Source organism: Balaenoptera physalus (genome assembly GCF_965194825.1).
Source record: "Balaenoptera physalus genome assembly, chromosome: X".
Lineage (NCBI taxonomy): Eukaryota > Metazoa > Chordata > Mammalia > Artiodactyla > Balaenopteridae > Balaenoptera > Balaenoptera physalus.
In genome coordinates, this window is record NC_138903.1 from 1837432 (window position 1) to 1946208 (window position 108777).

The window sequence follows — 108777 nt, forward strand, 5'->3', positions numbered from 1 at the left end:
ATAAATCCAAGGAGAAACACGCCAAGACACATATTAATCAAACTGTCAAAAATTAAATATAAAGAAAACATATTAAAAGCAGCAAAGGAAAAACAACAAATAACACACAAGGGAACCCCCATAAGGTTAACAGCTGATCTTTCAGCAGAAACTCTGCAAGCCAGAAGGGAGTGGCAGGATATACTTAGAGTGATGAAGGAGAAAAACCTACAACCAAGATTAATCTACCCAGCAAGGATCTCATTCAGATTTGATGGAGAAATTAAAACCTTTACAGACAAGCAAAAGCTGACAGAGTTCAGCACCACCAAACCAGCTTTACAACAAATGCTAAAGGAACTTCTCTAGGCAAGAAACACAAGAGAAGGAAAACACCTACAATAACAAACCCAAAACATTTAAGAAAATGGGAATAGGAACATACATATCGATAATTACCTTAAATGTAAATGGATTAAATGCTCCCACCAAAAGATACAGACTGGCTGAATGGATACAAAAACAAGACCCATATATATGCTGTCTACAAGAGACCCACTTCAGACCTAGAGACACATACAGACTGAAAGTGAGAGGATGGAAAAAGATATTCCATGCAAATGGAAATCAAAAGAAAGCTGGAGTAGCAATTCTCATATCAGACAAAATAGACTTTAAAATAAAGACTATTACAAGAGACAAAGAAGGACACTATATAATGATCAAGGGATCGATCCAAGAGGAAGGTATAACAATTGTAAATATTTATGCACCCAACATAGGAGCACCTCAATACATAAGGCAAATACTAACAGCCATAAAAGGGAAAATCGACAGTAACACAATCATAGTAGGGGACTTTAACACCCCACTTTCACAGATCATCCAAAATGAAAATAAATAAGGAAACACAAGCTTTAAATGATACATTAAACAAGATGGACTTAATTGATATTTATAGGACATTCCACCCAAAAACAACAGAATACACATTTTTCTCAAGTGCTCATGGAACATTCTCCAGGATAGATCATATCTTGGGTCACAAATCAAGCCTTGGTAAATTTAAGAAAATTGAAATCGTATCAAGTATCTTTTCCGACCACAACGCTATGAGACTAGATATCAATTACAGGAAAAGATCTGTAAAAAATACAAACACATGGAGGCTACACAATACACTACTTAATAACGAAATGATCACTGAAGAAATCAAAGGGGAAATCAGAAAATACCTAGAAACAAATGACAATGGAGACACAATGACCCAAAACCTATGGGACGCAGCAAAAGCAGTGCTAAGAGGGAAGTTTATAGCAATACAAGCCTACATCAAGAAACAGGAAACATCTCGAATAAACAACCTAACCTTGCACCTAAAGCAATTAGAGAAAGAAGAGCAAAAAAACCCCAAAGCTAGCAAAAGGAAAGAAATCATAAAGATCAGATCAGAAATAGATGAAAAAGAAATGAAGGAAACAATAGCAAAAATCAATGAAACTAAAAGCTGGTTCTTCGAGAAGATAAACAAAATTGATAAACCATTAGCCAGACTCATCAAGAGAAAAAGAGAGAAGACTCAAATCAATAGAATTAGAAATGAAAAAGGAGAAGTAACCACTGACACTGCAGAAATACAAACGATCATGAGAGATTACTACAAGCAACTCTATGCCAATAAAATGGACAACCTGGAAGAAATGGACAGATTCTTAGAAATGCACAACCTACCGAGACTGAACCAGGAAGAAATAGAAAATATGAACAGACCAATCACAAGCACTGAAATTGAAACTGTGATTAAAAATCTTCCAACAAACAAAAGCCCAGGACCAGATGGCTTCACAGGCGAATTCTATCAAACATTTAGAGAAGAGCTAACACCTATCCTTCTCAAACTCTTCCAAAATATTGCAGAGGGAGGAACACTCCCAAACTCATTCTACGAGGCCACCAACACCCTGATACCAAAACCAGACAAAGATGTCACAAAGAAAGAAAACTACAGGCCAATATCACTGATGAACATAGATGCAAAAATCCTCAACAAAATACTAGCAAACAGAATCCAACAGCACATTAAAAGGATTATACACCATGATCAAGTGGGGTTTATTCCAGGAATGCAAGGATTCTTCAATATACGCAAATCAATCAACGTGATACAACATATTAACAAATTGAAGGAGAAAAACCATATGATCATCTCAATAGATGCAGAGAAAGCTTTCGACAAAATTCAACACCCATTTATGATAAAAGCCCTGCAAAAAGTAGGCATAGAGGGAACTTTCCTCAACATAATAAAGGCCATATATGACAAACCCACAGCCAACATTGTCCTCAATGGTGAAAAACTGAAACCATTTCCACTAAGATCAGGAACAAGACAAGGTTGCCCACTCTCACCACTATTATTCAACATAGTTTTGGAAGTGTCAGCCACAGCAATCAGAGAAGAAAAAGAAATAAAAGGAATCCAAATCGGAAAAGAAGAAGTAAAGTTATCACTGTTTGCAGATGACATGATACTATACATAGAGAATCCTAAAACTGCCACCAGAAAACTACTAGAGCTAATCAATGAATTTGGTAAAGTAGCAGGATACAAAATTAATGCACAGAAATCTCTTGCATTCCTATATACTAATGATGAAAAATCTGAAAGTGAAATTAAGAAAACACTCCCGTTTACCATTGCAACAAAAAGAATAAAATATCTAGGAATAAACCTACCTAAGGAGACAAAAGACCTGTATGCAGAAAATTATAGGACACTGATGAAAGAAATTAAAGATGATACAAATAGATGGAGAGATATACCATGTTCTTGGATTGGAAGAATCAACATTGTGAAAATGACTCTACTACCCAAAGCAATCTACAGATTCAATGCAATCCCTATCAAACTTCCACTGGCATTTTTTACAGAACTAGAACAAAAAATTTCACAATTTGTATGGAGATACAAAAGACACCGAATAGCCAAAGCAATCTTGAGAACGAAAAATGGAGCTGGAGGAATCAGGCTCCCTGACTTCAGACTATATTACAAAGCTACAGTAATCAAGACAGTTTGGTACTGGCACAAAAACAGAAATATAGATCAATGGAACAGGATAGAAAGCCCAGAGATAAACCCACGCACATATGGTCACCTTATCTTTGATAAAGGAGGCAAGCATATACAGTGGAGAAAAGACAGCCTCTTCAATAAGTGGTGCTGGGAAAATTGGACAGGTACATGTAAAAGTATGAAATTAGAACACTCCCTGACACCATACACAAAAATAAACTCAAAATGGATTAAAGACCTAAGTGTAAAGCCAGACACTATCGAACTCTTAGAGGAAAACATAGGCAGAACACTCTATGACATAAATCACAGCAATATCCTTTTTGACCCAACTCCTAGAGAAATGGAAATAAAAACACAAATAAACAAATGGGACCTAATGAAACTTAAAAGCTTGTGCACAGCAAAGGAAACCATAAACAAGACCAAAAGACAACCCTCAGAATGGGAGAAAATATTTGCAAATGAAGCAACTGACAAAGGATTAATCTCCAACATTTACAAGCAGCTCATGCAGCTCAATAACAAAAAAACAAACAACCCAATCCAAAAATGGGCAGAAGACCTAAATAGACATTTCTCCAAAGAAGATATACAGATGGCCAACAGACACATGAAAGAATGCTCAACATCATTAATCATTAGAGAAATGCAAATCAAAACTACAATGCGGTATCATCTCACACCGGTCAGAATGGCCATCACCAAAAAGTCTACAAACAATAAATGCTGGAGAGGGTGTGGAGAAAAGGGAACACTCTTGCACTGTTGGTGGGAATGTAAATTGATACAGCCACTATGGAGAACAGTATGGAGGTTCCTTAAAAAACTGGGAATAGAACTACCATACGATCCAGCAATCCCACTACTGGGCATATACCCTGAGAAAACCGTAATTCAAAAAGAGTCATGTACCAAAATGTTCATTGCAGCTCTATTTACAATAGCCAGGACATGGAAGCAACCTAAGTGTCCATCATCGGATGAATGGATAAAGAAGATGTGGCACATACATACAATGGAATATTACTCAGCCATAAAAAGAAATGAAATGGAGGTATTTGTAATGAGGTGGATGGAGTTAGAGTCTGTCATACAGAGTGAAGTAAGTCAGAAAGAGAAAAACAAATACAGTATGCTAACACATATATATGGAATCTAAGGAAAAAAAAAAAAAGGTCATGAAGAACCTAGTGGCAAGATGGGAATAAAGACACAGATCTACTAAAGAATGGACTTGAGGATATGGGGAGGGGGAGGGGTGAGATGTGACAGGGTGAGAGAGTGTCATGGACATATATACACTACCAAATGTAAAATAGCTAGCTAGTGGGAAGCAGCCGCATAGCACAGGGAGATCAGCTCGGTGCTTTGTGACCACCTAGAGGGGTGGGATGGGGAGTGTGGGAGGGAGGGAGATGCGGGAGGGAGGAGATATGGGAACATGTGTATATGTGTAGCTGATTCACTTTGTTATAAAGCAGAAACTAACACACCATTGTGAAGCAATTATACTTCAATAAAGATGTTTAAAATATATATATAATCTGTTTTTTAAATTATTTATTTGTTTATTTTTGGTTGTGCCGGGCCTTAGTTGTGGCATGTGTGCTCCTTAGTTGTGGCATGTGTGCTCCTTAGTTGTGGCATGCGACCCTGTGAGGACACAGGGAGGAGATGGCCGTCTACACAGCAAGGAGAGAGGCCTCAGGAGGAACCAGCTCTGCCGACACCTGGATCTCACATTCCAGCCTCCAGGACCGGGAGAAATACATGTCTGATGTTTACGTTACCCGGTCGGCGGTATTCTCTTACCCAAGTTGACACAATATTACTCCAAAGTGTGATTATACCAGTTTATTCCTCCACTCCCCTGTGGATGAATGGTTTCTGAATTGGGGTCTCACAAGCAGTGCTGTCATGAACATTCATACGCATGTCGTTTGTAGAACATACGTGTATACATGTTGGGCATACACGTAGGGATTGCTGGGTCAGGGGACATGCACACATTCAGCTGAAGCAGAACCTGAGCAACAAATGTCCACAGTGGTTGTGCCTGTGCATACCTGCAGGCACGGTGCATACCTGCATCCTCTGTGAATACCTGCACCCTCAGTGAACACCTGCACCTGCAGTGTTCAAGGGCTTCCTAACATTCTGCTTCCTTGTCAACACTTGATACTGACCATCTTTTTTAATCCAGCCACTCTGCTGAGTCTGTGTTGGTATAACTCTGTGGTTTTTTGTTTTTTTTTTTAATGAATAGCCCAGTTTAGCTTTTTTTTTTAAAGAAATTCACGTTCTTTTATTTATTTATTTATTTATGTATTTATTTATTTATGGCTGTGTTGGGTCTTCATCTCTGTGCGAGGGCTTTCTCTAGCTGCGGCGAGCGGGGGCCACTCTTCATCGCGGTGCGCGGGCCTCTCACTGTCGCGGCCTCTCTTGTTGCGGAGCACAGGCTCCAGACGCACAGGCTCAGTAATCGTGGCTCACGGGCCCAGTTGCTCTGTGGCATGTGGGATCTTCCCAGACCAGGGCTCGAACCCGTGTCCCCTGCATTGGCAGGCAGACTCTCAACCACCGTGCCACCAGGGAAGCCCAACTCTGCGGGTTTTGATTGTAGTTTCAATGGTTCCTCACTGTTCCCCGTCACTCCCATTGTATGTGCTTTGGACCATGTGGAACATCTCACACCACGAGTTTTGAAGTGGTTCCCTGTACTCATTTTCCGACTGCTGCTGTAACCAGTGATCATAAATGCGGTGCCATAAAACAACAGATTTAGTTTCTCGTACTTCTAAAGATCAGAAGTCCCACATAAAGGTGTCGGCAGGGCTGCATTCCCTTTAGAGGACTCCTGCAGGACTGTATTCCTTTCAGAGGGTTAGAGGTCGGGTGAGGGATATAAATTTGGTGCCATAAAACAATATGGACTTACCTTCAGAAGCCTCACCTCAAGGTGCTGGCAGGGCCGAATTCCCTTTAGAGGACGCCTGCCTTCCTTGGCTTTTCCTTCGTCTTCTAAGTAAACTGCACCCACCTCTTACCTCCTTCTCTGACTCTGACCTTCCTCCTTCCTTCTTACAAGGATCTTTGTGATGACCGTGGGCCCACCTGGATAATCCAGGGTCATCGTCACCCCGTCTCAAGATCCTTGCCTTCATCACATCCTCAAGATCCCCTTTGCCAGATAAAACAACATTCATGGATTCTGGGGCATTAGGACCTTCAGGGGCCACTATTCAGCACCCCCAGTCACCCAGAACCCATCGGAAATCACAACTTCCCATCAAGATTGACTCAAAGGAAGGTTTATACCTTCCTTTATACCTGACTGTATAGGAAGGTTCATAGCAGCATTATTGCTCAGAGTTAAAAAGTGGAAAGAATCCAAATTATCCATCAGCACAGGAATGGATTCCTCAGTGTGTCGTTCCCATAGCAACCAAGATCCCCAATGCCAAGATCGTCTGCCATTGTCAGTAGAATATTCGGTTTAAACGCATTCGCTGCTTTTAATTCTCAAGTCCTCAGAAGCAAACACACAGTGAGTAGAACCGCCAAAGAATCCCTGGACAGAAAAAAACCCAAAAAACAAAAAACGCAGAAATAAACGTCTCTCCCTTGGAATGAAAAGTCGGCCTTTCAAACCAGGTTGCTGGGAAGGTGTGTGTATTTTCCCACTGTATTAGGATTTAACAAAGGACGGCCTCCAGCTTTTGAATCCTTTGGTCCCAAAGACTTGCCTAATCCCGGGCGCCGCAGGAAAGTTGAACGCACTGGCTTTTGGTTTAGAAAGTCGTGGTCGGCCCAGATGCGGCTTCTCTCCCTGAACGCATGCAGGCCTCCACCTTCCCGCCGCTGGGTAAGTAAGTTCTCCTGCAGGGCGGGCGCGCCTCCCCGCGTCTCCGCGGCGCTCCGGGGACGGGGATCTGAGCTGGGGGGGGTGGGACGGGGATCTGAGCTGGGGGGGGACGGGTCGCGGCCGGACAGCTGGAGGGGGCAAGGGGAGGCCCAGGGGCGGACGGCGCGTATCCTGGAGGGTTTGGGGAACACGGCCACGCTTCCGGGGGAGGCGGGGGGGGTGTCCCAGTGCAGAACGGGGTGCAACTTCGTTATGGGGTGGAGGGCACACGCCGGCGCTCGGGATGGAGGTACGGGGGGGCGCGTGGCGAGAGAATACAGGAAGGAGGATGTGGTCGCGCTGGGGGGCTGCCTGGAGGAGGGAGCCTAGGGGGTGGCGCCCTAGCGAGTGCGGGAGGGGACGCGGCCGCACCCGGGGGTCGGCGACCTGGGGGTTGGACCGGAAGTGTAAGGAGAGCGGGGGAGGGGAGGGGACCTGGGGTTAGACCGGAAGTGTATGGAGAGCAGGGGAGGGAGGAGGGAGGAGGGGAGGAGGGGAGGGGAGGGGAGGGAGGAGGGGAGGGGAGGGAGGAGGGGAGGGGAGGGGGCGGGGACCTGGGGGTTGGACCGGAAGTGTATGGAGAGGGGAGAGGGGGAGGGGGAGGGGGAGTGAGGGGGAGTGGGGGGGACGGGGCGGGGGGACGGGGCGGGGGGACGGGGTGGGGGGCGGGGGAGGGGCTGGGCCGCTCTCTGCCGGGGTGCGGCTCGCCAGGTCCCCTTGCTCTTCGCGACCCTCCCTCTTTTGTTCCTTTCTCTTCCGGTGTCCTCGCCACCCCCAGCCCCCCGTTTCGTGGGGCGAGCACTGCCCGCCCGCCGCCCAGCGCTTCCGTCCCGCGAGTGTCCAGGCCAGAGAGCCGGCCTCCAGCTGCTTTTTGGTGACTCCGAGGCGCGCATGCTCAGCCGGGCCTTCCTGGGCCCCCGCCCCCCACTTCCCGACTCTCTTCTTCCCGGTTCCGTGCCCCCAGCCCCGGGATCGAGTAGGCACCGGGGCGCAGGGACCCGCGCACCTGGCGGCGCCGTGGGTCCCATGGCCGAGCTCGGCCCGGAGCGCAGGACTTGGCCGCGAGCGCTCCGTGTCCCGGGCCCGCCCACGTGATCCGGGGTGTGGCGTCCCCTCCCTCCCTAATCCGCTGAAAGTCCTTGCGCCTCCGGGGAACTGATCTGGTAAACAGGTTTTCCTGGGTGGCTTTCTCGGGGCGGGCACTCCCGGGAGACTGGGGCCAGGAGGGAGCTGATTAATCCTGGCCGGGCCTGGGCACGGTGAGCGCCACCTGTGAACACCCCTCCCCCCTCCCCCCCGCTCTTCCTCCTGCAGGCTGGCCACCAGGATGTGAATCCAGACTCACGAGGGTCCAGGATGCCGGACTTCTACTCTATGGCCAAGGGGAGAGGCGTTTAAATGTGTTGGCCTCGCTGGACCCTCAGCCGACTTTCTGTGTGTGCGTCTGTTTGCGGGCCGGTGAGAGTTTGCCTGGTGGTCAATTCCAGATCCCCCTCCCCATGAGCTGCCCGCCAGTTCTTTTCTTTTTACCTTTTCAACTCATTTCTGCATGTTTACCAGATGGTGATTGGAAATCCGTGTTAACCAAAAGCCTGGGGCGTAACGGGGTGTTGGAATTTCCAGAAATGGGGCTGGAGATTCTGTTTGGAGCAGAGACTTTTGCCTTTTCATGGGTAGATTTAGTTGGCTTGTTTTTGACGGGGTGATGGCTTTAGCTGGATTCATTCTTGGGCGTTGTTTATTGCTTCACTCTTTGTCCTAGGTTATTGATGATTCTACAGGCGCTTTTATCAGTGGAGGACTTCTGGGGAAATACCACACAGATTGAGGCTTGGAGGGAGGGGCAGGAAGCCAGGAGCCCAGGAGTAGCTTTGCATGGAGTTTGGCAAGGGTGGAGACCAGATCTGATCCGTTGAAGAAATTCTACATTGGAGGCAGTCAAGATTCCCCAAAAATGTGCAGAACAGGAGCCCTGGGGACACTTGGGCCAAGTACCCTAACAAAATACAGGCTGTCCTGAGGGTTTTGGAATGGCAAAGAGGGATGGGGGCCAGGGAGCTGCTGCCCCGAGAAGTAGTATTTGGGGGAGGTTGCATAAGCAGGTAAGAAGGAACCAGGCATGGCTTTGTTGACATAAGAGAAGCCATTTTTGGCCTGAGCCATTTTGGGATCTAAGCCTGGCCACCATGCTTGCCCTTGAACAGGTCTTGGTAATGAATGATTTTTTTTTAATTAATTTTTATTGGAGTATAGCTGCTTTACAGTGTTGTGTTAGTTTCTGCTGTACAGCAAAGTGAATCAGTTTTACGTATACATATATCCACTCTTTTCTGGATTTCCTTCCCATTTAGGTCACCAGAGAGCACTGAGTTCCCTGTGCTCTACAGTAGGTTCTCATTAGTTATCTATTTTATACATAGTATCAATAGTGTATATATGTCCATCCCAATCTCCCAATTCATCCCACACCCCCCTTTCCCCCTTGGTATCCATGTTTGTTCTCTACATCTGTGTCTCTCTTTCTGCTTTGTAAATAAGTTCATCTGTATCTTTTTTCTAGATTCCACATTTGTTTTTCTCTTTCCGACTTGCTTCACTTTGTATTACAGTCTCTAGGTCCATCCATGTCTCTGCAAATAGCACAATTTCGTTCTTTTTTATGGCTGAGTAATACTCCATTGTATATATGTACCACGTCTTCTTTGTCCGTTCTTCTGTTGATAGACATTTAGGTTGCTTCCATGTCCTGGCTATTGTAAATGGTGCTGCTATGAACATTGGCGGGGTACATGTCTCATTTTGAATTATGGTTTTCTCTGGCTATATGCCCAGGAGTGGGATTGCTGGATCATATGGTAGCTCTATTTTTAGTTTCTCGAGGAACCTCCATCCTGTTCTCCATAGTAACTGCACCAGCTTAACATTCCCACCAACAGTGTAGGAGGGTTCCCTTTTCTCCACACCTTCTCCAGCATTTATTGTTTGTAGATTTTTTGCTGATGCCCATTCTGACCGTGAGGTTATAACCTCATTGTAGTTTTGATTTGCATTTCTCTAATGGTCATTAATGATCTTAAGGGAACCAAGGAGCAAACTGTTATCAGGCAAGAGAAGGAACAATAGCAAAGATAACAAACCAGTGGTAAAGTCTCCCAGTTCTGTTTCAGTGGTGAAGATTATTCTGAAGCCTCAACCACCAGATCCACTGGGACCTAAAGGAGGAGGATGATATAGACCTTTTCTGACCCTGTGACTTCAATCAAACCCCCTCATGAATATGCATGTACCCTGAGAGTAAAGCTTCCCCAGTTCTGCTGTTCGGGAAACACTGCTTTGGGAAAGGTCCCCTGTGTTCTCCCTACTTGCTGCAAATGATAAATCCTTCTCCTGATTTTGGCTTGGTTATGTCTTTTGGCTGCACAACCACCAAGAGGCGACCCCAGTTTTCGGGTAACAGTCCTGGGGTCTGGCCTTGATCTTATGGGTCTGAATTCACTTTGAGGAATGCAAAGACTGTAGTGGCTTCGAAGTATCAGGGACAAGGGTGTGGACGGGTCCAAGGGTGTGGACGGGTCTGGGAGGGAGGTGACAGAGCACAGCTCCTATTAAGTGGCCCAGAGGTGGCTCAGTGGGCCAGGGATGCAGGCACAGCTGGCCAAAAGCTCTGGCTCAGTGTTGGCTAAACACGCCAAGGAGAGAGGCCTCAGGAGGAACCACTGCCCACACCTGGATCTTGCGCTTCCAGCCTCCGGGATGAGGATAAATGTCTGATGTTTAAGACCCCCGTTTGTGGAACTTCGTTATGGCAGCCCTAGCTGGTACTAGGGGTGTGTGTGTGTGTGTGTGTGTGTGTGTGTGTGTGTGTGTGCACGCATGGACAGAGAGGAGATTGGGTAGGGGGTGCCTGGAATAAAATTCCCCCCTCATTCTCCTCCCTCCTGCTGCTGTCTCGTCCTGGGCTGGTCCAGTGCAAAGCCAGCGGGCAAGGGAGCCCAATCTCATAGTGATCTCTCAAAATAGAGAGGGTAGGACATTGCATACCCAGCACGCCTCCCAAATTCTGGGTTCCCCCGGGTCACTGGGGCATTTGTTCACCAAGGATCATTGCTTGAAAATAGTCCCAGTTTGAAACACGGTACGACCTTGTCAATGTTGAAAATGATACACCTACATTCTGTGCATTGGTCCCAGCCACATCTTAACCAGGGACAGTTATTACCTTTGGTCCCCACCTGACAATTATCTGGAAATCTGTGTTACATAGAAACATCTTCTGTTGGGATCTGAGCTCTTTCTGGGGACAGGGCAGCCTCCCCCAGGTGGCAGGAAGAACTCCACTCTTGACCTGCCTGTAGTGTGGTCTCGGCAGCCCCTAAATGGTGCATTTTACTTCCTGGCGATTCTATGTTACTACTTCTTCCCGTCCCTTTTGTAACCGAGCAGGACCCCATGGGGCCTTTCCAGGACAGACCACTGCCCCTCCCCCCATGGCCTCCACCTTCCTCTTAGCTGGAGAAAAAGTTTAGCCAAAGAAAAAATTTAATCAGGGAAATGAGAAAATACAGAAACAAAGGAAAATAGTTAAACAAGAGAAAATAATAATAGTTGAGCCATTAAACAGAGTCAACGACATTTAGTTCCTCCTCAAGGGCTGTAGATCGTATTCTGAGCCATATCCTTTGAGCTGTTTTGCAGACACTGAAATCCCCACCAGGTGGAAGAAGTTAACTGCATGCTGCCCACAAGCATGTAGACCCCCAAATCGGCTGGAATCAGATGGTTGATGATGTGGGCTCCCGATTACCTCACAAGCAGCCAATCAGAAGAATGCCCACGAGCTGATCATACACCCACAATCCCTCTCCTCAGCACGTAACACTTTTCTTCTTTCCCCTGTATAATCTCCGAGCAAAACTTGGGGGGTTGGGAGTTGGTTCTTTGGGACATGAATCCACCTTCTCCCCAGGATTGATGGCTTCCTCAATAAAGCTATCTTTCTTTTCACCCAACACTTGTCTCTCAGTATTGATTCTTTTTTTAAAATAATTTAATTTTTTAAATTGGAGTATAGTTAATTTACAATGTTGTGTTAGTTTCAGGTGTACAGCAAAGTGAGTCAGTTATACATATACATATATCCACCCTTTTTAAGATTCTTTTCCCATATAGGTTATTACAGAGTATTGAGTAGAGTTCCCTGTGCTCTACAGCAGGTCTTTATTAGTTATCTATTTTATATATAGTGGTGTGTATATGTAGATCCCAATCTCCCAATTTATCCCTCCACCCCCTTTCCCCCCTGGTAACCATAAGATTGTTTTCTGTGTCTGTGACTCTATTTCTGTTTTGTACATAAATTCATCTATTTCTGTTTTGTACATAAGTTCATTTGTACCAATTTAGTATTGTATTCCTGAGCGGCGAGAAGCTGAACCTGAGTTCGGTAACACTTTCTCCTTAGAGCTGGTGAAACGATTCAGCCCCACACAAGCAGACAGCTTGAAGTCAGGCCATTTTATTTTGACCCCAACGACGATCTCCAGGGAGCAGGGACCTAGTTTTCCTGGGTGGGCGGCTATTATGGGTCAGTTTCCCGATCGCACCAGCAGAGGGGGAACCGACCACAGCAGGGCTGGAGCCACGGCTTCCAGATGTTGTTCGGCATGTCCAGCTGCAGTGGAACCGGGCTGAGCGTCCGGCGATGGTCCTCCACGGCCTTTGTGATCCTCTCCACCACCTGATGGAATGAGGACTCCGTGTCTGGCGTGAGGGCGTGAGCCTCGGAAGGGTCTCTCGAGAGGTCAAACAGCAACGGTGGGTCATGATGGGCTACTTTGTCCCCAGAGCATGGGCAGACCCCTCTCCCGTAGCAGGCACTGGCTCCGTCTGGGTGGAACATCGGGGTCACGTAGTGGACTTTCCACACTGCCCCTCCTGGAGGAAGGACAAGAATTGGGGAGGGTTGGCATGGAGAAACAGGACACATTGCTGGAGAGCTGGGTGATTCACAAGTGCCAGGGGCTGGAAGCAGCCCAAGTGTCCCTCAAGTGATGGATGGACACACAGCATGGGGTCTGTCCACACAGTGGAATATTATGCAGCCATGAAAAGGAGTGAAGCTCTGACACAGGCTACCACGTGGATGGACCTTCAACACACGATGCTCAGTGAGAGAAGCCAGACACAGAAGGACACACAGTGTGTGATTCCGTTTATGGGAAACGTCCAGGACAGGCAAATCCACAGACACAGAAAGTGGGTTCATGGTTACCAGGGGCTGGGGGAGGGGGAGGGGGAGTGATTATTTAATGGGTTTGCAGTTTCATTTTGGAGGTGATGAAAATGTTATAGAGCTAGATGACGGTGAGGTTTGCATCCAGTGTGAATGTGCTAAATGTCACTCAATTTTTACATTTGAAAAGGGTGAATTTTATGGTTATGTGAATGTGATGGACTGAATGTCTGTGTGTCCTCCCCCCCTTCAACCCCAAATTCATTGTGGAGGCCTTGAGCGCCAACGTGATGGGATTAAGAGATAGAGCCTTGGGAGGTGATTAGGGTTAGACGAGGTTGTGAAGGTGGGGCCCCCAGGATGGGATTCGTGTCCTTATAAGAAGAGGAAGAGGCCAGAGCTCTCTCTCCCCAACATGAGGACACAGGGAGAGGGTGGCCGAATCTGACCCAGAAGAGAGTCCTCCCTAGAACCAGACCGTGCTGGCACCTTGATCTCATACTTCCAGCCTCTAGAACTGTGAGAAATCAGTGTGCGTTATTTTAAGCTCCCTGGTCTGTGGTATTTTGTTCTGGCAGCCCGAGCTAAGATGGTGAATGACAGCGCCACAGAGCTGTTTACGAAAAAGAATGAATTACTTGTCTGGTCAGTGGTTTCCTAAGTGAATTCTCTGAGGTTTAAGAGGGCAGTAGCTGTTCTCAGTGATGTTTTTCCCGAGCTTCTCTCTAGCTGTGAAGGTTCCACCAAGAAAAGGAGGGAAGGAGGGAAGGAAGGAGGGAAGGAAGGAGGGGAGGAAGGAAGGAAGGAGGGGAGGAAGGAAGGAAGGAGGGGAGGAAGGAAAGGAAGGTGGGAAGGAAGGGAAGGAAGGAGGGAAAGAAGGAAAGAAGGAAGAAAAGAAGGGGGGGAGAGAGCAGCACGCATCTGTAACAGACATCCTCCAGCGTCTGAGAAGACTTATTAACTAGAGGTCAGCTGGCACCAGACCTAGCTCAGCCTCAGGAAGCGATTTTGACCAAATGGAAGGAGAGGCTGAGGCTGTCCTCACACCAGCATTGCCCCCCGGCCGCGGGTCAGACCCAGAACCGCACAGCCTGAGCCCTGCGGCTTCCTGCTGCTTGGGGAAGGAGGCCCCCCGCTCTCCCTCTGGCACCCCCGGCATCCTCGCAGGGCAGCAAGTCTGGGGAAGCCACACGTGCAACCAGAGGGCAGTGAGAGGGACTCTGGTGGCCGTGCCTCTTCCAGGACCAGGCGGGAGGGTTCCCTTGGATCCTGGAGCAGGACCAGAGACCAGGGAGGGGGGCGGGGCAGTGCTGGGGCTGCTCCTGGGACCTGGGCAGGAGAGGAGGATGAGGCCAGGGATCCCCGTGCAGCCAGCAAGTGTGGGCAACCAAGACCTGTGCTCAGACGGGCATCCCGTTCCCTTCGTCCCAACAGCCACCAGATTTCCCTGCCCGAGCCCTGGTTCCCAGGCTGGCACCACTGTGGGTTGGTGTTTTTATGGGACCACGATTAAAATCTCTGGCTTCTGTTCCCTTCTAAGCATTTATGGTGACCTGTTGTCTTTTTTTTTTTTAATTAATTCATTTATTTATTTGGCTGCGCTGGGTCTTAGCTGTGGCATGTGGGATCTAGTTCCCTGACCAGGGATGGAACTCCGGGCCCCCTGCATTGGGAGCGTGGAGCCTTAACCAGAGGACCCCCAGGGAAGCCCTACGACCTGTTGTCTTAACAAGTGTCAGTTCTGTCACCTGTGAACTGGGGACAGGAATTGTCATCTGCTGGGGTTTTCAGGGTAAAATGAGTTCATTGGCATCGGGCGGACACTCATTCAATGTCCGTGATTGTTTTCATTGTTCAGCAAATGAGTGCAGAGAGAAGACACACAGAGTCCTAGGGAGGGGCTCAGGCCAGAGAGTGGTAAATAAACACCAGAAATGAGAAAACTGCCAAGAGTGCCGAATGCCTGGAAGAAAATACAAGCGGTCCAGGTGATGGAAGCTGGACGCGGAGGTTTGTGTGTGTGCAAGGTGCAGGGTGGGGTAATAGTGGAGGCGGGACGTGAAGGTCAAGAACGGAGGATGGTCAGCCTTCTGAGGATGTTCTCGATGGCAGGGACGGGTCGTGCAAGGGCCCTGAGGCAGTAACTGCAGGTTCTAGAATCACAGGGCATGGTTCTGCTGGAGCTTGGTGACTGGGGGCTCCTAGGGTCAGAGCTCTTGTTCCAGAGAAGGGGAGGGGCTGGCTCACGTCACAGGGAGGAATCGGTATGGTGGGTGGTCCTGGAAAGGTTTTCATGGAGGGCCAAGTGGACAATGGGAGTGGGATGAAGAGTGGACCTGGCGAGGCCGATGAGGGGGCCTTCGAAGAGACATGGCAAGTAGGAACAGGGGGCTTCCCTGGCGGTCCAGTGGTTAGGGCTCCACGCTCCCAATTCAGGGGGCACGGGTTCGATCCCTGGTTGGGGAACTAAGATCCCACATGGCACGTGGCATGGCCGAAAAACAAAAAGTTAAAAAAAAAAAAAGAAAGTAGGAACACATTCTCTATCTACCTTGAAAAAAAATTGAGATATTTGCCCAATAACTGAGAGAAGAGAGGTTCAGTAATGGGGCAGCCACTGGGTAAAGGAAAAGAGGACGGACGTTGATCCCAGGTATCGGTGCCACTCACCGCAGCGCTTGAAGGTTGGGCTGTGGAACTGAAGGAAAGTTTACAAAAACCCTTAAAAAGGGAAATCTATAGTATGCGACTTAAAAAAATCAAAAGCGTAGCAATAGAAATCATCCCTAAGCATAAATGCTGGTAGACTGAACTGTGCAATTGAATGAAAGTTTTTTAAAAAATTGTAAAAGGGGAAATCTATAGTATGTAAGTTTAAAAAAGCAAAAATGTAGCAATAAAAATTATCTGTAAGCATAAATAGTTGTAGATTGTGCTAGGTAATTGAATGAAAGTTTGTGTTTTTTTTGCCACGCCCCATGGTATGCAGGATCTGAGTTCCCCAATCAGGGATTGAACCCGTCCCCCTCTGCAGTGGAAGCACGGAGTCTTAACCCCTGGACTTCCAGGGAACTCCCTGAATGAAAGTTTTTTAAAAAAATCTTAAAAGAGGAAATCTATGATATGTAATTCTTAAAAACCCAAAAATGTAGCAATAAAAATCATCCCAGATGATGATACTACTGAAAAGGATGGACAGGAAAAGGAGGTAGATTTTTTAAAAATCTATTGGTAACTTCCTCAAATAAGGGAGATTCCAAAAGGTATCCTTTTATTCTTGTTTCAGACAACTGGACATGTCCAGAGAATGGTTTAGAGGCATAAAGAAAAAAGTGTGAGTTGAATTGCAAGAGGTCTATCAGCCTTCCCAAACCCTGGAAGAAAACCAAGTCCTTAAGGCAAATCCACAAAAAAGAGAGAAAATGTCAGGGCAAGGCAGAATAATAGAAAGGGAAACAGAAATGAAGAAAAGAGAAGAAACTCAAAGAGCTGAAAGTCTGTTATCACAGACCAAGGTGGAGGCAGAACTCAAGCAGTTAGAAAATTTAAAAATACAGTTGTTTAGTAAATCCAAGAGCTGGATTTAAAAAAATTCATAGAATCAGATTCATAGAAACAGAAAACCTCAAGCAACTCCAGTCAGACCATGATGGAGAATCTAGCTATAAATATGGAAGCAATTAAAATACAATGAAATGACTTGGTAAGGGAATAAAGTACTTGGTAAAACGAATAGTTGTTAAATAAGAAGTGCAGAGACATAACATGCCTCAGTTTGGGAAAACTTGATATTGTAAAGATACTACTTTCCCCCCAAAATCATTTATACGTTGAAGACAATGGCCACTGATATTCCTGTGGGATTAAAAAAAAATACTTGCAAATGATTTTACAATTCTTTTGAAAGGACCGTTGGGCCAAAACAGCCCAGAAAAGTTTGAGATGCAAAAATTATTCACTAAACATGTCACTGCTTGTTTTACAAAGTTATCATTAATATAACAGATATGAGATGGTGTCATGAAGTTAGGACACATGGAAAGCAAATGCACATCAAGAGGACAGACTAGAAAGGTTAGAATCAGGTTGGAACACCTGTGTGTGTACAAGTGTGTGTGTGTGATGATAAAAGTTGCACCTCACCTCATGGGGCTGGGGGACAGGAAAGCCATAGCCATAGGCTAAACCATAGAATTCCCTTCCGATCACCACAGGATGATCGACTGCTAAAGGACGTTGCCGGCGTCAGAAGAAAAATACCGCCAAGAAGGAAATAAAGGAGCTCGTGTGGAAATGCAAGCCATAAAGAAGCAGAAAATGAGAACGGAGGCCAAGACGTGAGTCCTTCATGCAGGCTACTCACCGTCCCGTTGGTGCCACCGGGCTGCGTGCAGGAAGCTCTCGCAGTAGTGCATCAGGAACTCGTGGCCCGAGTGCTGGGCTGTCCCCAGCAGCAAGGGCAGCAGGTCCCGGCCGTCAATCACCCTACAGGCAGGAACACAGGGACTCAGGGCGGGGCTGCTGGAAGGGGGGCGTGAGCCTTAACAAGCCCAGGGCAGCCCTGGGGCAGTCAGCATACCATCCGCCTGCACACAGCGCCTTTGGCTAAAAGATCTTGGAGGGTCCAGCTTGCTCGGCTGAAGTAATGGTCCACCCAGCCTTATTCTGAAGGCACAAATAGGTGAACAAAATGGAAACACCTGCTTGGTTTTATATTGATTTGAGCTTTAAGTCGTTATAGAATATGCGGTATTCTTCAACAAGACCTGGAATCATTTCATAAATATATATAATAAAAGAAATATATATGCATATATAGTGTACATATATACATTATTATATAAAAATATATATACATTATATACACAATATATATCATTATACACAAATATACATATATACAATATATATGCAATATATAATATATACACAATATATGTATTATATATTCAATATATACACTATATATTATATATACTGTATATACAATATATATACATATACACATACCATATACATATACCATAGATATGTGATATATATACCCACCATATATACATAAAATATATGCATACCGCATAGACACACCATATATATAGCACATATATATAGACACTATGTATATACACAATATATATCATTTCCAAACGTGTATTCATATACACATACACACATATGTTTACATATGTGTGTGTATAAATATATATAAATGTATATATAAATAAAACCAAGCAACAATATATAGCTGAATTTTATCTTCTAGCAAAACACATTTGTGATATACATGATGGACAAATTTTTATTTTTAAAACAAATGAGATATTATAAATTAATATTAAAAATCAGCAGCCAATTAGGAGAAAAGAAAATCAACCAGAGACATGATATTCAATGTAAGAAAAGAGAAAACAGGAGAATGTAAACTATAGGTCTGTAATATTCAACATCTCTGCTGATAAAGCAATGGAAATGAAAACACACATATATATGTATATGTGCATACACACATACTGTATGTGTCGTTTATATATATAATAAATAAATTACATGTATAAATTAAATTGATTTTAGTTCTATTATTTTAAAAATAGATACTCTCACATATGGCCAGTAGCAATTCCTAGGGAACAATTTGACAAAATGTATCAAGAGATTTAGTAAATGCCCATACACTTTGACCCAGGAATTCAACTTCCAGGGATTTTTACTAAGAAGATAATTATGACAGGCAGTAAAATGACAAAGCCAGTTTTTTTTCAAAAAAGAACAGGGCTAATGTCCACCTGTAAGAGGTTAGTTGAAAGAATACTGTAAAGCCATTAAAATTTTTGTCCATGCATAAAGTGTCTAAACATATATAGATATGTACATATATATCTATAGATATATACTGACATATTTTATACAAATATATAAAAAATATATATAAAATATATCTAAATATATATAGTATATAGGTATCATATAACTTAATTATGTATTCATCTATACGTTGTCAAGTTTATGAAATAATTTTATTTTCTTTCTATTCCTCCCAAATTTTCTATAATTTTTAAAGGAAGAAAAACTGGAATCGGGCTTCCCTGGTGGTGCAGTGGTTAAGAATCTGCCTGCCAATGCAGGGGACACGGGTTCGAGCCCTGGTCCGGGAAGATCCCACGTGCCGCGGAGCAACTAAGCCCACAAGCCACGACTACTGAGCCCGCGAGCCACAACTGCTGAGCCCGCGTGCCCAGGGCCCATGCTCTGCAACAAGAGAAGCCACCGCAATGAGAAGCCCACGCACCATAAAGGAGAGTAGCCCCCGCTCGCCACAACTAGAGAAAGCCCGCGTGCAGCAACGAAGACCCAACACAGCCAAAAATAAATAAATAAAATAATAAATAAATAAATAAATAAGAAAAACTGGGATCATGAAAAGTTCCTACCACGCTACATCAAAAGGAATCACTTGTGATGAATCGTTAGTAAATTCATTGATGCATTTCAGTGACAAGCATCCTTAAAATCAAATGGCTCCACTTAAGACTGAGGAGAAGAGAAGGACATTTTGTGCATAAAATGAAGCAGACATTGGATCCCAGCAGAGAATGATGAGCGTTTTTCCAGATACTGATCTCACGGATGTTTTATGCCAAACGAAAGTGACAGTGATGTTTGACATACATGTTGGCTCTACACAAAACGCAACTGCCTTCTTTGGGCTGCTCTGTACCTGTCATGGGGCACCTGGCCACCCCCCAGCTGGACCACAGTGGGGAAGACATCCATCAGGCTGGTGGGCTCGTGGATCACGCGGCCAGCGGGCAGCACCCCGGGCCACCGGAGTATCCCCGGGACCCGGATCCCACCTTCCCAGCCGCCCATGCCTTTGCCACCTGTGTTCAAACATGAACAGGAAAGAATGTGATTGAAAATCCAAAGTGGTTGCTTACCCGGGTGGTTTAACCTTTCCATTTGTTTTAAATCTCTCTTTCTCTCCCTCCCTCTTTAATTACATGATGACATTTCATTCCTCCCTGGCAGAGCATAGATTTTGTTTTATTTATTAATCTTGGTGTTGGTTTTCCACCACACGGGGGTCAGGACATGGATATCTTTGGGGACATTATTCTGTTGACCACAACAATCATTTGGGTTCCTTTGGTTTTTGTGACTTTGCTTTGTAAACTCCCATTCCAGAGCAAGGGTTGGGAATTACTGGGAAGAGATAAAGACAGTCCTCATGGATCTGGGAACGTCTCACCCTTACCTTTATATATCCCATTCCAGCCACCATATTGATTGTTTCCAAACTGAGCCTCTAAGGAACCCCCGTGATCCGACGTAAAATAAACGAGGGTACTATTGGTCAAACCTTCCGTGTCCAAAGTATCAAGGATCTGCCCTGCAAAGAATAGATGCGTTTGTGCCAGTCAGAATAGAAGAAACTCTTAAACCAGATTTTGGAACGCTTCATTAAAATGAGTCTTTAGTATTAAAGCATAATGGGAGTAAGCAGTAATATAACTGTGTTATTCTAAGCATCCTTGATCTAAGATTGATAAATGTCTTTGTGCGTGCCCAATCCTGTTTCCAAAAAGTTTCAGGAAAGCTACAAGTGTACATGCTGCATAGGACAACGTCGTGAGCCCTTAAAAGTGAGGCAAAAGAAGATTACAGAGAAAAAAGGATAGGGAGCAGGATAGGCTAGGAAGGCCACTGATAAAGGCATTTGTACATGGATGAAGAAGAGTTTTCAGTGGCAGTTCTAAGTTTCTTAGAGTCACATACAAAATATCTGCACCCCCATGTTCATAGCAGCAGTATTCACAATAGCCAAGACATGGAAGCAACCCAAGTGTCTATCGATGGATGAATGAATAAAGAAAATGTGGTGTAGACATTCAACGGACTATTATCCAGCCTTGAGAAAGAAGGAAATCCTGCCATTTGCAGCAACATGCGTGGACCCTGAGGGCATTGTGCTCAGTGCAATATGTCAGACAGAGAAAGACAAATGCTGTGTGATCTCACTTATATGTGGGATCCAAAAAGCCACACCTACAGAAAGAGAAAACAGATTGGTGGCTACTGCAGGTGAGGGTGAGGGGTGGGAAAAAATGGGTGAAGGTGGTTGGTTAAAAGTTACAGATTTTTTAAAATGAGTGTATTTCTTTGGTGTTTGGGTGTTGCTTTTTTATACAGTCTGACCAGGTCTGCATTTTTTTTTTTTTTTGGCCATGCTGCGGCTTGTGGGATCTTAGTTCCCCGACCAGGGATTGAACCTGGGCCTCCTGAAGTGGAAGCATGGAGTCCTAACCAGGGGACCACCAGGGAAGTCTCTATACGATTAGTTTTAAATCAACCATATTGCTTCTTTTTGTTTGTTTGTGTTTTGCTTTTAATTTTTTTTCTCTTTGTTCCGTCTGTACTTTGACCATTTCTTCCTCTTTAGTTGCTTTCTTTTGGACAAGGATTTTAAAATTTGTATCCCTATTGATTTTCCTCCCCCTTCATTAATAGATTTTGGCTTTTACAACAGTTTTAGGTTTATAGATTAGCTGAACAATGTTATAATTGATAAGTCAATATTGATACACTGTTATTAACTAAAGTCTATAGTTTACATTAGGGTTCACTCTTTGTGTTGTGCATTCTGTGGGTTTTGATAAACGTGCAATGTCTTGTGTCCAGCATTATAGTGTCAGACAGAAGAGTTTCCCTGCCCTAATAATCTGAGCTCCACCAACCTACATTCTAAATGATTTTTGTTAAAAAAAATGTATCATTCAGTTGCTTGACTGAGTTTTAAATTGGGACAGAGAGAAAGGGGAGACACTGAAAAGATTCTTCGTGGACAATAGGCACATGAAAAGATGCTCAACATCGCTAATTACTAGAGAAATGCAAATCAAAACTAAAATGAGTATCATCTCACACCAGTCAGAATGGCCATCATCAAAAAAATCTACAAACAATAAATGCTGGAGAGGGTGTGGAGAAAAGGGAACCCTCCTGCACTGTTGGTGGGAGTGTAAACTGGTTCAGCCACTATGGAGAACAGTATGGAGGTTCCTCAAAAAACTAAAAATAGAGTTACCATATGACCCAGCAATCCCACTCCTGGGCATATACCCAGACGGAACTATAATTCAAAAAAGATACATGCACCCCAATGTTCACAGCAGCACTATTCACAATAGCCAGGACATGGAAGCAACCTAAGTGTCCATCGAGAGAGGAATGGATAAAGAAGATGTGGTACATATATACAATGGAATATTACTCAGCCATAAAAAAGAATGAAATAATGCCATTTGCAGCAACATGGATGGACCTAGAGATTATCATAGTAAGTGAAGTGAGTAAGAAGAAAGACAAATATTATATATGTGGAATCTAAAAAGAAAATGATACAAATGAACCTATTTACAAACCAGAAATAGAGTCACAGATGTAGAAAACAGACTTATGGTTACCAAGGCGGGGGGAGGGAAGGCAGGGGGAGGGATAAACTGGGAGATTGGGATTGACATATACACACTACTATATATAAAATAGATAACTAATAAGGACCTACTGTGTAGCACAGGGAACTCTACTCAATACTCTGTAATGGCCTACATGGGAAAAGAATCTAAAAAAGAGGGGATATATGTAGATGTATAACTGATTCACTGTGCTGTATAGCAGAAGCTAACACAACATTGTGAATCAACTACATTCCAATAAAAATTTTTAAAAAAAGAAAAGATTCTCTAAATGTATCTCGTGAAGAGTTCCTTATCGTGATGAACTTACGGGGTCTTAACCCTGTACTGTAAATTTTCAGTCTTTATCATTCAATACTTATTCGATTACATACATCTGTACATTTATTCGTTTAAAATATTTTTTCCCAAATTGTGGTGTTGGAAATTCCATTTTAAACACTCAATGTTTGACATCACCTAAAACAGCCTATATTTTCCAGTCATTCTTAATCTTTTCTACCCAAAGATGAGTGAATTTGTCTCGAAGGGAATGGGGCCGGGCCCTCCGGGGAAGAGATTTGACATGAGTAATTGCACAACTGTCTTCCAATTTTTCTCATTTTCCCCAACAGTTGACCGAAATCATACTTTTTACTCCAAGATGATGTTGTGAAAAGATTCTTTTTACAGTATGATGAATCATACATCATCCAAGATGATGTTGTGAAAAGATTCTTTAAGGTACATTTTCTCTAAAATCTCTGAGGGTGATTACTCTGCAGCGCATCACCATGGAAACCCAGGGGTACCGAGCCCTTGTCGGAGAATCAGCCAAGTGGCTGCATCCACGCCCACACAGGCATTCAAGCGCTGACTCAGTCAGGAAATGTGCACTTTTTCGCACCTGGCACTGTTCTAAACCCAGGGGATGCAGTGGGAGAAGAAGGCAAGGCAGTCCCAACCCACAGGCGTTGTACATTCTCCTGGGGGGAGAAGAGAAAATCAACCCATCCAAGAAAGAGAAATAAAACACAAGAGTGAGGAGGACCCTCGACGTTCAAAGGATGCCTCTCCTATCGGTAACCGTAAGCAGTCTGGTCTTCTCATGCTTTACATCCTTCCCTCCTGCAGTTTCTGGACGAGGAACCGTCACTTCCTCACCTGGAACAGGTACCTACCCACCATCCAATCCATCTCTTCTATGTTGTCCCCGTACAGCCCATGGGGACTTCTCCCTCGGAAGTTCTCGGTAGTGATAAGGGGGGTGTGCACGTGTAGAAAGGACACGAAGAGGAGGAAAGGTCCTTGCTTGTTTCTGAAAGTACATACAATGTGATGGGAGTTATTTTTCGGTCAACCTGAGATTGAGCTCCTACAGCTGCTAAATACAAATCTCCATTGTCACGTCCTTACTCAGATACGTGACTTTGCTGCTCTACCCACCAGAAGCAAATGCGTAGATCTGTTCCACGGCACCACGTTCCTGTGTCTGAGAATCTTCAGTGTGATGACTTTCTTCCTTCTAAAGTCTATTGAAAAGTCCACACTAATGTTTTATTTTTTGGCCATGCCGCGGCATGTGGGATCTCAGCTTCCCGACCAGGGATCGAACCCGTGCCCCCTGCAGTGGGAGCTCAGAGTCCTAACCACTGGACCCCCAGGGAATTCCCTCCACACCGATTTTATACGTCTTTTTCTTCCTGATTATCGTTTTCCAACTCTATGGACTTCGGATGACTGAAAGTAAAATAGAATACCGGGATGCCATCTGGTCTGACTTTTATTTTATTGTTATTTCAGTATATTTTTCTATTTCAAACTTAGCTGAAAGAATAAGTGATTTGCACATTCAGTTTTCTTTACAACTGCTCTTATGCAATGAAGTTTAGGATGTGGAATAGTCATGAAAAAACACACTTTCAAAATGATGTATATGAGGTTATTAATCTCAAGTTGATTCTCCCCAATCTAGACAATTCCTTATCTTCCCCTGTCTTCACCTGATCTTTGTGGTCTAATCTATACCCTTAAAGGACAGAAGCAAAGGTGAAGCTCTTAGACTTAATTAGGACACATCAGGTTAGCTTGTTTTAATTTGAAAGCAAAGTATTCCCTTCAGACCTGACCCATATTTGGCAATTCCATCAAGAACTCTCTAAGAATGTTCCAGAACATGATCACCACCCAAGTAAGCTGGGGTTCCATGGAGTCACCCACTTTACTGGAACCCCTTTGGGGAGCACGAAGTGGCCTCTGTTTGGTGTAGCTTTTCATTGGGTCCCTCCTGGTCTGGCCTGGTAAGTCTCTTTGTCACTGTCACTCACATTTACATCCAGGCTGAAGTTAGCCACAGGACCACTTGGTCCTGATGACAGAGCTTTAAAAATACTTAGAATTTATTGCAAAACCTACAGATGATTCAGTTTCATATGTTCATTAGATACCACCCCTGTGGTAACCAGGGGTACTCAAAGAATTGGACTGGCTCTTTTTTTTTTTTTTTTTTTAGCCATGCCACGTGGCTTGCGGACCAGGGATTGAACCCGTGCCCCCTGCAGTGGGAGCTCAGAGTCCTAACCACTGGACCCCCAGGGAATTCCCTGGTCTGCCTCTAAAATAAGAGGGAACAGCAACAAATTTCAGCTGACTGGTCAGTTGTTTCAATGGATCCAGTTGAGTTCCAGGGAACATCATTTATGCCCCATTTTACCAAAAAATGTCTTTCTGAGCTGGGACCATTTCACCACGCCAGTACCCATTAGAGAAGAAGCAGATTCCGAATTCATTTTCCTCCTGAAGCCACCTTTGACACTCACCTTTGGACAAAGGATGAGACCTCCTTGAGCATAAGAGCTGTCGTCCTTTGAAGGCACATGGGTTGCTCGGTGATGCAGTGGTTTCGCATCAGAAAGCAGTCCGCGTGAATGATCAGGGCACCCACGAAATAGGAGGTCGTGAAGAACAGGAGGGCCACGATGGCTGAGCAGATGACCAGCATCCAGGAGCCCGCTACCAGGCGGGTGAGTTTCCCAACGGCGAGCGTAAAGGCGGCCAACGCCATGACATGCGAGCAGACGTTGAGTTTACGCTCCAAGCCTGCGCGCTTTTCAGACATTTCCCAGGGCTCACAGTCTCCCATCATGGAAAACGGCATTCCGTAGAAATGGTCAAAGCCATGGCTGAGCGGGTGGTGGCAGTAATCATCGGAGGATTCACAGTTGAGACCCAGATGCCATTTTCCTGAAAGGCAAGAAGTATGCACACGTGACAACGGTCCGATCATCCCTGGGGGAGTAGGTATGGTGTGCTTGCCAAGTTCTAGGCTCTCTGCTGGGTGGTGGGATGAGGCGGGGATGTAGAGGACGTGGGGGTAGTGTTTGCTGTTGTTTGTACCACAGCCCGGCCAGGTCACTTCAAGGGGATGAGGACCTTGTGGCCGCATCCCTCCCGTCTCTGCCTCAATGGTCTCACTATCTCCTCTTTGTAGTCAGATATGTGTCTGTCTCCCCCTTGAAAGGACCCTTGTCCTTGTATATAAGGAAACCTGGATAATCCAGGATCATCTCCTCATCTCAAGATCCTTCACTTAATCACATCTGCAAAGACCCTTTTTTCCTATGTAAGGTTATATTTGCAGGTTCCAGCATTTAGGACCTGCTATCTTTGGTGACCCTTATTCAGTCGACTCCACCTGACTTTGAGACTGTCTACAGGAGAGCAATAATCAAGGCACACAGTGGTCACACTGCTCTAGAAAACTCCATCTGATGTGACCAGCGTGAGCGAAAGATTTCCTGACTTCAGAATTCTCCGTCCCTTTGCTAATTCGTTATAATCATAGTCGGGGTGGTGGTGGGTGACAGGTTTTGCAGACCCCACCTGTCGTGTTCAATCAGTGGAAGGTGATTAGCTTCCGTGCTGTCACTGCCGCAGTGTTGATACGCTCTGTGTACCTTCTCAGCAGCCCAATGGGGTCCATCACCCAGAAAACCTCATGTGATTTCCCGAGCAATATCCACGAATCTATTGGATTCTATATTCAAAGAGCTAAAGAGTTAGCTTTGCTCTTTCTGATCAACAAAGGAGACTGTTAGCAAAATTTATTACTGTAACACGATAATGATCATGACTCCTTGGGCCCCTTTCAAGAAACTGCCGTCCCTAATTTTAATTCATTCTACACATGACGTAAGTGGTTTGTTGACGTATAGAAAGATAAGCCTGCTCCTTATGGAAGCAGAGAGGAAGGTTCTAAGCTGTGTAGTCACATTTCTAGGCAGGAAATGGGGAAAGACAGCATTATGAAAATTTTTGGTAATTTGGTAAAATTAGAAAAAACATGCTAATGTTTTGAAAGATCATTAATGGATTTATTTTTGCTTTTATCGTGACTTCGTATGATCAGATACCTCAGGAAAGGATTGCTCATAAAACTCTTCATTGTATTGAGTAAAAAGTCAGAACTGGCATATAGTTGAAATCTTTCTACACCTGATTATCGTTTAAAATATCTGTGAGTTGCCTGATTCTTATTGTTTGTCACCTAGTTTAGAATTCCATGTGGGTTGCAGTGGGGAGCTTGGAACTGGATTTTGCATTCTGTGGAAAACTTGTTACTGTCACACCTGTGATGCCACCAAAGCTGTCTTGTAGATGATTTGCAGTTGTATTTTTATTTTTGTTTTTAATTTTTACTTTATATTGGAGTACAGTTGATTAACTATGTGGTATTAGTTTCAGGTGTACAGCAAAGTGACTCCGTTATACATATACATGTATCTCTTCTTTTTCAAATTCTTCTCCCATTTAGGTTGTTACATAACACTGAGCAGAGTTCCCTGTGCTCTACAGTAGGTCCTTGTTGGTTGTCTATTTTAAATACAGCAGTGTGTATATGTCAATCCCAACCTCCCAATCTATCCCTCCACCCCAAAACTTCTAATTTTTTAAATCATGGTGCCTCAGGAAATTGTATGAAATGCCAAATATGTCATTAAGCTGATATTTCTTGAGCATCTGCTTTGCACGAAGCAATGTGGGTAGTAACATGATTCCAGCATGCGTGGGCTTTCTGTCCAGTGAGAAATCCCACTGTGTCCCAACTATTTCATTTCCAAACTTCTTACTTGACTATAAACTCCCTATAAAAGTAATGTGCTCCAGGGAGATCAGCTCAGTGCTTTGTGACCACCTAGAGGGGTGGGATAGGGAGAGTGGGAGGGAGACACAAGAGGGAGGACATATGGGGATACATGTATATGCATAGCTGATTCACTTTGTTATACAGCAGAAACTAACACACCATTGTAAAGCAATTATACTCTAATAAAGATGTTAAAAAAAAGTAATGTGCTTAATACTTAGAAAATGTCCATACCTATAAGTCCAGTGGCATAGCCTTTATCTTTCAATATTTTTGCAAAAGTTGTTTCATTTGGCGGAAGTCCTCCAGATACGCCCGTCCACTGAAGAACACGATAACCATTACTGGACACCATACCTTTGATCAATCGTTTTTAAAGAAATGTTACAATCAGACATCGATTTGTATCCTCATTATTATCACTTTAACTTAGAACATTTGGTGGAAATCTCCATTATTCAAAATTCAGTTGAAAATTTTCTTCCAACTTGGGTTGGCCTCATAGGTTTTATTTTTGTCAGCAAAGGAAATGATTCATTAATTGAAAATGTTAGTGAGAAGACTTACGGTCCTGCTATGTGAAGGTTATAAACCGAAAGAGAATTAAATGAAAAGGAAAACAGAATTAAAAATGATTTTATGATTTCACTAAACTCTTGATGGAATCCGGTGCTTCTCAAACTGGTCTGCACATTGGAATCATGGGAGGGGTTTCTAAAATATCCTGACACCTGGTTATCATATCACCGCAGAGATTGTGATATTAGTTGGTCTGGGGTGGAATTTGGAATGGTTAAAAGGTCCCCCCACAAATGATTCTAATGTGCTGAAAAGGCAGGGAACCACGGATATAATTCATCCTGACCCTGATAGATTCAGGACCTCTACCCAATCATTTAAAAATGTAGGTTCAATATTTTTATAAAGCTCTGCAGTGTACAGTTGAGAACCAAAGATTCAGAAGATGCTGTTTGCCTCCTAGACCTTTTTGATGACTGCAGCTCAGTCTGATCAGAGAGGATCCACTTGGTTCAAAGAGCGAATGAAGTTCTCAGTGATCATGCTTTGGGAATGTGGAGAATTCTGAGATTTTCCAAAATCTCAAGAATGCGTCGGTTCAATGAAGGCTAGTGAAAACCAAATAGTTCTTGGTCAGGACAAAGAAAGTTGGGGTGTTTCAGCTTATGTTGTCCAGGATTTATTCTTCCCTGAGTAGGTTCCAGAGAACTATATATAGGAGGGTCTCTGTGGGTCACTTTGATGGGTCAACTTGACCAGGGTACGGTCCCCAGTCATGCAAACACTAAGCCATGGGTCTAGGTGTTGCTGTGAAAGTCTTTTGTAGATTTGGTTAACATCTGCAATCAGTCGGCTTCAACTAAAGGAAGTGACCCCCGTGCAGGTGGGTGGCCTCACCCAATCCGTTGGAGGTCTCCAGGACAAAAGCTGAGGTTTCCAGACACAGAAGGGATTCTGCTTCAAGACTGCAATACCAGACGCCACCTGCGTCTCCAGCCTAATGTCCTGCCCTGAGGATTCTGGACTTGCCAACCACACAGTCACACTAGCCAGTTCCTTAAAATAAATCTCTTTACAGAGTAAGAGACAGAGATGGTAGATCCTAAATAAATAGCTGATAGATTGATAGATCAATGATAGATAGATGATAGATGGATAGATAGATAGGTAGATAGATGATAGATAGATGATAGATAGATGATAGATGGATGGATAGATGATAGATGGATAGATAGATAGATGATAGATAGATGATCGACAGATAGATGATAGATAGATGATAGATAGATACATAGATAGGTAGATAGATAGATAGATAGACAGGTCCTGTTGGTTCTATTTCTCTGGAGAACTCTGACTGATACAGGGTCTGAAGTCTGTCCCTACTCCCAGGAGTCAGCCTCAGGGTCAAAGGGCAGAAGGACATCATACAGACTTTCAAACTTTTAGTCTACTTTCTACCCAAATCCCCAGGGAGATAGAAGATTGGGAGGAAAAAACAGAACAAAGCCAAAACAGACAAACAAAAAACCAAAAAAACCCTCAAAACCCCTCTGAAAAACAAATTAAAAAACCCCAAAACCCCAAAACCAAAAACCAAAAAACCCCAAACCCCCCAAAAACAAACGAAAACAAAAAAGCCAAAAAAAAAACACAAAGAAACAAAAGAAAACAAACCAAAAACCCCCCAAAAAACAAAACTAAAACCAAAACCCAAACCAAAAACCAACCAAACAAAAACCCCAGAACTTTATAACAAAAGATCTGCATGACTTTTAAGGCAAAAGAGGATGATTTTGGAGCCCCTGTGGTGGAATGGGAGAAATATTCTGTCGACGTGTTTCCCTCTTTAAAATCATTCCGAGGTCTCAGAACTTTTTCTTGGGGCCACAGAGAGCAAAAGAAATTCCTTTTCCACGGGGCCAGCAGAGATTTGAAAACAATCTTCGGAGACCCCTATCTCTTCTTCTTCAGATTAAACATATTTAGTTACTTAAACTTTTGCACAACCAGAGTCATGATATTGCCTGTTAGGTCCCTTAATATCCCTCGGGGTAGATTATTATGTATGTTATACTAGGGGCTGAAAAGCTATGCCCCCCTGGGGCAAATGCTGCCTACCACCTGTTTGCCTAACGCCTGTAGGTGGAGAATGGTTTTGTACGTTTTATTTAATGGTTGGGGAAAAAATAAGAAGTAGTATGTTTCATAGCATATGAAACTATATGCGATTTAAATATCAGTGCTCATAAATAAAGTTTTATCAGAACACAGCCATGCTCATTTATGTATGTAAGGTCTGTAGATGCTTTCAAGCTACAACAGTAGAGTTGTGTAGTTGTATCACAGGCTATATGGCCCACAAAGATGAAAGTATTTAATATCTTGCCCTTTAGAGAAAATGTTCACCAATGCCTGCCTTATACGGTTATCCATATCACAGGAGACAATCAAATGCACCAGGTTCTACCGGTGTCACCTCATTATCTATAGCTCTTACTGACTCCAATCTGATGGTCAAAAATATGGGGGACTTAGAGCACTCTCTTCCCACTGTGCTGGAGAATCCACACATGATTAGTGAAAAAGAACATGTGCCTGTCCACTGTGTGGTTAGACAGGAGGAAGGACAAACCTGATCGGAGAGGGTATCTGCCTGTTAGGAAAGCAGCTCTGCTTGGTGTGCACACGGAAGCAGCAGCAATGTGCTGCGTGAGCATCAAGCCATCCGCGGCAAGGCCGTCAATGTTCGGCGTCCTACAGACGGAAACATTAACTGCTTTATTCCTCAGCAAACAAACACACAGGCTTTCTCCATAAGCATAGTGACATCCTACTTAACAGAAAACCTGCCGGTCACCAATGAACACATGCACGCGTTCTTAGGAATGACCAAAAGACAACGGCTTTGCAGAGCCGTGGATGGACCTAGAGACTGTAATACAGAGTGAAGTAAGTCAGACAGAGAAAAACAAATACCGTATAATATCTTTTCTATGTGTAATCTAGAAAAATGGTACAGATGAACTTCTTTGCAAAGCAGAAATAGAGACACAGATGTTGAGAACGAACGTATGGATACTGGGCGGGGGGAAGGGGGGTGGGATGAATTGGGATAATGGGATGGACATAGACACACTATTATATATAAAATAGGTAACTAATGAGAACTACTGTATCGCACAGGGAACTCTACTCAATGCTCTGTGGTGACCTAAATGGGAAGGAAACCTGAAAAAGAGTGGCTGTAGGTATACCTATAACTGATTCACTTTGTTATACTGCAGAAACTAACACAACATTGTAAAGCAACTATAGTCCAATAACAATTAATAATTTTTAAAAAGGCAGTGGAAAAACTTCAAATGTCTTCTGAAACGTCAAAGAAATATCCACTGCATTATTATTTACCAGGTTTCCACAATTATACTACTGGTGCTGAGGCAGATACGATAGAAGATCCAGAATTGAGACTCCAGAGTGACTTCTCACTTAGGACTCACAGTCTTTTTTTTTTTTCACTTTTTATTTTATGTTAGCGTGGAGTGAATGAGCCATGTTGCGTTAGTTTCAGGGCTACAGCACAGTGACTCAGCTATCCACAGACATGCATCTATGCTGTTTCACATTCTTTTCCCATTTACGTCGTTACAGAGTATTGAGCGGAGCCCCCTGTGCTCTACGGTAGGTCCTTGTTGGTTACGCATTTTAAGCACAGCTGTGTGGACACGCTAATCCTAACTGGAAGATTTGACTCCACGCTACCAACACACTGTCGGTGGTACGTGAGGGTGGGATTCAGATGCAGCTTCAGGGTAGGGCCTGTGCTGGTACTCAAGGACAAGGAGAAAGGGACCACGCTGATGGGGTGGGTTTATCTTACGATAGGTGAACTAGCAATGGGAGATGTGCATGTCTTATCTCGGGGTGAGGAGGGCAGGGACTTATCTGAAGCAGAGATTTTGATCCGGGAGCATTGAAATCATGTGTGAGTGGGTGGATTTGGTTTGATGGATGGAGGTTGGAGAGTGAGGTAAACCTGATATTGGTCTTTGGCTTACAGGCAAGAGCAAGGATTTAAAAACCATTGTCCACCAGAGGCTGTGCTGATGGAGATCATACTTAACAGTGAAACGATTATTCATACACAGGATGCATTTGAGCTGGGGTTAGTGCAGGTGTGGGAAGAAGGCAGGATCAAGGGCGTTCAAAGAAAGGATGTGTGTACAATTCTGTTATAGTTGGAATTGCACACACCAAGGGTCAGATGCGATATCAGTGGCCTCTGCACCGGGGTGTCAGATGAGCAATTCTCTGGTCCTTGCCTTATGGTGTTGTTGCCATAGCAGCCGACATCTCCGATGCCGAGATCGTCTGCCATCAGAAGAAGGATATTTGGACGGGAACCAGATAGACTGCTGCAAGCTGAGAGCTTCAAATCCAGAAGCACACCGACTGTCAGAGCCAGCCAGCTCCTGAAAAACAAGCTGCCCAACAAGGCCTCACGCTGCTTTCCATCTTATTTACACTACTTCTGTAAGTGGGAAGTTGGGGTCGCTATTTTAGGGGACTTTGATATTATCATCCCATTTCAGAAGAGTTTGAATACACCTCTTAGGCATTTGATTTTTTTCTCTCTCTTTCTTTTTTTTTTTTAAAGTTAAAAACAACTCATTCTTTGGATGCCACCCTGGGCACACAGATAAATAGCAGGACAATGGGGTTCCAATCCCCAGCAGCAGCATGAAATAAAGATGGAAATCTGAATCTGGTGGAATTTGCGTCCTGGGCTTCCCGGAAAACCAGACACCTGCCCCATGGCAAGGCTTGATGCACGGCTGGATTGGGAAGAGCGAGATGGAATTCCTTCCGTAGCTGCCGGGGAGTACCTCCCAGGAAAGGGTGCACGGCACATGTATATTAATCGTGAACCCTCAGGAGGGCAGTGATCAATTACTAATAGAGAAAGATCCGTTTGCTATCAGTGCATTCTGAGAAAGCGACATGAAGTAACACAGAGGCAGACATAGAAGATGAACGCTTGCCCATAATCCTATCTTACCAAGAGTGTTCCAGGTGTAACATGTCCTCTCTTTCCTTGTATTTCCTGTAAGAAATAAAGAGGTTTATATTAACACAGGCAGCAGAAAATGAACTAATGCAGTAAGTAAAATAGTAAGTCTGTAACGAGAAGGGAAATTTTGATTCTCTCTGAGGCTATCAATAACATCTTAAAAAAAAAAAATAACACCTTAACTACTAAAAACTCATAAAGGAATGAATGTTTTTCCCTACTAAAAAAGCTTTACAAATGCTGAACGCTGTCTTTAGAATGTAGAACACGGACTTTGTTAGCTCTAGCTTAGGTCAGAGTGTGATTGGTTTGGAGGCATTCTGTCAGAACAGAAAGGTATCTCCCTGTAGGTGAAAGTTCCCGAGGTGTTCCAGATCCAGGCGTGGCTGCCAGAAACCATGCTTGGTCCAGATGGATCTTGAATCCCATACATGGAGCAAGTAAGCAAAGCCACGTTTCCACTGAAGGTTCTGGAATTCTGGGGCCTCACCAAGGTCGTGGCTCACGGCTCTTCCTTGCACAAGCTCTGGACAAAGTGGATGGTCCACTCCAGTGGAACGTGTTTCAGCTTGAGGAAGCCATGAACGCCCTCGAGAGAGGCCCTTGGGTGAAATGGAGCCAGTGTGCAAACGATGTATCTGGCAGCAGAATTTAGGCTGTGGGCAGAGCTGGAGTGGCTCTGTCCTGGTTGGAATTCTGCTCCAGCCTGACGAGGAAAAACCAGCTGGTTTGGGGTGTCTGCCTTTGCGTTTGAGTCCTGATGTGACTTTAAAAAAAAAAAAAAAGAAGGTAGGGAATTCCCTGGTGGTCCAGTGGTTTGGACTCCACACTTTCACTGCCGGGGCCGGGGTTCAATCCCTGGTCGGGGAACTAAGATCCTGCAAGCCTCAAGGCGCGGCCAAAAAAAAAAAAAGAATGTAGAACATGTGTTTATCAAGAACTGACGGTAAATATTTTGGGCTTTTCTGCCCAGATGGTCTTGTCGCTACTACTTCACTCTGCCGTCATAGCATGGAAATGGCCACGGACAATACAGATGACTGGCCCTTGTCGTCCTCCAATTAAACTTGATTTCCAAAAACAGGCAGAGTTTGCCAAACAGACCAGAGATTCCTGATGCCTGATATAGGAGGCAGGAGTATAAAGGAAAATGCAAAATTAAGTGATAAAATATTGGTATGAAATGACTTCCAATTCATATTTAAAAAATTTTTAAATTGTGGTAAACACACCTAACAAAATTTCCCATCTTAAGCATTTTTAAGTGTACAGGTCATTGGCATGAAGCACATTCACATCATTATACAGCCATCCCCACCATCTATCTTTAGAACTTGTTCATCTTCCCAAACGGAAACTCTGTCCACATTAAACACTCTCTCCCCATCCCACTCCCCAGCCCCTGGAGACCATCATCCTACTTTCTGTCTCTATGAATCTGATGAATCTAGAGAGCTCATGTAAGTGGAATCACAGAGTATTTGTCCTTTTGTGTCTGGCTTATTTCACTTAGTGAATGTCCTCAAGGATCACCCATGTTGTAGCCGGTGTCAGGATTCCCTGACACGGCTAAATAATATTCCACTGTGTGGATGGACCACATTCTCTGTTTATCCAATATATTTTAAAAGAAAAAATTAAAAATGAAAAAGAGTCAAGAGAGAGTGTGTGGTATGCTGCTGTCTGTACAAAACAATAATAGGAAAGGGGAAGAACACGTATATTTGCTTGTCTACAAAGCCATCTGGTGACAACAGCTGCTTTCTGCAGATAACTGGCAATCCTGTCCCTTGATGCATGAGAATCAGACCTTGCGCTAACTTTCTAGCTCTGTTTCCCTGGAAACCCAATAAAGGTAGAATGTCGATGGGTGACTGGGCAACATTATGTGTCGTAAAAATGCTGGTCCCTGGCAGCCTGTTTGTGGCCATGAGGAACCGTGAAGACGTGAGGGAAGCCAACTTGGGGCTCCTGGGGGTCAGTGGCCCTTGACCTGGCATGGCTTTGGCAGTGACCCAGAAGCTCTGCTCATGAGTTGTTTGAAGAGAAGTTGGCTTGCGTGGTGGGTGAGCTTCCGAGCTGGGGACATCCAGCCTTTCGGAGTTTCACCCTCCCCATCTAAGCTGTCCCCTGGGAAGGTGCAGACTAGCTGCTGGCTGGCTGTGTGTGCAGTGGCGTGGACCACTGCATGGAGGGCCTTCTCCAAGGAGAAATGCCCCAGTGTGCTTCCACCCTTCTCCTTCTGAGCTAGCCTGATGTTTCCCAGTTCTTCATGTTCTCTGGACATTAGTCCTTGCCCACAAGACAGCAGTGGTTCCTTCCAAGCTCCCTTGCAACTCAGGTGCTTTCTCACACCTCCCCAAGCTGCGTCCTCCTCAGCGCAAGGACAGGGCAGTGCACCTGTGGTCAGCCAGATGACAATTGCATGCAACTGGGACAGGGCTTGGGCAGCAAGAAACCCCACAGACAGGTCTCTTTGGATGGCTCTCTGTGGTCACTGCCTCTGTAGCGGGGAAGTTTTCAGTTGGGATAAAGCCTGAGGGTTCCCATCACGCCTGGTGAGACCTACCATGGCTGTGCAAGGTCTAGAACCAAGGCACAGGCTGTTTATTTGCCTTATACATTTCGAGGAAGGATTTTAGTGAGGTGTGAGCTACCTGACACGGTGCCTCTTTTTTGCTTCTGGTAGCTGGTGTACAGGTGGGTGACCTGTTGCACGGTGATTGTGTCTGTTTGCTTTCTGTATCATCCAAAGCCCAGAGTTAGCTTTAGGGTTCGTTCTTGGTGTTGTACATCCCATGCGTGGACAAGGTACAATGCCATGTACCCCCCATCCCCCGCCCATTAGAGTATCATATAGAGTAGTTTCACTGCCCTAAAAGTCTTCTGTGCTTTGCCTATTCACCCCTCTTCCCATCTGAACCCCTGGCAACCACTGATCCTTTTACCGCCTCCATAATTTTACCTTTTCCAGAACGTCATGGAGTTGGACTCATCCAATATGTATGTCGTGGATGAAACTACTCCACTCTCTGATGGAAGGAGAGAGCACTGGGGACTTTGCCTACTAGACCTCTTTTAACACGTGGACACTTCGGATGGCATATCTCAAGTTGAGCAGAGGAGGAAACCTGGAAATGCTTTCTTTTCATACCATCGGCATTCGCCCTACCCTTTCGTTCGTTCCATTTTGCAATTTTTGGCTACAAATCTTTACCTCTCAGGAGGTCTAGATGAACATTTTTATTTATATGTATCTATATATGAAATAATATACATTTATGTATATGTATGTATAGATACATGTATACATAAAATATATAATACACAATAATCATATATAAAAATATGAAAATATATAATATAGTATAAAGTAGATATGATTGTTTTCTTTACATCTATTTTAATCTTTTTTTTTTCCCCCAGAAAAAACGTATTATTGGCTTCTTCTGACTTTTTCTGGAGAATGTGACTGGTTATATTTGTTCTACTGGTGGGTTAGAGTTGAGCGTATATACGCCGCTTGAGCATGGTGGAAATGTCATACGAGGTTTAGTTTTATCAAACCTTTGGTTTACCTCTTACGTGATAGGCTTTCTATATTTAGCTACACAGAAGGAACACAGTCTACTGTTCCAATGAACACAGCATCTTATCCCTTAGAACACTGCAAATTTTTCTTCATGTTGGCTCCTTGCTACCAGAGAAAACTTTCCATAAGAAAGAGACAAAGAAAGAGCAGAGGGTAGGGTGGTGGTCCGCAGGGGGTGGGAGGGTGGGAGAAATGGGAGGATGTTTAAGGATGGAAACTTGCAACATGTAGGTGAATACATTCTGGAGAGCTAACCCGCCCCACAGCGATTACACTCAACACTGCTGTAATGTTAAGAGTCAAAGTTGCTAAGAGACTAGATCTCAATTGTTCTCAACACAAAAAAGCAATGGCAACTATGGGAGGTGATAGCAGTGTTAGCTAACGCTATTGTCGCAATCATATTGCAACATAGAAATGTATCAAACTGACCCTTTGTACGCCGCAAACTCTCACAATGTTATCTGCTAATTATATCTCAGTAAGCACAAGGAGATCAACTGCATGCTTTGTGACGACCTAGAGGGGTGGGGTAGGGAAGGTGGGAGGGAGATGCAAGAGGGAGGAGATATGGGGATATATGCATACGTATAGCTGATTCACTTTGTATTATTGGCTTCTTCTGCAACTAACACAACAATGTAAAGCAATTATACTCCGATAAAGATTTGAAAAAAAAAAAAAAAAGAATACTTACCAAAAAAAAAAAGTCAAACACTTTGACCATTTTAAAAAAAATGATACAGAAAAAGAGAAAGAAAGCCCTTCAGTGAAGTATTACGCATACTGTAGCCTTTGATGCTCTTCCAGGGGAGAAAGAATTACGACCCCTGGTTCCCCGCTGTCCTCCAGACCCCAGGCAGCATGTCTCATTTCTCCACTACACTTGGGCCCTGTTCCCAAACCCGGTTCAGTTTTTAACCTTAGCGTCGCTTCAACGTCCAGTACACACGCTCCAGAATCTCCTAGCATCTCGTGTAGTTACATGCACTCTCTTTCTGAACTTAATTCTGCATTCCTTGTAGAGATCACCCAAGGCAAAAATCTGACATGGATATCTTTGCTTTCCATTTTTAAGAAAGTTGCTTCTAAAATACGGCCAGATGCTGCAGTGTGCCCTGCAGCCGCGTGTGCTTAGGGGGCTGCCAAGGGTCGCTGGCCGGGCTGGAGCGGCCGCGCTGGCATCTCAAGAAAAGCCGGTTACCTGAAGGGCTGTCTCTGGGCCAGGCCAGCTGCAGGTCAGCGAACGGCGGCTTCTCCGGGGGACCAGTCTTCTGGGTCCTCTTGCCAGGAGACACGATCTCAGCTCTGAGTCAAGGACTTCTCTCCGGTCCACGCATGTGCCGGCTGATTCACTCTTCAAAGCAACAAGGATCGTACCGAAACCAAGTTAGGTTGTCCAGAAAAGGGGCCAGGAAGTCCCTGGCATCTGCTGTCCGTGCCTTTCGGGTTTCTACAGAAGACCTTCTGTTCTCATTTACAAACTGTAACGCTTGCAGAGGGATCTCTGACAACTTTTGCTGGAAACAGGGAGTCTTTCATTCACAAGTAGGTTGAAACCCGCCTGCTCAGACGGGGCATTTGCTGGCTGTGTCTCAAAGCAGGAAAGCAGTTGCCTTGAAAATCCCTCTGGAACAGTCCTGAAATGTCGTGCTTCTGCCCCCTCTGGCATCTGCCTCCAAAATAAAAAGAAGACAGAAAATAGGTCTGACTAAGCTGTAACTACCTCTAGATGCAAATGATGTGTAATTACCTGATAACATGACTCTGTGTGTAAACTCCTTTTTGGCTGCATGCCAATCTTTTTTCTTTTCTAGTTGCTAATGTAAACATTTTTCTATATGTTCTCAGAAGATATGTTTCAGTCGACATCTTATGTAAGAATGATTCTTCTCAAAGACTTTTTCAAATAAGAGGAACTTTCTGCCCACTTCTAGGTGCTGAATTGTGTAAAGACACCCATCCGTAAAGCCATTTTGCATTTCCACTCTCTGTGGCCTGAACTTTGACGCATTTTGATGTGAGATTCATGCTTGCCAAGTATCTGTCTTGGAGCTACACAGCTGCAAAACTTCTTTATGAATTTATCAGATCAAAAGAATAGAGCGTACTTGCCTTTTACTTAGGAATACCTACCGCTCTGGGTCAGGTCTGCTCAGGAGGGAAGATTGTCAAAATGTTTGCAGTTATTTTTGTGCAACTTCAACCAAAAGGAGACACATTTCTGGGATCCAAGTCAAAACTCCCAGGTCGCCTGAAATTCAACCCGCTCTTCTCTGCTCAAGGATGAGACAGAATTCTCTAGGACAGCCCTACCGATGTTTGGGGCCAGGTGATTCTTTACTGTGTATAGAGGGGGTGTCCTGTACATTGTGAGGGGTTGAGTAGCATTCCTAGTCTCCACCCACCAGATATTACTGGTAGAACTCACCCAATCCCACACTGTGACAACCATAGGCATTGCTGAATGTTGCCTGGGGGCATAGTACTCCCTGGAGAAATACATCTGGCAAAGGACAGAGCCAGAAGGACGAGCTGGACCAGGCAATAGAACTTTGGGATCGGCGGGAAGACTGATTTTGAGTCAAGGTTGAACTCTGTCCTGGCAGTCGTCTCCCTGTCCAGTGCTATAACTGGGGACCACTGCCCAGAAGTCAAAACAAACCACACATGGTCTTCACAAAGCTCTACGAGGCCTTGTAACTCGGCCGCCGTGGCTTTGGTGTCCCTCCATCAGACTTCGACTGTGAACGAGAGCTTGGTGTGCGCCCGACCGTGCCCTGGTCCTGCTCAGCTCTACATCACACGGCGGGTGACAGAGGGAGAAGCGGTGGAGGTGCCGGTACGAGAGGATGGAGCAGCTGATCTCCTGCATCCTGATTCTGCTGCGGAGGCTGCCGTGGTACCCAGTGGATGCTTGCAGGGTGTGCAAAAGCATCGCCTGGATAAAAGGGCTTTTGGTCCCCGGGGCTGCTGTAGCTAAGTGCCACAAGACGGGGGCTTAAAACAAGAGAAGGCATCCTCTCGCTGTTCTGGAGGTAGATATCGCAAATCAAGGTTTCAGCAGAGCTGCTTCCTTCTAAAGGCTCTGAGGAGCAATCTACTCCATGCATCTCCCCCAGCCTCGGGGGGCTGCTGGTAATCCTAGGTGTTCCTCGGCGTGAAGACACATCAGACCCATCCCTGCCTTCATCTTCACATGGTGCTCTTCCTGTGTGCGTGCATCTGTTTCCAAATTTCCCCTTTTCATGAGGACCCCCATTATGTTGGATTAGGGTCCATTCTAATGACCTCATCTTAACTTGATCATCTGCAAAGACCCTATTTGCAAATAAAGTCACATTCACAGGTACTGGGGATTAGGACTTCAAAGTCTTTTTTTTTTTTTTTTTAATCTTTCAAGATAATTTCATTGAAATAAAAGCAAAACATGAAACTACATATTGAAAAGAAACACCATGTACCTGGGAAAATCCGCACAAAGTGACTAACTGGAAGATATATTCTTGTAGATCTACTGGACTTTAAAGAAAAAAATGGAAAGAAAATCCTTTGGGTACTTGGGCAGTCATGAAGGAAAGAAAGTCAAAATTGTTTCAGATTTTCCTAAAGTAAAACTTTGTTAGAAGACCATGGAGGGTCATTTTCAAGATTCTCAAAGACAGGATATTTGGGCCATAGATTTTTAAAAAAAATTTCTTGGCTATTTATTTATTTTTATTAATTTTTATTGGAGTATAGTTGCTTTACAATGTTGTGTTAGTTAGGACTTCAGCGTCTTTTGGAAGAGGACACAATTCAAGCCATAACTGTACCATTTTGGTCAAACAAAGACATTCATTTATGAGCTAGTGTGTTGGTTTCCTAGAGCTGCTGTAAGAAAATACCACAAAGTCGGTGACCAAAAACAGCAACAACAAAATTATTGTCTTTCGATTCTGGAGGCCAGACGTCTGAAATCAAGGGGTCAGTGGGGTTGGAATCTTCTGGAGGCTCAGAGGAGAATCCTTCCTTGCATATTCCAGCTTCTGGTGGCTCCTGGCAATTCTTGCCTTTTTTTGGCTTGTAGATGCATGACCCCCATTTTGCTTCCACCTTCAGATAAATGTCTTCCCTTGTGTGTGGTCTGTGTCTCGTCTTCTTGTAAGGACACCAGTTGTGGGATTTAGGGCCCACCCTATTCCAGGATCTCAAGATCCCATAAGGTTGAAATAAGGTCGCATTCACCGGTGCTGGAGGGGAGGACTTCTACATGCCTTTTGGCGGGACACAGTTCAATCCAGAGCACGTGGAGAACAAGAGGCGTCATGTGGTCACCTCCACCACTCATGGCATCCCTGTCATAAGAGGTGGGTCCCTACAAAGACAGCAATGCCCCGATCGAATGGCAGATGTAGGCGTGGTGGTCACAGAGAAACCCGGCAGACGAAGGGGTCTTGTGGTTCTTTTTTTAAAAAAAATTTTATTGAAGTAGAGTTGCGTTACAAGTTTGTGTTAGTTTCCTGCTGTACAGCAAAGTGAATCAGCTCTACGTATCCATCTATCCCCTCTTTTTTGGATTTCCTTCCCATTTAGGTCACCCCAGAGCAATGAGTTCCCTGTGCTATACAGTAGGTTCTCATTAGTTATCTATTTTATACATAGTAGTGTGTCTATACGTCATTCCCAATCTCCCAGTTCATCCCACCTCCTCTTCCCCCCTTGGTAGCCATAAGTTTGTTCTGTACATCTGTGTCTCTATTTCTGCTTTGCAAATAAGTTCATCTGTATCATCTTCCTAGATACCACATATATGTGTTAATATACGATATTTGTTTTTCTCTTTCTGACTTCCTTCACTCTGTATGACAGTCTCTAGGTCCATCCACGTCTCTGCAAATGGCGCAGTTTCGTTCCTTTTTATGGCTGAGTAATGTTCCATTTATAGATGTATCTGCAAGCAAATCAGTTACCCCCCAAAAGACTCCTCCAGGGAATAAGGGAATATTTGGGGGCAGGAGAAGACCTGATTCTAGCTCGCCTTGTCAATGTGACTATATCGCACCCCAAAGCTGTTGAAAACTGGGAAGAACAGGGATTGATATTACTTATGCCTGGTTGGTTGACTTTGGATGCAGCTTTCTGGGACAAAAAAAGACAACTTGGAAAAACTGCAGTCATGATAACAGTGAACATACTGTGAGTCACTCATGCACATCCGATGCTAGGTCACCAGCACTTTCCTGATCTTTCCAGAAGGTGCGGGCAGAAAGTTTCTGCATAAGTAGGTTATGACTGCCACCTGGCTGCACGGTAAAATGCATCTCGAATTCAGAAATACTAGCATGAGGGTGTCGTCAATAAAATCTCCTATGCTGTGGGTTGTCTTTTCACTCTCTTGGCCGCGTGCTTTGACACACACCGGTTTTTAATTTTGATGCAGTAAAATTTATCTATTTTTCCTTTCTTTGATTGCTTGTACTTTTGGTGTCATAGCTAAGAAATCATTGCCAAATCTGAAGTCATGAAGGTTTAACCCTATATTTTCTTGTAAGAGCTTTATATTTTTAAGCCCCCTTTTTTAGATCTTTGATCCATTTGGAGTTAATTTAGGGGTCTATCCACACAGTAGAATATTACAGTCGTCAAAAGGAGTGAAGCACTGACACAGGCTTCAAGGTGATTGAACCTCAGAAACATGATGCTCAGTGAGAGAAGCCAGACACAGAAGGACACATAGTGTATGATTTCATTTTATATAAATTGTCCAGAATTGGTAAATCCATAGAGATTTGGGGCTGGGCAAGTTGAGTGGTCACCAGGGAGTGGAGAGGGGGAGGGGGAGGAGGGACTCTTACTGGGTAACGGGTCTCCTTTTGGGATAAAAAAAATGCTTTGGAACTGGATAGAGGTGGTGCTTATACAACATTGTGAGTGTGCTAAACCCTCTGAATGGTAGAGTTCATAATGGTTACAATGGTAAGTTTTGTGTTATGTGCATTTTAGTACAATAAAAGAAATGAAAAAAGAACCTGGGGATAAAAATGTCTGTTGTAGAACAGATAAAAATAGAGTTTGTAAGTTGCCCCAAATTCCATTTCTAGTAAGTTGTTTGATCCACGGCAGTGGCTGACCTGAACTTGTCCACTGAACTATCCTGCCACTTCCCCTGAGAGAGAAGATGTTGAATTTGACCCCTTCCTTTAATAATCATGTCAGGGTATCTTTCCTATGAAAGTGAGACACACTGGGTCCTGGGACCCTTTGCTGGGACCTGGGACCCTTTGCTGCAGTGTTGCAGGGCTTGCCCCTGGACAGACCTCTCCTTGAGCAACGAAATACAAAGAAACTCTACGGGACTAAAAATAACTGCGTGCATGCGCAGTTGGGGCAAATGATACAAAGAGACCAAAAACCCAACTGTGACCTCTGAAGAGCCCCGAGCAAAAGCAGGGCACTGCGCATGCCCCCTGCACACACCACCACCTAAGGGGTGGGCAGCCCACCTAAGCCGCCTCCCCTCCAGCCCGACCCCTGGACACACCTCTACCCTCACCCCATAGAAGGAACCAGCTTCCCCCTCCTCGGGGAGCGGGGCCAGGGCACCTGTTACTTATTCTCGCTCCCGCCCGCTGCAGCAGGGGCCCCAGTAAAGCTTTGCCTGAATTTCTTGTCTGGCCTCTGATCAATTTCTATTGCTTAAGGAGGCCAAGAACCTTGGTCGGTAACAAAAGGACTCAGAATGCCATGGGTCCAATCTTCCCAACTGGACACCATCTTTTCTCCCCAGCAGTTGAACTAGGGACATCAATACTGAAATAAAAGCAAGTTTTTCCTAAATATCAAAAATACAAAAGACTGAAGGAAGAGACCCTGTATGAAAAACTGGGTGATTCTGCTCATCGAGACTGTACCAGGGGCAGAAATGGAAAGCCCTCTCCAGGTGACCAGGGATGGTAGAGAACAACATTAGATTTACAAAAATGTTGTAAACAAGTTCTTGCCAAACCAATCCCTTCCTTTTGACGATGCCACAAGGTCACTGCTTATGAGGGAGCAAACTTCTTGGCTTGTGCTGGAACCCTTTTCTCAAATTCCACTGTTTTCGCTGAAGAGGTCAAAAGAGACATGTTAGACAGCTGTCCATCTGGACACACGCTACACGTTGGCCATCAGAGTTTTGTTCGGGTGCAGGGTGAGAATCCCAGAAAAAGATAAAAACGCCTGGATCTTTCCATATCACTCATGCGTTTTGAATCTGTGAATTATGGCCTCAGGGCAACAGGATCATTGCTGGAATGTTCCTGGTGATATCGTTCTTTGTCTCACTCCTGCAAGCAGGGGAGACCTGGATCACACAGGCTGTGTGGCGGGGTGATCACAGCAGAACTGGGAACGGGTGCCAGGCAAAGGCACTTTCCAGCTGTGTGACTTTAAGGAGGTTGCTCAACCTCTCTGTTCCCTGGATTTCTCATTGGTGGGATGGTGCGTGTATGCCCACTGGGGGGTCATGAGGGGATTACACATAAAGTGCTTAGAACAGGGTGGGGTTGACACACACGGGAACACCCAAGGGCTGGTGGTTACTCTTTGCAGCTGAGAAATCACGGGAACAAACTTCTCTCTGTCTTTCAAGGTATATGCTCTGGATTTAGCGCCTCCCAAGAGATGTATTTTTCTTTTGCACCGAAAACAGATCGTTGTGTGTTTTGGTTTTGAGTCATTTGGGGGTTCTAAGATGACGAGTAGGTGTGTGTCTCCATCACTTGCATAAATTTTTTTTGTCCAGGAGAAGCACTGATTTGAACTCTGTTTGTCTACCCAACCCGCCCCCCGGCTTCCACAGCATTTGCTTTTGTACGTCACGGTGGCGTGAAGTTGGATTTTACAACTTTCAACGACAGCACAGGCATCGCACGAAGACAGCAGCATTGCTTCAAGAGCAAAACGTGCTCCCCAGGTGCAAAAGTCTGTCTGCTGGGGATGCACTTCAGGGAAAGGGCTTGGTGCATCCGAGGGTTGGGACACCCTTGCACTACGACCTTCTTTCATGAAGTCACCTTCCTTGGATCTCCAGAAATCACAGAGTTTTGGGCTTACGTTGTCTATTTGCTGGTTGATTGCCTGGCTATCTTTTTCTCAACCATTCTCATTACGAGCATCTCTTCTTTCCGTAACCCCCTGGTTATCACACACATGCTAAGTCTTTAAGAAAGGCTGGAATTCCCTGAGGACAAGTGCGGGGATAGAAGTGTTTTAAGAGGAATGCATGACTGCGTCTTGCAGGAAGGATGTCTGGATACCATGAAACCTCCACCTATAAATGCAGCCCATGGCACTCACCCTCCGCAGAGCCTTACAGGGATGTGTTTATGTCCATAAGACGCGTGCCCACCGGAAGATGCTGAAATTCACCTTGTTATACATCTGTCCTCTCTTCCCTCCTTTGGACTTCTGGCTGAAGTCCTTTCTTAGGTTTTTAAAAAATTATCTTGGCAGAAAACAAATTCCATGTCCTGAAATCCCCTTTGTGTATGTTTAGTACCACTTGAAAGTCTATGATGCTTGATTCCTTCCCTCAGTAGCTATGTTAACAGTGGTCACATTAGGTTATATTTAAATATAAAAATAATTGGCAGATTTGAGCAGTGCCCAGCCTGGGTACCTAATACGTGTTTAATTACAATAATGGGTACAGGAACTCGGGGCCACGGCAGGAATTTAGACTTGCAGGATCAGTACTCAGAAACGTAGGAGCTTGGGAAACAACTTATGTCAAGTGAGTAAAATAGGTTAATTTACTAAAATCCCAGTTGGGTACGCTTATATTTTTAAATGGTCAAGGGGTTGGAGAGAACTGAGTATTAGTTTTATCAGATTCTCTCTCTCTCTCTCTCTCTCTTTTCTTCTCTCTCCTTTACATTTTCTGGAATTTTATATATATACAGAACATGAAATATATTCTCTTTTCTCTGGCATCTTTTGCTCAGCGTTATTTAGTTTTCAGTCCATGAATATGGTTGCCTTTATCAATGGTTTGCTCCTTTTTTGTTTTTATCTCTGAGTAGTACGGTCTTCTAAGGAACTCTGGCTGCCTCAGAGTTGATTTATCCATTCACCTGTGGGTGGGCTCTTGGGGTGTCAAATCCTATTTTCTGTAGTGGATTTTATGTGTTTAAGAGTATACACAGGACAAGCAAGTAGGTAAATTCAAGATTATGGATGTGGGTGACATTTGCTTGGTAGTAAAATGAGGGCCTTTGTACAAGTACGTTTGTGAACTTCAAAATTGGTCTTTTATTATTTTTTTTGAGAGGGTATCTATTGTAATTCTTGAAGGGAGATATGCAGCTCATATCATTGCAATGAATAAATGAACTCTAAATATTAAAAATCTTTGGTTGACACAGAACCTAACAATTTGCCAGAGACAAGAATTTTCTTAGCTTACATTTACCTCATAATGGCTCTAATTTAATTTTTTATTAGTAGAATTTTTCTTAGTGAAGAACAAATATAGAGGGATGGGGTCTATCTCAGCCGATGCAAAAACTGGATTTACCTTAATTGTTAGGGGAAAAAAGAATGTTTTTAGTAACAGATGTATTTAAAATTTTCCATTTTGTTGAGTATCCTCTTTAATACTTTATAATAATAATGATTCAAGGGTCATCAAATATCAGGCGGTTTGGAGGACCTTTGGAATTTACGTGAATCTCTTTAGAAATCTCTTGTATAATTGGGGAACCGTATGATAAAGTCATCATCCAATTTGTTAAATTCCTTCTGGTGGGGAATTAGTTAAAAAAGCAACAAGGAAACTGCCCCCTCACTTTTCATTATTAATGTATTTAAATTAGAAAAAAAGAATAGAATCACAGAGCTTCTATTCTGAGTCAATAACCCTTTGAATGAGAAAGTCAGAATCTTGCATCCTTCATATTACCCAGGAAGATACTAGTAAATGGGGACATTTATGGCTGTCACCATTGGGGGTGGAAGGGGGCTGCTGGCATGTGGTGGGTGGAGACCAGCGAAGCTGCCTCACAGCCCACAGTGCCCAGCACGCCCCACATCAGAGGGTCCTCCAGGCCCACATGTCAGTCGTGCTGGGGACGCCCCACATCCCAGAGTCCTCCGGGCCCAGATGTCAGTAGTGCTGAGGCTGAGAAACCCTGACCTAGCATGGAGACCCCGTATGTCTATATGTCTTTCTATGTATCAATCATCTATTTATTATCTATCAACCATCTAATATCTATTTTTATTTTATTTCTTTTTTTCTTCTTTCCTGCCCTCCTCCCTCCCTCCCTTTCTTTCTATTATCTATCATCTACTGAGTATGTATCTATAATCTATAATCTATAATCATCTATTTATTTATCAGCTATTACCTATCTATCAACTATCTATCTATCCAGCCATCCATCACCTCTATCTATCTACCTATCTATCTATGTATCTATGTATCTATCTCTCTCTCTCTCTCTATCCATCCATCCATCACCTCTATCTATTTCTCTATCTCTCTATCTATCCATCCATCCCCTCTATCTAGTCATCTATCTATCCATCCATCCCCTCTATCTAGTCATGTATCTATCTATCTATCTATCTATCCATCCATCCCCTCTATCTAGTCATGTATCTATCTATCTATCTATCCATCCATCCCCTCTATCTAGTCATGTATCTATCTATCTATCTATCCATCCATCCCCTCTATCTAGTCATGTATCTATCTATCTATCTATCTATCCATCCATCCCCTCTATCTAGTCATGTATCTATCTATCTATCTATCCATCCATCCCCTCTATCTAGTCATCTATCTATCTATCTATCTATCTATCATCTAACTATTTATGTCTCTCTATCTATGGCAGTGACTTGCAACCAGAGACAATTCTACTTCCCTAGAGACACTTGGCGATGCCTAGGGACATTTTTATTGTCACAATGTTGGAGCTGAGCCTGGCACCTGGCGGGTGGAGACCAGGGAAGCTGCTCCACACCCCGCAGGGCACAGGACGCCCCGCATCCGAGAGTCCTCCAGCCCCACATGTCAGTAGTGCTGAGACAGAGAAACAATGGTCTAGGGCATTACCTGCCTCTCCAGGTGTGCCTCTTCCCTTCGTGTCACATCCACACGTGAACTCTTAGTTCTTTATGCATCACCGGGGAGTTTGCTTTATCCGAATTGACTCTCCCCGACCTCCAAGCTTTGGTTCTGAGCACACAGCAGAAAAAGAAGATGGGGAGGCCAAAACGGAGAGTAGGGTCAATTGTTCTTCTCCGCTTCGGTAGAAACTGCCGAGTTTGGCTGAATCGTGCCCGTAATCGTGTAATTCTGTCTTAGCCTCACCAGCTGTTCCCATCAGATTACCGGGGGGATGCCAGGCATCAAGCCATTTTTAGGTGTCCACTTTGCAAGTCGACTGTGGGTCTGGTAGATAATTACACATTTTCCAGCTGTGTTAGGGAAGGAGGGAAGGTGCTTCTCTTTCATTGGAAGAATACAGGCACTTCCGAGATGGGTGTCAGCTGGAATATTTTAGTTCGTGAGTATTAATAGAGGGAGTTTTTAAAAATTAAAGTATACTTGATTTACAATATCGTGTTAGTTTCAGGTGTACAGCACAGCGATTCAGATATATACATATTCTTTATATATCTATTCTTTTCCAGATTCTTTTCCTTTATAGGTTATTACAAATTATTGAGTAGAGTTCCCTGTGCTATACAGTAGGACCTTGTTGGTTATCTATCTGATACATAGTAATGTGTATATGTTAATCCCAAACTCCTAATTTAGGGATAAATTAGGAGGCAACATTTTAATTCGTGGAGGGGCTGTGTTTAAATTTATTAGTTTGACCCTGAGTCGCACCCTGCTCCTGTAGCCCATTTCATCAGTGGAAAATGGGACCAAGGATGTGATTACTGTCCCGCCTCATGGAGAAGTGGAAGAGCTTAGGGAGAGACCATGCTGGTGGCATTGCTATATCCTTGGATGAAACGTCCCATAAAAGTAATTACTCTTTTGAGTTCAGCTGCGGTTGGGAAATGCTTGTAGAATTACACAGCTTTACCATCAAAGAGACCCAGGAGATCAGGAGTACACCCTTCTTGTTTTGAAGGAAATTACATGGAATTCTCTAAGAATGAATACATTCCAATTTATGTAGCCATTCGTCTTAAGAATGCACATTTCAGGTGGTTTCAGTTTGACTCGATACAAAAATAGTGTTGCAATTAACATCCTTATTCCTGCCTTTTTACTGTTTCTCCAAGGTGAAAGGTACAAATGCTCAGTTTCAGCTCACGATCATTAAAACAAATTTTTTAAAGTATTTAGGGGCAACTTACACTCATAAAAACTTTCATCAGCGCCAGGGGGTGGGGGGGGGAAGGTAACGTTCTTTGAATCCTTGTGAAAACCACATACTTATCAAACTTGAATAACTATTGGTGATTTGATAGGCATTCTACCTTATGATTCTTAAAATTGACTTGTTTTCTCGTTGCTGAGGAAGCTAAGCATATATTTATGTGCTTATTGATCTCTTGTGTGTCTTCTATGAATTGCCTGTTGACACCCTATGTCTTACTTTTCTGTTGTACTTTGTTCCTTTTCTAATTTTTTAATAGAAATTATTGTAGATATTGTCTCCTTCTTTGAACATGCCATTTTTGCTTTGCTGATGGTTATCTCTTGTCACATAGACTTTTTTCTTAATTACATATATTTGTTTCCTGGGGCGGCTGTAACAAATAACCCCAAACTTGGGGGCTGGCAACAATAGGAATCCATCCTCCCCCATCCTGGAGACCAGACGTCTGAGGTCAAGGTGTCCCAGGGCCGTGCTCCCTCCAAAGGTTCCAGGGGAGGGTCCTTCCCGCCTCTTCCAGCTTCTGGGGGCTCCAGGCGTCCCTGGGCTTGTGGCCGCCTCCCTCCCATCTCTGCCTTCATCTTCACGTGGTTTCTCCTCTGTGTCTGGGTCTCTCCTCTTCTGTGGCTTAGAAGGACCCTGCCATTGGATTTAGGGCCACCCTCATCCAGGAGGACCTCATCTCACATCCATCACTTCATCACATCTGCAGAGACCCTATTTCCAAATAAGGTCCCATTCAAAGGAACCTCCATATAAGTACCCAAGAGTCTCTACCTCACTGAGATATCCATGACTGATACATTTTGCAATTTCTGAGTCATTGGGAGTTAACCACTAAAGACGAAAACATTAAAATCTGGAATATTTTAAAAACGTTTTTTTCCAGCTTCATTGAGACGGAATGGACATATAACATTGTATAAGTTGAAGCTGTACAGGGTGATAACTTGCTCTCTGTAACCATGGCAACGTGATGACCATATCAAGGTTTGTTAACTCATCTACCACCTCCCATAGTTACAATCTCTTTCCCGTTGTTTGGAAGGTCCACTCCACCATCCAAAATACTGGGTTCTTTTTGACTCTCTCTCTCTGATGGAATATAGGACAAGCACATTTGCACAAGTATTTTGTACACCAGCATTTCACCCATCTGAGGATGTAACTCTTGTGTTGGCTAATGTGTTTCCTCATCTTTCTTAGATGCAAACCATTAATAACACGGTCTTATCTAATAGTTTTTTGAGGGGTGCTTTTAATGAAGTAGGTGACTTTGGCCGCCTCTTTAAAGATAGCTAAAAAATAACGCTAGTTTGTAAAATCGTATTTGTGTATGATGTGTCAGCCTCATACATTTATAGATCTGAAGTCCAAGTGTGCCTTGCCCACTTACCTATCTTTAATAAAATTCTATGTTAAAATTTGAAGAAAAAATAGGAGGCTACGGGGGATGGGGTGGGAGTACAGGCAGAGGTGAAGCAGCTTCTTGGTAGAAAGGGTCTTCTTGATATTTCTTAAAATCTGGAATTGTTAAGTACAAAATTTTGATGCAATGGGAGCTCCCTTATATCATGAAGATAACTTTTATTTCTTTCTATTTAACAAATAACTTTTATTCCTTGCCAGTTAGAAAGAACTTTCCACTGGCGGCTAAGACCACCAGTTGCAACTCTTACCCATATGGACTGCAGAGGCACTTATGAAATTTGGGTGGAAACAGCAATGATTGGTGAATTTTAAAAAAGCGGTTCTTGCCTCCCTCACCGAGCTCTTGGGAAACTCTTGATTCCTTGGGTGTGCATTTACTGAAATGCCATGTAATATATTAAGCGGTGGGGTTGGGAAGATGAAAAAGTCTGGCTTTTCAATTTGCAGCAACATGGATGGACCTAGAGATGATCATACTAAGCGAAGTAAGTCAGACAGAGAAAGACAAATATCATATGATATCACTTATATATCGAATCTAAAATATGACACAAATAAACTTATCTACAAAACAGAAACGGACTCACAGACATAGAGAACAGACTGGTGGTTGCCTAGGGGGAGGAGGGGGGGGTAGGGAAGGATTGGGAGTTTGGGGTTAGCAGATGCAAACTAGTATATATAGAATGGGGACCAAATCTAAAGCAGAAGTCTTGACTGGGGGTCGTGGGGCAGAGAGAATGGACCACCGGTCAAAGGCTGGGATGTGGGCTTCACCAATCACTCCCGGGCTGTCAGCCTCTAGAGATGTTACATTGGAGTGCCTCACTGGAGGTCAAAGACTAGAAGGTGGGCATTACACACACACACAAACACACACACACACACGATTGAGTCAGAGACCTCAGATGGCATCCCTGATCTTCAATTTACCAGCCTTGTGAAAGTCTTTTAAACTGTGTGATCCCCAAGTCCCTCTCCCGTAAAACAGGACCACTATCCTTAACCCTCGGAGGCAAGCCAGGTAAAGTATTTTGAGGACCCACTGGGATCCTGTGTTGTAGAAATGCCTTGGGGATGAGAAAGCCCTGTGAACCGTTTGTTTGGGAGGCTTCACGGAATGTTCATGATGAGGAACTCCAGACCCAACATTGTCCTCTTGATGGCGGACGACCTCGGGGTGGGAGACTTATGCTGCTACAGTAATAACTCAGGGATGTAAAGAAACCCTTTACATAAAGGGTTTGCGCAGAGCTCCCTGTGCTCTACAGTAGGTCCCTGTTGTTTATCTATTTTATATACAGTAGTGTGTATCTGCTAATCCCAAACTCCTAATTTATCCCTCCCCCACCGGTTTCCCCTTTGGTAACCATAAATTTGTTTTCTATGTCTGTGAGTCTGTTTCTATTTTGTAAATAAGTTCATTTGTACTATTTTTTAGATTCCACATATATGTGATATCATATGATATTTGTCTTTCTCTGTCAGATTTACTTCACTTAGTATGATCATCTCTAGGTCCATCCATGTTGCTGCAAATGGCATTATTTCATTCTTTTTTATGACTGAGTAATATTCCATTGTATATTTGTACCACATCTTCTTTATCCATTCATCTGTCGATGGACACAGGTTGCGTCCATGTCTTGGCTACTGTGAATAGTCAGGCAGGGCTTCTTCTAAATGCAGTACAACTACGTGTGTCCAGACACTGGAGGATCCTAAAATCCACTCCAGCCACGACAGTCTCTCAAAGGGGCTGCCTTTCATGTGCGTCCGCTCTCACAGGGCATGGAGAGGTAAGAAGGGAACTGTGGGTTCTTTGCCCAAGAACAATGTTGCTCAATTTCTGAGGTATTGAAAACTCAAACGCGATGTGGTTGACGTCTTCTCAGGCACCGTGAAGGACCTTTCCTCCTCTTCTTGTCCATTCTTCATGTTCACACCCCTCTCCCCACATAGGACGAGTTCATCGGCATCAGCAAGCACGGCTTGTACGGAGATACCGTGCAGGAGATGGACGCCATGCTGGGTAAGTGTCAGGACCAAAGTCGGTGAAACCTTTGATAGTTCAGGTCACCCACAGCCTGTGAAGGAGACGTTTTGGGTGATCGTCTGAAGAGTGAGAAGAATCATTTCTACTAGGGAGGGTTGGTCTTAGACCAAATGATGTAATAATATCTAAAAGTACTGGACAAAGAAGACACAAAAATCTCATTGATTTCTTATCCATTCTTTTCACCTACCTGTTTCCCAACTGGGATCTTTGTCTACATTCTTGTGTCTCCCATGGAGCCCTGACCTCAACTCAGATGTCAATACCCTTTGGTTAAACAGCAAACCTTGACTTCAGGTCGGCAGGGTACCAAGATCTGAGTGTGGGGTTGGTGTCCAGCTGTGAGCCAGGATCCTAAACCCTGATAAACTGATATATGTGTAATATACAACATAGGTATAATATAAATTTAATATTTATATATTTAATATATATAAATTTACACATATCTTTATTTCACTTGATTCTAGAAATATATATATATATTTGTAATACAAATTTAATGTCTGTAGATACTAAGAATAGAAATATCTCAAAGTAACTTGATATCTGTAAAAAATATAGTTGTCTATGTTGAAAACTCTAGAGTCTAATAAAATAAGTATTAGTATGTATATTACACATAATATTATAATATAATTATAATTATGTTGTGTCATGTATAATATATATTATATTATAATATTAGTATATAAGATTAATTTATCATGAGTATATAATGATTAGCATATTTTAATATATTATTTTATATAATTATAGATTTTATACAATATTATATTCTGCAAATTTTATATATACATTCTATGCATACATAATAATAGTTTCTTTTAGATTTTCTAGGGTCTCAACGTAGACAATTATGTCCATTCTAGCTAATGTCAAGTTTGTCTCTTATTCTGAGTACACATGTATTTAAGTTTTATGTTAATTGCATTAGTCAGGTGATCCAGAAAAAATAGGTTATGATAATAATAATGATAGAAAAAGTCTTATTTTATAGTCGATGTTAATGAAATAGTTTCAATATTTTACCTTTAAGCATGATGACAGCCAATGCTTTGAACTGATTCTGTTCTTAATGTTTGAAGCATTAAAAAAAATTATTAAAAAAAAAAAAAAAATTATTGATTAGATAGTAAACATGAAAATGCTTACATGGTTTCTAGCACCATCAACCTAAACATATACACATATATTTGCTATGAAATACATCATGTTATGTAATGTAACATATACATATATTATTAGTAAAAAAGAAAAAAGAAAAGAAAATGGTACATCTTAGATGAGATTTTTGCAATGAGTCCCAACTGGGACTCATTAATGCCCAAGTCTCATAATGTCCTTAGTTTTATGTGTCCCCTTTTTTATAATTTCAGGCAAGATTCTTGATGCCATTGATGATTTGGGTCTGAGTACATACCTGTGAACGCACCTGACTACACACCAGCCCCTTCACCTCCTTATTTATACTTTATTTTTTCCGTGAAATGAACAGAGGGCTAAATATTCTAGCAACGTTCTCAGGCAGTCCTTGGGAGTCTTTTTTGTTTTTATTTTTTGACTTGACTTTTCGGTTGCAGATGTTGAAATGCATAATGGCTAATATGACAGATTGTCATGAGTGATTTCACTTCCTCTTGCTTTCCCTACTCTCACTATATAATCTTGCCTTGTTATTTTTAAAAAATCTGAGAACCAAAGTATGTTAGCTGCCCAGCAGTTTTTTGTTTTTTGTTTTTTTAAGTTGGAATTGCTCTTTCTAAAAGAATCTAAATGAATTTCATAGTTGGACAGAATATTCTGGAAGGAAATTCTAGTTTTATTCTTTAATAGATGAAATCATACAACAAAAGAAACACAAGCCTTCTAGAGATGAGGAAACTTTCTCTTTTCTGCATAGTGGTATCTATAGAGATGGGAAAAAAAAAAGGTCTAAAACATTTGACAGGCTGGATTCAATAGCAGCTGTGCTTCTTGTCAGCCAAGTGACTTGGGGCAAATTTCTGCTTCAATTGCATTCGTAAAATGCCAGTAAAAACAGTGCCCACATCATGGGATTGTTGGGAAGATTCACAGAGATGACTCCTAGAAAAGACTTAGCACTACAGAGCACTAGATAAATAGCTGCTTTGAAGATACTTTAAAACAGAAATAGACTCACAGATGTAGGAAGCAAACTTATGGTTACCAAGGGGGAAAGGGCGGGGAGGGATAAATTGGGAGATTGGGATTGACATATACACCGTACTGCATATAAAATAAATAACTAATAAGGACCTACCATATAGCACAGGGAACTCTACTCAATACTCTGTAATGACCTCTATGGGAAAAGAATCTAAAAAAAGAGTGGATATATGTATATGTATAACTGTACTTTTCTGTACACCTGAAACTAACACAACATTGTAAATCAACTATACTCCAATAAAAATTTTTAAAAATTTAAATGGAAGGTATATCACATATCAAAATGATACAAACCTTTGCCGTTTGTCAAAACACTCTAAACTGGATCACTAATTAACCATTGTCCCAAAATGAAGGTATAAATTATAAAATTCTAGCTGCAAATATAGTTCCTTTAAAATTTTTTCTGTATCTTCCTCCTTGTTTTCTGTATCTTCCTCTCAATATTGCTGTGAGCCTAAAACTTCTCTTGAAAAAGTATTTATATACATATAAAAAAATTATTTTCTCCCATCCCCAATAGCCAATAATCAAAGACTTACTGGGCAATAGGTGTTTTTAATCATTAGCTTATTTAACCACTAGGGGGCACACTCATATAGCTGCGAACTTGCCTGACTCAAAATCCTGAAACAACTTTTTAAATGTATACATTTCTTTCACTTCTATAAAGGTAGCATAAGTTTTTTTTTTCTTTTTATGGATCTTGACATGGATTCTGGGACTACCAGGGGCTTGCTGGGGTCACACAGCTGACCATGAACAAGTCAGTTTAAACTTCATTCCTAAAAAAGGAATTTGCAAGGGACAGACACACTTTTCAACTTTTCACCTTCAATTGGATCAAGAAGTTCACCCCCACTTGGCTTGTGCATCTTAAAGAATATAATTTATAGACGCCCCTCAAACCGGTAATAACTTTGGTGGGATAGGATGTATGATGAAAATGTTCTGATAAGAATAGCAGAAAGCAAAAGTTATAGAAAAACAGAGAGGGAATAATCGAAGTGCATGATTTAATATCTGGATTTTTCTGAGTAATAATATATTGATTACAATGTATTTTACTCATTCATCCCGTCGCTGGAGAGCGTTAATTGAGCACTTAGATGAATCCGGGCACTGAGCTAGGTGTAGAACAAAGATGCATCCTTTCTTCTGTCTTGAGACCCTCTTGTTCCGGGAATGAAAAAAACAAAAAACAAGAATTGGAGTTGAGATTTGCACACAAGTAATTCCAATATGCTTTGCTGCCATAAGTACCCCTTCTTCTGATCTTGGATACAAATTATCTAAGAAACAGTGCCTCTCCCTGGAATGGCATTTGAAAATCCAAATTTTTTTTTTTTTTTTATGAAACTTGACTTTTTAAAATGTAAATCCGTATTTACTTCTAAGTGAAAAGACCATGTTCCAATAGTTATGGCATAGCATGATGACCATTACACAGTTTTTGTAAAATTATATATAAGCAGAGAAAGAAAAATCTCAATGTTAGATGAAGTCATTCTAACATTTGAAACCTGAAGAAAAAACTTTCTCTCCCATCCCATGTCCAGTGGGAAGTCCAGTATCTCCCCCAATATTTCTGTGAGTTCCTGACAATTTACGTTCCCATGCTCATTTCTGATTCTGAGTTCTTGCTTCTTTTTAACTCTTGTGCTTTGCCTTCCCTGGTCCAAACTTGGTCCTTATTCCTTATTCTCCCGAACCATTTCTTTATCCATTCAAACTGTCACAGACACAGTATTTGTGTCTATTGTGGTTAAGGAGGTCTCTACACGAGTGGAGCTTACGTTCTCACTCAAGGCATTTGTAGGTGTGTTACTGATGTGAATGCAACCATTAGACCCCCTTGATGAAACGTGACTTTGGATGCTTCTGGGTTTCAGGAGAAAATTCTAACTCCAGGATGGACTTCCAGACGGTAAAGACTCCCAGGGCTGGGATTATGTGATCCCTGTTAACTCGGAGCAAATGGCTTTGGAAAGTCCAGCCTCTGGCCAGGAGGAGCTTCCTTAACACTGTTCCAGAAAACAGGGGGAGATACAGAAGAGCCCGCATCTCCGAAAAATACAGTCTGCGTGGGTTGCCTGGAATCCTTGAGGTGAAGGTTCTTGGCTGAGGGGCGGTAGTCCAGCCATCTCTGGATGGAACAATGGACATTTTCCAGCCGCATTTTCCAGGATGGCCAGCAGGTTGTGGCAGAATGGAAGATACAGATTTCGGATTCAGAAGGCTTCTTGCTGCTGCCCCAAAAATGTCCTACTCAATTTTCCATTGCCTTTAGACAACAGGCAAGCAAACTTCCACTCAGAAAATGCAAAACACCCCCCTGCCCCTACATCTCCGTCGCCTGTATCCTTTCTTTAAACTGCAAAGAAATCCCTGCTTTTTGGCAGAATTTTAATCAGTGATTCAAACTTCCTAACTTTCACCCGGAGAGCAAAATTTAGGTCCCTGTTGAAGGAATGTTCCAAAAATCTAGACACAAGCAACACACACATTTGAGGGCATTGTTTCATATCTTTAAACCCACGCTGGTTCTCAGTCTGAATGATTATGCCCCAGACAAGTTCAATCCTTGTGTGCCCTGATTTGTGGTTAGGACTGGCTGTATAATTTTCAGGGTCCGGTGTAGAATGGAAACGCCAGGCTCCTTCTTTAAAAAGGCTTAATAATTTTGAGATGGTGATAGCAGAGTATTAAGCCAACTGCAAGGAGGCCCTTCTAAGAGGGGAACGTGTAGGACATTTTACGGCACACACCACAAAGCCTGCCCTGCTGGTGGGTGTCAGCCCTCTGAATCTCACCTAGAATCTGAAGTGGCCTTCTTGGACAAGCTTCGGTTCTTATTAAAAGCATCTCTGAAATTTTAGGTGGGGCTGGACAAGCACAGACATGTTCCTAGACTTTTCATGTTTAAGGTAAGAGCTTTATTTTGGCTGAGCACTGAAAGACGGGACAGAGCCAGCCTTGCAAAGAGCCGGATGGGGAGGAAAAGACGTGGAACTAGGGTTTATGGCCAAAGCGGTGTGGCTTCCAGGAACTCTGTGCTGGTCTTTGTAAAATGGGAGAATGATGGTTGAGGTCCCGAAGATTATGATGAGCAGCTTATAGGATATTCTAAATGGGAAGGGAAGGGCTTTCCCGGTGGCACAGTGGTTGAGAATCCGCCTCCCAATGCAGGGGACACGGGTTCGATCCCTGGTCCGGGAAGATCCCACATGCCGCGGAGCAACTAAGCTCATGTGCCGCAACTACTGAGCCTGTGCTCTAGAGCCCGTGAGCCACAACTACTGAAGCCCTCGCGCCTAGAGCCCATGCTCCACAATGAGAGAAGCCACTGCAATGAGAAGCCCCTGCACCGCAACGAAGAGTAGCCCCCGCTCGCCGCAACTAGAGAAAGCCCGCGGGCAGCAACAAAGACCCAACACAGCCAAAAATAAATAAATAAATAAAATAAATTTTTTAAAAAAAGAAAAAAAATAATAATGGCTCTTCCTAAAAAAAAAAAAAATGGGAAGGGAAGACCTTGGTGGGTTATAAGGAAAGCATGGCTTTCCTGACACTCACTCTAGCTGCCATGTGGGGAGATGCAGAGAATGGGTGGTGGGAAGTAATACCCAGTAAATCGGGGACTGTAGGGGACATGCTGGCAGCAGTAGGCTAGGTGGGCGAGGATGGTAGACCTGCCCGGAGTAACAGCACTAGAAATGGCAAAGAACGCCATGACCAAGGAAACCAGCTGGTGTGGGTGGGCCAGTCTCTCATATATTTGAGACCCATATTGGCAATAGGAGTAACCAGACTTGCTGGTCATGGACTGTGGGCTGGGGTGCAGAAGAATGGACAGGATACTTAATCACTAATGACTTCTTGTTTTCTTGTTTGAGCCACTGGAGGTAGGCTGGTGCCATTTGCAAAGATGGTGCTCAAGGGAAAAACCTACACACGGCAAGCTCTGAGTTCGAGATTCTATCACCGAGAGACCCAAGTGGAAATACCAAGGGAAGGCTGGATGTGAGGACCCCATTGGTCTGGAGATGACGAAGAAGCAGTTGGGGAGACTGGTTCCAGCCGCACCTGTTGGTGTCCTTGATCATGTCCTGTGCTAGTTCAAATTGGCTCTTGCCTTCTGAGGACATGAATTCAACAAGTTCACTCTTTATTTCTCCTCTGAGGCTCCAAGAATGCCAACCGATGCTCCTTTTAAGAACAGAGTAAGTTCAACATCATTTGCCGTCTGTGCCGATAAAGTTATTACCTACAAGGGAATGATGCGTGACCAGGTAAAATCGGGAACTGACCATCTCTCTTTTTTCCCTCCAGAAAATCATTGCCAATTTAATTAAGAATATTTAATATTTGGGGTAAACAAATATAGTCATGGTACCCAAATATGTTGTCCAAAGGACTCCTTCCTTAGTGTTACTGCGCTATGGACAAAATCTCATAAAAGTGTTTCTGTAGAGCAATTTTTGTTACATTAGCAGAGCTGTCTGTAGCTAGATCATGAAATGGCATTGTGACATGGAACTGAGCTTTATGGTGATCTTAGATAAAATAGTTTTCTAGGAGGGTAGTAAAGTGGTGGATCCTGGTGGCATTTTAGGAGAAAAAATCAGAAGCTCTTTCTACATTTCAACTCTTAGAATATGACCACACCTCTTTTTTTTTTTCCGATTGGCAATATGACATTTTTTTTCTTGTTTTCTTTTTCAGGTACTTCAAAGAACTCTCCATGATATTCATGATAAAGAGGTCCTGTTGGTGCTACCAGAAAAAAACCCTCGTGAAAGAGGCAAGTAAATACAATTCAAAACAGACAACAACCTCCAAACCCAACTTCATTGCATGGAATTGAGATTCCAGAGAAGTAGAAAGTAACCAGATGCAGAGAACCATTTCTTATGCGTGATTCCAGCGCTCAAGATGATGAAAGAATTCTTATTTACACGACTTATGACCACATCTGTTTTGATGTCATTATTTTAGCTCATGAATTCAAGGCAGCTTTGAAGCCGATTTTTCACCTGTTTTATATATTCATTCAACAAACACTTAGGAGAGTGTGCTAAGGACTTGAACAGTTCCTACCTAATGAATGCTGGGAGAAGTGAGTTTCCATAGGATGCAAGATGGACAGATATATAGTTACACCCTGCTGGCTGTCAAGTGGGTTTTGGACTAAACAAGAGTGGCTCTTGAGGAGATGTCAATGAGAAAGGCATTGCAATCAGGAAAGTAAGAGATGATAAAACCTTCAATCTGGCCCCTGGCATCAGAGCTGGAAGGGTTTAGGCTGGTCTGGGGAGATATTTAGGTTAAAGCAACAAGACAGAAAGAGTAGATTAGAACCACACCCTCGGATGAATCTACCTCAATATTTTCCTTTCTTCCTTGTTCTGCACCATCTTTGAGAAAGAAGCTGTACTCTCATGAAGGGTCTTCTTTGAGCTTTTGGTCCATTAATAAAGGGCCATAATGGAACCACATCAAGCCTGAGTAAGGAGCTAATCCCCACCTCGGAATCTGGGGGAATTTTATGGGGCTGCTGCAGGGAAGTTGTCTGATCAGATGAAGCCTGTGGTGACCCACCAAATTGCAGAGAAATAACTTCCAGATCTGGGGGTTGTCCTTTCACAGGGCATTTCCTTAGGGTGATATGGACAAAATTTCTGGCTTGGACAGGTAGTAAGTATAATCCGGACCATATTTCTTTTCCAAAAATTAAGTCAAGAAGTGCCATGGTTTCCTGTAATGCATGGCTCACTGGACTCTGGGGGATTGTGAACTCCACTCCTGGCTCTGTCTCTCACTGATTTTATGGCTTGAGGCAAGTTCATGAAAGTGGTCGGTGGGAACATTTCTACAGATCTCACTGCTTATCGCTTTCTTTTTTTCCTTCCAGCTCTATTGAGATATAATTGATATACAGCACTGTATACGTTTAGTGTAATGATTTACCTACGTTATGAAATGATTATCACAATACGTTTAGTGAACATCAGACATCTCATAGATATAAAATTAAGTGGAAAAAATAGATATTTTCCTTGTGGTGGGAACTCTTAGAATCTACTGTCTTAACAAACGTTCATATATAACACACAGCAGTGTTCATTATATTTATCATGTTGTACCTTAAATCCATTTGTCTGCTTTGTACGTGAGCCCAGGAGACACCACTTGGGGGCCCTTCTCAAAGCTGAAGAAGAATTTGCAGAATGCTTGTGTTATCCCACAAGAGCCAGGGGACACAAGAATAGAAGAGGGAGTGCCAGTGTTTTTTCAGATATACACCCAGGAGTGGAATTGCTGGATCATATGGTAGCTCTATTTTTAGTTTTTTAAGGAACCTCTATACTGTTCTCCATAGTGGCTGCACCAGTCTACATTCCCACCAACAGTGCAAGAGGGTTGCCTTTTCTCCACACCCTCTCCAGCATTTGTTATTTGTGTTCTTTTTGATGACGGCCATTCTGACAGGGGTGAGATGATACCTGATTGTGGTTTTCACTTGCATTTTCCTGATGATTAGCATTGTTGCACATCTTTTCGTGTGCCTGTTGGCCATCTGCATGCCCTCTTTGAAAGAATGTCTATTCAGTTCTTTTGCCCATTTTTCAATCAGGTTGTTTGTCTTTTTGATGTTGCATTGTATGAACTGTTTATATATGTTGGATGTTAAATCCTTATTGGTCACCTCATTTGCAAATATTTTCTCCCATTCCGTAGGCTGTCTTTTCATTTTGTCCATGGTTTCCTTTGCTGTGCAAAAGCTTTTACATTTGATTAGGTCCCATTTGTTTTCTTTTGCTTTTATTTCCTTTACTTTAGGAGATGGATCCAAAAAATATTGAGAGCGCCAGTGTCACTGCAATGATTTCAAAATCAGACTTTTGCTCCTGGATTGAAGGCACACCTTCTCATTATTAGGATGACAGTGCTTTGGATCTATAAGTTTCCAAAAACCACAATCCGTTGGGAAAAACTCATACACGAAACACATCATACTTATTCATTCTAAACATGATGTGTTTTCCCATGCGCATCTGCTTTTCCTACTTTCTGTTAAAGGGAATGCATTCTACCCTGTCTGGTTAATTTCCTACAGGAAGCATCTCTGACTATTGGAAGTTGGTAGACAGATGTATTGTCTCCATTCTTTTCTGTGTGCAATTCTATGAGTGGTAGATGTAGCAGAGAGGAGAGCATAGGGGGGACAATTTTTATTACGTCAGGAAAGCCAGACTCAGCTGGCAGTCCCCACACACCTTCTTTGGGAGGCAGTAGTGTCTGAAAGTGCCGAGAAAGCCCAGACATACACAGTATCACTTCAAAACAGCCACACAGCCTTCCTCTTTTCCAGGAGAGGTTTCTGCACCAAGGGACCAAGGAGACGGGTGTAGCTAAAAACTTAAAAGGCAGGAGTTCCAAGACAGTGTTTGTATGAGTTTCCTGCGGTGGCTGTAACAAAAGTGACCACAAACTGGGGGCTTAAAACCACAGGCATCCATCCTCCCCAGTCCTGGGGACCAGACGTCTGAGGTCAAGGTGTTCTAGGCCCGTGCTCCCTCTGGAGGCTCCAGGGGAGGGTCCTTCCTGCCTCTTCCAGCTTCTGGGGGCTCCAGGCGTCCCTGGGCTTGTGGCCGCATCCCTCCCGTCTCTGCCTCTGTCTTCACAGGGCTTCTCCTCTGTGTCTGTGTCTCTCCTCTTCTGTCTCTTAGAAGGACCCTGTCATTGGATGTAGGGCCTCCCTCATCCAGATGACCTCATTTCAAAATCCTTCACTTTATTCCATCTGCAAAAATCTTTTTTCCAAATAAAGTCACTTTCAAAAGTTCTGGGCTTAGAACCTGGGCATATTTTTTTAGGAGTCACCATTCAAACCACTACAGTTTCCATATTAGGTATTTGCCTGGCAGCCAGTGTATTAAGGTGGGTTTCTGTGTGTTTTTAAAGGTTGAAAAGGCAGCAATAATAATAATGTTATTCCTGACATACCGCTTGGTATTTTAGCAAAATAAAATTTCCCTAGATTTGCTTATGAATCTTTACAATAAACAGCAAAGAATAGACTGTTCCACGTTTGATTTGAGTCTTGGATGCAGTAAAGGGAAATCTTAAAAGTCATTAAAAATCTCACTACCTCCTGATGGCTCACCAGACACCTTTCATGCTTCAGAAACAGCAAAAGAAATATAATTTCCAAGAGGAAGAGTGAGCAGAATTCCACGTAGACATCTACGTCAATGGAAAACGTAGCTGGGTAGACACGGCTAGGAAAACGAACAGAGAGTAATTTTCAAGATTTCCTTTCAGTAAAAACAAAGCTTGCTGGTTCAGAGATAAAGGAAAGTAAAGTGCATTTTTTTTTTTTTTTTTTTGGTAAAGGAAAGAATTCTAAGGTTTGGAGTAAACTGCTTGATATTGGCAGGAAAAGTGTGGCTGGAAATATAAAAGTGCCATTTTAGTTCAAGGTGACTCTGCAATGGTTCTGTGAAACTCCTCTTATATCCTATGCTAATCTGATTGATGTATGCAATATCAGAGCACAGGAAACCCATAGAGACCCATGCTTTACACATCCATGTGGGATTCTGTGTATAAAGAAATGTGTCTATCAATACAGGTTATTGGTAAAATTAAATAAACATTCTTGGTCTTCATGTCTTTCTGGGTTTGCCAATGCTTGGTATACACCCAACTCCAATTCTAGAGGATGTATATTATCTCTCACATCATGGATCAGAGCAGATTTTCAAAAACCAAGCGGAAATTCCACTCCCATGAAAAAAAATTCTTCCATTTCAAATAGAATAAGCCCAACTGGTGCTTTTGAAACAGCGGGATCAACTCAGAGTCTAAACTCTTTAGTTCTCTAATCATCAGCTGTAGAGTTGAAATATTAACGGAAATTGCTAAAATGTTGGAAAAACTCTGAACAGATGGATATACCATAAACCATAAGACGTCCATGACCTTTACCAAAAGCAGGTGAGAGTCACTTTAAAATTTGATGATGAAACTACACCTAGATTTTTTTAAAAGATCTATGGCAAATTTTATTTATATCAGACAAATGTTAAGTTAATCATTGCCCCTAGTTAATGCATATCCCAGAACTTGTGACGTTGTACATGAAATCTAGACTCACTTGCTGTTTTTGCAGAGTTACATGGAATTGTTTATGGAGTCCAAATGGAATTACAGCTTAGCTGGCTTCCGTGCTGAAGGGCTCTGATCACTTCCTGAAGGGAAAAGAATGTGAACTCTTTGCAAAAGCATCCTACACAGCACATTCTCTTGGAAATGCAGTGGCTATTCGATTTTTCATGTTTGTGTCCATGTGGTCACTTGGAAATGTGATGAATTTCTACAGATAAATAGTTAGATGAGCGATAGATAGAGGGCTATAGAGAGAGAGATAGTTAGAGATAGGGATAGACATAGATAGATAGAGATAGATGATAGATAGATAGACAGACAGATAGACAGGATAGATAAATGGCTGGACAAGTGGGATGGAAGAATGGATGGTTGAATAGATAAATAGATGGGAGATAGAGAGATGACAGATAGGTAGATAGACAGATGGGAGATAGAGAGATGACAGATAGGTAGATAGATAGATGGGAGATAGAGAGATGACAGGTAGATAGATAGATGGGAGATAGAGAGATGACAGATAGGTAGATAGATAGATGGGAGATAGAGAGATGACAGATAGGTAGATAGATAGATGGATGATAGGTAGCTAGAAGACGGATAATAGGTAGATGACAAATGACAAATAACTTAATGATATTAGATGATGGATAGATAGATAGATATAAATAGATAACACAAAACATCTGGCCAACAAGATAAAGGACAGAATAAGTATACTGAACCTAAACTTTCCACATACCTATGCATCTGCTGGCCTTCCTCTTTCTCAGGTGCAAGGGGTAGTCTCAGACTTTTCACACCCAGAGCCCTCTCACCTGGCCGTTCTCTGCAGTGAGGTGCATATTTACACCAGGAATACCAGCAGTTACGATGGGACCATAAAAGTAAATGCAGAAGCTGCCTTACGGCGGACGGAGGGCAATGGGATTGGGTTTCAGCTACCGTAGCAACTGTCCTGGCTGCGTCTCTGCCCTGCGTGACCTCAGCCCTCGGCCAGGCAGGCCCCCTGACTCAGCTCTACATGGGCCCCTGTTCTTTATGCCTCACAGGGACCCACAGGGAAATTCAGAGAATATCCCATAAGTAACCGACATGGTATTCAGTAACATCATTCATTCACAAGTCAGTCAGATTGAAGTGAACACATTTGAATATACTAAGCCTGTCGAACACAGAAATCCCTTCTGGTGAAGCAGAATTGCGTCATCGAACCAGTTACGGTGAGGGGAAAAAAAAGAGTCATACAGTCAAAAAGTTAAGCCGTTTTAAAAAATATATGTGATTTTATTTAGAGTTTGTTTTACACATAGATGTAGGAAAACATGGAGGACTTCCTTTTTCTTAACTTTTTATTTTATATTGGAGTAGAGTTGATTTACAAAGCTGTGTTAGTTTCAGGGGTACAGCAAAGTGATTCAGTTATACATATACATGCATCTATGCTGTTTCAAATTCCTTTCCCATTTAGGTTGTTACATAGCACTGAGCAGAGTTCCCTGTGTTATAGGGTAGGTCCTTAGGGCTTTCTGTCTTGTATGCCTTGCACGCAGAGTTCGTATCCCATAATAAGCACCTTGGTCAAGTTCGTCAAATGAATCAACAAATATACAAAATGTCTGGTCCCGGATCTTGGTTGGCATCAGGTACAACACAACGTTTTCCAATATACGTCAAAGTTTCCACAGATAATAAACTGTATTATTATTATTGTTAGTAGACTTTACTTTTTCGAGCAGTTTTAAGTTCACAGAAAAATTGAGCAGAAAAGGGACTTCCCTGGCGGTCCAGTGGTTAAGACTCCGCCTTCCAATGCAGGGGTGGTGCGGGTTCGAGCCCTGGTCGGGGAGCTAGGATCCCACGTGCCGCGTGCAGCGTGACCAAAAATTTTTTAAAAATTGAGCAGAAGATACAGAGATTTTCCCTACATCCCTTACACCCCAGCACGCATGCACAATCTCCCCCACTATCAACATCCCCACCAGATGGTACATTCTTTATGAGTGATGAACCTACACGGATATGTCATGATCACCCAGAGGCCATAGTTTACCTTAAGGTTCACTCTTGGTGTTGTACATTCTATGGGTTTGGACAGATGTGTAATGACATTACAGTATCAGAGTATTTTCACTGCCCTAAAATTCCCCTGTGGTCCACCTATTCATCCCTCTTCGCTTCTTAACCCCTGGCAACCACTGATAATTTTACTGTCTCCATAGTTTTGCCTTTCGCAGAATGTCATAGAGTTGGAATCCTACAGTACATGGCTGATAATCAATTTTTGAAGTAATATACCAAATTCTTTTCTTGGAAAGGAAACGTTTCTTTCTTTGATCAAAGCAATGCTTGAACCGCTGCCATGTGTCCGACGTTTTATTGACATTACCTCATTTAATTATTCCAACATCCTCGTGAATTAGGTCTTAACATCAGCGTAGCTCAGAGATTCCAAGTTCAGGCAGGATATGAGGGAGGGAGAGTCCTGAATTGCAACCCCTTTGTCATTCACTCCATCGTTGCTTAAGGAGACCCCAGAGTCTGCTGTTGACTTTTAGGGTCAGTGACCTTACACTCACTCTATCCCTAGCCAATCATGTGTTCTGAGACACATTAAAATCTCCTCGGAGCTGAGATTTCATAAAAGTTAAATGTCCTAAGGTGAGTGGTCTTATTTAGGAAATAAGAACAAGGCTACTTGAGTATACAATTCACGTTTTATTATCTCTGCTCTTCTGCTTGATTGCATTTCCTACATACAAGTGGGGAAGACCAAAAGAATTTTGGACAAATGCCTTGTGCAGACAGAGCTATTAGAAAAATCAAAGGAGGCAGGGCCTAATTTAATAAGCAAAATGTTCCGCCTGGTTCTATGCACACACGGGAGACTTGAATTTTCATTTGGTAGCATAATTGGAAAGAATTCTTTCCTCTCTCTTGGACATTGTATGTGGATTTTACCCTACCTTACAGTTTTGGGCAATCAAATAAAACACAAAAAGGTTATGAGTCTTGTCATATCCTGCCTAAATTAAACAGGAGAGCGATTCAGAAATTTCTGAGGGGCTCTGGGGGACTCATTGGGTCTGTCCTGAGTGTGTGAATTTGTATGGGAATCCCAGAGCTTCCTCTTTCTTCAGATGCCCTTTCCCTTCAGTTCTCTGGGGCCCCTTCTCATAATTAGTAGCTTGCAAGTCCCTTCCTGCCCTTCAACTGAAGTCCCTATAACCTCATTGCATGCAAATAAAGAAGGAAATGCAATGTCTACCTACAATAAAGGAGAATTAAAGGTGAATGAGCTCTGTTGTCATTTGTATGTCCGTGTAAATGCTTGGGCGTGTGATTTCACCAAGCTTATGTTAAAGTAACCACGCGCTTGGGTTAGCTCCTACTGAATATATCTGAGTTTAAGAGACATAGGAAGGGAAAAAGCCATTTATATAAGATGGTGCACACATGAAACAAACAGCTGGAGGGATGGACGCACGAATATAATCAAGGGGTAGGAGAAATAAATACAGATGACAAATATTTGTGTAGGATAGTCAAAAGAAACATCAGATGGAAATAGCCATAGGCGGCCAAGAAAAAGCACAGATGGTGAAGAGATGTAAAATAAAGCAGAGACTGTTTTCACCCTGGAAGTGGTCATGGTTCTACGTGTAGAATCCAGGTAGGTTCCCGTGTCTTGATCGTGGAAGCAGGGATGCCGAGATCAGCAGGAACCAACCGCCTCCCCTGCCTTGCAGTCCCACACTCTAGCGCTCAGGTGTTTGCGGGAAATAAAGGTGTCAACGTGCATCTGTGATGTCCGCCCTGTTTTTTCCAGCGCTCAGATTCCATCACTGGCGCACTGCCAAATGCTGAGTGATACAAACAAGGCAGCTCCTCTCCAAAGAGGGGAAAGAAGTCTCAGCTTGTCTCAGAACCTTTCTGATTAGATTGATTCGATTTGTGCTTTGGCTTCAAAGTTATTTTTAAAGCTCATCCTAAAGTAAATACAGCTAATGTTCTGTATTCACTGCAAATGGATTCATTACCCAGTACGGTGGTAGGATCTAATTGATCTTTGAAACCAATCAACGTGATGTTGTTAAATCATCCATAAAGATTGACATCCAAAATGTTTTTAAACATCCAAAAGAGAGAAATTTACTTCTGTCAGGTTTTTTCTTTTTTTCTTTTTTGAGCCTATCTGCATCTAACTCTTGTAAAGACAGAAGTAACCAGCAAGGTTATTTATACATAATGTAAGTGTGACGATAAATCCTATGATAATCCCCTTAACTTTAACAAAAATGATTTCTTGGCTTCACAGCTTAGGAAGGATCTCATTGGACATTGTAGATAGATAGATAGATAGATAGATAGATAGATAGATAGATAGATAGATGATAGATAGAAAATAAATAGATGATTGATGCCTAGATGGATAGATGATTGATGCATAGATAGATAAATAGATATATAGATGATAGATAAACAGATGCTAGACAGTTAGATGCATACGAAGTTACTTTATTTCTTAATAATTCAATTTTACTATTTAATTGAATCAAGATTTATACAAACATGCCAAATAGTGAACAAAATGTCTGAAAACTATTTCAATTAGAGAGCTGTCTTGTTCCGTGGTGTATGAGAATCTCTCCTTCATCAGAACTCTCTTAACTTCATCACTAACTGTGACAAGAACACTCTTTGATTTGTAGTCTTTTCCTAAGATTTCTTGGCCATCATGTCCCATCCATTTGAGTCAGGCCATTGGTTGCTCACATGCCCAGCAGAACTTTTTGAAAGCTGGCTGACGGTCCATCTGTTTCTCGGATGATTACGTGGGGGAAAAATATTTTATTGCCTTTAAGTAACTTCAAGAGTTTTAAATATTGGCAACCCTTTGTCTCTCTTGTCAACAATTTTTAATGTGACCTTTCCTCTTTGACTCTTTTATTACTCATGAACCTCACATATGTTCTCAGTAAATCCTCCTCTATTTGTACGAGAATTTGCTTCACGTGTAAAACCCGAGCGGGGTCCTAGCCTCCGATCATTCTGAAAGGTTTTTCTACACAAGCATCTGATGCGCCACCTAGCCGTCGTGCGGTAAGCGGTGAGAGATTCCTCAGCATGTGATTAGCCCTCTGTACCTCGTCTAAAGGACACTCCCCACAGATGACAGTCAGGTGCTAAGTCATTCTGAGAACAGCAAGAGGCCCCGCCCCAGATTTCCAGATCATCCTCAGGGGGACCTCATGCCACCCCTCTTGAGAACCAGCGCTCTGAAGACTGTTGAGGAGAGGGAAGAGGGTGGAAGGCATTCAGAAAGGACTCCTTGTAGACTCAGAATGTGTACAAGTATCAAAATTAAAATAAAAGAGTGTATGGAATGTAAATTTCCGCAGCCACTGTGGAAAACAGTATAGAGCTTTCTCCAAAAACTAAAAATAGAGCTACCATATGATCCAGCAATCCTGCTCGTGGGCATATATCTGGAAAAGACAAAAAGTCTAATTCGAAAAAATACATGCACCCCACTGTTCATAGCAGCACTATTTACAATAACCAAGACATGGAAGCAACCTAAGTGTCCATCGACAGATGAATGGATAAAGAAGGTGTGGTACATGTATACAGTGGAATATTACTCAGCCATAAAAAAGATGATGGACCTAGAGATGATCATACTAAGTGAAGTAAGTCAGACAGAGAAAGATAAATATCATATGATTTCACTAATATGTGGAACCTAAACAAATGATACAAATGAACTTATTTACAAAACAGAAGCAGACTCCCAGACATGAGAACAAACTTATGGTTACCAAAGGGAAAAGAAGGTGGGAGGGATAAATTTGGGAGTCTGGGATTAGCAGATACACATTACTATAAATAAAATAGATAAACATATATATTCTTCTTCAGATTCTTTTCCATTATAAAATACTGAGTAGAGTTCCCTGTGCTATACCTACTGTATATACAGCACAGGGAAGTCTACTTAGTATTTTATGATAACCTACAAGGGAAAAGAATTTGAAACAGAATATGTATATACGTATACATATAACTGAATCATTTTGCTGTACACCTGAAAGTAACACAACATTGTAAATCAACTGTACTTCCCATTTGGGGCCGTGCACATGGTGGAGCTGAGCCAAATCTCCCTCCACCCCATGGAAGCCCAGTGGAAGGTGTGGATGCATTTATACAAGGAGCCCAGGGTTTCCCAAGAGCGATGGCATCCAGGAGTTCAAGGCCTCCCAAGCACCTCTGTTAGACCGAGGCCAGCTGTCAGGGATGGAAGACAAAGGCCCCTGACCCAAACCCCAAGTGTCATGCGCAACCCCTGGGGGAAAGACCACTGCAGTGATCCCGGAGAGGCAGCAGGGAGCGGTGGCGAGAAGCGAGATCTTGATTCCCTGCCCCGGAGTTGAACCCGGGGAACCTGGATGAAAACCAGGAATCCCAGCCACCACACCCCCTGGCTCTTGCCCCCAGTGAGAAATGCATTTCTCATGGAGACAAAACTGTAAAAACAGGCGGAAAATTTATGACTAGAGACATAGCACAACAACAAGTGGGAGAGCACACAGAGAAACGGTTTGTTTAGTTAAGACAGAAGCAGGGCAGAGATGCACACCCGGAGAGAAAGGGTGTGGGCGTCCCCCCTAATGAGGAGAAGCCCTTTAGTAAAGAGGCGGTTAGTTCATTCATATAGGGCAGTTCTTCCCGGTCTTTGCTTACCTTTGGCCAATTACCTGGTTTATTTTTCCACACCTGACCTGCCTAGGACCCTCCTCAACACGCGTGTGCAACTATTTTCTAAGATGGATTTCAGCCCAGAGGCCTATGGGACGGCCTTAGCATCACCTGTTATGGGGTGGTGCCCCCTCCTTTTTGACCCCCAAGGAGCCTTTCTGCACATGTGCAATGTCTCCCTTGCCCCCAGGATGGGAAATGTATGACCTCTTGATCTTTTAACAGGGTTTAGTCCCACTCTGTCCCTGCCATAAAAATGTCCGATGTCCGGTTATTTACCTTATTTCTGTTGCTGGTTTTTATATCGAGGTGCAGATCTCAAAATAGAGACAGGAGTCCGGTCATAAATATGTAGTTCTGGAGCCCGTTTGTCTCTTGCTTCAGGAAATGTAAACAGGAGGCTGGTAATGAATGTCCGGCCTGGAGCCCATCTTCTTCTCACCCCAGGAAGTGTGAACAGGAGGCCAGTTGTAAATGTCTCGCCTGGAGCCCATCTATCTCCTGCCTCAAGAGGAAGAAGGGGGCTGAAATGCTGATTTCTTGTCTTCACAGCTTAGGAAGGATCTCATTGGACATTGTAAATAGATAGATAGATTGATAGATAGATAGATGATAGATAGATAGAAAATAAATAGGGAAAGATGTAAAGATGGGGAACAGGGCCCAGCAGGAAGCAAATACTGCCCATGTCCCTCTGCCCTCTGTATACAATGCCTCATGCCTCCTTTCCTTGTACAGGAAAACAACAGAGGGGACCCTGGTCCCCAGGGATGGGGGTGCCCAGACTTCTAGGAGCGTGTCACCAGGCTCAGAGAGGGCGTCCTCTTTCCTCTTCCCAAAGAAGTGACCATAGGTCCCTTTCGCACAATTGTGGTCTTGTCCTCAGGGTCACTGGATGCCTTCTTGTGCAAGCGGGGCAAGTCGGCATCTTCGGACACACATGGTAGCTGTGGCAGCTGTGTGAGCGCTACTGGGATTTTCCGAGGATAGAGAATTTATTGATCTAAGGATTTTAGTTTTGTTGAGAATCAGCCTCTTGAAGCTGGAGGGGGACTTCTCTTTCACCCCGTGATGTTTGGAATGGTTGTTTCCTTTTGGAAGGGTGGATGCTCCCAAGTTGTAGAAGCTTCTAGGACACGAGATCAAGGCGTATCACAAGTCTTTATAGTTACCGGGGGTTATGTGAGTAGTTTTATGGGGATTAGGGACCCTTGTCTTTTCCATCCCTTCCTGCCCCGTCTGGCCATTCACTCTTCCCTGAGGGTTCACCCCTGTAATTCATTGCTTCTGACCTCTGGGGAGGCTTTGCAACACCAGAGTGTGATGCAATATTCCTGTCATTATGGTAAAAATAACAGACGAGTCTGTTTGCAGAGATGCTTGGGCGCTTAGTCTTCTCAATCCAAGTTCTGAGGCCGTTGTCATACAGAGAAGGGTGCGGGGAGAGATTCTGTTCACACCTCCCACCAGGGCCAAGCGGCTGGAGACCCTGGTGAAAACACACACAGACACAGACACACTCTCACGCACACACACACACAGACACACCACACACACAGACATTCAATATTTATTCTGGAAGAGACTTTTTTTCTCCTTTTCCCCCTCTTTGTTTCACTTGTATCTTCCCAGTAGCAATAGTGGCCTCAAAGCTATAAAGTAGAGGCTGTTTCTCTAAAAACCAGAGGGCGTGGTGCAGATTTCTGATTTATTTTCCTTAAATCTTCCAAAGGGGCTGGAAAAGGACATAAGACAGAACTTGAAGAACATTGAGTCTTAGTCCGACCCTGTGATTTTTGGGTGTAGCTTTTTATTTTATTTCTTTTTTTTTTTTTTTCTGTGCAAGGTTAAACAGAATGGGTGTTTTTTAGGGGGGAGGGTCGACATTTCTTTGAGTGTTTTGCAAGTGTAGAGATCTGAGACATAAGGAAGGGACTTGATGTTGGCTGTGATCAGCCTGTGTGATTCAACTGAACCAGTTTTCAAGCCTCCTTGAAACCACTGGGCGTGAAAACGCTTGGGTTGTGTTAGTGCCGCTGGAAAACAAGTAAAGGGAATGTATACAATAGAAAACACGGAACAGGCCAGGTGAGAACATGCAAACAGGGTCATTGGTGGCATCAGGTGGCTTCCACCTTGATTTGAGTTTTTTTAAATTTAACATTTCTCCCAGTGCCGTCCTGCTGAGAACCGTCTAAACCTTGCAGAGGAAGAAAAATAAGTTTCAGCAATGTTTTCAAGTTCAGTGGGTATGACTAAGAGAATTAAACGTAAAACAGATAATCACCGACAATTTGGAACAAGAGGAGGATGAAAGGGGAGAATAATGTGAAGTCAGTTCTTCTTCCTATTTCGGACCAGGGGAATCCAACGGTCCTCCTGAAAGCTGATTAGGAAACAGAAGTGCGCACATGTTACCAAACTCAGGTTCGGCTGGTCGCTGCTCAAAAGGCAATAATCAGCGGGTGGAGGGCGGCAAGCATTGGTAGAAAGGAAAGTTGCTTTATTTAGAAAAGCCAGCAGTCTGTGGAGAAGCTGGACTCATGTCCCAAGACCAACTCTGAAGCTTCTGCTCAGCCAGGATCATTTTTAAAGGGAAAAAAAGGGGGAAGAATCTCAGCGAATCATCAAGACAAGAGGTTGGGTTCTGTATCATATCCTCCATTGCGTGCAGACTGGCTGACTTTTCCTTCAGACATCCTCCTGCCCACGTGATCTGCCTGCAGGATTGCTAAGGGTCTCTTGGGGGTTGAGAGCTAGTCGTGTTTATAAATTGCTTCATTCTTCATTCTTACTTCTCTTTATCTAGGAAAAGAATCAACGGGTTAGGCAAGGCATGGTGTGCCTTCAGGAGAGCACAAGTCAGGACTCAGCTTCAATTGCTTAGTGATCTCATTCCTATAATTAGGTTCTTTTAGGGTGAGAGGGGGATAGAAATGGGAGGAGAAGGAAGAGGAAAGGGGCAAAAGAGCTGCTTTCACACGTCTTGTGGAGAGTTTCAGAAAAAATCATCCAGAACCAAAAATGTGATGTCCAATATCTTACATTTGTCCTGTGGAGGACGTGCTTTTCACGTGCCTTTGACTTTGTGAATGCCGGTGCTTTTTATTGCTTTTTATTGCTGTATTTCATGCGTCCACCACCCTTGAAACTGTAAACCAACCCGTATATAAAATTCTGATTCTACTGTTTACTGGCTTATTTTAATTTGTTCCATATTAGTAGAGATACTATTCTCACTTTTTCTCTCGGGGCAGGGTGGGGGGAAAGGGCAAGAAAATTTGTTTTGTTTTGTTGTTTCTAGGTAAAGCCAGACCTCTGCCCATCACACTGCTTATGGGGAGACCACAGTGGGAATAACCCCGGGTTGGCATGTGTATGAGTTTCTTGGGGCGGCCGTAACAGATGACCGCAAGCTTGGGGTGGGGCTTAAGCGAACAGAAATTGATTCCCTCACAGTTTTGGAGGCAGAGTTCTGAAATCAAGGTGTGGGCAGGGGTGGTTCATTCTGGACGCTCTGAGGTAGTGTAACTTCCATGCTTCTGACAATCTTTGGTTTTCCCCAGGAAGGGGACCAGAGCCTGCCAGCCTAAAATATACCTTTTTTGGGGTATATGGATTATTTTGAACTAACGGTGATTGAGAACCTGCAGATGTAGGAAAAGCGCTTTACCTCCCCCTCACTGCCTAAAAGTGGAGTACAAATTTCCCCTCTTGTAAAGGAATTTGACATTTATAAAGATAATTTCCATTTGTAAAAATGTCTTTGTACCGGAAAGAGAGCTACTCCCAGACACAATTCTTATCATCTGAGAGATTCTCTCATCTGTAGAACAACCATTATTTACCATACATTTCCTCCCCTCCCTTCCCACAACTGGCCTCCCACACACAGAAGCCCAAACCCCTTTTCCTTGTTTTAGTCTAAGATGCTATATAAACCCTAATTATCGGGTCACCTCCTTGACCCATATTTTTCTTTGTGAACTCCTGTGCATATGTGAGTACATGATTAAAGCTAGCTATTCGCACGTTAACGTTTCTGAGTTTAATTTGCAGGCCCCTGGTATAGAACCGAAGAGACTAGAGGAAAGAGATTTTTTTTTTTCCCTTCTCTGTACTTGGCTTGTAGAAGCATCACTCCAATCTCTGCCTCTGTCTTTGTATGGCCTTCTCCTCTACTTCCCTCTGTGTCCTCTCCTCTTTTGATAAAGACACCAGCCCACGTTAGGTGGGTCTAGGGCCCACCTAACATCAGTATGACCTCATCTTAACTTGCAATGGAGGACGGAGCCCTAATAAAGATGGCCCCATGTGGGTGAATTTTTCAAATATGGATGTATTTTTCTCTCTTCTCTCAGGAGATGATTTGCGTTTCCCTGATGATGAGTGACGTTGAGCATCTTTTCAGGTACCTGTTGGCCGTCTGTATGTCTTCTTTTCATCCGCGGAGGTCTTATCAAGGAGGGAGGCTGAGAAAACTCAACCAGCTGCTGCCTCCAGGGTGAATCAGAGATAGTTCCCTTTTAAAATTTTCTAATTTTCCCTTTTCTAATTTTCTAATTTTCTGGACCTTGTTTTACATCTTAGCATTGAACGCCGGTTAGCTGTGTGGGAAAACTTGAGAAAGCTCTCAGTTTACACGGTTTATAGGAACTGCCCACTGTGTGACTTGCTATTCTAGCCACCCAGAAGGCGGAGCTCACTACGGGTGAGACATTTGGAAAAATAAGCTTCTCGCTCAGAATATTCAAGCATATGTTTTGTCTGTATAATAATTGTGTTTTACTTAGGATTTTTAAAAATATGATTTTACCTAAGGATCCATTTGTAGAGTGTTAGACATCATTATTCAACAGTCTCTCCCAAATCAACTGTTTTGGCCCTCATATGGGCAATTAAGAGGAGACCAGAAATCAGTGGAAGGCCATCAATGTGCATCTCCTGTGGAAATGCACAGTCACAGCCAACGATCTTTTCTTTTTCATGTTTAAGGAAGTAACTGATACCTGCTCATAAAATACTGGATTTCTGGTTCCTAGAAGAGATTTTTACAGCTTTGAGAGAACTTCAAGGGCAACCTTGAGTTACCAAGCTCCACATCAAACCCAAAGTCCTAGGAAGGTCAACCTTTGATGTGACTCAAAGACTCCAGGTTGTAAAATGTATGGTTCATTTAATTTGTAGAGGTTTATCCGTATGTTTACAACACACTTGGGGAAACTGGAAAAGCAGAGTTTCACAGCAACTTTACTGACTTATACAAGGCTGAGAACCACCTCTTCCGAGAATTCTGCAGATCTTCTTCTCATCCTTGTTTTACCCATGCCCATGAAAAATAAGGCCGTTTCAGGCTCTCACCGTGGTATAAATTGGTATCACCTGGTAGACAAAGTAAAAGCAACTTCCTGAATTGTACAGACTCTTGGACAAAGCAAATCACACTCTAGGAATGCAATCTAAGGAGATATTTTAAATTGTAGGTGCAATCGTGTTTACTGTGATGTTGTGTATAGCACTGTAATAAAGGGAAGCAATGTAAATATTTATCAGTGGGAGATGTGACAAATCAATGACAATAAATATATTCAATAGAATATTATATAGCCAGTGAAAAGGATTGGGCATGTATTTATATGATAAATTGAAAAGACTATGAAAAGCAAGTTACAAAGAGTACCTGTCATGGAATGCACTTTATGCTAAAAAAAGATTTTAATAAATTTATTAAATCCTTACAAGTGTAAAATTATATGTTAAATGATAACTGAGGTTATAGGGATGGGAAAGAGGAGAGGAGGTCTTCCCTTGTTTTTAATCTTTCTACATACATGTGTATTTAACTATTTTTTGCTCTTTGCCATAAGCATTTTTAACCTGTTTATCTAAAATGGAGGGAGAAGAGAGAAAATGGAGATGTAATATTTGGGAAAAGCCTCTCTCTCTTCTGTGCTGTGTGTTGCTATTTTATGAATGCCCTAAGAGCACATTGGTGTTCGAATAATTCTCGCAAAAACAGACAGGAATCTATTGTGAGACCTTTCTAAAAATGACGAAATGATTGGGTGTGCTTTTGTATGTTTGATACATCAGCTTGCAACTGCCAGGGAGGAAGAAACTTTCCTGTACCCTTCCAGGCTCTTCTGGCTGGTTTAAATTAAATTAACATGAGACAGATGAACAGGAGATCACACAACGTTTAATGACACGTACACATGGGAGAGGCCGGGGAAAACTGAGTCACTCACCAAAATGACTGAACCCCTCCCCTTAAATACCATCCTGAGCTAAAGACAAAAGAGCCTGTTGGGGTAGTGATTTGGGACCTCAAAGGGGAGGAAGGCAGTTCCCGTGGAGAAGGAGAAGCAAGTGTTTGTAAACAAGTGTTTGCTGGGCCTGCAGAGACAGGGGGACACAGAGAGGACTGACCTCTGGGCCCTGCTGAGTTTCCATCCCTCTACATGCCTGGTCCGTATTCTTTGCAGACACGTCTGGTGATGCTCTGTTCTGGAAACAGACGTTTATCTAAATTTTCTAGGGAGTTAAGTTGGGGGGTGGAGGTAAAAGAAAGACTTCGTGAGTCTTCTGCTTCTAAAGAGTCGTTGACCACCATTCATCCTCATTACCAAGCCAAAGAGATGCGTTTTGGGGCCGCAAATCTTACTCCCCTACATGGTATACAGCTATTAAATTCCTCTTTTGGATGAAAGAAAACAAATCCTCTCCAGGGAAACAAATCACTCGGCTCCACTCCCAGCTAAGTGAACATGCTGTTCTGACTTAGAGGCACATGGGCGAGCTGACCCCCATCCTCCCATCCCATACATCAGGCTGCGAGCTTTTCAGCGGGGAAACAAGGTTCAACTCTCACCTGCACAGCACCCTTCTTTACCTGGCCAGGTGAACAGAAGGGCTGTGGAGAAGAAGTAGCTTCTCCAAGTTTGTGCAGACTCCAAGGTGGACAGATTCATGGCATCACGATCATTTGGGTGGGTGGAGAGGAGACTTCAGGATGGGCACCTTAATTAATCAACAAACACTTTTTTGGGTGGCCGAGATACACCAGATGGTGTGCTTGGTACAAAGGGGACCAGGATGGATTCCTTCCTGGGCTTCTTTCTGGGAGGGGCCGGCAGACATATGCACAGGGATGAGGGCAGCTGGTACAGATTACCTTAGCACAGGTGACCCGGACACGGGCCAGGTGTAGGAATGCAGAGATCAGAGCGGGCTTCCTGATGCCTCAGCACCTGGGGGGATCCCTGGGGATGAGGGGTACCTGGAGGGTAGAAGGGGTGAGTGTCAGGTGCCACGGCTCAGAGCCAGGAGAGAACGGACATCGTGGGGAGATAAAAGTAGGGCTCGGAGGGCAGGTAATGAGGGACGTAGAGATGATGGTGATGGAAGAAATGAAGACCCCCCCACATGAGAGCAAGCAACATTTGTTTACTGAGAGTTTGCTGTAGCAAGGGAGCTGGCCACCATCACCTGCGTTCAGCAGAGACTCAAAGGCAGGCAGAGGAGAGAGAAAGGTTAGTGGGTGAAGAATCAGGTGTGCCCTGATGGGGGGTGGAACTGTTGGCAAGCAGCCTACTAGAAGTGGGGCCTCGTCCTATGTGACTGGCAAGGGGTGTGCATATGTGCTTGCTTGGGTTGGTCCTAAGCTGGCAATCAGGGCAAAAATTAGGGGCAGTGGCGGTTACTGACCAAGCCCCGGCCCTTTGGGGCTGATTGCTACGCAGGTTGCTGGGTTTTCTGGGCAGGTGTCTGCTGGTTGGGCGTCAGAGCTCTGTTTCTATAGATGGTCTGGCCCTGGTCCATTTGTCTATTCAGTGCCTCAGTGGTAACGATCTGGGAATCATTTGTTGCGAATGACGGGCACCCAAGTGTCTGAGCTTAGGGGATTTTGAGGAAAAGCCTCCTGTTAATGTGTTGACTCGTTGTCTGACATCCCTTCCATCTTCTGTGATAGAGAAAAATCAGCTGGGACCGTGATGATTGTCCTGGCTCCGTCTTCAAGTTCACTAGCGAGCGGGCCCCTGGGGAGTTGTCCGAGTCTCTCTGGAGGACGGTGGTTGTCTCTTGGGGACCTGCAGACATGTTGTCACTGAGATGTGGGAGAGAAAAAAAAGGATCCTGGTGCCTTGCTGTGTGGAGTTACTCTTCACTCATGCCCGAAGATTGCACTGTCATTTTGGGGAACCTCCCCAAAGACTGGAATTTTCTTAGCAAGTATCAATTTTAATGCAAACCATCTGTTCAACTAGAAAAGAAAACAGACAAAAAGAAAGCATGACCTCAGTTTGCTTCAAAATAGATGATTCTTTGGTTTTTCACCAAGAGGCAGTGCACTAATTAATTTTTTAAATGCTGACCTCGTTTGAATCATTTCAGTGCTTTTAATGAAAACCGTGTGTCAGGATGGTGCGTGTGTTTATTCTTCTATAGGCTCCGGACGATGGGTGTTTTTGTGAACAGCAGTGTCAGGTTACTCTCAGAACAAAGACCTGCAGTGTGAACTTGGGAGAGGCTGGGGTGGATTTTAAGGAATACAGTGAGGAGAAAGGGCAGCAGAGGTGGGAGAATTAAAGAGAAATGCACCCAATTTGTAAATGTGTTTACAGCTGGCCAACCTATGCAAATTATACGGCCGATTCAGCCGGAGATCGGACCCAGAAAATGGGGGAAAAGAAAACGTGAATAAGCCCATGGGAGAATAAAATGAAAAACTGACAGTGATGAATTAGGGGCTGCAGTGGAATTTAGCAGGGGTGTGTGTGTGTGTGTGTGTGTGTGTGTGTGTGTGTGTAATTGATGATCAAAACTTTACTGGTCATTAAAAAGAATGTCAGTTCAAATTACAATTAGGTTTGAATAAAGAGATTTACAACTTACTGACTTATCGTTAGGCTTGTCAGTCAAATGCTTTTCTGAGACCGAAAAATAGTAGAGATATTTTAGAAAAAGGAGGAAGAATAAAAATAGAGCCCCAGGGGTGGGCCATGCCCTCCGGGGATCCTGAGTGTCAATCACGTTTCCCTAGTAACTATACCTTCCTCATAAGGAATTAAATGAGAAGAAAGCCATGGACTACTGTACCTATACAAGTCATTTTAAATATTTTAATATTTTCTTTCTGCACCTTTGGCAGATTTTCTTAACACCATATATAGGATTTGTGAGCAAGAAACATCAAGGCCCTTGAAAAGGAATAAGTAGGGAGAAGTGGTCTTGATTAGATGGCATAAATTATGATTTCATGTTTTCTGTACCATAATGAAGGCTTAAGGGCTGCAACTAATGTAATCAGTTCTGATTAATTTGAAATCCATCTACTTTTTGTCAGCACCCGATAAAGCCCAGACATCGTGAGGCCAGGCAAACCGTGACTATTCAACATTTTTGAATAAGGAACTCCAACACATAATGATGTAATGTTTGGTTTTCTCAGAAGTGTGTTTTGGATAAATGGGGAAAAATATGGACAAAGGAATTTATTAAAGACACTTCAGTGCCAACTTCAAAGTTGAAAACACTTGGCGCTCTAAACATTTACTTATGTTGTATCGTGGTAGGTGGGGAGGGAAACACTCGTTCTTCAAATATGAATTAAGAAGATAAATGACTTAAGAAAATACAATTAAGATTTGGGGAAAATGTCATATTCAACAAAGATTGCAAAATGTTCTTATTCTATTAGAAAGAAATGCTCTCATAATCTGACTGTTAAAAATCTCAAGGGGGGGCTTCCCTGGTGGCGCAGTGGTTGAGAGTCTGCCTGCCAATGCAGGGGACACGGGTTCGAGCCCTGGTCTGGGAAGATCCCACGTGCCGCGGAGCAACTGGGCCCGTGAGCCACAACTACTGAGCCTGCGCGTCTGGAGCCTGTGCTCCGCAACAAGAGAGGCCGCGATAGTGAGAGGCCCGCGCACCGCGATGAAGAGTGGCCCCCGCTTGCCGCAACTAGAGAAAGCCCTCGCACAGAAGCGAAGACCCAACACAGCCAAAAAAAAAAAAGACCAGGTAGAAAGCAAGTGGCCTAGCCAGAATTAGATCTCTGCTAAAAAAAAAAAAAAAATCTCAAGGGTGATATCAAATACAGAAACAGTAAGAAGGAACACTCCGTGGGCTGAATCTTCACTTTGGTGATGTTAACCCATCAACCTGACTAGATAATTACCAAAGGCCACCTTATTTTGCATGTAGAGATGAAGACTATGCCCCTTTTAATAAGATTGCTGAAACATAGAGAAAACAATGAAGGGATATACAATTATGTATACGGTAGACTCCATGTCACTTGGAGGACAGGAGCTGGGCATATACTATTATGTATACGGTAGAGTTCACTCCACCTGGAGGACAGGATCTCGGGCATATACTATTATATATATGGTAGACTCCTGTTCACCTGGAGGACAAGAGCCAGGGCATATACTATCACATATATGGTAGATTCTACCCCACCTGGAGGACAGGAGTTGGGCATATACTATTGTATATACGGTAGACTCCACTTCACCTGGAGGGCAGGAGTCTGGGCACATACTATCATATATACGGTAGACTCCGCTTCACCTGGAAGACCGGACCCTGAACATAACCTACCATATATATCGTAGTAGTAGAGCCCGGACCATAATGACACCATTAAAGTCATCCAAGGACCTTTCCATTCCAGATATGGGTGCATGTGGATTTGGTCAACAAAATCCCTACACAGCCCCCCAATCCAGCAGACGCAGTCACAGGCTCAACCCCACTTACCTGGTGCGACACTGTCAAATAGTGAAAAAAACTCGTAGGAAACAGCCAGCACCCAGTTTGGGATTCCGAGTTATGATGTGGACTCTTTTTCGGGCACGTCCTTGGAAGTCACCTTGAGTTGCTTTTCTGCAGAGCGGACGTCTTCCTTGGAGGGAACACATGCTCTGGTGGTGGAGTGATGGCTGGGTTTCTTCTGTGTACCTTTGCGCTCACCAGGGCTCTCCACAGAAACAGAACCAACAGATACACCTGCACACGCAGATGTGTTTTAAGGGATTGGCTCATGCGGTGATGTGAAATCTGTAGGACAGGCCAGCAGGCTGGAGACCCAGGTACACGTTGAGGTTGCAGCCTTGAGTCAGAATTCTGCAGGGCAGCAAGCTGGAAACTCAGGTAGAAATCGCCTTTTCAGGACTTCCCTGGTGGCACAGTGGTTAAGAATCCGCCTGCCAATGCAGGGGATGCTGGTTCAAGCCCTGGTCCGGGAAGATCCCACATGCTGCAGAGCAGCTAAGCCCGTGAGCCACAACTACTGAGCCTATGTGCCGCAACTACTGAAGCTTAGAGCCTGTGCTCTGCAACAAAGAGAAGCCACTGCAATGAGAAGCCCGCGCACCACAACCAAGAGTAGCCCATGCTCTCCACAACTAGAGAAAACCCGCACGCAGCAACGAAGACCCAACACAGCCAAAAATAAATAAATAAATTTATTTAAAAAATAGCCTTTTCTTTGGGAAAGACCAGTAGTTGAAGGTCTTCACCTGATTAGACGAGGCTCACCCACATTACCCAGAATCATCCGCTTCATTAAAAGTCTACTGGTTGTAGATGTTAGTCCCACTGACTAGATACTTTCACCTGGTATTTGGTGTTTACCAAACACCTGGACTAGGTATTGACTGGACAACTGGGCATTATACTCTGGCCATGTTGTCAGATAAAATTAACCAGCACAGCCTGCATTGAGACTGTAGACCGGAGGAGAAGAGGACATGGAAGGTCGGTCATGGCACGCAATTACCACTTGGCTAACAAGAGTGCATCGAGGGCGTACGATGGTTTTCTTGTACGTGTGACCATGGCAGGGCCACCAGGTGTCCGGAGGTCTGGTCAGTATTATTCTGGGTGTGCCTCTGATGGGGTTTCAGGATGAGATTAGCATTTGGATTGGTAGATTGAGTTAAGCACGAGGCCATCCCCAGGGTGGGTGGGCCTCGTCTAATCAGTTGAAGGTCCGAATTGAACAAAGAGCTGCCTCTCCCCCAAGTAAGAGAGAATTCCTCCTGCCTGACTGCCTTTGAATGGGGACATCAGCTTTGTCTTGCCTTTGGGGTCAGCTGAAATATCAGCTCTTCCTGGGTCTCCAGCTTGACAACTCACCCTTCCTGCACATCTGGGGACCTGTCAGGCTCCATAATTGTGTGGCCTGATTCCTTGTAATAAATCAATCTCCCTCTCTCTCTCTCTCTCTCTCTATATATATATATATATATATACACACTCACGTATATATGACCAGTAGAATGTGTGTATGTATATATATATATATGAACTATAGAATGTGTATATATATAGGTATAAATGTATAATCAATAGGATGTGATATATAAATAAAACCAAGATATATATATAAAACCAATAGGAGGGTGTATCCATCTATCTATAGAAATAGATATCAATATCGATATAGATATATAGAACCAGTAGGAAGATTTTAATCTATCTATCTATCTACCCAAAACCAATAGGATGCATATATATTTATAAATACCTACTCAATAGGATGGGTGACATATGTATCATATATATGAGATGTATATATATATATTCAATAGGAGGAGGTATATATTTGTGTGTGTGTGTGTATATATATATATATAAAACCAATAGAAGGATGTGCATCTCTCTCTCTCTATATATATAATATATAACCAATAGGGTGCATATATATGTATAACTATATAACCAATATAATATACGACAACTTACTATATATATTTGTGCGTGTATATATATATCCCAAAGGATTTTATATATATATATATATCCAATAGGAGGGGGTATGTATACATATAACCAATGGGAAGATGTGTATATATTTATATATATAACGAATAGGACGTGTGTGTGTGTGTGTGTGTGTGTATATATATGTACATACACATATATATAAAACATGTAACTCCATGGATGACCTCGTACAGCAGCTGTCCTCTCTTGCAGCCCCAGGAAGAGGCGCTGTGTAGGGACAAACAGGGCTGCGGTACCCTTGCATGTCAGGCCTCCTGATGGGGGAAAGTTGGGTGATGGATGCGTACAGGTGCAGTGAAAGCTCGCCCGAACAGAAACAGAAAGTAAAATGATGGTTGTCAGGGAATAGGGGAGGGGGAAATGGGAAGTTATTATTTAATGGGTACAGAATTTTTGTTTGGGATGGTGAAAAAGTTCTGGAAATGAATAGTGGTGATGGTTTTACATGTGAATGCTTTTAATGTAAATGAGTTATGCACTTAAAATGTTTTTAAAATAGTAAGTTTTATGTTATGTATATTTTACCATAATTTGAAAAATATATACATATATAAGCATGAAAAAAAAAAGCTGCACATCTTTTTGACGAAATAATGAATGCCTCGTAATATCGAGAGGTTACGGTGTGTCAATCATCACGCTAATCCCTCTACAAGGAATCCTATTAACATCAGCCCACCTAGTTAAGTCCCTAAGGCATGCTGGGTGCGGAGCCTCCTAAAACCCTGTTAAGTTTCAGCTCACGTGGGCCACCCAGCCCCGGGAGGGTGTCATTATTATGAATCCCATTTTGCAAATGAAAAGACTGAGGTTTTGTAGAGGGGACAGCCAGCTGGAGCCTGCCCCCACGCTGGGAATCAATCAGACTCTCGGGTTACTGTCTGTTGTTTGAACCCCTCTGTTCCTCTTTTCAAGGAACAGTTCCCTTTTTGTTATGCATATGAAGACAGAAAGATGCCTGGACCTGCCTTGAAAATTCGCAGTGCGTTTGCTTTTATGAGTAGAGAACAAGAAACCAAGTCAGGGGCACCTGACTTGCTTCTTAGAGAGTAAAAACTTGTTTGGGAGGATTTCTTTACATAAAAAAACTTCAGTCAACTGGCCCTAAAGCAATACTCCTAACTGTGGCAGCTTAGTGCCAAATGGTCCAAATGAAGCTGTAGGAAAGCGTTCAGCCCTCGGGCGGACTGTCCTTCTTCCTGCAGCCTGACCCCCCAGGGACTTCACTGGCAGCCCCCGTGGTGAGTGGGAAGGGAAACAGGGGGCTTAATCCCCCCGTGAAACCCTCCAGCCTGCAGGCCCGGGAAGGAGACCTGTTACTTGCTGTTACGTGGGGAGAAATGAGATGCGTGAACCTGTTTCTTAGCAGAGATATGCTTTTACTAGAGATGGGGAATGAAAGAAAGTCGGCAATAACACACACGCACACACACACATACGCACACATTTTATATATATACACACACACACATATACATACATACACTATGTATATACACACGTTGTATATGTAAACACACATATATAGACACACATATACAAACATGCATTATATATACATACATGCACATATATAAACACAGTATACACACACACTCATAAATATACACACCCACTGTATATACACACACATAAATATATACACATACACTATATATATTTACTTATATATAAACACACACATACTATATATATACACACAGTATATATACACTTAGGTATAAACACACAGACACACTATATATGAACACACATATATACACACGCACATATATACACACATTATATATTACACATGTATAAATATATACACACTACACACACACGTAAACACACAAACTATACAGATACTTACACACATATTTACACACATATATACACTCATATATGCACACATATAGTGTGTGTATACACATGTATATATGTATATGCAAATATATAAATACATACAAGTATACCTACAAGAAATGAGTAAATATCTTCACCAAAGAGCCCGAAGTAGACCATCCAAAGCAGCACCGTTTACAACTTCCCTGACATGGCAGGAACCCAATAGTCCAACAACCATCTAACAAACAAAGAAACCACCACGTGGCCATGCATATTCTACAGTGATGAGAAAGAACAAAGGAGGTCTCCATGCAACGGCACACACGGCTTTTCCAGTGTAATGCTGAGTGAGAGAAGCCAGACACAGGAGCACGTACCTCACGGCCCCGTGGAGGGAGGACCTTTGCATGGAGGCCCCGTTACCAGGCCAAGCCCTCTTGCCCTCGGCACTGCGAACGCGGTTTCCTTGGTGAGGGCTGCTGGTATCCGGGCCGATATGTGTTTCCCTTTCTGGGTGCAGGTAATATTTAAATTTGCTCACATCATGGAGGAAAGACTTTCCCCCGGCCCTCCTAGGTCTGATAGCCGGGTCTCTGAAATAAACTGACAAGAAGCAGCTTAATAGGAGAAAAGGTATACCCATGTATTAATTTTTAATAGGAATTTATTAATGTTTAATAAAAATAATTAAAAAAAATTTTTTCCCTGAGATGCATGGGGGCATCTCCAAAAGAAAAAATAAAGAATACCAGAAAATGTAAACTGTAGTGAGATTTGAGAGGTTATATACTGTCTTTATAGGGGGAGTGGAGGGGGTATGGGCCTCTCAGGGGACAGTAGATGGTTTTTAGGAAAGATGCTGGGTCCTTAGGAAACACGTGGCAGGTGTGACCATTTGTGACAGTGTCTGGGTGTGGGGCTGCTGTTGAGACGAGAGTCCATCTTCCTGGTTGATGGAACCCCTACCTCCCCCCATCCTGGGAGGACTGATGACAGCTGAGTTCCTTCTGGGGAAAGAATAGGCACGTACATTCCAAAAAAGCATCTTTCTGCATACGCTGATTTTTCTAGTGTCTCCTGCTCAAAATAATCAATATACCAAAGCGACACATATTGGGGTGGCCTGTCCCAAAGTCCTTCATTTACTTTTCCCCATGTGAGCTTTGTTGCTATGCAGTGTTTTTACCTGAAAAGAGCACGTGCAAACGTATTTCTTGTGTCACGTGTGTTGACCCAGTGTCCCTGTGTGTTCGAACGTGGAGAGTATTTGCGTGTTTGTTTGGGTGTTACTTTTAAATTTGATTTTATTTTCGTGGTCCTGTTTGCCTTCTATATAACAGTGTGTGTGTGTGTGTGTGTGTGTGTGTGTGTGTGTGTGTGTGTGGTATTGCTGGGCCATGTGGAATGCATAATTCAGAAAAACTGTATTCTTTTCTTATGCTAATTTAAATGGATTATACTGTAGAGCTAATAATGTCTTTTATTAAAATGATTGACATGTGAGTTACTGAATCCAGGGGCTGTGAGTTTCACTTTTCCTTTGGACAACTATGAATATTTATTTTATTATGCTTGAAGTTTTACTCACTGGATGAGTTTCTTTCCTTCCTTCCTTGCCCCGTCCTTCCTCCCCCCGCCTGCCTTCCTTCCTTCCTTTTCCCTGAAGAGCTTCACTGTTGCATGATTACTTTTTAGTCCTTTACAACTTTCTTTTGGACGAGGAGTCAAACACACTTCTAACTTCAGCCTGTGATTTCTTTTCCAGACATTTAACCAGCTACCCCGCACTGTTATTCAACACTGCTTGCCCCCTCCCTCTGTTTGAGAAAAGCTCTGTTTCATACATTAATTGAGAATAAACTCAGACGTGCTGGGAGAGGGCTGAAGTTCTCTGTGGTCCTGCAGCTCCTGTCTTCATCCTTCGGAATGTCTCACGCCCCAGAAGGCAGATGCCTGCGGATGCATGGAGAGAATTCAGGTTCATGCCTCCAGAGGGAAGCAAGGGGAGAAAATGCGTGAACGCAAATGAGGCAGAAGTCAGGGGGTCCGATTCCCTCACTTGCCTCCCTGCTCGTGAATGCCTTATTCTTCTCCAAGGAAATCGGAGAAGGAAGATGGGGACGGAGGGATAAATAAAACCAATAAATTCACATGGGGGGGGGGACTTTGAAAGTTATCCATGAAGGAATTAAAGAATAAGGATGTAACTGATTAATCTCTATGCAGTCTCTGTCTTCTTATGGATTGATGGTGTCAGACTTGAGCTACAGAGAAATAGGATGGAGGGTAGACTGAGCTTTAACATAATGATCTACATTCTGGTGTACATCCTTTGTTGTGTGATGCTGGATGGGTCACTTGATTCTTTGGAGTTCAGCTTCCTTAGCTCCGTACCAAGAAGGTGGACCTGTGTCATCTTGACTGTTCCTTATGAAATTCTCTGAGTCCTACAAGACAAAGAGCAAGATAATTTCCCCAAATCACTCTTTTTTTTTTTTGTAATGTAGAATGAGTTCCCTCCTTTCTATGCTTTGTTTCCAATAAAATTTGGGGAATGAGATATTGGACTTTTGTGGGTTATTCAAGGTGACTTCCCCCTCAAAGATCAGAAAGGCTGATTCACTGCAGAGAAATGTTGAATGACTCATTTGCCACCAGGTTTTAGGACGGAGGAAGAAGTATAGTGTGTCTTCTCCCAGCTTTTGATTATCTACTACATACAACCCTTTAGTAAGAAAGGACAGAGCATGTTAAAAAATGGAAACATCATGTAATAAGAATATCCAGGTAGATAAATGTACAGCGACAGATGAATGGATAAAGAAGATGTGGTACATATATGCAATGGAATATTTCTCAGCCATAAAAGAGAATGAAATAATGCCATTTGCAGCAACATGGGTGGAACTAGAGATTGTCATACTGAGTGAAGTAAGTCAGACGGAGAAAAACAAATACCATATGATGTCACTTATCTGTGGAATCTAAAATGTGACACAAATGAACTTACAAAACAGAAACAGACTCACAGACATAGAGAACAAACTTGTGGTTGCCAAGGGGTGGGGCAGGGCAGGAATGGATGGGGAGATTGGGATTAGCAGATATACACCACTATATATAAAATGGATAAACAATAAGGTCCTACTGTAGAGCGCAGGGAACTATATTCAGTATCTGTAATAAACCAGAATGGAAAAGAATATGAAAAAGAACGCATATATATGTATAACTGAATCACCTTGTTGTACAGCAGAATTTAACACAACGTAGTAAATTAACTGTACTTCAATAAAATACATTTTAAAAAAAGAACATCCAGGTATTGATAGAAACAGGCTTAAATTTAAAACGAGAGGAAAAAGAAGCGACCTTGAGTGCTAATTGTGTATCCAACAAAGCAGACCTCACTAAGAGAAGGATGAAATCCAGTTTGGGAAGTCAAGGGACTCTTCTCGAACCACAGACAGAAGGGTAAAATACTACATTGTAAATGATCAGTAATGATTGATGTGTTAAGTGCTAGGAATTTTAAACGTTTTTTGCTTACGAGTTCTCAGCCCCAGAATCGAGCCTTCTGGCAAGAAATAAATAAATAAGGCAGAATTACGGCTCGGTCGCGGGTTTGACCTGTGTGTGTACTGATCTCTATGACTAAAGAATAAAAGGAATGAGAAACATGGTAATACGTTCCGTATTTTAGGAATTGGTTCTTTTTTGTTTTTTGTTTTTTTTGCTCTTCTGACTTTATCTTGGCCTCAGTTACCCTGTAGCCTGACTTATTGATTTCCTTGAAATGTGACAGCATGCATCGCTCCATTCCAAAGTAATTACGGAGAGAAGATACGAAACTATCAATATGATTATTTCCTATGCCTGCCAAGGATTCTGTTATTGTTCTGATTTTCCTTTCTTTTTTAATCTCTCTATCCTCATCTTAGGGAATACATTTTCATGGAGTTAAAATTGGGATCTGTTCCTAACCACGGTGCATTTTATACAGAAGGTTGATCAAAGGGGACTTCCCTGGTGGTCCTGTGGGTAAGACTCCGTGCTTCCAATGCAGAGGGCCTGGGTCGCACCCCTGGTCGGGGAACTAGATCCCACATGCTGCAACTAAGACCCGGCACACAGCCAAAACTACTAAAGAAAAAAGTCAACCAACGGATTATCACAAGACTCTTGGAGCAGGTATACTTTTAAGTGGTCCATGCCTTCTCAATGGCTTGAGCTGAGTTGCACCACACGCAAATGCTGCTGAACTGGGCAGGCTCTACTAGGTCACCAGTCCTCACTGGCTTCTTCTGTGGATGCAGGAGTTTGAGACAAGGCTTCTGGCCAGTGCTGAACAGACACGTGGAGCGGTGGCGTGATGGGTTAGTTATGGGTGCGTAAGCCTCATCCAGAAACGTCATGTGGTTAGAGCGTGTGCTGGAGTGCATCCCACTGTCTCCTGCTGAACCCATTCGCTTGCAGGCAAAACACAGAATGCCAACCAGAGGGCGACTGTTTACATGTATTACAATTAATTTGTAAAATCAATTCAGTACACGTGTTCACGGTCGCTGTCAGGTTTCAGCCTGATCTGCCCATTTTCTCCAACTGGGAGATGGACGTGGGAAGCTGAAGGATATTCAGACAGATCGTTTTGTGTTCACAAAGGCACATGATGGAAGTGACGTGAATGCTTTCCGACTTGAGATGCAAGAGGATTAGAGAGTTCATCTCTATTTTTATAAATTATCATTATTTATTTATTTTTGGCTGCATTGGTTCTTCGTTGCTGTGCGTGGGCTTTCTCTAGTTGTGGCGAGCGGGGGCTACTCTTCGTTGCGGTGCGCGGGCTTCTCATTGCGGTGGCTTCTCTTGTTGCGGAGCACGGGCTCTAGGCGCGCGGGCTTCAGTAGTTGTGGCACGTAGGCTCAGTAGTTGTGGCGCACGGGCTTAGTTGCTCCGCGGCATGTGGGTTCCTCCCGGACCAGGGCTTGAACCCGTGTCCCCTGCATTGGCAGGTGGATTCCCAACCACTGCGCCACCAGGGAAGCCCCATCTCTATTTTTAAAAGGGGTGCACCTCCTTGGAAGTGTGGACTTGACCTCATATGGGCAGTGTTCTCTCCTGCAGGCAGCATAACGCGTGATCTATCAACCTGGTCTCTACGGATTTATTTTTCCTTTGTTTTATTTCACCACACTCGTCGGATGACACACTGTCTCTTTCTGGATATGTTAATACCTACATTCAAGTTTGGTTCTGTTCTATGAGTCACTCTGTCTCCTTAAGGCGAAGATCTCTCTCTCTTTCTGTTCTGATATTTTCCTTCTTGCAATTCTTTATTTCCAAGTATACATGTATCCTGCCCACAGAGCCATCTTCAAAAAAACTCATGAATGCTCAGTCTGATTCTAAATGATGACAACCACATATCTGAAGATTTGTGGAAGACTTTCCTACACAAAAATGATGTTGTGTACTTACTGGGTCATTTTCCTACAACTGTACCTCTAAAATCAGGGATGATCTTAACATTAATAATTGGGAGGAAAGCTGTGACCTAGATATTGAGGGACAATCGTATGATTGCAGGGAAAATAATCTATCACAGAGATAATTGGTGATGATCATCTCTGTCCAGGAAAAGCAGTCTATGACCAAGATGATGAGCCCCGATCACTGCGGTCACCTCAGTCCAGGAGAAATAGTCCATGACTGAGATGGTGGGAGGCGATAGTCTTATTCCAAGTTTTATTACAACAGGGGCTTGAAATGTGGGACTTTCCATTTCACCCTCTCATCCCAGAATGCTTTCCTGGCTAACAGGCTCAAGATTTCCTGGCAAGTGCACTCTTGGCAAAACTGCTGAGCAGAGAGCAGATTGAGCTTATCTGGGGGACTCCTGCAGTTCCTTCCCCTGCAGTCATTCTGCCCTCCCCCAAAAGAGAAGCTTCTGGCATCCCCCTGCCCACCTGAGACGCTCAGTCTGCCTGGGCTGCCTACACAGCCTTGCATGTTCTAGAAATGTTTCCCTTTCTTCCTCAGGTCAATCTGTACATGTCCCATTGATCTGTTTCTTCAGGTGCCCGATCAAGGATCAAACCAGTGCTGCAAACACATTCTCACTAATAACCCCGGGGGCTCCCGAATCAATGTCTCGTGCTTACAGCTGTGCTTGCCTCTAATCTCGGAAATTTGATTGCCTTGGATGGTTGTGAAGGTGGAACGGCCAAGGGCCAGGGGCCCGTCTGAACCTCTCCTGACAGCCCTGCACGCAGATGCTTCTCACCCTTCTGACAATCCCATCCCCGCTGCTTGCGGTTCCGTCTCATTAGCCAGATTGAGGTGGGACGTTCTCCTCTAAATCGCTGAGTAGGACTGAACTTGGTTGAACACCTTAGATTCATTTTCTTTCTCTCTTTGAATAGAATGTTTTCTTTAAACAAAGAGCCGTGTCTATAGAAAGTTTAGCTTAGAATTATCATTTTGTTTGAAATTATTATTTCTTTCAAAAAAAAATCAGTTTCTAGAAAGTCCCAATCTTTGCTTCTGAATGAGGCGTCTTGTCATTCTGCCCTCTGTCTCTGATCTTTTTTTTCACGAGTGCCCTTTGCACGAAAAGGATGGAGTATGCAAAGTCTTATGGCTGCCCCAAGAGAAACGTTGCCCGAACTGCCAGCTCTGATATGTTCATACGTATTGAAAACTGTCCTGTGAAATCACAAAGCTGGCCTGGAGTTCCTTTCCCCAGCCAGAGATGGAAATACCAGATTCTTCATGTTCACTGGAGCGTAACTGACACAGAAAGAAATCGCTGCCCAGCTAGAAATGGAATATTGTGAGACATATATATAAATAATTCCATCATTTGGCATAATTCTCAATATGCTTTAAGGATAACCCCTTTTTATGGGTTGAATTCTGTCTCCCCAAAATTCATTCGTTGAAGTCTTAAGGACCGGTACCTCAGAATAGGACTGCATTTGGAAGTATGGTCTTTGCAGACTTAATCAGGGTAAAATGAGGTTATTACGGTGGACGCTAATCCAATACGACTCGTGTCCTTATATAAAGGAGACATTTGGCCACAGAGACACGTGCACAGGAGACAGCCACAAGAGGACGGAGGTAGAGATTGGGGTGACGCGTCTACAAGCCGAGGATCGTCAGAGATCACCAGGAAGCCACCAGAAGCTGGGAGAGAGGCATGGAACAGATCCTGCCTCAGGGCCTCCAGAAAGAACCAACCCTGCAGATGCCTTGATTTAGGACTTCTGGACTCCAGACCTTCGAGAGAATACATTTCTGTGTTGAAGTCACCCAATTTATAGCACTTTGCTACAGCAGCCCTGGAAAACTAACACACACATCATCTTGCCCAAGGTTTGAATTTTTAATATTTCTTGAATTTCAGTTAACATGTGAGAAATTGAAGAAATGTCCTTGGTCTTCTTGTGTTTCACCCCATTCCTGTGTTCCATCTTCTCCGGAGCAGGCGTCCTCAACTGGGGGAGAGAAACTGGGAAGTTTCCCCCTCTCCCCATTTTGAGGTCTTGTGGTTGGACTAAGAATAAAATTGACACAAGACAGATGAACAGGAGAAAAAGAAACGCATTTCAATTCGTGTTCTTGGAGCGCTCATAGAAATGAGACTTAAGAAGTGGCCAAAGCACGCAGCTTTTACAGTATTTAGACAAAGAAACAAGAAACTGGTGAGGAATTGCCACGACAAACTTAGATTGGATGTCTCATTAAGGAAGAATCTAAGCAGAGTTCGGGCTTGGCATGTTCAATGAATAAAGTCACAAGGTTTGTTGATACAGGCTTCTCAGCCCCAATTCCCTACCTCTGGGGATAAGGATGTCCTTCTATCTGCAGATGGAAGGTGGTCACCTTTCACAGGGGAGATGTATTTCCTGCTTCATAGAGACGAAGAGGAAGTTCAGGGTGTCCCTCTTACATTGGCCATTTCTTAAGCAACTTTCATTCAAAATAATCAATATGCCATTGAGTCATATTTTGGGGGTGGCCTGACCTGATCCCCATCACTACCCACCTCAGGGGACACTGGGCAGTGCCTGGGAACATCTTTGGTTTCACAGCTAGGAGGGGAGGGGGTACTCCTGGCATCTGGTGGGTGGAGGTCAGGCATGCTACATTGGGTTCAACATCCTGGGACCTCATGCCCCACGCTTCTGCCATATCCCACGCTTCTGCCATATCCCACAATGTGAGAGAATCTTATACGACAAAAAGCACACCGTATGCAGTAAGTAACTTTCCTTTAAAGCTGTGATTTTGCTGTCTTTTTGATATCTTCAGGCCATTGAAGATATACATATTATCTGTTGTTTAAAATGTTTCCATTAAAAGGCAAATATCCTATGATATCGCTTATATGTGGAATCTAAAAAAAAAAAAAGGGTACAAATGAACTTATTTACAAAACAGAAGTAGAGTCACAGATGTAGAAAACAAACTTATGGCTACCAGGGGATGGTGGGGGGAGGGATAAATTGGGAGATTAGGATTGACATATACACACTACTATATATAAAATAGATAGCTAATAAGGACCTACTGTATAGCACAGGGAGCTCTACTCAATACTCTGTAATGACCTATGTGGAAAAGAATCTAAAAAACAGTGGATATATGTATAACCGATTCACTTTGCTGTACAACGGAAACTAACACAACATTGTAAATCAGCTCTACTCCAATCAAAATTTTTTTAGAAGTTTCCATTAAAACTTGGACAAAATAACCATGCTTGTTTCCTCGTATTGCTGTAAAAAATGATCACAAACTGAGTGGCTTAAAGCAAGAGAAATTTGTTCTCTCATAGATCAGAAGGCCGAAATCAAGGTACTTCAGGGCCATGCTCTCTCCGGAGGCCGTAGGGGAGAACCTTTTCTTGCTTCTTCCAGGTTCTTTTGGCTCCTTGCAATCTTTGGAGCACCTTGCTTTGGAGATGCATCACCCTAATCTCTGCCTCGACTGTCACATGTCAGCTCCCTGTCTCGTCTCTTCTTAGAAGGACACTGGTCACGTGGATTAAGGGGCCATCCTACTCCAGGATGACCTCATTTTAACTCATTACACGTGTACGTTCCAAATCAGATCACATTTAGAGGTTGGGCAGATGTGAATTTGGGGGGAACACTGTTAAACCTAGGGTAACCATCTTTTGGGGGAATACCGTTCAACCTAGTAGAACCACCAAGCAGGAACAGCAGATATTATTAAAACCAGATGGCAAATATCTAAAAGTATCCGCTGAACTTGACAATGTCCAAGTACAATGCCCATCGGTTGTAACTACGAGTGGATGACCTGCATCTATCTGTTTGACTTCCACTTGGCTGTTTTAGTGAGACCGTGTTCGATTTTGTTCAGACCATTTGTTACCGAGACCAAGCCCATACCGTCGCCGCACAACAGACCAATAAATTGAGAGGAGAGCTGTTAGGGCAAGGAATAGTGAGTTTATTTATTTATTTGTTCATTTTGGCCACGCCGCACGGCATGTGGGATCCTAGTTCCCCAACCAGGGATCGAACCCGGGCCCCCCAGCAGCGGAAGTGTGGAGTCCTAACCACTGGACTGCCAGGGAAGTCCCAGCAGACCTAGGAGATGGTGGCTAGTGTCCCAAAGAACCATCTTGCCCTGGTTTGCATGCTGGTTTCTTTTTATAGAACAAAGAGCCCGCTGTGAGTAGGTAAATTTCAAAAGAAAAAAAGCCATAACTTATTGCAAATATTTCCTGGTTCCTGCCAGACTCCTGGGGGGATGTTAATTTCTTCTTTCCTGCAGTCATTCACTGGTGGGTCTGGTTGGTATGTTTCCTGTGAGCAGAACAAAGGTATTTTAGCTTAACCCTCAGGCAGGGGAGACAGGGTTCCCAGAGACTGGCTATTATGTATATGTTAAGCTGCAGGCAATATCCCTTTAGTGATTAACTTATAGCAAAAACAATAGAATGCAAAGGTTAAAGTAAAAAAAAAAAAAAACAGATCCAACACGAAGTCAGATTGGTTCTTCCCTGTTACACTTTCTCCCAACCTTCGTGACATTGATGATGGAAAGTTCTCTGCCCTCGCCATTCTTAAATCCGTATTTAAATCTGGACATGCATCTTGGCATCTTTTCTCCTGCCATGAATATCCCCCAGGGTTGATCTGGGTGAGACACGAAAAGACGGGAGATGCATCAAGAGTGAGATCTGTCATCTGGAATCACCATCGTGGGCAAAAGAGATGGTGCCAGTGAGCATATTTTCATCACTTTAGTTAGAAAAAGATACACAGAGTCTAAGGGAAGCCTCTGCTGCTTTCGGGATGAATGCAGAACAGGAAAAAGCAGGCCTGTTTTTGGAGACAGTTCAGGAAGAGGTTGTGCGTGGTCTGACCCCTGGCTTCACCGAGGGAACTTCCTCTCCCTCAGGAAGGAGAGGAGAGCGCCGAGAAGGAGCTTCTCTCACTCCTTTCCTTGTGGGGAATTACACAGCCATCCCCTCTCGCTATGGAAACAAACGTTTTCCTCCTGCAGCCTCCGCACGGTCTGTTACGAATGTTACGAATGTCCTCCCGGTGAACTTGTGTGATTGCAACATCGCCAGCTCTGAAGACCTTTGATATGGTTGCCCTGGAATTCACTAACATTCGGTTTGTTTACGGTGCGGCTTTCCTGTCCAGTGTCCTCGGATTCCGCACGTCGTGACTGGCCACCTGCAGGACGGGGCAAGCCGATCCCATCCGCGGCGCAGTGACGACTGCTTTGAAGACTCGAAGAGAAGCGAAACCACCGAGGTGAATCCACGGAGATAGGCAATGCCCACGAGTTCGCATACGCTGGAAGGAACAGCGGGAGGATATAAAAAGCGCCAGAGGGCTTCCCTGGTGGCGCAGTGGTTGAGAATCCGCCTGCCAATGCAGGGGACGCGGGTTCGAGCCCTGGTCTGGGAAGATCCCACATGCCGCGGAGCAGCTGGGCCCGTGCGCCACAACTACTGAGCCTGCGCGTCTGGAGCCTGTGCTCCGCAACAAGAGAGGCCGCGATAGTGAGAGACCCGTGCACCGCGATGAAGAGTGGCCCCCGCTCGCCACAACTAGAGAAAGCCCTCGCACAGAAACGAAGACCCAACGCAGCCAAAAATAAATAAATAAATAAATAGATAGATAGATGATAGATAGATAGATAGATAGAAAGTGCCAGAGGCTTCTCTCGGCAGAGGTGGGGGACTTTGATGTGTGTTGCCAGAGGCACTTAAGGAAGGAATGAGGAAGAAACCAAGAATTCCCAGGGTTTCCGTGGCATCAGGTCTGCTGCAGTCCTTCGGCCGCAAGCTCTTTCCTTCTGTCCCAAGCCAGAAGGCGGAAAGATGGTGCTGGGGTCAAAAAGCAGCAAGATTAAATGTGGTTCCTGACGTGCAGAGAGAGTTTTGCAGAGAATCAAGTCCTCCTTGAGGGCATGGCCCCCAACCTGCTGGAGAGCTTACGGCTATGCCCTGCTGGCAACAAACACTAGGGCCGAAGTTTGGGGAAGGGGCGTAAAAAAGATGGAAAAAAATACAATGGAAGTTTACTTAGCAAGAGTAAGAAATGGCTTGGAGGCCACCGAGACGTTCTTCAGTAGGTGACAGATGATTACATACGTGGAACTGTGGTCCATCCAGACCGTGGAGTATGAATTAGGGCTGAAGAGAAAGGAGCTGTCGAGCCGTGAAAAGACAGAGAGGACCTGAAATGCGTATGACTTCGTGCAAGAGGCCAACCTGAAAAGGTCATGATTCAACTAGGGTTATGGGTTCTTGGGAGGAAGACCACAGAGGCGAAGTGCACTTCTCATCACATCGTGTCCAGGATGCCTGCTCTCAACATGACTTATCCCTGTGGAAGTTGACCTTTGTCGCCTCGTGCAGGTGTGTTTGTCGGATTTCTCCATGGCGAAGGTAATTTTTCCCCTTTTCTGTGTGCCAACTAACCTGTCATAATGCTGTGAATAGACCTCTATTCCACATATAAGGACAAAGACCAAAGAGAAAGATAGATGGATAGATGATAGATAGGTAGGTAGCTAGGTAGATAGAGATCAATATATTTATATTCAGCTATCTAGCTATCTATCATCTATCAAATCGATCTATTCATCTATGTATGTATGTATATATGTATCTATTTACCTATCAACATCTATCACTATTATGTATCAATATCTATCAATCTATCTATCCATCTACCCATCTATGTATCTATTTACCTATCAACGTCTATCACTATATCTATCAATATCTATCATCTATCTATCTATCTATCATCTTTCTGTCTATATACCTACCCACCTACCTACCTGTCATCTATTATTAATATTGTTCTCTATTTGGATGTAGGAACATTTTTTTCATCCCCCTAGCCATTGTTGAGATATCTCTTCCATTTTCATGCATCCGATCAATCAGGGAAAATTCTTTGCTCTGTAGGATTACCAGCATGGAGACACAGGAGAGAACTCGCCACCTCAGTCCACAATATGCATTTACAGTCCTTGCTCCCCCTCAAGTGCCTTCTGCCTGGAACTGCAGTCTGGAATGAATAGTCTACACATCTGACACAATCCTTTCTACCAAAGGCAAGTAGAACATGATGGCTTTGTCAGAAGCAGGGCCGAATTGCTTCCACCCAGAGCATCTATATTTTCCTACAAAACGTTGCTCAAGATTAAATTCTACCAGCATTGATAGGATCTTTTACCTCTATGTTATTTCTCTCCTTCCCCTATCCTCACTCTGTCCTACTACTAGCCTTAATGCCATGGTGCCTTTGCCTCCATCCAAATTGTATGCTTCCCTCCTCACCTCCCTGGTAGGTAGGTAGGTGGGTAGGTAGATAGATAGATGATATGATGGATAGATGGATGGATGGATGGGTGGATGGTTGAGATGCTGCTTTCAAGAGTGATTGGATGACCGCCATCTTGTCTGTTGGAAGTTAAGCCAGTGTGTGTCTACTGCCAGGAGTACTTGCATTTTGGTTCAGTGTCTGTTTAAGAATTTGTTTGGCTCCATGTGAAGGGAAGATCAAGAAGGGCAAGTGTGTTGAGGTGTATAAGGAAAATCCTTCTCAGTGTCTAAAGCTTCCCTAATCACGGCTCCTTGTAACAGAAGACAACATCATGTAATTATGTAAAGGTTCCATCAGAAAGTAAGAGTTCCGCTTGTGTCTCTACCACCATGGTTTCATGACCTAGGATAAGTCATTCCAGGTCTTTGAGTTCTGGCATCTTCAAAGGTCAAGATCAGAACACCGATGTCATGAGCAGCTATGTGAACACGGAGGGGTTCAGTGGTCAAATCCCCTAAATGTCTGTATTGAAGCCAGCAAAGATTCATTTCCTTCAGGTCACCCTGGACCCATGAAGCATCAGCAGGGGTTCTGCTCTCTGGAGTCAACTCCTGCTCAAAGTGGACGGTCCAGAACTAGTCTCACTGCCACCCTCATCTACAAGAGGTGCTGTGGACCTAGCATCACAGAGCAGGAAATATTTGATGCTCAACACACACGTGACAACCACAGAACCCTTAGAAATGCCTTTGTGGTCATCATTTTTATACTTGTGTCCCAGTGGAAGAAGGGAGAAAAGGGCACTCAAAAAGTGACCACAAAAAATGCCAGTCACAGGCAACTCTCGGTCAATGTTACTGTCTTTTGTTTTCTAGTCTACATTCAGATCATCACGAACGGCCATCTGAGTCCGTTCCCTCCTCCGTGAATGATACACAGACGCACACTTCAGATCCCATGCTTATCTTTGAGATTTGTATCAATTCTAAAAAAAAAATTTTAATACATGTATGGGGGAATGAGCCACCACCATCTTCCCAATGAGTAATTTTACAGAGACACTGGTCTTGCCATGGACAAAAAAAAGCAAACAAAAAAATGGTCCACACAAAAAATTACATTAGGGCCGATTGAAACCAGATGCCCTCGCGATTTCCCTTAGAGAAGTTCTAAATTTTGTTTGGAAATGATAAGAGTGCACAATTCAAAATCCCTCCCTTTTGTGTAGCGAGAAAGGGAGTGTGGGTTCAAAGGTTGCTATTGGGTGGTTACCTCTTCTGTTTTGAATTTCTGCGATTCCATAGATACTAGGAGAATTCCATTTTCGTGGAGCCGCTCACACGCCTTGCATCTGTTTTTCTCTGGAGCTTGGAGCACAACAATTATGGTTCTCATTTGGTTAATTATTTGTGGGGATTCTGTTGGTGGTTGATGACGCAGGGCATCATTTCAGACCAAAGTCATGAAATTGGCAAGAAAAGTGTGTTGTGTTTTTTTTTCTCACAAACTTAAGAGATATATATATTTTTTAAACAAGAGTCTGTTCACTTCCTGTAAACTAAGCACTGCTGTGGTTTCAAAGACACAAGACAGTGAAGGGATGTGTCTGATCTAACCTGGCCACTTCCTTGTTCTCCCGGGGAGTCTGAGGCACTTGTCCTGACGACCAGCTATTTGCAGGACACAACAGCATCTACCAGTACCCCTCATCGTTATGGGAGTAACTCATGTTTTTCATATTCAGGACAATAATGCGGTCAGTGAGTCAACTTTGCCAGCAAAATTGCATAAGACCCAAAGACAAACCGTGATACATTAAAAAAAAAATTACCTTAAAAATCATTCTCGGTGTCCTTAGGAGCTACAACTATTGAAAAAGTTGAAAGTGATGTCTACAATTTCTGTAAATATTGGCCTTAAAGTTGGTCGATTTAAAAAAAAGGGTGGGGGAGAGGAGTTTATGGGATACTTTAGAAAATGGTGTATATAATTAAATATGATTGTTTAGAGGGTATTAGGTTGTGGTTACGGGAAAAAGGATCAGCTTTGTCATAGTTTATTAGATAGAAATCCCACAGTTAAGTAGATACACATTCTCAAGGGAAGTTTTCTTTGGCAGCGTCATGTCCGTGGCAGTTGGTCTTTGCCAAGAGAAGAGCCCTGTAGGCTGGAAGGGGTATTAGAGGACAGATACAGTGCTGTGTTCCTTTTAGGGTTGTTTGCAGGAATTGATTCTTCACACTCAGGGTCATTGCTGGGTACTTCCTAGTAACCAAGAAATTGATTCCACATATGAGTGACATCATGTGGTATTTGTCTTTCTCTGTCTGACTTACTTCACTTAGTATGATCATCTCTAGGTCCATCCGTGTTGCTGCAAATGGCATTATTTCGTTCCTTTTTATGACTGAGTAATATTCCATTGTATATATGTGTCTCATCTTCTTTATCCATTCATCTGTCCGTGGACGTTTAGGTGGCTTCCATGTCTTGGTTATTGTAAATAGCGCTGCTATAAACATAGGGGTGCATGTGTCTTTTCAAATTATAGTTTTCTCTGGGTATATGCCCAGGAGTGGGATTGCTGGGTCATATGGTAGCTCTATTTTTAATTTTTTAAGGAACCTCCATACTGTTCTCCATAGTGGCTGTATCAATTTACATTCCCAACAGTGTAGGAAGGTTCCCTTTTTGGAGCCTGGGTTTTTGATCATACTTTTCTATTTTTCTTCACAAATATGTGTGTGTCTGTGTGTGTGTGTGTGAAAGAGAGAAAGAGAGAGATTAGCAAGACAGACCCCTTCTCATTTTTGTGTGGTTTACAGCCGTCTACTGAGATTCTAATAATAATGTTGTCCCATGGCTGGAATTTAAAATGTCCACCAGAAACCTTGACGTGGACGGCTTTGCATAACTGGCCTTTGGAGGCTTTCCTATCTTCCTGGCGATTTATCCTTTTTGCTGACTTGTATCCACACATCTGTTTGTATTTATATCCAGATGAAGAAAGTTTGGGAGGCTCTCATTTACAAGCTGACCTCGGAGATATTGTAGGTTCACTGCAATCAAGTAACTATCGCAACAAAGCAAGTCCCACGAATGTTTTCGGTTCTCGGTGCATCTAAAAGTGACGTGCCCACTAGATTGTAGTCTAATTAATTGTGCGATATCATTATGTCTAAAAAAGCAACGTACCTTCATTACAAAATATTTTATGGCTACAAAATGCTAACCATCCTCCAAGCCTTCAGTAAGTTGTAGTACTAACTTCAAAGCTCACTGATCACAGATGATTATAACTAACGTAATCATAGTGGAAAAGTTTGAAATACTGGAAGAATTACTAAAATGTGACCCAGAGACACGATGTGAGCAAATGCTTTTGGAAAAATGGCACTGATCGACTTGCCCAATGCAAGGTAGCCACAAAACCTCAATTTGTAAAAAAATAAAATAAAAAATAAAAATGCAATATCTGTGCACACAGTAAAATGAGATATGCCTGTAAGTTTTCATGGGGGGATTAGGAAGGGCACAAGCACCCGATCACACTGACCTCGGTTAATCGTAAGGCACATCTGAATTGCTCACGCTTGTAGCACCCCGTAGGCAGTTGTGTATTTTTTTTGTCATTGATCCAATTTACTTCCAAATAAACTTGAATCCCAACCTGGCTGTGACTTTTCACAAGACAGGTGATACACCGCTATGACCCATCCCATCTTCTGGTGCAAGTGATTCTGAACAGTTGGGAAGTTTAGGAACAAAGAAGTACTTGTACCGAAACCAAACCGTTTTGGAGCCTGTCTTTAGACCTATCTTCTCTCTGTATGACTTTGTTTTGCGTTTGGTGAAACTGGAAATGAGTTATAAGGTACGGCTGGGGTTCTGGCTTTCCAAGAAAAATAACGGACAAAAATCTAGAGGACTTTTGCAGATGCAGGGTTTTGGTGGGTGATGCTGTGAGCAGGGCGGCAGCCTGTGGTCACGTGGGTTGAAAGCACAGTCTGGGATGTCAAGACATGGGTTCTCCAGGAATACCTAAACCCACATGCCATGTGGCTGGTCAAGCCGAAGCTTGGCAATATAAAACATTCTCTAATTCGCAGAGCAGAGAAAGACGCATGCATCCACTCCAGTACGACCGTGTTTATGGACCTAGGCAAATATTTCACAAGTGTGTGGTGCGATGACATGCTCTGGTTATAGCTGAATTATAATCTTTTAAAAACCAGTGTTGACTTCCAGGACTTTTATGCTCTATAATCATAATCTGTTTTACCTAAAACGTGGATTCCCTGAGGCTGCAGGAAATTTTGCCCTAAAGGAACCCATTGGATGGGTGAAGCCATACAAATCCTGAGCCCCTGAATTGGAACAATCTTGAAGATTTGAAAACGGTTAGGATTTGACCATGTCTATGAATTCAAAAAATATTGGACGAGGTTAAAAAAAAATCATGGGCGACTTTTTGCTTTCACGGTGGTGATGGACACATTTCCAAGAGATCATGTATCTTTTATATTTGTACTGGCTTCTGCGTTTCCCCTGCAACAAAGCCCTCTTGTGAGATTTTAAACTTATAAAAGTATATTATGCCTGAAAGCCTGCCCTTGGGACACTGTTCACAGCTGTATGACTAAATGATGGATTTATTACAGTTTCTGTAATTCCTCCAGTCTCACCAAACACAGTGGTTCCTCAGGAATATGCAAGTTCACAGACGCTGAGCTAGCATTTCTATAAAACTGTTTATTTTTTAACCTGAGGAGAAAAGGAGTTACATGTTGGCATCAGTAAGTGCCGTTTTAAATCACTGACGCAGTGTTTTGACATTTGACGCAAAATGGATCGAGGAGTTTTCCATGAATAGATTTGAAGGGGAAGTTTAATTTTTTACAGCACACCTGAAAAGTTAACATTACTTTGGAATCACTTCACCCACAAATAGGATTGCCTTTTATTACTACCTGAGGAAATGAGAATAACAAAATACCTCTTCCAAAATGATAGCGTGATTTGAGAGAAAACCGAAGCTCAGCCGATTTCATTAATCGCCTGAAGTTTTGCATGATTTCTTAAATGTTTAAATCTTTATGGGTGTATTGCCGCCATTGACAACGTGCCAGATCAGACTCGCCCGTGAGCTAACGGTTTCTATATGTTAAAGTATTTTTAAAAACTCAAAGGAAGGGTGGTATTTGTTGACATAGCGTTTTATTGGCAAACAGCTGTGCTTATTCATTTACGAATCATCTGTGGCTGCTTTCTTGCTACGATGAACGAGGTAAAACCACATGACCCACAGAACTGAAAATATTGACTATCTGGCCTCAAAACGTTTGCTGATTTCTGGTTTTACATAGTGAGTTAAGCAACCACTAATTTTGGAATTCTGTAGGCTGGGGAGCCAATAGATGTAGGTAGGGTGTCAGCCACACATTCAGGGTTCTTGCAAATGACTTGAACAGACAGGACGTGAAAACATTCAGACATTAGAAATGAGAGATCCAGAAAGGAGAGCAGTCACATATGTTGGCAGCCAGAAAACCCCAAGGAAGAGATGCAAGTTGAGCGAGATCTTTGGGGATAAGGCAAGTCTTGGAAAAGAAAGCACTTCATTAATTTAGGGCATCTTTTTCCAAAGCAGGTAAGGTGGGGACACCACCCTTACAGTTGGGTGTTTCTGCCTGGGATGGCAAAAGCAGTGGCTTTTGGCACTGGTCATCACCATCCCAAATCTACCTTTCCTTTCTCCTCGTCACCTCCTATCCCATCCCGAGCCAGAAGGTCTACACAAACGAGTATTGTGCCTATGAAGAGTTGGACTCTTTTCATCAGTTTTAGCGGAAACTAACAGAAAATAATCATCCTCACAGGGTCACACAATAAGGAAATGGATGCTCGCACACGACGAGGAGTTCTAGGCACGGAATCATCGGGTTTGGCCATCTTCCTCATCTTGGCTTTGTCTACAGGCTAGTTTCTCTCATGGCCTTGAGGTGTAGACTGGACATCCCTGGGGATGTCCACAGGTGGCAGAAAGGGACCCCTCTTATCCTGTGTCCCTTTTCCAGGGAGAGGGAACTTTTTCTAATAGCTCCCTGGAAGACCTGATCTCCTGTTTTTACGTAAAGTTGTGTTATATGCCTACACTTAACTCGTACGTGATGTGGAAAATGGAACCACCCATGGTTACCTTGATACAATCAGCATTTCACCAAAATCCTCCCTTGGAATATATGACCTCAGGAAGGAGAAATGGATACCCCCAAAAAACTGGTGTCTACTAGCAATAAATAAGGGGAGACTGGACGAAAGTTGGCATCAAATACTCAATAAGAGTTTCCTAAATTGATCTAGGACCTGTATCCTGAAAACTGTCCTTGCCTACAATCACTTTACTCCAGAGCTGTGAGTACCAGGGTACCCCAGCTTTTTCTACGATGTGCAGCTGATTGTGAAGACTCAAGTATCAACAATTTTTTTTTGCTTCTCTCTTCAGAAATCCTTTGGGCCTATTTCGATTTCCTTTCTTGTGTAATTTGTTAAAATTAGCCAAGACAGCTGTGCGAACACTTGCCTTGGCTAATTTCAAACTGGTGTGCGTCCAGTATCATGGAAATTCCAGTTCATATTGGTCTGAATAACTGTGGTCCACAGGTACAGGCGACAAGGCTGTGGTCGTTCCCCCAGGCAGATTTCACAGTTGGTGGATCTTGTGATCTGTTTGGTTTCACTGGTAGCCCCTGTCTTTTGTCAGAACCGAAGGGTGGGAAGCCAGCCCAGCTCTGAAGTCAGCTTTGGGTGCAGAGAGGAAGGCAGTCCGTCCAAATTTCCTCTTTGTGAAGCACTGCTTTCTTCATAATGCCCTTGGACCGTATGTAGTGACTTCTCGTTGGTCTCATTGTGTAGCGGCAAGGAGAATCCCTACGATTCCTAGCAATGTTATCTTTGGATGAAAACGGGGGACAATTTGTCTTTTCAAAAATTGAAAGAAAAGAATTTTCTACTTATGAAAATCCCTGTTGAGGTGTAGGAATAGGCTGGTCAGACATAATAATACAGCAACAGTGTTTCACATGGTCAGAAACCCTCCATGTAATCCCATCTTCATTTGTGTCTTGAGAAATGGAATATTGCCGGCCATATCAGTAAACAAAGGATGTGACAGTCATCAGCGATTGCAGCCACAGCATATGGTGCGCCGCTGAGCCCTGAGGGAATCACATAGAAAAGCCTTAAATTCCTTAACATGAGATATCTGGTTTTCTTCCATTAATAGTGATCTTTTGTTCCTACTACCTGCCCTTTGTTGCGAAACTTCTATATAACATAGCTCCGCCTTCACCTCCTCGGACCACTTCTCCCAGGGTTACTTGAGATGCTGCCTCCCAGTCTTGAAGTCCTAAAAATTTCCGCCGAATAAAACATAACTCTCAACTTTTAGGTTGTGAATGTGTATGTGTATATATATATATATATATATATATATATATATATATATATATATATATATATGTATATATATAATTTTTATTCGACAGTCTCAATGTTAGAGATTAAATCATGCAATTATTTGGATAGTTGCAGGTATAAAAGTTAATTGAAGAAAAATTAAATTCTGCTGTTGTCAGTAAAATGTCAGCCTACTATACGTAATTTTACTAGATATATATTGAAATCTCCGTTTCACATTTCATCTGTGACCCTACTGGTATCTGTTAGAAATAGACCACAAAGATACAATCAGTGATTTTAAAAAATATCTCGTTAGATTTTAATTCTTTGGGGCTCTGAATTGTGTTTTATAACTCTCCCAAATGTCAGTCTAGGTACTTTTGGGTTAATTGATTGCCTGACATCAACCTGTAAAACTAAGCATAAGAAAAATATCAGATGCTATTGCGAAGAGTTCAAGAAAGTATAATAATTCACACCTGTGTCCTTGAACCTTGCATAATGTCCTATTGTTAGGGTTTATTATTATCTGTCAACTTAGTTCTTTTTCCACGTAAAGTGATAATACTTTATAAAGTTTTCGTCCATCAACTCTTTTTTTTTTTAAGATTTTTTTTTTTGATGTGGACCATTTTTAAAGTCTTTATTGAATTTGTTACAATACTGCTTCTGTTTTAGGTTTTCTTTTCGCTGATTTGGTTTTTTTTGGCCGTTAGGCACGTGGGTTCTTAGCTCCCTGACCAGGGATCAGACCCACACCCCCTGCCTTGGAAGACGAAGTCTTAACCACTGGACCGCCAGGGAAGTCCCTGCCCATCAATTCTTAATGTTTGAATTCCCTATTATCACATTTGGATAAATGTATGTCTATACTATCTACTCTAGTGAGCTGCAAATTAGCAAATTACATTCTGATAACTGAAGGGACTGTATATAAACCTTTGTCCCAAGTGTGCAATTTATTCCTAGCTTATTTACAGTAGAAACAATTAAATATACGAAAATGCGAGAATGTGAAACACGGGCATTCCTATCGGCACCACGGTGGGTTGCTGTCGATTTTTTTTCTTAGTGTACATCCTTCTTTCTCAGCAGTCAATATTGCTGTGAATGTGTTGGAAGCAATGGCTTGACTTTTCCGCCATCCACTCAGGCTGTCCCGTGAGCTACATGCGCTATCTGGGAGACACATGTGGCGTGACCAAGACCCAGCTCCATCATGGAGATGGTGGTGTTGGTTGGTTGTCACTTTGCTTCTCTCTGCTCTCCTCCTAAAAGAAATAAAGGGTAATTGAGGCTTTCTGTTTCTCTTCTAAATATGCACTCAATGATGCTTCTCTTTGAACGACTAAAATGTTGGGTCTATAGAGCCATGACAGCTACCCTTGGGGTTTCTCCTCTCTCTGAAAAAAAAAAAATTTTTTTTTTTGATCTGAAATGAAAGCATTGAGTCTTTCAACTCAAGGGAAAAAATAAACATGGAGTAAATCAGTCTTCTCTGGTGTTGATACAATTCATCCTGAGTCCTTTCCCAGCAATATGGTGGCCATATTTTCCTAATCATACTTGGCCCACACGGACCAGGAGGAAGTGGGGGGCACAGGGGTAATGAAGGATGTTGAGGCCAGGAAACCTGTCCTGGAACTGACCATTTCTGTGTCCTTGACTCTCCGGTTACCTCATTAACCCCTGTCACCTCATCTATAAAATGGGCACCATTCTATCTGCTTTCTCCTTTTTCTTGTAAGGCTGGCATGAGTTCGGGTTCAATAAACATGCATCTCCGGTCTTCTTTTTCTTCTCTCATCCCATCTCCTTTTCTCTTCTACGGGCAACTCCCTTCTTTTTCTTTCTCCCGGTGGGTAAAATGAGAGAGAGTAATTGTTGAATCAATATTTTTTACTGAAGTATAGTTGATTTACAAAGTTGTGTTAATTCCTGCTGTACAGAAAAGTGATTCAGGTATACATATACATGCATTCGTTTTTTAATATTCTTTTCCATGACAGTTTATCACAGGATATTGGATAGAGTTCCCTGTGCTCTACAGTAGGACCTTGTTGTGTATCCATCCTACGTATAATAAGTTGCATCTGCTGACCCCAACCTCCCACTCCTTCCCTTCCCCGCCCCCCTCCACCTTGGCAACCACAAATCAGTAAGAGAGAGTATTTTAAATAGGAGCTGCCCTTAGAAGTCCTGGCTACATGGCCCCCAAGTTAGCAGCTGCTCACCTTCTTCAGGGGAGTGAGTCCAGGAGAAGCCTGGAGGTTCATTCACCATCACCATATACCCCTTGCCCCGGGGCTAGGAGCAGTTATCATAGGCTGGCTGCTGATAAACCCCGGACAGGTTGTATCTTTTTTTTCTTTTCCATTATAATTTATTATAAGATTTTGAATATAGTCGCCTGTGCTCTACAGTAAATCCTTCTTGTTTATCTATTTTATATATAGTAGTGTGTATATGTTAATGCCAAACTCCAAATTTATCCCACCTCCCCCTTTCCCCTTTGGTACCATAAGTTTGTTTCCTATGTCTGTGAGTCTGTTTCTGTTTTGTAAATACGTTCATATGTACCATTTTTTTTCAGATTCCACATATGAGCGATAGCACATGATATTTGTCTTTCTCTGTCTGACTTACTTCACTCAGTATGATCATCTCTAGGTCCATCCATGTTGCTGCAAATCGCATTACGTCGTTCTTTTTTATGGCTGAGTAATATTCCATTGTATATATGTGCCACATCTTTATCCATTCATCTGTCGATGGACACTTAGGTTGATCCCATGTCTTGGCTATTGTAAATAGTGCTGCTGTGAACACTGGGGGTGGGATCATTTGCTTTTAATGAAACAGAAAGACCCGATCAGTGACTCTGA

General features: G+C 43.1%; 1 protein-coding gene and 2 long non-coding RNA genes across 4 annotated transcripts; 2 read left to right on the top strand and 1 right to left on the bottom strand.

Moving 5' to 3' along the window:
* Positions 1-7628: 7628 nt before the first annotated feature.
* Positions 7629-74158, top strand: LOC309652466. Of its 2 annotated transcripts, XR_014258721.1 has the most exons (4): positions 7629-8128; positions 8280-12035; positions 65577-68548; positions 68585-68605. It is a non-coding gene; the product is annotated as an uncharacterized lncRNA (long non-coding RNA). The 2 variants fall into 2 exon arrangements; XR_014258722.1 differs by having other exon boundaries at positions 7630-8128; positions 65577-74158.
* Positions 11487-38650, bottom strand: LOC309652447 (arylsulfatase L-like). The gene is made up of 11 exons (XM_082446246.1): positions 38185-38650; positions 33377-33421; positions 32640-32801; positions 30950-31071; positions 28030-28152; positions 25469-25892; positions 23831-23967; positions 20450-20584; positions 19913-20075; positions 17561-17682; positions 11487-12899 (listed from the first exon to the last, which is right to left on the bottom strand). Exons 2-11 carry the CDS (start codon positions 33397-33399, stop codon positions 12544-12546), a joined length of 1767 nt encoding a protein of 588 aa, XP_082302372.1. The 5' UTR covers positions 33400-33421; positions 38185-38650; the 3' UTR covers positions 11487-12543.
* On the top strand, positions 20592-24419 carry LOC309652478. The gene is made up of 2 exons (XR_014258742.1): positions 20592-23822; positions 24070-24419. It is a non-coding gene; the product is annotated as an uncharacterized lncRNA (long non-coding RNA).
* Positions 74159-108777: the final 34619 nt, after the last annotated feature.

Coding starts and splice junctions, on each gene's coding strand:
- LOC309652447 (XM_082446246.1), bottom strand. CDS start 33,399: ATGTTACACCTGGAACACTCTTG. Junction 28,153..30,949: donor CAGATACCCTCTCCGATCAG/GTTTGTCCTTCC, acceptor GATTGATCAAAG/GTATGGTGTCCAGTAATGGT. Junction 25,893..28,029: donor CTATGCCACTGGACTTATAG/GTATGGACATTT, acceptor CTTGCCTTTCAG/GAAAATGGCATCTGGGTCTC.